General features: G+C 51.2%; 4 protein-coding genes across 8 annotated transcripts in view; all 4 read right to left on the reverse strand.

The window, feature by feature from the left end:
- Positions 1-18,799: 18,799 nt before the first annotated feature.
- LOC119234633 (paladin-like) lies at positions 18,800-43,481 on the reverse strand. The gene is given in 14 exon segments (XM_054690676.1): positions 18,800-19,021; positions 20,831-20,986; positions 32,786-32,926; positions 36,100-36,171; positions 36,401-36,541; positions 37,672-37,854; positions 38,177-38,332; positions 38,407-38,459; positions 38,462-38,522; positions 38,745-38,873; positions 40,641-40,754; positions 41,671-41,789; positions 41,932-42,091; positions 43,428-43,481. Coding segments are annotated over 14 exon segments (1,761 nt in total).
- Positions 43,482-49,802: 6,321 nt separating this feature from the next.
- Positions 49,803-56,294, reverse strand: LOC119234514 (anthrax toxin receptor-like). 2 transcript variants are annotated; one of them, XM_054690105.1, is made up of 9 exons: positions 56,007-56,294; positions 54,122-54,193; positions 52,772-52,843; positions 51,735-51,816; positions 51,612-51,645; positions 50,537-50,616; positions 50,393-50,461; positions 50,003-50,075; positions 49,803-49,914 (listed from the first exon to the last, which is right to left on the reverse strand). In XM_054690105.1, exons 1-8 carry the CDS (start codon positions 56,228-56,230, stop codon positions 50,064-50,066), a joined length of 645 nt encoding a protein of 214 aa, XP_054546080.1. In that variant the 5' UTR covers positions 56,231-56,294; the 3' UTR covers positions 49,803-49,914; positions 50,003-50,063. The 2 variants fall into 2 exon arrangements, with proteins under 2 accessions (XP_054546080.1, XP_037353394.1); XM_037497497.2 differs by lacking the exons at positions 49,803-49,914; positions 50,003-50,075 and having other exon boundaries at positions 50,276-50,461.
- An 8,888-nt stretch (positions 56,295-65,182) lies between these two features.
- On the reverse strand, positions 65,183-119,790 carry LOC119234511 (anthrax toxin receptor-like). 3 transcript variants are annotated; one of them, XM_054690121.1, is made up of 18 exons: positions 119,313-119,790; positions 117,459-117,530; positions 116,125-116,196; positions 115,077-115,158; positions 114,954-114,987; positions 114,337-114,416; positions 114,193-114,261; positions 113,795-113,875; positions 113,647-113,707; positions 74,924-75,022; positions 72,213-72,282; positions 71,596-71,686; positions 70,512-70,628; positions 69,659-69,808; positions 68,538-68,675; positions 67,505-67,576; positions 66,138-66,230; positions 65,183-65,471 (listed from the first exon to the last, which is right to left on the reverse strand). In XM_054690121.1, the coding sequence occupies exons 1-18, from the start codon at positions 119,588-119,590 to the stop codon at positions 65,394-65,396; spliced, it is 1,737 nt and encodes a 578-aa protein (XP_054546096.1). In that variant the 5' UTR covers positions 119,591-119,790; the 3' UTR covers positions 65,183-65,393. The 3 variants fall into 3 exon arrangements, with proteins under 3 accessions (XP_054546096.1, XP_054546097.1, XP_037353392.1); XM_054690122.1 differs by lacking the exons at positions 113,647-113,707; positions 113,795-113,875; positions 114,193-114,261; ... (4 more) ...; positions 117,459-117,530; positions 119,313-119,790 and adding exons at positions 79,689-79,749; positions 79,840-79,920; positions 80,226-80,294; ... (4 more) ...; positions 84,572-84,643; positions 86,390-86,849; XM_037497495.2 differs by lacking the exons at positions 68,538-68,675; positions 69,659-69,808 and having other exon boundaries at positions 119,313-119,788.
- A 5,917-nt stretch (positions 119,791-125,707) lies between these two features.
- Positions 125,708-140,747, reverse strand: part of LOC119234510 (anthrax toxin receptor-like) — a 52,336-nt gene continuing 37,296 nt past the window's right edge. Inside the window, exons 4-18 of one of the 2 annotated variants that reach the window (XM_037497492.2) lie at positions 140,099-140,180; positions 139,976-140,009; positions 139,359-139,438; positions 139,215-139,283; positions 138,817-138,897; positions 138,667-138,727; positions 134,493-134,591; positions 132,764-132,833; positions 132,125-132,215; positions 131,031-131,147; positions 130,183-130,323; positions 129,215-129,226; positions 128,062-128,130; positions 126,703-126,794; positions 125,708-126,008 (exon numbers count right to left, since the gene is read on the reverse strand). In XM_037497492.2, the coding sequence (XP_037353389.1) occupies positions 125,786-126,008; positions 126,703-126,794; positions 128,062-128,130; positions 129,215-129,226; positions 130,183-130,323; positions 131,031-131,147; positions 132,125-132,215; positions 132,764-132,833; positions 134,493-134,591; positions 138,667-138,727; positions 138,817-138,897; positions 139,215-139,283; positions 139,359-139,438; positions 139,976-140,009; positions 140,099-140,180 (1,321 nt within the window). In that variant the 3' untranslated portion in view covers positions 125,708-125,785. The remainder of the gene's footprint in view (positions 126,009-126,702; positions 126,795-128,061; positions 128,131-129,214; positions 129,227-130,182; positions 130,324-131,030; positions 131,148-132,124; positions 132,216-132,763; positions 132,834-134,492; positions 134,592-138,666; positions 138,728-138,816; positions 138,898-139,214; positions 139,284-139,358; positions 139,439-139,975; positions 140,010-140,098; positions 140,181-140,747) is intronic. The other variant, XM_054690063.1, reaches the window with a different exon arrangement.

Here is a 140,747-nt window from a genome sequence, read left to right on the forward strand (position 1 = left end):
GCCCATGATTTGCAGCCTTCCGGCTTCTTAAAATACCCCAAAATGCCATTTTGATTTCTGATTATTGGCAATTCACTTCACTCTTTAAAAACAACCCAATGTAGGCAAATCTGGTACAAAAGAAAGAGAACATGGAAATGGGCCATAACTGATCCAGAGCAATAAATTTGAAAACTCCAGTTTTAATAGAACCCATTTGACAGTTTGAAAAGCTCCTCCTGACCCACCATTTGAGGGAAAGAAACAACAGTTCCAATAGGATGGTATCTGAGGGTCTCCTGGCTTTGGCAGGCAATCAACCCCAGAGCCTCCGGTTCTGATCTATCAGTAAATGGCCTTTGTTTCATGCACCTCAGACACAAATCTCAGAACACAGCCCTATGGGGTGGGCGGCAAAACTCAGGGTGGCCTCCAAGACATGAGAGGATGTGGCTTTGCCAGACCATTGTCAGAGGGCTCAGAACTACTGCACAACCCTCCTCACTATTTACAAACTCCCTATACTTTAATTCCTTTGGTTTTTATGTGATCCAGCAGCTCAAATGCCCAGCCCTGAATCCCCAAGTGGGGAGGGAGGTATGGTTAGCTGGATAAACCCAATTGCAACCATCGTTCTCACACGTTTCCATTCACAGCCCAACACACACCTGGGGCACAAGAGAAATCTTGAAACTTCACACTGGCTGCTGTGCTCATTGAAAATAAACATGGGTATGGACCGTATCTTTGGGGTTAAGGAAGCAGGGGCAGGGCGGGCCTGGGTCTGGGACAGCTCCAACAAGGATGGGAGTCGTTCATGTGCCCTGGTGGTCAGTGACTCAGGCAAGTCTCTCCGCTGCCTGGGCTGCCCCAAAGGACACTCCCTTTCTATTCCCTTCTTGGGACTGTTTAGAGGGAGGAGGCCTTGAGCCTTTCTGGAAGGTGAGTTCTACAAAAGGGGTCCTGAAAGGTCATCTGGTTAGCCTTGCTGGTTTTAAATGTAGGGAAAGCGAGACCCCGAAGAAAGGATTTAACTGTGGCCACAGAAGTTCGAGGCAGGGCCAGGTCTTGAGTCCTGGGGACTACAGTCTGAATAAAACTTGAGGGAGGCCAATAGAATCTGGGAAGGAGGACTCTTGGGGGGAAGGTGTGGTGAGACCGAGGAGAAGGAATGGCCCCTGTCGAGGGGAGGCAGCAGTGGCACCCTAGCCCTAACTCAAGGCCACCCCCATGATATCTTTGTTTCACCCCACTTAAGACCCCACCTGAGGCTCCTTAGGTAACCCTCCACTATGCCAGCTCTCTTCCTTTTGCTGGCCCCACAGGGCACAGGAGGCTGACCTGCCTGAGCTGGTCAGTGGGCAGGAAATGGGGGTCTGCAGAAATTAGGGCAACTACTCCTCTTGTTACAGGGCAACCCTGCTCTAAAACGGATTGCCTGACTGTGGATCCCACCCACGCACTCAAAGGAACTTACAGGGCAGACACACACAAAAAGTTAATAAAGATTTATTTACAAGGGAAGGGGAAATGAGAAAATGTACAACTCAGAGAGTAAAGAGGGAGATAAATTCTTAAATGTGTCCTACCCATTCCGCCGACCTGGAATCCCAAATGGCCCGCTGAGACAAAACCTGCCTGGCCAAGAGCACGAGTCAAATGAACCCTAGACCCCACTGATATGGCTGGTTATAAACCGAGGCTTGAGAAAACGGCTGCTTAACTAGACTCTTAGGTCCTCGCAACTTCCCTTTGGGGATCATGGGATTTGTAGTTCCCAGGGTCTTCATGGAGTGGAGGTGGCATCCACAAAGCCTGTATGGAATTTGCTCAGGACATCCCTTCCCCTTAACACTTTCAGTGTCCCCCAGTGTGGGGGTGCTGCTTTGAGAAGCTGTAGACACTCTCCAGTGTTCTTCATTCCCCCACATCTGTCACCTATCACATTCCTGCCGTCTCATATTGCCAGCTTCTGCCTCTGCAGCTCGGGCCATTAATACTGCTTGCCTGGAATAGTCTTCCTAATCACTCCTCAGCCTTTTGGCTAAGATCAAGTGTGGAATAGTCTTCCTCCAGTCCCCTCACTGATCTCTAGACTCCCATCTACCCCTCCCTGTCCCAAAATTCCACAAACACCATAGTGGCAGCACCCAACCCATAGCCCCACAGGCCCCACTCCAAGGCAAACCCTGCAACTCTGCCTGAGGAAACCCTGCAATTCTGCCTGCCCCATTGGAAGGTTAAAGTGCTAGGGGATAGTGAACATGCCCAGTACAGCCCAGAGCAGCCTTCAACCAATGGCCAGTGGGAGGTGGTGTATGAACACCCCAGCTCTCTCCCCCTCGGAAAGAATAATGCTGAGGGGAGTAGGCTGTGCTGGCTCCCAGAGATGCCCACAAGATCAAACTCCAGTTACCACAGCGGTAACTTGCTTGACTGCACATGCTCTATTTGCTGCCTCCCTCCCTGTCTCAATTTCCCACTCTATTGGTTGTTTCTGGAATCACCTCCCATATCAACAACCTACCTGTGAATCCCCATCTCAAAGTCAGCCTCAGCTGACAGTACATCAGCTAAGACACATATCTGGCCACATCATTGCCTTGTTTAAAACCTTCATTGACTCCTTGTGCCCTTGAGATAAAGCACAATCCTCCCAAAATGACCCACAGGCCTGGCATGCTAGCTTTGCTCTCAATTCTGTACCCCCACTAAGCTCTGCCTCACTGAGCTGATTGGTTGCTCTGTTGGCCATGCTCCTCTCTCACCCTTCACACATGCTGCCCCTCTTTCTGGAACTTTTCTCCTCAGGAGAAAAGAACCAATAAGTCTACTTAGCCTTCAGGTTTCAACATCAAAGGTGGCTTACTCCAGGAAGACTTCCCTGATTGCTAAGTCTAGGTCATGGCCCCCAGTATATTGCTCCCATGTTTGCCCATCATAGCACTGTGAGACCCAGGGCCACTCCTATCTTATTCATAATTGAATCATCTAGTCCAGCACCTGACATAAATTTATGCTTAAAAAAAAAAATGTTGGATAGATGATTAGATGGGTGAATGAATAAAATTCACCAAAGAATCTTCTAGCCTCTGCCTGAACTCTCTTGGATCGTTACCTCTGGAGGTAGATATTATACTTGTGGAAGGTTCTAACCATGAGCTGTCATGTTCTAACCATGAGCTATCATGTAACACAGAAGCCTGCTTTCTAAACCCTCCAGGCCCAGTGGTGGCTTTGTTGGGCAGAAAGACCACTAGACTGACTCCTGTCCAGGCAGCTGTGCCTCTCACTCCTCCCCTGTGAAGGAGCCACAGAAGGGCCACTCACTGCCAAGGTGGCGTCTGAGCCAGCTGCCCTCCTCTCTGTTACTGACAACAGAAGTGAGGCCCCTCTTGTGGCAGGTGAAGAGCAGTTCTTAATTGTTACCTACCCAGCCCTCTTGTTTCTCAATGAGCCCCATCACCAGCTGAGTCGGGTCCAATGGGGCAGTTCTTGTTCAGGGCACCGCTAGTGCCCCCTTGGCCTAGGTAGGTTGTAGAAGGGCCAGGCTCACCTCCTTAACCTGCTCGTGGGATTCCTCTCCCTCTACACCTCTCTCCTTGCTCACACCTGACCGTGAGGTTCTTTCCAGCCAAACCGTCCACATCCCAGGATCCCACACACATAAGTGGAGCAAACAGCATCCTCCTGACTTCACACTGTCTGAGCTGGGTCACAGGTGACGTGCTCATGGGGTGCTTAGGTTTGTGTCATGCAGAAAGAGATCAATCGCCATCACAAACAGAACCCTCGAGAGCAGCCAAGGACTGACATCCAACCCAGAGTTGCAGGGCTAGCTGGGTACAGGGCCTGAGGGACATGGACAGGGTTCTCGCACCACTGCAGCTGTGATGGCGGGGAGGGAGATGCAGGAAAATGAAATGACCCATCCACACATTCACCACACGCTAACCATAGTGATCTAGCCCATCAACTTTGATTCTGATGTGACTTTGAGCCCCAACCTCAATCAGCTCTCTTTAGTACACCGCAATCTCGGAAAACGCGGCTGGAGGCCCCGGGGTACGCCATGTAAAATGAGGGGCTAGAACAATGATTGTTGTACCACTTTCCAGCTTGAGTTGGGGGCCGGGCCCTGATTGAACCTGTCATCTAGACCCGGACTCTCAGTGGGCATGGCCGAATGGACCCCATAGCCCCATCACCCCAAATCTGCTCAGCGGACATCCTCCACGAGCACCACTTTTCCAGGCTTAGAAGAAGCTCTGCTGCTTAGTCTTTCTCTTCCCCAGGGCCCCGAGAGGCAACCCAGCTGGATATATGGGACGGATATATTGGTGTGACGGATATATGGGAATTTGTTTACTCTGGGGCTCCCACTCACATCTGGACTCACAATGACCCTCCACCACAGCTGGTTCTGGTTTCCCTTAAAGTGACACGTCACCTGCTGGCAGGACGCGGCTCGCCCCTGGGAACCCAAACTCTTGTGAGACTCAGCGGTCATGACATGAGGTTGCCCCTCCGTCTCCCTTTCCTCCTGCTCCATCAGCAGCTTTAGGTCTGGGACCTCCGCCCAAGGTCCTGCCACGCGGGAGGCCCTAACGAAGCGAGGACCCTGATCATTTTATAGAGCATTTCTCCAGTCGGCGCAGTGGAGAAAGACCTCGCTGCCTCTCCTCGCTGCCACTCAGTCCATTATTTTTCTCTCACTCACACCCAAATGAAATAATAAATGACAGTTCTTGGCATGTTTCAAGGACTGTACTTGCGTGAGTCCATTCGCTCTTGCCAACAACTTTCTCAGGTGACTGGACTCAACCCCTTCTTAGAAAGCTGGGGGCTTCCTCTCACACTGGCTCCAAACCTCCTCCACCAGCCCCGGCGCCCGACTCCTGAAATGCTGGTCGTGAATCTCACGCTGCCTCCCTCTCTCCCGCATTGTCCTCCAAACCTTCCTCACCGCCACGCCCTGAGGTAGCTGGCAAGACCCTGCCACTTCTGTTCTTTCCGATGCTACGAGCATTTCTCATTCAGCATTTGTCATTCGTGGCTTAAGTGCAGTCACAAGGTTGCGTGAGCATCACCTCCGTCTCTGCCTGAAGATGGTCATGGTCTCTCACGCAAACTCTGTCCCCAAGAAATAGTTCCTTCCCCTTCTCTCCACCCTCAGCCCCTGGTCACCTCTATTCTACTGCCCGTCTCTGTGAATTGGCCTGTTCAAGGCCCCTGCCTTGAGTGGAGCCGGGGAATATGGCCTCTTTCACTTAGCACACTCTCCCGAGGTCCACGCGTGTGCGGGTGGCAGGACTTCAGTCCTACGATGGCTGAACACGTCCCAGGGCAGGGACACAGCACTCCATGCCTCACCACAGTGGGCACTTGGGTGTTTCCACCCTTGGGCTACTGTGAAGTGTGCTGTTATGACCACTGGGGTACAAGTATCTGTTTAAGTCGCTGCTTTCGCTTCTTTTAGACATCTACGCAAGGGAGGAATGGCTAGACTTTGTCAGGTTATGTCGAACCCTCTGAGGAGCACCACACTGTTTCCCATAACCTGCCGCTGGCTTTTCAGCTAGCCACTGCCTTGACCTTCCAGTGCCCACCTTCCCACCCACCAAACGAGACACAACCCCACATCCAGCTCAGCTCTCTGGCATGGGAGACACCACCCTCATGCTGATGACCTGGCCATGGCATTTCCAAGTCTTCCCGGGCACTAAGGGCCCAGGCTTCCCCACCTCTCTGCCCACCCCTTTGAGTTCTCCCTGTGAGCAATAGACACCTCCCTGGTACGCTCTCTCATTCTGTCTTATCACCACTATTTCCATAGCCCTTACCACAGGCCTGACATAGTAGGTGCTCAATAAACACTGTTGATTGAATGAATGATGCTGACGTGCTTCCCCGTACAGGACCATGAGCTCATTGAGGGTAGGGACCATGGCGCCTCTATCTCAGTATTTCCACCAAGCCTGGTGTGAAAGGGAAATCCCCAACAAGAAAGCACTGTCGGGCCATAGTGAATGAACATGGCTAAGAACTGAGGACAGATGGTTTGTGGAGGGGGCAGGGGGGAAGCAAGATGGGGAGGGTGAGAAAAAGGGAGCCTGGAGCCCTGGTCCTGAGAATGAGGAGTGAGGAGGCTGGGGGTGGGGGGTGCGGCTAGAGGGAATCCCTCCTCCCCCTGGGCTCTCCTTGAGGGCAACTTCCCCCAACTGCCCCTCCCCCTCCCCAGAAAGACCAATTCTCCCCTTTTACTTTGAAACTATGTGAGACCCTCAGCCCGGATTGCTGCTATGTTTGGAAAAGGGGGCCTTGATCCAGAGGGAAGCCAGGGGGCCCTGCTCTGGCGCACGGGAGTAAGGCGAGGATGGGCTTCAAGGGCTGCTTTGCTTTTACCTTCTACTTTTCCATTTCTTCAGTTCCTGCTATGGGACAGGCCCCCACGGGTATTATTTCATTTACTTGTCCTGAGAGCCCTGCCTTACCGCTGAGGAACCTGAAGCTGAGGAAGGCTTCCTAACGCCCCCTGGCTGCCTAGTGCTGGGAAAGCTGCTGCCAATGGCTCTGGGTTTGCGCCCTGCTCCTGCTTCCCATTGACACCCCAGCCTGGCTGCCCTCGGCTGCTGCAGACCCCACAATATTCACTGCCCTAAGCTCCTCCTGCCTCCCCCCAGCCGGCGCAGAGTGTCTCCCGGGGTCTCTTCCTTCTCTCTGGCTCCTCACTCCCTCCATTCTGGCCCATCTTACATGGAAGGGTCCTTGCCCACCATGGCCGGGGTCTTCTGGACTCCCCACAGTCTACACAGAGCTCTCCAGGGGCTAGAAGTTAGGGCACAAGTGGTTCCCTTCCCAGGACCCCCACAGAACCAGCCCCCCCAGCTCCCATGCCCACCTCTAGACCAGAAGAGCACTGGGAAGGCCAGACTTGGTAATGCCCGAGCCAGAAGGACAAGCAGGGGGCAGCATCTACCGGGCATCCCTCTGTGGGGTGCGCTGGACTGGGCATGCCAACCTCCTTCTGTTACCCTGACCTGCTCCAATTGCGAGCAGGACAGATGGGGGCCTGCTCACGGTCATACACCCGGGTCCAGAGAGGCCCACTCCTCCTAATTCTAAAAAGCAACCACTGCCTTCTCATTCCAAGGGCCCTCCTCACCCAAGGGAGAAGCTTTTGCTGGAGGCAGCTGCGGGGGAGGGGGCACCCAGAGTACAGGACTCCAGCCTGGCCAGAACCCCCTCCTCACCCCTTACAGAGCGAGCAGGGTGGAGGCGAAAGAGGAGGCTGTGTTGAAGCTGGAGCAGGCTGTCCACGTGTAAACATCTGTTTATAATTCAAAACACAAAACAAAAAGTTGGTTTGCTGAGCTAATTCATAGGCAAAGGAGACAGCAGGGAAAGATAGAGCTTTGTTAGGAACCCAAATTGCTTTCAAGTCCTTTGGACGTTCATTTAAACCATGCAAATGTGCTTACTCAGCAAACCATGCAAATTAGCTTATAAACCCTGAGTAATTCTTGGCGATCAGTATCTGCGACATGAAGCAGGTGCTGTGGGGACCCCAGCTGGGTCATACAGTAGCTTTTCTTAGTTTTCATCTGTCGTGTATCTGAAAATAATACTAGGGTTTTCCTTGAGAAGGTTCAATGATTTCGACGTTCTGGTCAGTTCTTCCCTAATTATGTCGCCCAACTATTTCCAAAAAGCATGTCTTTGTTTATTGTCTTTGTGCAACAGGGACCAAGACTGGCTACTAAATAAATACTCATTTTGCACAAAACTGTACATAAAGGCCCTTATTGATTCCATCTGGAGGGATCAGCACCAAGCCTTCCCAGACAGATGTGTGTGGTGGGCTATACCCCACTTACTAAGTGACCTGGCGCCAGTGGCTCCCCCTCTGAACCCCCAGTTCGTCTTGTGTCGCCCGGACACCCAGGCAGTTAAGCCAGTTTCAGATCACACATATACCCATGTGTGTGGGGCAGGATGGGATGCAGAAGCAGCGGCCAGTGTGCAGGGCACCCAGCGCTGGAAAGGGCCCCTGCTGTGGGCTGACGCCTCTCCTGCCCCAGGTCCTTCAGATGGCTGAGGGCTACCTCTTATCAAAGGGGGGCAGGTAGAGAGGGAGCAGAGTGGACTGAAACAATTTTTCAGGTGTATATACCAACTAAAATAGTAATCATTCAAGGATGAATAAACAGGCAAAATAAAACCTCATTATGAGGCATATGAAAATTTTGTAACTTTAAGAAATGAAATATATAGCATGAGAGAGAGAGAGAGAGAGAGAGAGAGAGAGAGGAAGAGCGTACTTTTGAAAAAGATTTACAACATGAAATGCTCTATACAATCTACTCACTCAAGAAACACACAGACTGCACTGCGTGGGGAGCCTCAGGGACACAAGGACCTCGTCTGTAGCCTGCTTCTCTGGTCTGCTGCTGTCACCTCCCTGCCAGGAGACCTGCTCTGGCTGGAGCCAACTTTCCTCCTCCACAAATCTTCCTTGGAAAAATCTCAGTAAGACATCTCAATCCTGATTGTCCGCAGCCAAGGAGTGAGTGGGCTAGAGCACTGGGCAGGGGTGGGGAGCCAAGGCAGAAGGGACAAGCCTGTCCCCAGTATAACAGCCTAATGCAGAAGAGAGGGGCAGAGAAGCCCAGGGATGGGGGCCACTCCCACAGGGCCCCCATCACACCCCTACCACCAAGTGTTTCCACAGCCCCCACCACCAGGGCTTCCCTTCCCAGGGGGTTGGAAACTTCAGGATGCTTGACCCCTCAGAGCCTAGATTATGGAGAGTCTCTCCCAAAACCCTTGTGACAATGACGTCACCTCCCCTTGTGAAGCAAATAAACACGCTGTCATCTCACAAGCCCAGGAAACAGCCACCAACACCCAATGGTGGAAAGGCCATCCGGGTATCCAACGGAAGCCACACTGCCAGCTCTGTGGGTGGGGAGGGGTGTCTTTTGGGAGAAATCTCTCTCTGCTATCCCTTAACCAGGTTGTTAAGACCCTTCTGGTCACACAGCAAATGCTCAGGATAAGCTCTGATTGGCCTCAGTGACCGCTTGAGTCCATGCCTAGCCCCCAGCCAATCACAGCGTCGGGACCACAGGGTGGACAGGGTGGCTCTTGGTCCCTGTTGCGCCTGAGATGGAAACTCAGAGATGGTCACTAGAAGATGATTAGGGACTGGGGAGAAGACAACCACATGTCCACTCTGTGGCCCCAGAATACATGGGGACCTAGTGCTCATTTCAGAGGCTGTTGGAGTCAGCTCTGGGCACTGGAATCCCGGCCATTTTCAATGATGGGAAGAAAAATGCATGGTGCAGGTTGTACTTCAAGAAGCAGAGAAAATGGGCTGCTAGACAAATACTCATTTGGAAAAATATCATTACATTCTCTGCTTTATGGCTTTCACCAAAATGTATTCCAAATGAATTAAAGAACTAAATCTAGAAAACAACATTGTGCAAAAATTCAAAGAAAACATAGGGAATAAACATAGACCTGTGGAGAGGGAAGGTTGCTTACACATGATAAAACCAAATGCAGCATTTGACGACATCATAACTTACAATGTTACAGGGCAGCCCCGATATAAAATGGGTTTCCTGACTGTGGGTCCTCACCCGCGCACTTAAAAGGGACTTAATACTCCGCTGCAGGCACACACATAAGGTTAATAAAAGATTTATTCACAAGGGAAGGGGATGTGAGGAAATGTACAACTCAGGGAGAAAAGTGGGAGATAAAGTCTTAAATGCTTCCTATCCAATCCTCCGATCTGGAATCCCAAATGGCACTCTGAGAGCTGGCCATGAGCCACGAGCCGTGAAACCAGGAGGCGAGAGAGAGAGAGAAAGAGAGAGAGAGAGAGAGCGAGAGAGAGACCCCAAGGCCCATGTGTCTGGTTTTATACCCAACCTGGCTGCTTAACTCCGCCCTCAGGTCCCAGCCACCTTCCCTTTGGTAGTGATGGGATTTGTCTTTCCCAATGTCTTGATGGCTTTGGTCTGGAGTGGGGGTAGAGTCCCCAAGCCTGTATGGGATTAGCTCAAGACATCCTTTCCCCCTAACAATTACTTCTCTATGACAAAATACACTCCAAAAAAGTTACAAGAGCAAATAAACTGGGAGAAAAAACTGATTGTAAACAGTAACTATCTATCTATCAATTTATCCATCTATCCATCCACCGATGAATAAAGCAGATTTTATTAAAAATTCATGCCTATCAATTTAAAAAAGGCAACCCAGCATAACAGAAAAACGCAGACAAGAGTAAATCCAAATGACCAATAAGCATATGAAAAGATGTTCTACTTCATTAGTAATCTGGGAAAATCGTATTAAGATAAAAAATTAAAGACTTTTTTTCCTTAGCAATTTGGCCAAAATTAAAAAGACTGGTGACCTCAAATAATGAGGTGGGACTGGGGAAATGGGTGTTTTCATAAACTGCTGGCATTTAATTCAGCCCGGAAGACAGCCTCGTTTAGTTCAAAGAAAGAGTGAACATCACTGTTGGATAGAGCGGGCACTGTCATGTAAGTTTTGTCCATGGGTGGGGTGGGTGGAGGTGGGCAAGGAAAAAGTAAGCTAAGAGGACACACAGTCAAACTTAAAAGGTGCACCTCACATCATTTATCAGTGTGAATCATCGGAGGCGAGGATTTCTTGTGGATGTTGAGGGGAACCTCTTAAAGGAGCAGCAAGCAACAAGTCCAAAAACCACAAGACCGTGAGCATGGGTTTTTCAAGTAGTCAGCTTTCTACTCAACCCCCTCCTCACACCACCTAGCTAGGTGCCCTGATAAAGGACTGACATTTTTTCTCCCATCGCTGAAAATGGCAAAGGACTCCAGGACTCCAGAGCTGGGTCTTGGAATCAGACATTCTTGGCTTCTCTGTCACTCCCTGTAAAATGGGCATCCTGGGGCCTCCCTGGTGGCACAAGGGGTTAAGATGCAACTTATGAAGCTGTCCACAGCCACTGCAGCACAGGTTCGATCCCAGGACAGCCAGGGAGCTACCCACATGGTGCAGCAGACCACTCCTGTCTCGCCCACTGCTCCCCTCAGCAGTGTATTTCAGTCAGTCTGCCTGTTCTGTTCCCTACTCTGTCTGGTGAATCCTCTCACCCTCCCACCCCTCTGGCCTGTACACCAGCTCTTGTATGCATAAATCATAATAAATAAATCTTAAAAAAATAAAAATAAAACAGCTCTTCTTATAAAGAAAATAAAAATAAAAAAATAAAATGGGCATCCTAGTACTTCCCTGGTGGTATTGTTGGAGTTCTGAATGAGATGAAGGCTGCACACGAAGCCAAATGTCATAGGTAAAGTAAGAGTTCTGCTAGTGAATATCATAAAACAAAGGGTTGATCTGAGAACAGATGGGCTGCAGTGGAGGCTGAGATATGAGAAATGAGAAATGAGCTATGAGAAATCCAGTGTGACTATCCTACAAGTCAATAATGAAAAAGACCCAAAAATAAAAAATCAGCCAAGGATAGACAAGTCATAAAAAAGAAAATATAAAAAATTTGAAAAAAGAGTTCAAATTCCCTGTTCATTTACAAAAATTATAAAATTAAATAACTATGAGATACTATTTTGAGCCATTAACTGGCAAGAACTATTTTAAATGTAATACACAGAGCTGGGAAGAGTTGTGACCCAGCATCTTCATACAGTGCTGTTTGAAACATAAAATAGGACCTTTCTGGTGACAAATTGAAAGTATACATTGAAAACCTTTTCAATGGGCTTTCTCTTTACCTAGGAAGTACCAGAGGTTGGCATTGCCTGAGCAGATTTAGAGACATCGATCCAGATCACTGCCAACCTCTCAATCCTCTATCACCCCACCCAACCCGCCATCACAGGAAGACTGAGCTACAATGTCTTGCCCCTCGGGCCACAGCCCACAGGAACCACAGCTCCTCACTTGAGATCAGAGGTCAGGGCAGGGCATGGGGAAGGCAACTTCATCTGCCTGGAACGGCTCATAGACAACAGGAAACCAAGGTGTTTACTTTCTTCAAGTGCAGTCAGAGAAGGCTGACCTTCCCAGAAAGAAGGCTGACCTTCCCAGAAAGTGACCAGAGAGTCCAAGACAAAGTGAGGGGGCCTCAGCCAGGTCCTCAGGCAGGAGGGTCTGGGGTGGGATTAGCTGTATGAGATTGATGTGGAGAAGATGCTGTGGAGCATAAAGGAGGAGGCAGAAGGCAGGAAGGGCCTTCAGACCACAATTTGGGTCTGATACCCAAAGAAGAGATGGAGAAGAGCCCACCCTGCTGGGTAGCTCTGAGGAGCTCCTGGCCAGACCATGGGGAGGCCCAAGCAAAGCTGGCAGATGTAGGCACACCGCAGTGGGCAGACATAATCCAAGCCAAGGCTCTAGGACCCCTGCGGTGCTCACTGTTGGCTGTTGGCTGGGAGCAGCCCAAGGGACTGAGCACTGGAGAGGGGAGCCTGGCCTTAGCAGTCACACTTGTTGGATCTAAAGTTGCCTGTTCTCCTGAGAGGAGGTCTGCACAACACTGTGGATGCCAAAGAAGGCTTCTAGGGTTCCCTGGACAGTTCCCCCAAACCCAATTCCCAATGGCTGAGCTATTTCTACTGGCCTTATTTTTCACAATTCCCATTTTGATAAGTAAATGGGGGCCATTCTCAGGATTATGCTATTCCAGGAGTTGTATTACCTGCCCAAAGATTTGTGCTTAAAAATGTTTCTTGAAACAGACACACAGACCAATGGAATCATATAGAAAATCCAGAAATAAACCCACAGATCTATGGTCAACTAATATTTGACAGAGGAGCAAAGAATATGCACTGGAGCAAAGAAAGTTTGTTCAATAAATGGTGCTGGGAAAACTGGGTCACTACATGCAAAAGAATGAAGCTTGACCACTACCTCACAGCACACACAAAAACCAACTCAAAATGGATTAAAGAACTAGACATAAGACCTGAAACCATAAAATACATAGAAGGAAATATAGGCGAAACACTACATGCCATGCACCTCAAAGACATCTTTACAGACACATCACCCAAAGCAGTGATAGTGAAGGCAAAAATAAACAGCTGGGAGTACATCAAATTAAAGAGCTTCTGCACAGCAAATGAGACAATAACAAAAACAAAGAGAAATCCCACTGACTGGGAGAAATTTTTTGCACCCAACACTAACGATAAAGTGTTGATCACAAAAATCTACAAAGAGCTGATGAGACTCAACAAAAACAAAGAAAACAATCCAGTCAAAAAATGGGCAGAAGAGGGCCTCCCCGGTGGCGCAGCGGTTGAGCGCTGGGTTGCGAAGCTGCCCGCAGCCTCTGCGACGCCGGTTCAATCCCCGGCTGCTCCCGGCCACCAGAGGAGGGTCCCACATGGCGCGCAGACCTCTCCTGCGGCCCGCTGCTCCCCTCAGCAGTGTACTTCGGTCCTTCTGCCTGCTCTGCTTCCTGCTCTGGCTCTGGTGAATTCTCTCACCCTCCCGCGCTTCTGACTATACCCAGTGCATGTATGAACAAAACAAACAAACAAACAAATAAATAAATAAACATGCCTCTATAAAAAAAAAAAAAAAATTGGGCAGAAGAGCTAAAAAGAAACTTCTCTGAAGAAGAAATGCAAATGGCCAACAGGCATATGAAAAAATGTTCAACATCACTTGTAATCAGGGAAATGCAAATCAAAACTACCATGAGATACCATCTTACACCAGTGAGAATGGCACATATTAAAAAAAAAACTAGCAAGAACTAGACATAAGACCTGAAACCATAAAATACATAGAAGGAAATATAGGCGAAACACTACGGGATTTGCACATCAAAGACATCTTTACAGACACATCACCCAAAGCAGTGATAGTGAAGAGAAAGATCAACAGCTGGGACTACATCAAATTAAAGAGCTTCTGCACAGCAAAAGAGACAATAACAAAAACAAAGAGAAACCCCACCAACTGGGAGAACATTTTTGCACCCAACACTAATGATAAAGGACTGATCACAAAAATCTGCAAAGAGCTGATGAGACTCAGCAACAACAAAGAGAATAACCCAGTCAAAAAATGGGCAGAAGAGCTAAAAAGAAACTTCTCTGAAGAGCAAATGCAAATGGCCAACAGACATATGAAAAAATGTTCAATATCACTTGTAATCAGGGAAATGCAAATCAAAACTACCATGAGATACCATCTCACACCAGTGAGAATGGCACATATTAAAAAAACTAGCAACAACAAATGTTGGCGAGGGTGTGGAGAAAAAGGAACTCTTCTGCACTGTTGGTGGGAGTGCAAACTGGTCCAACCACTATGGAGAGCTGTGTGGAGATTTCTGGACCTACTAAACATAGAGCTTCCATAGGATCCAGCAATTCCACTCCTAGGTATTTACCCAAAGGACACAGAAACATCAATTCCAAAGAACACCTGCACCCCTATGTTTATAGCAGCACTGTTTACAATAGCTAAGCTATTGTAAAACTCCCCTCACAGAAATACCAGCTTAATGTTGAACCACGCATCTGGGTGCCCCATGGCCCAGTCAATTTGACACATAAAATTGACCGTCACAACATGGTAAATTGCTGCAGGGGACCTGATACCCCAGCCAGATAAGACACTGGCAAGCAGCTAAGAAAAAGGGCCTCACACCATGGGGCCGAAGTTAAAGGGCCTCACACGGTGGGGCTGAAGATCTAACATCCCTTTATTTTTTGTTCTTGGTCATAAAAAGATAAAAATTTCCGGAAAAGTACATTAGGCAATAAACTGTATGCATCAGTATACTGCAAATAAACAGCATGAAAAATTATCTGTTTAGAAATTAGTTATTAAACAATTTGGCCCACTTGACAATGGAGACAATTTATTGTACTTATCTGACAAGCAATCCAGCACAATTATAGTAGTCCTTCTTTGGCTTTTTTAGAAGTTTCTTTTTTAAAAAAGTTTCTTAGGAAAGTTTTAAAATGAAGTTAACTGTGTTAAGGAGTTTCTAGGTCAAAAAAGTTCTGATAGCTGAGTAGCAGCTGGTCTCTGGCTGAAGGCCGTATGAATAGAAGAGTCTTTTGATGCTTAGTCTTTAGCTGATAGGGATGTACTGGCAGCGATCCACTGTCTTAGGTAATTGTCTAGCTGAATAAGTTTTAGTGTTAGGTTTGATTTTTTATCTATTAACCTTGAAGGCTACCGTCTAGCTGAGACCTGTAGGAGCCAGTAGTCCATGGGAATAAAATACACTAATTGTTTCTACTTTGCACATGATGATGTAATTTTTCAGATTACTAAAAATGAATAAATAAAGACCTGCTGAGTCTCTTGGCAGAAGAGATTTGCACCCCATCCAGTATCAGTGTCTCCTCAATCCCCTTCCCTTTAGCCCCTAACGTGTCGCCTAGGCTGTCTCATCCTTTCAGGAACCCCTGACACGACATTTTGCCAGAGGCTAGTCCCCAGCAGTAAATGAAAAGATAGGGTAATCAAACTTCTGGATCCTAATTTCATAGAGCAGATGTGAATGCATTACATGTTCACATACAAAACACAGTATGGCACGTAGAGAGAAGGAAATAGAACAAAATGTTGGGCATCTGGTTTGTGAGACTACACATGATTTTTATTTTCTTCTTTCTTCCAAACTCCTCTAGTTTGAATGGGTCTCTGCCTTCTATTTGATCTTTTGTTTCCTCCTCTGTAAATGTCCAAACTCCAATTTCCTCTCTATTGTAAATCCGATGGTACACATAAAAAACTAGCACAGGGGCCCAGAACAGCAGATGTAAACCTCAGCGTCTGTCCTGTCCACCCCCTTAGGTCAAGGGGCAGAAGGAAAACACGCGTTTCTCATTTTCCCACAAATCACATGGCCAAGGCAAGGATCAGTCAGCCATTTCACAAGAATGAGCGCTGGGGAAGGAAGTGATTTACCCAGAACCCCAGCAAACTCTAGACCTCCAATTACCCTGAAGCTTCAAGAACAAATCCTGCTCTTCTCAGCTACACAAAGGCAGGAGAGTTGGTTCACCCCCTCCCTGCTGGCTTCCTCTGGCAAACTATCAAGTTAGCCCTTCCCCAAGATGTCCCTGATTCTCCACCCCCAGCTCCAACCCCCTCAGGCCCAGCCTACCCTGACTTCTAAGGAACCTCTGGTCTCCAGGTGGCTAATTTGGGGACACCTCTCTGGCCTCCTTAGATGCAGGAACAAATAACTCAAATAACCAACTCTATGGAGCCAAAGACGATTTCTGCAAGACTATTTACTACATGCTAGGCACACACAGGCACTACACCTGTGCTGACACTGAACGTACCCTACAGAACGATCTGAACACACCAGGCACACCTGTGTGTCCCTACCCAGACCCCTTATCCCAGACAGAAAAGTGCAGACTGCCCCCCACACACCCACACACTCACACACACACACACACACACACACACACACCAGGGCACACGCCTCTAGGCTCTCATTCAGAAGCCAAAGAAAACATCCTTGGACCCTGCTATGCTGGGAAATAACCCAGGAGGCCTTCCTTCCCAGACTCGTGAGATCACCAGGATGTTCCATTCTGACCATCCCCAGCTGACCTTAGCACTACAACCCAAATCCTGAATGAAAGAGCTTGGAGAGCAGTCTGGGGTCAGTACTCGCCTTACCTTCCTCTCTCCTTACAGTTTCTTTACACACAGCTCTCAATGCAAGTGTGCTCAAGCACCCCGGACCTGAAGGAGCCAAGAGCAGCATGAGGGTATAAGAGGAGGAAGTGGAGGCAGAGGTCTACCTTCCTTAGTTGTCTCAAATTCCACTCTGTTCCATTTCTCTAGATACAACTGTCCTTCACACTTTGGTGTGAATTGACTTGTTAGGTTACTTTCTTCAAAGAGGGGCTTTGCATGACACCCCTGGGCAGCCCGAATGAAATAGTAAGGCAGATTGGGGATGTGAAGGGAGGCAAGGGTGGCAAGGGAGGTCTGAAAAAGAACTTTCTCTGAGAATCAGGAGTGCTAACGGCAGGTGCTCTTGATTCGCCCTGCCCACCCACCCTTATCCAAAGGAGCAGCGACCCCAGTTTGCACCCATTCTCTACCATCTGCCCCACAATACAGACAAATCAAGTTAGGCACAATTCACATTTTGCCATTTTTAATGCTCAAAAGCTCTGTACAAAAAAAAAATCACAAATGAATCCTCACAACACCCCTGTGAGGTAGGCAGGCAAGTATTATTCTCCCATTTTACAGATGGGAAAACTGAGGCAGAGAGGGAAAGTGACCAGTCAGTGGTCCCAGCACAGCTGGAATGCAGGGCCAACCATGAGAACATGAAGGCTCCCTCCCAGGTCAGCCCTGGTCTCTGGCCCCTCATCCTTGTCTGCAAAGAAATGAAAACTTTTTAATACATGCAAAAATAAAAACAATACCAACAACAAATCTGAAAAGGTAGTGAACAGATGACACACAGTAGTTCTGCAAAAGAATTCAGACTAGATGGTCACACTCATCCCAAGACTCAGTAGATGTGAACAACCTCAGCCTCTTCGCCCCTTTCTAAACATCATGACCAGCAACGTCTCCACTTGCTTCTCTGCAGAAGATAGCCACAGAGCAACTTCCTAGTTCCCACAAGCCAGAGTTGGGGTGCAGTCCCCCACAGTTCAGGACCTGGGTTTTCACAGGCACAGGGCCCAGAGAAAGAGCTGCAAGGCTCAGCTCAATAACGCCTGCCACTCCCTCCTCTCCGGGGAGCCTCCCACTGATCACAAGAGCTGTTCCTGGTGCCTCGAACCTAACTCTCACGGTGCATGGCCTCTCTGTCCCTCTGCCCAGCATGAAAAGCAACTCATGGGTGCTCAGCAAGCATGGTCTGGAATCCAAGTGACCCCTAATCTGCCCTGTGCCCACACCCCAGTTTGTTGAGAGGCATCTGTCAATCCTTGGGGGTGCTGCTTTCAGAAGATGGAGGCGCAGAGCATTCTCAAGCTGGTGGGCAGGGAGGAGGCTCTCCAGTGGAGCCTGTCTCCCTCAGCACCTCCAGCCAGGATCCCACGCAAATCAAGCAGGCCTCTTCCACAGGATTTCACCCACCTTCTGGAAGCTCTTTCCTCCCCTGACAGGAATTTTTTGATGTTCCTGGCTCTGTGGAAACCTCCATAGCCGCCCCCCAGTACCAGGGAAGGGGGTGAGGAAAAGAAAGGAGAGGGAGGGGCCTCCAGCAGGCCATGCTGTTATCCTTACAGAAGTCTCCAACCCGGAGCCAGAGCCCGAGAGGCAAGAAAATTGGATAAAGCTGCCTTTAAAGTAACAATACTCGCCCCCCAAACTGCATTCACTCTGCAGGGAACCAGAGCCCAAAGGCAGTGCTCAGGTAGCAAAAGGGGAGAAGCCAAGGGGCACAGCAGTGAGGGACAGAAAGACAAGGAAACCACCCGCAGCCTGCCTGCCCTGCACCAGGGCCGTCAGCGCTGCTGTAAAAGGGGCCAGAGGAGGAGGGAAGTAGCCCGGAGCTTGGCTGGCAATTTGGGGTGTGACCTCCTTAACGGGCTAAGGCATCCCAGACAGCCCACCTGCAAGGCATGTGTGTGTGTGAGTGTCTCTCTCTCTCTCTCTTGCAGACTCACACACTCACACACACACACACACACGCACACACGCGCCCCTCTCCCGGGAGGCCATGTCATTTACAAGGTGTGACTGTGCCAACTGTCCCACAAAAAGCTCTTACATAGAAGTGGTCCCCACCCCAGTCCCTCTGGGGGGACTAGGAATTGCCTCCTCATGACCACCCCGGGAAGAGCACTGGGAACACCAGCCCGGGAGGAGGCAGGGGCAGGGGGAGCCCCTCCTGTAGGAAGTCCCCTGCTGTCCAGGCCTCGGGGCTGCGGCTCTGCTCCTGCCACTGGCAGAGCAGCCCAGAGAAGGGCAGGTCCTCCACGGGCTCCAGCTCAGGGAAGCCCAACTGGTTGAGGTTCTCGTAAACTCCGGCCTTCGATGCCACCTGGGAGGAAAGCAGAGAGGGGCCAGCGCTCCAGGTGAGGCAGGGTGACCTGAACGACAAGTGACCTCCCCCCTTCACCAGGGCAGCCTCTCCTGGCGGGCTCTGAACAAGACTGGGGCCTGTACCGCCACCCAGCAAAGCGACCTGATTGAGCTGACTTGTGTTAACTGCACTGAGCCTCACTTTCCTTCTAACAGGGATGTGGCTCTTCCTCCCGGGCCTCCCGAGGAGGCTCAGCACAGCATGCACTCACACAGTAAGGAAGTGGGGAGTCGCACGGGGGCCAAGCAAGGCTGTGTCAGCCAGACACTCACTCAACACTCAGGAGCACTGGCGCAGGGGCCCAGGGGGAGGGACAGGTTTGGCAGTGGGGAAGCAAGAGGCAGCAAGAGCCCCTTTAGTGTGAACTGTGGCCCAGGCTGGACCACTGTGGGCCTTTGCCCAGGGGTTAGCTGGCACCTCTCCACACCACCTTTTTGCCCAGCAGCCCAGGCTCTGGCACCAGACTCCAACCACCCACCAATCTGCCTCTTCTCCCCACCATCCTGGGAGTGGGTAGGACAAAGGCTTCACTCACAACAAAGGTCTCCAGGCAACCCTCACCCTCCACTCATGCCCAGGAAAGAGGGGATCAAGCACCCCATCCCCACCCATGGTTCCCCAGATTTTCATTCTCCAAGCAGAACCCCCCAAAAGTATCCTCATTCCCCTACCACCTCAACCACACAGGAGATCAAAGGGGAGGCTGAGCCTGGGCTGCTCAAAAAGGTGTTCCTGTCCCTCCATCAGGTCTCACTCACCCACCAACGATCACCCTGAAGGCTCATCTTCAGCACAACTGCCCAGTCGCCACCATCCCTGCCCCTGGACACTGCTGTGGCCTCCCTCGCAGCTCTGAACCCACTGGCAGCCGGGCCTAAGGCCCCTGCAGGTTCCCATCCTCATTCTGGCTGGGGTGTGCACCCCCTGCTGCCTGCCCCAGGGGAGATAATTCCAGCCTGGAGTCCAGGTTAGAACTGCCAGGACTGCGTGGTGAGGTCAGGAGGGCCAGCTTCCTGGTGGAGGGTAATTACAGGCCGCACTGCCGAGAACAGGAGGCCTCTCTCCTGACCTCTGGCTTAGGGGTGGAGGGGGCGGCTCTGCCTCCGAAAGCAGTGGCGGCCAAGCAGGAGAGTCAGAGGCTGAGCAGAGGGCAATGATCAAGAGGACCTTAAGGACGGTGTCTCAGGACAGACGTCGGGGGCTTTAGAACCAATCACCTGGCTCTCACACTGACGGTGAGCAAGGACTGACCTCTCTGCACTTGGTCACCCTGCAGAACAGGAGCAACAGTCGCCCCAAAGACAGTCTTGCTCAGCACAACCCAACACTGACCTCACGGAATCCCCCCAAAATCTTGTGAGGTCCCGCTATGGTATCAAAGTTATTTCCATTTAATGTTGAGGAGAGTAGGCTAGACCAATGCACTTGCCGAAGGTCACAGAGGGCAGTTGGCAGGAGCTGAGCCACCACACCAGCTTGCCCTGAGGGCCGGGCACAACAACCACAACAACCAGAGGCACCTGGCAGATGCGCACAGCAGGAGCCCAGCAGGCACAGTACCTGGGGGACCGCCAGGACCCCTCGCGCCTCCCCATGCACGCATTTACTCTTCAAGCTGAGATGACCATCCTGTCCCGCACAGACACGGTGCTGAGCCCCAAAGTGAGACAGGAGAAACGCCGGGCCACGTGGAAGTCTCAACAGCGGACGGGAATGACCCGGCCCCTCCTGCAGCCGCCCCTTGCGCCTCAGCCTCCCGCCTCCCACCTCCCGCATCCAGGTGCTGAACGGCCTCTGCCAGGACTGCGCCTTCTCCAGGTGGAGATGCGCGTTGAGAAGCACCAGGTGGACAGAGCGCTCCAGGTACTGCAGACTCCGCAGATGCAGTCTCCGGGCCTCCTGCTCCACCTGGGCTGCCTTTGCCTGGAGGACATACGGGAGTCAGTCTGGGGGTCACCCCACACATCGTGCATATACACACCACATACTCTCATGAAACTCTCACACATAAAACACACACACTCACATACACATGCCCCCACACACAGATACTCCATGTCACATGCACCCCCATTCACACACAGCGCACACAAACACTGCATGCACACTCATGTAAACCCTACACACACACACACACTCACTACTCACACACTCACACCCCCTGCTGTCCTCAGCACCAGGGCAGGGACAGAGGGTGGATTCAGATGGCAATGGGAGGGACCCTGCCCCATCCAGGTTACAGGAAAGGCCATTAGGTGTACTGGTGCGAGGAAGAAGCCACCTCCAACCTGGGAGGGTGGTCAGCCTCCCTGAACCCCTATTTCCTCGTGAAATTCTAACCACTGTTCCGTTCTGAAGGGAGACCAGACAAGGACAGGCTGCCAGCAGAAAGCTCCAGGCACACAACCTCCCTCATACCTGAGGGGTGAGGAGGGTCTGAGGGGCCCTGGACAGGATGCCCAGTTCTAACCACAAAGTTGGGGCCTTCTGACCAACTTTCTGTCACCCCAAGGACGAATATCTCCTTCCTCGTCCCCAACCCTCCCGGGACTAGAGGAAAGCCCAGGCCTCCAGGCGTGGGGGTGGTGAGAGCTCTGCTCCCTGGCCAGGAGGGGCCACACAGGGGTCTGCCAGGGTAGGCCATAGGGGTTCTGGCTGTGGACACAGCAGGAACCCTCACTTCTTCCTTGGCCTGGGATCTGTGGCCGCCAGCTGCTCTTTGCCTGGGAAGGGGGAGAAACCCAGCCTGCCCTCTGCCCCCACTGGTCCCTGACTGACCCCCTCGCCTGTTTCTCAGGTGGTTCAGGATTGGAGGTAGAAGGGTACAGGCAGCCCTCAGTGCCTCTCCAGGGCTGACAGATCACAGAAAAGCCACCAGGGTTAAGGTTCAGTGAGAGAAACAAGTTTTAACCAGGGGCCAACCCTCAGGAACCACTGAAGGTTTGTGGGTAGAAGTGACCTAATAAGTCTCATGAAAGACTAATGCTCAGGAGGAAGGGAACTTCAGGGGGTCCTCTCAAACTTCTCCCCAGCACAGAGGTCAGGAGCAGGCCAGCAGACAAGGCCAAGCACACACACAGTCGGCTCTTCCCTGCAGCATGTCCACACCACGCTTGACAGCGCTCTTCTAACACTCCAGGGTGCTGCCCACCGGAGGGAGCAGGAGGGTGAGCACTGTAGCTCACTTCGTACCTCCCAAGGCCACCCAGGGCCCACAGCAGTTCTCTCTTCTCCAGAAAGAAGTGGCCCAGGGGCTGTTCCCTCAGCAGCCAGGAACATCCGTGGAAAGGCACAGCCTGTCAGGCCTCTGGGAGTCAGGAGCTTCCAGAGCAGTCTCCCAACAACTGGGCCACAGCTGGAAGCCTCCCCACAAAGGCAGTCAGGCTACTGTGTGTCTGGAACACCATGGGAAGGCTCCTGGTGGGACCACCACTAACCCTGCATGTGACGCAGCCCACAGTCCCAAGAACGGGAGCTGGAGTGGGAGGCCTCCCATTCCTGCCTCCGGGGACTCAGGCTCCTAGGCTCCCCTGAGGGTGGGGTAACTCCACAGCCAGCCCACCCACATCATCCATAAGGAGCCCGGAGCCCTTGGGATTGGGTGGAAGGAGGGGTGAGGGACCCAGCCCAGTGCTCTGATGCCTGTGGAGAGGAAACGGGGCTCCGGTCCTAGTTCTCCCATTTAAGCTCTCGGCCCCCATGTTTCTGGAGGTAGGACGCCCACACAGTAGGAGAGAAAACACCTGGAACCATGAAGAGCCACATCAGCTCCTTCACGTCCGGAGCAGGAGGGAGGGACGGCGACATGAACACGCACAGGCCCACACACAGACCTCGGGGTCCGCTGGAGGAGGCCAAAGACAAGTGCAAAGTGGCTCATGAGATCCAGGAGGCAGGGAGCTGGCCAGAGAGGGCATCAAATGGAGGGCATATTGGGCATGGATTAGCATGAGAGAGGAGGCAGAGCGAGAGAGGCAGGTGGTGGTAGACAGGAAGAGGAAATTGTGGCAGAGGACGGAGGTGATGGCAGGAAGCTGGGCCTGCAGCGGGATGTGAAGCCAAGTCAAGCACTGACCCTACAGACCAAGGGGCCAGTGAAGGCTTCTCATAGATCTGAGGTCAGGAAGGGCTCTGTAGCTGGTGAAGGAAGATGACGGGATACAGGGGTAGGGGGCAAGATGCCTATTGTTTGGAGAATTTACCGAGCCAGTGTTCAAAAAACAGTGCAATTCTGTTTAGAAATTAGGCCAATCACCAAAAAGAAGGTTTTTACCTAAATACAAATTGTGTCCAATCCACGACCCCAATCAGGATGGATAGACACGCCACCCTGCACTAAGTATTCACCCACCCCAACCCCTTCTATGGCCTCCCCAACTCCGTTCAAAGGCTTTAAGTCTGTTTAAGACATTTTGTTAGAAAGAAGGAAAGGAAATAACCCTCAGCAAACTGGACAAAAGCCATTTTAAACCACTTTAAATTAAAGAGCTTGAAGAAAATCCTGTGGGCTTAAAATGCCCTCAGCTCTGGGTATGGCCTCTGGATACAGTGTCCCCTAGTGCCCCCGCTGCTGTGGGAGACTCCAGGGAGTGTTAACTCAGGAATCTTCAGGGTGGCGAGGTTGAGTGATTCTTTCAAGTCTGCTGGCAAGGCAGGGTGGTGTTATCTCTAAATTCAGATCCCGTAAAGGTGACACCTGACTCCCCCAAAAGGTTCCATGGGCCCATCCTGCCTGTTCACAGTCTGTGATTTGAGATGAGACATGACCCATCTCCTATCAAGGCTCTGTTTTCTTTAAAATCATCCATGTCAGGGCCTCCCTGGTGGCACAAGGGGTTAAGCACTGCACTGTGAAGCAATCCACAGCCTCTGCAGCATGAGTTCGGTCACCAGCCAGCCAAGGAGAAACCTACAGGGTGCAGTAGACCTCTCCTGTCTCTCTTGCTGCTCCCCTCAGCAGTGTATTTAGTCAGTCTGCCTGTTCTGTTCCCCACTCTGCCTCTGGTGGATCCTCTCACCCACTGCATATCTGGCCTATAACCCAGCTCTTTTATGCATAAATAAATAAATCTTATAAGAAAATAAATAAAATCATCCATGTCAGTGCTGGGGAGGAGGACAGGCCAGCCACCTCCGGTCCATGAAAACAGTGGAGCTGTTTTTAAATGGCCTGACCGACCAGGCTGTCATTAGCTGCGGCGGAGCAGGACAAAGCCTCCTAGTCCATGGGGACTGAGCCCTGAAATAGCAGGGGCCAGGGAAAGGTGGGCAGGCGCTGGGCATTTCTCAAGCCTGCGGTCGACCCTGCACCAACACAGGCCCCGTGTCACCGGCAGTGGCTCTTAAAGCTCTGCTCAGGGCTGGGCCACCAGGAACAGGCCCACTGAGCCAGGGCTGGGAGGCTTCCCAGATGTGTCGCTGCATGCCACCGGTGGGCTGGGCACATCACATCCAGATGCTTAGACGCCAGCACACTCTGTCAACAAGCCTGTGAATGGACACAGATATCGCACTTGCAGACAAGGCTCTGCAAGGTTAAGTAACTGCCCAAGGTCACAGGTTCCAAGCCCAGACACGAACTCCAAACTCTCAGCTCTTCCACCTCCCTAGCCCCTTCGCCTCAGTCAGGTTCAACTCCCAGCCTCACCCTTGCCAAGCACTTGTCCTCCCATCTTCCTCCTGCCTACAATGTCCTCCCCTCTGCCTGCTGGCCATGTTTAGTTTGTCCCTCAAGGTCAAAGGCAAGCCCACATCTCAGCACTGTAGCCCCACAGCCTGACCTCAGCCTCCCCTGCTTTCACGCTGAACCATTTCAGTAAATACCACATTGCATTCCATCCAGAGGATTTCTAATTGTTCCCAAGGTGTGATGGGTTCCCCCAAGACCACAAAAAGCTCAGAGGCAGGCCCCAGGTTATAACCAGACTTATATGTTGGCCTCAACCAGCACCCAGCATGTCCTTTGTCTTGCTGTGCAGCAGACCTGGTAGGTCAGGTCAGTGAGCACACGCTCCTGAGTCATCTCACCCTGTCTCATGCTTTCAATGTCATCTAGAATCTAGATTATTCTGGACAAGATACGGGGACAACCACAAACACACTCCACCTGCTTCTTCAAACAGGGCATCCCCATCCCTCCCTTCAAATACACCAGGCAGCTCCTACCTCAGCACCTTTGCACTGGCTGTTTCCACTGCCTCGAGCACTCTTCCCTAGACGTCAGTGTGGCGCCCTTCGCCTTCGTCAGGTCTGTATTCCCAGCTACCCTCTCAGGGCCCCTTTCTGACCAGACCCTATGCAGAACTGCAGCGCCTCCCCTCACAGACATATCAGTATCCCACACACCATTCCTGTGTCTCCCTCACTGGAGTGCAGGCTTCGTGTAGGCAGGGATTTTCAGGTCTGTTCAAAAAGCCCCTCCAGCACCTGGTGCAGTAGTAGGTGCACAGTGTTTGTCAAATCGATGAATCACTACCTTGTATGTCTCACATTTTCACAGCTCTGCATCAGACCACCTGTGGTTACCTAGAAGCAGAGGTCAAAGAGGTGGCCTGACCTGCGAGGGGCACATGGAGAGCTAGACATAGCACAAGCACCAGGAAAAAAGAGCCAACACCCTTCATTATAAACCCCCAGCCCCAATGTCCACAATGTCCAGCACCCAGAGCAGAGGGAGAAACAAGAGGCACAAGCCAGGCCAGGCTTAGGGTCAAGATAAGCCAGTCAACATCCCGTTACTGGAAACTTGCATGGCCTTGTGGCCTCTGCCCTCCTGCTATGCTGGGGTCCAGGCTGAGTGGGTAGCTCACTGCCCTCAAGGCTGATCAGTCTCCAGAGGGCAGGGTCTCAGAACGCAGGCTCCACATTTCTTAAAGTTCAATGTCACTGCTCTCCTGGGCAGACCTGGGCTCTCAAGTAAACAGAGCCAGTTGCTAGAGTTTTCCATAAGTCCCTGCAAACTCCACCCTCAGGCCTGTGTGACAGTGGGGCATGGACAAAGGATGAAGCTAAAGCTGGCATGTGGGCTTCTCTGCATTCCATTTATTTATTTTTTTTATAGAGGCATTTTTTTAAATTTATTTATTCATTTATTTGTTTGTTTTGTTTATACAAGCACTAGGTACAGTCAGAAGCGCGGGAGGGTGAGAGAATCCACCAGAGCCAGAGCGGGGAGCAGAGCAGGCAGAAGGACCGAAGAACACTGCTGAGGGGAGCAGCGGGCAGCAGGAGAGGTCTGCGCGCCATGTGGGACCTTCCTCCGGTGACCAGGGAGCAGCCCGGGATCGAACCGGTGCTGCAGAGGCCGTGGGCAGCTTCGCAACCCAGCACTCAACCGCTGCGCCACTGGGGAGGCCCTGCATTCCACTTATTAAACAAACGTCACTCACCCCAGGCCTGGCCCTGGATTCAGCACTCAACTGGCTGTTGCTCCCTCAGGGGCTTACTATCCCTACACATAAGCCCATGAGTTGGCCTGGCATCCCTGTCACCCTGCCCTCCACACCCTCCAAACCCCACTCCCACTGGTCCTGTCCACCACCATTCAAGGTGGCCAGAGCAGAGGTAATGACCGCAGGGCACAGAGGGAAAAGCCAAGGCCCAGGCAAGTCAAAGTCATGTGCCCCAGGTTGAATGGGCAGTTCCTGGCAGAGCCCAGAGAAACCTAGGTTTGGAAACCCCTGCCCCAGGGCTCTTTCAGTAAGAGCAAAAGGGTGCCCGCTCCTGAAAGGCCAACAGAGCAGACAAGTCAGAGGTATCACAAAGGCAGGGTCACATTCTTCGTAAGCATGTGATGATTTATTCAAGCATCCATCTAGCCATTCACTCATTAGACAGACATTCATGGAGCCCTGCTTGTTCCAAGTGGGGTGTGGGAGAACAGGAGTGAGTGGCACCTCTGGTGACAGCCACACCCTGACAATGAGCGCAGGAAGCACAGAGGCTGCATTTTAGCATGTGAGGACTGTGTAGGGGTGGTGGGTGCTAGGGTTGAGCTTTAAACCCCTCTCAAGTCACCAAACCTTCCAAGGCACTGAAACTCAGAAGCCACGCCTGTGTGCTGTGGGTGCTCCAAGGATATTTATTGTTGAAGAAGCCAGGAAGGCCCCACTGGAGGCCAGAAATTCAGCCAGACAATGGGAAGGAAGGAAAAGCAAGAGAGGTCTCAGCTTCTGAGAACATATCACCCCTCTCCCCCACACAAACACTCCTGGTTAGCAGTTGTTCACCAACCCACCAGCTCTATTTTGGGTGGTGTGAGAGAGCCTTGAGAAGAAACCCTTCCCTTCCACCACATTTTATGTGACAGCTCACAGCTTCTCTAATTGCAGAGCCTGGGCAATTAACTACTGGAATAAAGTCTCGAAGGAATGGCTTGGGCCAAGCCAAGGTCTTGGAGAGACTGAGACACCCGAGCTGAATTAGAGCCAGAGCTGTCTCACTCATTATTTTTCTTAAGAAACCACCTTACTCCTGAGGACACCAGGCTGGGTCTCCTTGGGCCTCTTGACAACTGCATGAGCCCTGTGTGGTACATACAGCAGGGACCAGCAGCCTCCTGGCCCACCCTTCCCTTTTCTGCCACAACTCATGCCCCATGAGTCATGGTTGTCACTGTGGAGGGAGGAGAACACGGGCTTAGGAGGTAGGGGACAGACCTCGGTTTCCTCCTCAGTAAAAGGGGCTAATAAAACCCACTCTCATCTCCTCTGAGGACCAGAGGAGTTCTTAGAAAACTCAGAAACTCAGGGCCTCCCCAGTGGCAGAGCAGTTGAGTGCTGGGTTGCGAAGCTGCCCGCAGTCTCTGCAGCACCGGTTCGATCCCTGGCCACCAGGCAAGGGTCCCACATTTTGCGCAGACCTCTCCTGCCGCGCCCGCTGCTCCCCTCAGCAGTGTACTTCGTCAGTCTGCCTGCTCTGCTCCCCACTGTGGCTCTGCTGATTTCTCTCACCCTCCCATGCTTCTTACTGTACCCAGTGCTTCTATAAATAAATAAATAAATCTTAAAAAAAAAAAAAAAACTCAGAAACTCATAACATAACATAACATAACAGTCTTAAAATGCATTTCAATTTGAGACCAAGGACATTTTATTTCTCTGTGTGGCTATTTTCACCTGGACTTTTCTTTCCAACTCTCTCTGGAGGAACAGAGGGGAGAAACATTAGACTGTTTTAAATACAGAACACTAAGAATGTCACCAGCCGGGGCTAAGGAAAAGTGTCTCTGGCTTTAATGGTTCTAGGGGGGCTTCCTCCAGGAGCCCTGACCTTGATTTGTATTACAAATATTTTCCTTTTCCAAGCTCAGCAGGAAACATTAATTCACCAGATGGAGTCACCACTGACGGATGGTGGCTTCTTGGCCTCTCCTCAGCCCTGGCCAGCCAGTTTGCCTGGATTCCAGCCCCATACAGACGCGGTTTGTATGGCAGTTTTTTAAGTAGCCCGAGCATTCGGGTCCCTTCACACACATGAGGGAAGCAGGCCGACATGCTAGAGAATGGAGGAGGCAGGGCAGCCTGAGAGAGGCCTGTGCAGAGAGGGCTGAGACTATTAGATCAGGGAAAATGGAGGGAGGGGACCGGCTCTGGTCTTACCTCTAGCAGGTCACAAATCATTAGACCTCAGCTGCTTCCTCAGTAAAAAGGGTCTAAGAAAACCCACCCTCATCTCCTCAGCTGCCAGCAACTATGTGGGGCCCTGGACAACCCACTCTCCCATTCATCTGTAACTGGAAAGTCAGACGCTCTCTGAAGTCCTTTTACACTAAAATCTGAGGGTCCAAGGTGGGTGTTTTGAAGGTACAGGAACATCCCAGGGCACTCTGGCCCACAGTGATCCTCAGAGTTCTCACACAGGTTGACCATTCACTTCGCGCCAACCAAGCCGTGTGCTGCCCCATCCCCTGCCCTTCCCAAGCACAGCCCTGCCAGGAAGCAGCTCTGGCCCAGCCCTGGTGGGGGACACAGGTGGTCAGAGAGGATGAAGATGGCCCTGTCAAAACCCAGCTCCCTCTAACTCCCACATCCACATTCCTTCCGCCTGTCGGCCCAGAACAATCGAACCTGCTTTCTTCCATCCCCACAGGGACTGATGCCCGGGCCCCCATCAAGTCGACTCCAGTGCACACACACCCCCGAGCTGGCCAGGGCCCTGCAGTGTGACTGCAGCTGGGACAGCTTAGACTATCCCGACATCAGTCGGGACATCAGTTCTGGGCCTGGCCAGGCCCGGGCAAGTGCAGGCTGACCTTGGAGGAGGCACACTGCCTGGCTGCCAAAAGCTGCAAATCCCGAATCCACGTCCACAAGAATATAGAAACATAAATGTTTTCTAGGGCTGTCCTCAATTCTAGATAACCTCTATTCTACTTCCCTGGCACTAAAATATTCTCTTTTAAGTGAAATGCCAACCATGTTAGGTGGTAGATGAGTTGTTAATTTTTTTGTGTTTCTTTCTTTAAAATGGTCACTATTTTCATTTTATTAATTTGTTTACATTTTGATTTTGTACAGTACTAGATCCCTTGTGCTCCTCCCACCTCTGTTTTGATCCCTCCCCCCCCCTACTTTAAGCCTCATATCTATAGTTGCTTATAAGTTTTGTCTTTTTTTTGTTTTGACCCTTTGTTTGGTTCCCCTGTATTTCTCCTATAAGTGATATCACCCAATATTTTCCTTTTTCCTTCTGACTTATTTCACTGAGCATAATTCCTTCCAGCACCATCCATGTTGCTGCAAGTGGCATAAGATTATCTTTTTTGATTGCAGAGTAGTTTTCCATTTTGTTTGCTTGTTTGTGTGTGTGTGTATGTATCACATTTTCTTGATCCAATCATGTTTTGGGGCATTTAAGTTGTTTCCATATCTGAGCTATTATACATAGTGCTGCAATAAACATAGGGGTGCACGTTTCCTTTTGAATTAATGTTTTTTGTGTGCTTTGGGTAGATTCCTAGGAATGGAAATGCTGGGTCATGTGGTAGATCCATAAAATGGACACTTTTAATAAAAAGTTACACATTGGCAACCCAACAAAGGTCCTTCCCATTTTTTTAAACAGAAAAATTTAAACTGAGAAATTTATGTGATTGGGATATTTATAGTTCCTTTTAGTTTTTTCTTTGTTCTATAATTCCATTGAGAATAGTTTCCAATTAGATGACCTCTAAAAATTTGCAGCTTTGTAAGAAGATACAAGAGTCCCCCCAGCCCCCAACACACCACACACACACACACACACACACACACACACACATCACACATAAACACATCAAGGAAAACCATGACTGTATACAAGTGAGGATGAGAGCCCTCACGAGAAACCAAATTGGCCAGCACCTTGACCTTGGACTTTCCAGGAAGAATGGTGAGAAAATAAAAATTCTGTTGCTTCAGCCACACCATCTGTGGTGTTTTAACAACACAGCCCCAAGCTGACTAATACAGCTGTGATACCCTGTCCCTCAATAGGCTCCATCTCTCCACCTGTAAAAGTGAGTAAATAACATTCTATTTTGGCATTACCCTAGTGCCAAGTCAAATAAAGATATCATAAGAACAACAGCTTATAAAACCATATACTATAAAACTACAAATCAATAGCTCTTAGGAATCTGATGTATAAATCCTCAACAAACCAAATGCAGTAAAATACAAAGATGACATACTGTGGCCAAGTACAACTTATCCCAGGAATGCAAGATTGGTTTAACATCCAAAAATCAATTAACATACTATGCCATGCCTGTAGAATAAAAGGAAAAAACCGTATAATCATCTCAATGGACACAGAAAAATCATTTGACAGTATTCAACATCTTTTCATGAAGAAAAACTCAGTAAACTAGGAATGAACGGGAACGTCCTCAACTTGACTGTTATGAAACAGTCACACTTAATGGTAAGAGACAGAAAGCTTTCCCCCAAAGTCAAGAGCAAGACAAAGATGTCTGCTCCAGCTACTTTTATTCAACAGGATGATCTTGCCAGGGCAACTAGACAAGAAATTTAAATAAAAGGTATCCAGATTGAAAAGGAAGAAGTAAAACTCTCTTTCTGCAGATAATTTGAACTTACATGTAGAAAATTCTAAGGAATTCACTTAAAAATATGTTAGAAATAATAAGTAGGTTTAGCAAGGGTGCAAAATAGAAGACCAATGTAAAAATATCAATGTATTGATAGAAGGTCAATTGGATTTCCCTAGAGCAGCAATGAACAAACTAAAAAAGGTAATTAAGAAATCAACTCCACTTACAGGAGCATAAAAATCATAAAATACTTGGGAATTGATATAATAAAAGAAGTGCAGAACTTACACTATGGAAACTAAAAAACACCATGTAAAAATCTAAGGAAAACCTAATGAGTGCCTGGAAGGAAGCTAGGCACTGGCAGGTCTGGAAGCAGGGGGATGAGGAAAGGGGGTGCTGACAGAACACACCCAGTGAGAGGTGGAGAACCTCTGGTGTTTTGAAGCCTGGGTAGGCAAACCTTTACAACTCCTTGGGCTTCCAGCTGCACAGATTACCTCCAGCTTCAGTTTTCTGCTCTCTCCAAGCTCTAGAACAGCAGACGCACCAGTTCTTAGCTCATTGCCGTTGCCTGCTGGTACTATAGGAGACCACTGGGCAGAGGACCTAAATGGAACTCACCGTGGGGGTGCAAACTCCCCTTCCAACTGGCCTCTGACCTGATCCCAATTACCCTGCCCCCAGCCAAACGCCAACCTTTGCTCCAGTCAAGGTCTGAGCCACGACCTTGAGCAGACTGGCCTAGACCAGCGACTTCATCAACTTGTGCCTGGCCGCAGGAGGACCATGGGCTGGTTTGCGGCAGCCCCTCCATGGCAGAACTTGTCATGGGAATTGCTGGCCAGCATCAGAGAACACAAGGTCAGCAGCACCCACGGAGGTGTTCACTCACTTTGGGGTGTTTGCACACAGCTGCTCCCCGCCACTCCAACACCCTCCTCTGCCCTAGCAGCCAGCCAAAATTCACCAGACCAGAGAAGACAAGAATTAGGCAAGTCAGTGGCTCCATACTGAGCCTACAAGTCCAGTGACTAGAATGGCTGGCGTGGGGAGCATGTGACAGATACTGGGGCCATGACTGGCAGAAGGGCATATTTTTCTCATAGCCTGAAAATCAGATTTTTATATGAAATCTAGACACTTAGGGGAATCTTCCGATATTTATGATTTAACGAGCTATTCAAAAGCAATTTTTAACCGAGCAGAAACTCACGCAGGGCGGATGTGCACAGGTCCTGAGCTGACAGTTTCCTAGTATCACTGGTTAAACACTAAATGTTTCCCTGTGCTCATTAAAGAGGCCCAGTCCAGGATCCTGTTGGACTGAGGGACCCACAAATCAACCTGATTCCGACCCAGGTGTCCCAGAGGCTCCCTGGACCCAGAAACTAGAGGGTTCACGCCTACCCCCACAGGGTTCCAGGACAGGGTGTTCATTCAGACTGGTCACAGGGCCCCAGAGCAGCAGCTGCTGTTAAATGCTCCAAACGCCACCCCTGCACACAGTTCACCAAGCACTGCAGAACCAAGCAGGGGTGAGACGGGGCCGAACGCTCTTCCCTTCCAGGGATCAGCCCCACTTCCAGAAGTGGAGAAGTGACCGAGAGCTCATTCCATTCCTCAGGCCCCCCCATCACCTCACCCCCTTGTCAGCAGCAGCCTGGGCTCTCATGGGGCAGGCTCACCAGGCGGTAGTTGCACATGATGATTTCCCGAAGGTGGTAGTGCATGGGTATCATACTCTCGCTGACAGTGTCCAGTGCCACATCCACCTCCTTCTTCACGCGGCGTCCTTTGGGCAACAGCTGCACCATGTTCATCACCACCTGGGCCAGAGGAGGAGGGCGAGCAGAGAGAAAACTAAGGCAGGCAGGAGGGAATCTGAACCCCGCAAAGGCTCACCCTACACTAACAGCCACACAGGTCATTCTGGGTACCCTCCTGGCCCAACTACCTGGCCCAAAGGTCTACCAGTGAGGACTGGGTTGCTCCTGCTCACCCTATAGCCCCCTCCTCATGCAGGCACCAGTCACTCCTCCTCACTCCCCCCTCCACACACCCGGCCTCCCAGAGTAACAGTCTTATCATGACCTCCGTACTGGCCTCAAGGTCAAGGTTACACATAGTATGGCCCTCCAGAGTTCTCACAGTCCCAGTACCCACCCACCTTAGCACCACCTTCTAATGTTCTGCCAGTCACAACCTTAACACAACTCCTGCCCTTTCCAGATTGCACACTTGTTCCCCTCTGCACATTCCCCCTCCTCATCCACACTCAAATGTTACCACCTCCATGAAGCTCTCCTGGCTCCCCAGTATCAGCCTCCGCTCTCAGAACTGATGTCAATTTCACCCTCTTCACACTCTATGAAGTAAATCTCTATTGAACTGTGGGTTCAGAAAGCCTGAACTAACTGCAAAGGAAGCTTTTCTAGACCTGAGAATTTCTTGGGCTGAGTGCAGATGGGTACAAGGGTGTCGTCAAACATCATAATGTTACTTTGGAACATAGTCTCTGATGTCCATTACCTGCCTTCTACCCCAGCCCATGACCTCCGATGTGGCTCCAGGGAGATGAGTTTGGCTCCCTATACCTTAGTTTCCTCATCTGGCAAGTGGGAATCGTAAAGGCACCTAGCTCTCGGGAGCTGTGAAGGATGAGCTCCTAGCATGGGGCCAGATATACGTAGAGAGAGTTCTATCACATCTGAGGACTGCCGTAAAGACTAACAATTCAACTTGCAAATAAACCCTCATGCTTGTAATCAAATGATTTTCAACAAGGATGCCAAGACCATTCAATGAGAAAAGGACAGTCTTTTCAACAAATGGGGCTGGGAAAGTGATACCCTCATGCAAAAGAATAAATTTACACATATCCAAATATTAACAGGATATCTAAATACTAGCAGCAAATATTACACTAGAATGGATTCAATGAGCTAAATGGAACAGCTAAAACCATAAATCTCTGAAAAGAAAACGTATTGGGATGACACTGCATTTGCCTATGAGTTTGTGAATATGACACCAAAAAAGCAACAGACACATTGAATTTCATCAAAATTGAAAACTTAAAAAAAAACAAAGGAACTGACAAAATGAAATCAAAACAAACTTTAGAAATATGACTGCAGAATTGAGGATATTTAGACAGGGAAAGAGGATGCAGCGGGACAAGGGTGAAGGGCTCTGTGGCCGAGGGTAAAAGAATGTGGATTCTTGACTGGGGTGGTAAGTAAAATACATCTAGAAGGTGTGAAATTATTGCATACAGTGTCGTAAATCAATGTCACCTCAATAAAAGATATACAATTGTAAAAACATTTAAAACTTCTGCATGAAAGGACACTATTGACCGAGTGAAAAGACAACCCATAGAATGGGAAAAAATATTTGCAAATCACATTATCTAACAAGGCATTTATATCCAGAACGTAAAATGAACTCCTATAACTCAACAACAACAAAAAAAAGTCCAAACCAAAAATGGGTAAAGGACTTGAAGAGGCATATCTCCAAGAAGATAAACAGTGGCCAATAAGACGCTCAGCATCACCAGTCGTTAGGGAAATGCACATCCAACCCACAATGCGGCCCCACTCACACCCACCAAGATGACCACCAGCACAAAAACACAAAACAAGTGTCAGCAAGGAGGGGAAGATACTGGAACAATGAAAAATGGTGCGGCTGCCTTGGAAAAAGAGTATGGCCACATCGCAAAAATTAAACAGGATTAACAGTTGAACCAGCAATTCGATTTCTGGAATTAAAAGTAAAAACTCAAGCAGATATCTGCACTCTCGAGTTCACAGCAGCGTTATTCACAACTGCCAAGAGGGGAAGACAGCCCAAGGGTCCATCAATGGTGACTGGAAATCCAAAATGGGGTTTATGCACAGATTGGAATATTACTCAGTCTTACAAAAGGAAATGCCAACACATGCTACAGCATGGACGAAGCCTGAGGACATGCTTATTTCACATAGTATAAGCCAGTCATGGAAGGACAAATGCAGTGTGATTCCACTTATATGAGGTATCCAGAGATGTCAAGTCCACAGAACTGAAAGTAGAACGGCAGTTACCAGGGCTGGGGAGGAGGGAAGTTAGTGTTCAACAGTCCAGTCATATTGGGAGGATGGAGAAAGTTCTGGAGAAGGATGGTGGTGATGGCTGCACAACTAAGCAAATATACTTAGTGCCACAGAACTGCACCCTCAAAAATGCTTAAAATGGAAAATTTTGTACTATACATTTTACCACAATAATAACAGAAAATAATCAGTGAATCACCCAGGACAATAAGAGAAAAGAGGCCAGGGCAAGGGAATGGCATAGGCAAAGGCTCAGCGGCTGAAAGAGCTTGGGGAACTCGAGGAACTACACAAAGGGTGGGGTAGCAGGGAGGGCAGGTGATGGGTGCATGGCTGGCTGGGCAGACAGGTGCCAAGCACCATGCCAACAACCAGCAGCTACATGCCCATCTCTGAGCTCCATTTTTCCCACCAATAAGATGGGGACATTGCCACCTACTCTCTGGGGAGATGACATGTGATTGGGGCACATGAACCAGTCATTACTAAATCAGAAATGTCCATCCGGCACCATGAGCTGAAATGGAACAGAGGCATGGGGGCAGAAGCCTGCACCATGATCACCAACCACAGCTGGATCCCAGGTTTCCAGGAGGCCACTGGGTTATGGCCAACATAACCCAGAGCAGAGGGTGGCCTCCCACCAGCCACGCAGCAGCCCAGCAGCAAGACCCGTGAGGTGGGGGTCCAGCCCCATCTCCAGTGGCTATTTGCCATGGCCCCAGAGCTAAACCGCCCCACACCTTGGCTTGCTCTTGCGTGAAACAGGAATAGGGAAGCACTGGGATGATGAGGTCGACAGCACTGGGGACAGCTTGGAAGATTCCCCAGACCTGACAGCAAGATTCACCCTCTCCCCTCCCGCAGGCATCTCCTGGGGCCCCATAGGGAGTGCTCACCTCAAATTCGCCTTTGGTGAATTTGGCATCAGGCACGCTCACCAGCTCCTCCTAGCCTACCTCGGGGAAACCCTAAGGAGGACAGCTGTTGGGGTGGGGAGCACTCCTCTCCTATGTCAGGAGCCCCATGACAATGGTCTGCCAGTCCTGCTTGCCCTACCCGGGATTGGTGGCAGGGGGGTCCTGGACCACACCATGGACCACCTCTGCCCCCACACCTTCCCCATAGCCAGTGTTCCCAGGGACCAAGGGCCCAGGCTGTCTGGGTGACCCCTGTCCTCTCACAAGAGGTCACCCGTACTCAGATGTGCCAGAAGGTGGGCACAGCCACCACCATGATGGAGGTGGTCTGGCCCTGGCCGCTGAGGCAGCTGAACACAAAGCCGGTGCCTGAGTCCTTGGCGAGGGCAGCCCTCAGGGCCACCAGCAGTCGGTCAAAATCCTGTGTGAGGAGATCAAGGTATGGGTCAGCAGCCGCTCCTGCTGCACAGACCCCCCAAGGTGGCAGCCCCTCCAGATGGCAACCCCAGCAGCTGTCCTGGGAGCGCTCTCCCCGGGCCTGTCACTGCCAGGCTCACAACCTTGTACGCTCACACTCCACTCACTGAACACACGCAAGTCCCTGTGTGTGTGAATACAGCATCCCTGTGTGCAGTTGTAACCCCACCCCAGGGACCAGGACTGGACATGTGAGCCAGCACACACACTGGGGGATAACGATGTCCACTGTCCACTGGGTAAGACACACTTCCATGTGCTGCACCCCCTAGGCTGCACATGGACCCCCTGGATCTGTGCCCACCTAGACGGGACCCAACCTAGGTCCCAGGCTGAGCACAGGTCCCAGCCTCAGCCCATCGCAGCAGAGCACGGCCACCAGGGGGCAACCACGGGCAAGGAGACCCGCTGGCAAAGTGAGGCCAGAACTCAAGCCCCAGCCTCCACCTGCCACAAGGAGCCGTGACACAGGCCCTGCACACGCCGGGCACAGACACACAGGCCACCCAAACCACATGTATGACACAGGCACACACAGTATCCACAACCTAAAGACACACAAACGACGCAGACGCCCATGAAGACACCAACCTGCAGATACCACGAGGACACCCAACCCCCCTCAGGCACACACAGCATTCCACACACCCTCCTCCACAGAGCCCGGATGCACGCCACACCACACGACTCCCCAGAAGACACTCTCTCCACACGTGCTCTCCCCCAGTGAAGACAAAGTGTACGTCACAGACTCCACAAAAAATACTCGCACCACACATACATGCACTTCACAATGACATGACACCCGCTCCCAACACAATCCCCAGCAAAGATACACACACCATGAACACTATGGACGTGCTCGCCTGAGCACATGACCTACAACACATGACAAGCACATGACAAGCACCCAAGAATACACACGCAAACAAGAAACTTGGACACAGTGTGAGTAAAGCACTTGGTCAAACTCAAAACCCCCAACCCCTCCTAGGAGCCCACAGTCCAGAGGGGGCGGAGCAGGGAAAGGTCTCCTTTCCCTCCACAGAGGGACACCTTGGCATGGCCCCTCACCTCTTCACAGGGGGCACAGAAGTCTGGCAGTGGGATGCGGTGGTAGGTGAGACCAGGACAGGCCCCCTGGTGCTGGCTGAAGACCTCCTGCATAGTGAGGCACGTCTGGAACTTGTGGGTGCGGGGGCCCTCTGTGCCTGGGAGAGGCTTGCTCAGGTGGGTCTTCAGCTGGGTCTCCAGGCTCTAGAGGGGTTGGGACAGAGGACAGCGGCCACTGAGGCAGCCTGCAGGCCAGCTCTGAAAAACAGGAGCCTGCTCTGGTCAGGGCCAGGCCTGGCTTCTGGGAGCATCTCTTCCCCTTCCTGAGCCTGGGGGTCAGACCCAGACTTGGACCAGGGAGGTGGCCCGATGCACATCCTGAGTCAGCCACTCCCTGGCACAACTCCCATCAGGGCTCGGCTTCTCCATCAGTACAGCAGGAGCAGCAAACCTTCTGAAGATCCTCACAGGCCAGTGCCCCAGATGGCCTCCAAGGAAGGGGTGTGCAGAAGGCAGAAGGGCTCACCTCCAGCTGATCAGGGGTTACAGGGGGCCCAGGCTGCCACAGGCTGCGGGTGTGCCCCTCACACTCCAGCACGGCCTCCTCCCTCAGGTTCACCCACACGATGTGCCGCAGCTTCCTCTTGGCGTTGGTCAGGTAGGCCAAGACACTCCCCAGGGCCTGGGGGGACAGGAATATGGTCAGTGAAAGGGCTTGACCCTCCTGCTCCTACCCCAGGCCTCTAGGATGGTTACCTTGGCACTGGGCTGGGCCGTGCCATAGATGGGCATGCGGGGCACCCGCCGGAGTTCGCCACGTCCATCTCTCTCAGAGTGCCGAGTGCGTCTGGGGAGACGAGATCGTCCACCTTCTGCGGGGAGAGGAGCAAGCCTGGGACCACACCCGCTGACACGGGTCCAGAGCCTGGTCCCAGAGGGGCAGGAAGGGGTGGGACCGGCTCCTTTTGCACACTAGGAGCTTTACCAGTGCCCCAAGGAGAAGAGGGATGGCCCCCACCTCCAGAAGAGGAGGCTGAGGCTCAAAGACCAGCCCACGCCCATTCCCATCCTCCCAGCCAGCCAGCCACACTCACCAGGGAGCCCTTGGCCATGAGGCCCCTGGGAGCCACTGGCCCCACTGAGGTCAGCGTCACAGGCAGACGGTACAGCTCAGGGTGGGCACACAGCCAGCGGCTGAAACTGATGGCAAAAACCAGGGGGTACTGCAGTCCAAGGCGGAAAAAGATGGTTCAGGGTCACAGGGCCATCCCAAGCTCCCCCCACCGCAAGGTAGGGGAGGCCAAGAGACACCCATCAAGCCCAGAGCAGGAATGAGGGGGAGGGAAACTCGGACCAGGACATCCAAAGCAAGAGCCAACCAGGACCTGATGCCCAGTGGGTACAGAGGAGGGGCCCAGAGATAGGGCCTTCCATTGTCTGCCAGGAAACACCCCCCCCAAACTGCATCCACTCCCCAGGGAGCCAGAACCCAAGGGCAGTGCTCAGGCAGCAAAAGGGGAGAAGCCAAGGGGCCTAGCAGTGAGGGACAGAAAGGCAAGGAAACTACCTGCAGCCTGCCTGCCCTGCACCAGGGCCGTCAGCGCTGCTGTGAAAGGGGACAGAGGAGGAGGGAAGAGGCCCGGAGATTGGCTGGCAATTTGGGGTGTGACCTCCTTAACGGGCTAAGGGCAGCCCAGACAGCCCATCTGCAAGGCATCGCTCTCTCTCTCTCTCTCTCTCTCTCTCTCTCTCTCTCTCACACACACACACACACACACACACACACACACACACACACAGAGAAGAGGTCACCACCCAGTCCCTCTGGGGGGACTAGGAATTGCCTCCTCATGACCACCCCCGGAAGAGCACCGGGAACCCCAGCCCAGGAGAAGGCAGGCGCAGGGGGAGCCCAGGGCTCCTGAGGAGGCTCAGCACAGCATGCACTCACAAAGTAAGGGAGTGTGGGGCATCGCACGGGGCCAAGCAAGGCTGTGTCAGCCAGACACTCACTTGACACTCAGGAGCACTGGCCACAGGGGCCCAGGGGGCAGGGCAGGGCTGGCAGTGGGGAAGCAAGAGGCAGCAAGAGCCCCTTGACTGTGAACTGTGGCCCAGGCTGGCCTACTGTGGACCTTTGCCCAGGGGTTTAGCTGGAACGTCTCCACACCACCCTTTTGCCCAGCAGCCCAGGCTCTGGCACCAGACTCCAACCACCCACCAATCTGCCTCTTCTCCCCACCATCCTGGGAGTGGGTAGGACAAAGGCTTCACTCAGAACTAAGGTCTCCAGGCAACCCTCGCCCTCCACTCATCCCCAGGAAAGAGGGGATCAAGCACTCCATCCCCACCCATGGATCCCCAGATTTTCATTCTCCAAGAAGAACCCCCAAACGTATCCTCATTCCCCTACCACCTCAATCCTGCACAGGAGATGAAAGGGGAGGCTGAGCCTGGGCTGCTCAAAAGGGTGTTCCTTACCCTCCATCAGGTCTAACTCACCCACCCCAACACTGACCTCACGAATCCCCCCAAATCTCGTGAGGTCACACTACAGGATCAACGTTATTTCCATTTTAATGTTGAGGAGAGTAGGCTAGACCAATGCACTTGTCGAAGGTCACAGAGGACAGCTGGCAGGAGCTGAGCCACCACACCAGCTTGCCCTGAGGGCCGGGCACAACAGCCAGCCAGAGGCACCTGGCAGATGCGCACAGCAGGAGCCCAGCAGGCACAGTACCTGGTGGACCGCCAGGACCCCTCGCGCCTCCCCGTGCACGCATTTACTCTTCAAGCTGAGATGACCATCCTGTCCCGCACAGACACGGTGCTGGAGCCCCAAAGTGAGACAGGAGAAACGCCGGGCCACGTGGAAGTCTCAACAGCGGACGGGAATGACCTGGCCCCTCCTGCAGCCGCCCCTTGCGCCTCAGCCTCCCGCCTCCCACCTCCCGCATCCAGGTGCTGAACGGCCTCTGCCAGGACTGCGCCTTCTCCAGGTGGAGATACGCGTTGAGAAGCACCAGGTGGACAGAGCGCTCCAGGTACTGCAGACTCCGCAGATGCAGTCTCCGGGCCTCCTGCTCCACCTGGGCTGCCTTTGCCTGGAGGACATACGGGAGTCAGTCTGGGGGTCACCCCACACATCGCACATGCACACATCACATACTCTCATGAAACTCTCACACATAAAACACACACACTCACATACACATGCCTCCCACACACAGATACCCCATGCCACAGGCACCCCCATTCACACACAGCGTACACAAACACTGAATGCGCACTCATGAACACCCTACACACACGCACACACACTCACTACTCACACACTCACATCCCCTGCTGCCCTCAGCACCAGGGCAGGGACGGAGGGTGGATTCAGATGGCAATGGGAGGGACCCTGCCCCATCCAGGTTACAAGAAAGGCCATTAGGTGTACTGGTGCCAGGAAGAAGCCACTTCCCACCTGGGAGGGGGTCGGCCTCTTGAACCTCTATATCCTCATGAAATTCTAACCATTGTTCCTTTCTGAAGGGAGACCAGACAAGGACAGGCTGCCAGCAGAAAGCTCCAGGCACACAACCTCTATCGTACCTGAGGGCTGAGGAGGGTCCAAGGGGCCCTGGACAGGATGCCCAGTTCTAACCACAAGGTAGGGGCCTTCTGGCCAACTCTCTGTCACCGACAGAGACGTGACTCAGTAACTTCTGAACAACGCCGAAGAGAGAGAAAGACACTCGGCCAGGAGCCAGAGCCCGGAGACGTTCAATGAATGGCCCAAGGTCACCACACAGAGATGACCTGGGACCAACAATAGAGCAAAGGGGGGTTTCAGACCCCAGTTCAGGGCACTCGCACCTGGCCACAAGGTGCCCCTGGAAACAAAGCCCTGTCACTCACACCCGCATGAGGGAGCAACACCCAGTGACAAGTGAAAGGGCAGGTGTTGGGGGGAGCGCAGGGAGGAGCCCAGAGTCTCTCATGCTCTCTTCTCTAGTAATCTCTCTGGGTGACCTCACAGAGCTCCCCGTGGCCAGGCTCATCCTCCTCATCTGCAGAGTGGAAATAAGCATCCTGCTGCATGGGCTGATGGAAGACCCAAGTCTGCAAACTCAGGAGCAAAGGACTGTGGCCTGTGGGAGAAGAAAGTGTTGAGTGTGCGCAAGTTCCCGTGAGGCCTCCATGCAGCCTTCCCTGCACACGGGGCTTGCACCGCTCCTTTAGCACTGACCCCTCATGCACAGTTGGGGGGAGCAGGGTTCCCCTAGGACCTACATCCCAGGAAGGCTGTGGCTGCTACAGACCCCCGTTCTGCAGGTACCTTGCCGGGTGCACACTCCGTGCCATCCAGCGGGGGCCCCTTCTTGGTCTTGCGGAAATACGGGTTGTCTGAATGGCTGCACCACAGCTGCTTGCAGGGCTCAAAGGTCCTGAACTGCGTGGCAGGGGGAGCGGGCTCACGGCCTGCACTGGTGCTCCAGCTCTGCCACATTGCCCAGGCGGCAAAGGGTAGTGACAGAGGGAGAGGGTGTTGTGGTGGATGCTGGGCCCAGAATACTGCCAGGAAGGCATGAGGAACCCGTCCAGACACACACACACACACACACACACACACACACACACACACACACACACACACACAGAGATAAATTGACTCTACCCCAAGTGCCAGTGGCTGCCGGATGCCTCCTCTCCAGTAGGGCACAGAGCAGAAGGAGCCAGCCACAGCCCACACTGCCCTGTCCCCTCCCTAAGCCCTCCCAGCCTTTGTAGGACCCACACTCTCACTGAGTAGGGACTATGGTTCGAGGTTCTGGGGAGTCTGAGTCCAGTGCACATGGCGGGCATTGAAGGGGTTACTGGTCCAGCCCAGACCCCCGCACCCATTCAAGGTCAGGACTCCCATCTCCCTCCCATCTCACCTGCCACAGCACAGGTGGTGGGAAACTGCGTTCCAGGAGAGCCCCAATTTCCTACTAGTCTCTCCCATCATCCCAGGCAGACAACAAATACAGCACATGGCATCAAAATGCCATCTCCCCCGCGTTCTCCAGCCCAAAGCAGAGGCCATGTCTCCCAGGCTTGCCTGAACTTCGACACCTCCCGGCTCTGTAGTGCCGAGCAGGGTGTTGAGTTCCAGGTTTGGGCTGAGCTACTCGGGTCACCGGGGCCCGTCCCCTTCTGCAAGCACCTGGCCTGGGCTCTCCCCTTTTCTGTTGCTCATCTCTTTTCTGGGTGGCCCTCACTGATCCCCAGGCTGTGCCCTGCTCTGCCCGTGGCCGGGGCAGGGTTATGTGGCCTTGTGTCTATCTCCTCAGACACAAGGGCAGGGGGAGGCAGGAGTTGACACCCTGGAGAGAGGTGTGTGCAGGAGAATTTCACTAGAGTGGGAAGCCAGCCTCCACACTTCTGAAGAGCAGGTGGTGACAACTTTCCTTCTCCCAGATGGAGCCCAGCACCTGCTATGACTCGTGGACCCCCCACAGGTCAGCTCCCAGACCAGGCCAGCCAGGATCTCATTACTCTGCTCTCTGCCATCTTTTCTGGCACTAAATCGTTCTCCAGCCACTGTACTCGCTGGAGAGCACACAGATGGGGTTGGGCAGGGAAGGGGTGTAGCAGAAGGTAGCAGAGTGAGCCCTGTTCACCTAGCTCCCTTATGGTGGCACCACCCAGCCTGGGAGCACATCGCCAGACCTGCTGGTGGGCTTGGTGGACCAGCCTGGGTCACAGGACATGGCACCCAGCTGGCAGAGGTGGTGGGGACTCACCTCCGAGCAGGTGTGGTACACAGAGCCAAAGTCAAAGCAGTGCTGCTCATCCATAGAGTAGTCAGTGCCAGGCAGTTCCAGGGGCCGGGGCCAGGCAGGTGCAAAGGGGTCGTCAAGGAGGCAGTCGTAGGAGGCGGCAAAGAAAGGAAGGTGAGCCAGGCAAAGGCAGGAATTCCCCAGTCTCCCCTCCACAGAGGATGGACTTTGAATGAGAGGGAAGGCCTTCAGGAATCTGACCCGCAGCCCTGCGCTGGAGCTGTCTTCCAGGAGGTCAGGCAGCCCTGACCCTCTCTGGCATAGGCCCTCACTTGGTCCCATGGCTGTGTCTGGGGGGATCCGGGGAGAGGCACCCAGAACTGGGGTTGGGTGTGCAGCTCATCGTTATCTTACAGGCTGGGTTTCGCCACCAGAGAGGGACATGCTATGTGGCCAGGACCAGGCTGATACATGGACACTGGAGGGTTCACTGCACTGAGAGAAAAGGGAACGTCAGCCCACCATGCAGGACGCACCTGGGCCCGGGCCAGCTGCCACGGGGGGTTAGTGCAGCTTTTCTGCCCACCCCTGCTCCACCCAAAACCTCTCCACTCCCACTCCCAGCCCTGAGCTCCCGAGTCTAACACGTGTCTGCCCAGCAAAGCCGGGAATTGTTTCAGGAGCGGGACGGTGCTGGAGGGGAGATCACTCAGGGTGATCTCTGCTTGGAGTGGCAGGTTGCTGCCCCATCCTGGCCCCCAGGGTGGAAGTAACCTATGGGAGGTAGCCTCTGAGCTCCAGCTGCTGCAGTGGGACCAATGGATGTGGTGGAAGGTGTTTTGAAGAATAGATAAAGGTTTCTTTGCAGCCACTGACCCTCAGACTGATCCCCTGCTACAGCTGGTCCCCAAAAGGACTGAGGCCCTCCTTGAAGCCCAGGGCAGCTCGTAGGAGAGGAACAATATTGCGATTCTATGAGGAAGGAAGAAGGGGTGTGAATGGTTTGGGGCTGGGAAGCCAGGCGTGATGCCAACCTTTAAAATGGGCCAAATCTCCAAAATGCTGGAGCCCGTGTTTCTCCGTCTGGTCCTAACCAGTCAGAGGATTGACTCCCTCACCCCTAAGACACAGATTCTCCCTCTCTACGTCCAACTCATGTTCAGTTCTACCATCACTTGGACATGTCTCTCCAGCGTGTGCTGAACACTGGCATCCAGAGGCGACCATGGCACAGCAGTCTGTGTGTTCTCAGCTTGCTACCAAAGAAGGGCCATAGGCAAGGGGTCTGGTGTGCCAGGGTGGGGTGACCTGCTGGGTGAGGAGTAGACACAGGCATGGTGAGTGTGCCTAGGAGGGACACCAGGCCTACGTTTGAATAGAGGTGACTTCTCAGCCAAGTCTTACAGGCACAGGTGTTGGTGAGAGAAAAAGGGGAGGGCATCTCAGGCACAAGGAACTGCATGGTTGGTGGAAGGATCAGAAACGAGACCAGGATGGAAAGCAGAGGCTGAGGGACTGGCAGGAAGAGCAGTGCTGAGAGGCCCCCTTCTGAAGCCAGCACGGTCGTGTAGAGTTTTCTGGCCTGTCCAGAGGGCTCTCAGCAGTCACTAGAAGGTTCTGTGAAAGGGCAGGCACAGAGTTAGGATTTACAGGGCTGGTGAGAGTAAAAACTGGTTTTAAATTCCTCACTCACACTGAGGTGCGAGTCAACCATGGTTGTGTAGTAGGATATGTAGTGCCCAAAAGGGTGAAAGCTTTAGGATATAGGAGGAGCTTATAAAAGTATTCCTTGTCTTTTTGAAATGCATCAAATATACCTACTAAGGTATATTTTTATGTCTTTTATATTTGTAATCTACATTTCAACATATTTATATATATATACTGTGAAATGTATAATAACTTATATGCTACGACAAATAAAATGTATACCATATAACACATAATCATAATTCATAATTATATGGGAATAAAACCATCTGTATATAAAATATAAAATATAAACATGTACATCTTAATATGATGGGTTTCTAACACCCAAGACTGTTGTTTGATTTCTAAGTATTTTCAGTGGAATGAAGGAACAGTCTGTTGTGGGATTGAGTAAAACGGCACATGGGGGTGGAGACTTCTCTCCCCTCACCCAAGGCCAACACCCTCCAAGGCTATGGTCCTTTTGTGATCCTTCTCTTTCAAAATTTGGAAAATGAGACTAGAAATACCTATCGACCACCTCTGATGGGCACCCATGACACCAGCCATACATGGAAACTGAGAGCCAGAGCAGACCAGGCAACATATAGCACTGTGGGCAGCTCTGGGCTTCCTGCTCAACCCCTAAACCTGAACGCCCTGAGGGACGGAGAAGGCTCTTTCCTTGCCCCCACTCAAAGGACACACCCGTTAGAGATGAATCTCCATTTGAGCACTTAATCCACCCACTTTCAAATTGGGGGGCAACGTGGGTACCCCAGCCTTTCCTGTGAAGTTCCCACCTTCCATTTGCACAGAGCTTTCACAAGCCTCAGCTTAACTCATTGTGAGTTAAGCTGCCATTCGCATGTCCTCCAAAAGAGGGAAAGGCCTCTACCCACCATCTGGCCATGGAGAAGGCTGCGAGCATTTATGGAGCACCAGCTGTGTACCTGGCACAGAACCCAGTAAGCTTCAGCCTTCCAGCTCTGCTTTTCCTTTAAACTTTGAACTAAACTCACATGGCCTGGATGTGAACCTCTTGTGATTCAAGTGGTGAGGATGTTTTGTCTAATGTCTAGTTTTTTCCTAGCAAGCAAAAAACCCCAGCTGAGAGGTTAGGAGATCAGGTCAAACCTTGGCAGCTATGTGGCAAGATGGCTCTGGGCGATCCCTTCCTCTCTCACTCTCTGCACGGTGAACGGTGGATGAGGTCACCTCTGTGGTGCCTCAGAGCTGCTACAATTCAAATACTCAGCCCCCAGGCCTTTGCACAGGCCAACTCCTCAGTCTGCGAGACTTTTCCCCACGCCGCCCCCGCAACCCTGCAGAAAGCCTTGGTGCTTCCTTCCACTCCTTTCTCAGCAGTCACCGCCCTCTGAAATGCTGCTACTTTCCCACCCCCAAACAATTCATCCCTCATAGGTCCACATCTGTGCTGTGGGCAAAAGTCTGTGGGCCCCATGCATTGGAATGAATTATTGCTGAACAAAATAAGACTAACACTCATGAAGAAAGCTCTAGTTTACCTTTTGGAACCATCTAACATATAATCTGCAATAGAAGTTTTATAAATGTTTGTGGGATCAATGAATGCCTGTATGCATTATGGGGTCTTAATCTGCTGTAGTGTTAGGGGATCCCCTATTGTTACAGGGCAGCCAAGATATAAAAAGGGTTGTCTGGGGCCTCCCCGGTGGCGCAGTGGTTGAGCGCTGGGTTGCGAAGCTGCCCACAGCCTCTGCAGCACAGGTTCGATCCCCGGCTGCTCCCCGGTCACCAGAGGAGGGTCCCACATGGCGCGCAGACCTCTCCTGCCGCCCGCTGCTCCCCTCAGCAGTGTACCTCGGTCCTTCTGCCTGCTCTGCTCCCCGCTCTGGCTCTGGTGAATTCTCTCACCCTCCCGCGCTTCTGACTGTACCCAGTGCTTGTATAAAAAAATAAATGAATGAATCTTTAAAAAAAAAAAAAAAGGTTGTCTGGCTGTGTGTCCTCACCCGCGCGCTTAAAAGGGACTTAATACTCTGCTGCAGGCACACACAAAAGGCTAATAAAAAGTTTATTTACAAGGGAAGGGGAAATGAGGAAATGTACAAATCAGGGAGAAAATAGGGAAATAAAGTCTTCTATGCGCCCAACCCGATCCGCTGACCTGGAAACCCAATGGCACTCTGAGAGCTGGCCAAGAGCTGAGAGCAAGCGGAGAGCCAAAAAGGAGCCTCCCAAAGCCCATGTACTGCTTTTATGCCAAACCTGGCTGCTTAACTCCACCCTCAGTTTCCAGCAACTTCACCTTTGGTGGTGATAGGATTTGTTTTTCCCAATGTCTTGATGGCTTTGGTCTGGAGTGGGGGTGGAGTCCACAAAGCCTGTATGGAATTATCTTTAGGACATCCTTTCCCCCTAACAGTATCACCATCTAGAGAAAGACACATACTACTTGTTGAAGCATTTCTTACAAATTCCTTACTGGCAGGGGTGCTGTTTTGCTCAGGTTTTGTTGCACCAGAGCTTGGCACCCATTGGCTGTGTATTGCATTGAACGACATGGAACTCCCCTCCCTGAGCCTCCACACTGAGTGAGCAGTTCTCTCCAGGGGGCAAAATGGTTCCTCTAAGAGTTTGGCTCCATCCCCAGGAAATGTGTATGGATTAGGGATCACATAAGAAAATATCTATCTGGCACCAGTGTAGGGAGCTGCAGGCCAGACTTGGCTTGGCTGCGTGGTGCTGGCAAAGCAAACCCCGCCAGCTCCAACAGAGTGCCAAGAGGACCGTCACCATCATGGCTGTGGACCCAGACTTGAGAGAAAAGGTCCCCAAGGACAGAGCTCCTCCTGTCAACAAAACAACAATGATGCTTGTGAAGCAAGTGAAGTGTGGCAGGCTGCTGTTAAGGGCCGGTTCCTTCAGCTCAGCCTTCACGGGGCTAGATATTCTGAGCATGACCCGGCCAGGGATAACTTCTCCCTACCTTACGGCCCAAAGTCAGGTTAAAATTTATTTTACTCACTTTTCGTGTAATCACTGTGGGTAGATAATAGTCCCATTTATAGATGAGACTTAAACTGAGGTTCAGAGAAGTTAAGTAACCAGCTCAAGCTCACACAGTGACTGGCAGAGCTGGGTCTCAGCTCTTCAGATACTAAAATCCATGTTCTCCAAGCTCTTATGGGTTCAGAAAGCCCATCAATTCTCACCAAATTATTAGCTTCATAATAGTTCCTTATAGCACATAATGGCTCGCCAAGGTGCCTGGAACCCATTGCCAGCTTTCAGGAGACTGCAGGTCTCTGCGTAAGGCCGGTGATCTCAGTAAAAATCACCCCTGCAGGCCCAACTAGATGGTGCGAAGGATACCATCCTCCAGGGATGCCCAGGCTTGGGATCTGCGTGAGGCTTGATACACATCATCTCACCCAACAGCTGAAGGTGACACCCTCAAAGGTCACCATTAGTCACCTACCCACAACCACGTCTGTTCTTTGTATAACTCCAAGCAGCTGAGGCCAGCCAGACCCTGTATTACCCTACATTTACCCTCCACAGTCCTGGATATGTTTTTTGGCAAGGCCTCCATCCAATGAGCCAAAGACAGCGCTGGGAAGCAGGGAGGATTCTGGGATGGGAACAGGGTCAGAAAACCCTCCAAAGGCCCTTGACTCAGACCCTGCATGGCTCCTTAGGACAGTGAGCTGAGTCTTGGGCAGAGGGTACAGACTGCCATGGGAAGGTCACAGAAAGAGAAAAGTGCTGAAGAAATTAAAATACACTGTGAAGAACCAAAACTGGAATAAACTCTAGATTGCAGGTTACAGGTTGCAAAACCAGGAATCCCGAGCTATGTGAGTCCCTGAGTCCACTGCAGTTGGCCAAGAAGGAAGACCCTCCTCACAGGGTACAGCCCTGACCCCAGTCTCTTTTGTGGCTCTCTGGGATGGATGGAACCACCCACATCCCTCCTTCCATTCTTGGTGCTGCCTCTATCCTCACAGCACCCACAGCAAATGGACATCGAGGGTTGTGGAGGCATGATGGAGACAGCGTCTGTGGGAAATTTTTACTTGTACAAATCGAGGGAGGTACTTACCAAAATATATGGTGTCACTTCTCTGAAATCTACATAGGACTTTGTTTTTGTTTTTGGTGTTATGAAAACCTCTTCCAAAGACCAGTGCTTCGGAGCTTTCTGCAAGGGCAATACCCAAGGCATGTGTAAAGAGGGGCTGAGCTCTGTTGTCCCCTCATCTAGTTCTATGGCAGTGCACCCCCAAATGGAACCACCAAGGGACTCCTGCAGGAGGCAGCTGTTCTGAACCAAGACCTCTGTGTCTCCTGAAGCTCCCCTGGTGTTTCTGAGGGGCCACTATGAGGAGGCTGGGCAGAGGTCTCGGGCACTCTCACCACAGCTGCTAACCAGCACAACCCATTCAAGGCTCCACCATCACCATAAATAAACCCGATGTGGTTTTACAATCTTTAAGTCCTGAGGCTCCCTAAGGGCACAGGCAGTGCTTTCCAGCCTCTGCCAGACCACCATCATAAAGGAGAGGGGAGTAAGACAGCGCAGGCTGCACCACTCTGTCTCTTTCCGGAACTGAGCAACTTGGCCTGGTTGCTTGTGAAATGATTTCATGTTTAAAATGATTTCATGTTTCACTTAAACTTCACACCTTAATCCATTACACACATCCTAGCATGCCTGCAACACACACAAACACGTGTGCCTCTCTTTAGAAGAGAGACCCCAGCTCTTACCTCCCACACAGTAATTTGTCTGTTCCACACTTGTAAGCTCAATACAGGACTTATCTGCGAGCTGGAACAGAGAGTTGTTCAGGTCAGGTAAAGAGTGGGGCATGGTATGGAGCCGCCTCATCCCACCCCCCAAGCCACCCCTGTCTCACTGAGTCGACGATGTTCTGGAGATCATAAAATCCACTGTCCACACCAACCACGTGATCCTCACTATCTGCAGACCTAAGAGAAGGAACAGTAGGCTTGGACCCACAGCAGGGTGAGGTACCAGCAGGACCCCTTCCCAGTGGTCAGGCTCAGGCTTTATGCCATGTGAGACTCAGTGCTCCACCCTGACCTCAGCCAGCAGCCCATCTTTCTGGAATGGAAAGTTCTTTCACCTGTTTCCCAGTACTGCGGGCTCATACAACACTCTACTCATTTCTGCAGTGGTCACATGTTGTCCAGATATTTGGGGTGGGTTAGAGAACCATCCTCTGGGGGGCCCTTTCAAAGCTTTCCACAACTGTTCTCTGCAGTTGGCTCCTGTTCTGAATTACCTGATTTTTCATGTAGTAGTTTACACCCACGGTGTAAACAGTCCCTCCCAGTTGTCGAGTCCTCTGAGCCTAAGACAAAGACCGTGTTAAGTGCAAATCACTGAACATGTGGAGCAAAAGATGGCTAAGGTGGGCTGGACTCACTTCATTCTTGGTAGCCTCAAAGGCCTCTGGCGACAGTGCTCCATCAGTCAGGGAGATAACCATGGAGTGAACCTTTTTTACTGTGGGAGAAGCAGGAGTGGCCTGGTTAGTAAAAGTGCTCAGAGTGACCTTGCACAGGTGAGAGGGCCACAGCACTGCTCCCCAGTTTCTTTCCCCTGGGAGAGGCTACCAGACCCCCGCGTTCCCAAGCATGTCGAGGGCTGTGGAGCAGCCGCCTGGAGGGAGAAGGCACCTTAGCCGACCCACTTTACAGAGGAGGAGACTGAGCCTGGCTGTGGATTTCTCTTACTGGATTCTCACTGCTACAGACGGCAGAACCTTTACCCTGAGAGGCAAATCCAAATATTTCACGGGACAAGTGATACCTTTCTCATGTGCATTGCGGAAGCACTCCCACCCAACTGAAATAGATGTCCTGCAGGCTCAGAGGAGGCTGGGGCACACCTGCTGGCCCCTTAGGGCCAGTGAGTTAGAAACTGAGGTCACAGGTCTTTGGAGAGTGGACACTGAATCCAGCTGAAAGCCTTTCCCCACAGTTTCCCCGCTTCCAGCTGTTGTGCTTAGAGCATCCACCCTACAGACTCAATCCCAACGGAGATGGTGCTGGGCTGACACAGCTGCTAGCCCTGGGGACACATGGGCCAGGAGGAGCGTCAGCAGAGGGAAGACGATGAAGGGGAAGGAGGCAGCCCCAGCCATGGGAACGCGGCAGAGTGTGGTCAGCAAGGGGGAGATCAAGCTCTTTTCTTCCATAAGTGGAGTCTTGTCTGCCCGAGGTGCCCTGGCCTTTGTCCCTTTTCCACAAGCTCACCTGTAGATCAGGTGCCTCACACTTAATAAACACCAGGAATGTACACCCATGACCCCGCAAGTCTCAGAATCATGGTGGGGGGGGGGGTCTACCCATCCCCCTCTGTGCACAGATGAGGAGCCTGGAGTATATATTGGGCAGGACACTTGCACAGAAGTCAGCGGGCAGGTGGCGGCCGCCAGACTGCTGAGCCCCGGCCTGACTGTCCTGGATCCGACTGTCTTGAAGTGAGCAGGAGCTTACCTCCAGAGTTTGCTGTGGAGATCTGTTCATTGACCTGCAAAAACAGGAAGGCATGTTGAGAGGACTCAATGATATTCTGAGCACTTGCTAAAGCAGGATAAATTCTTAGAGCTCTGGCTGTACCGCTTTAAATCCTTCCCGCATGTTTGTGGCTCCGGTAGGCACTGTGTTGTGTAGTTTGTTGAGGCCATCTTCGATTTCTTTTCTAAAAAAAATAAAATGGGTGTATTGAGGTAGGAAGAAGGGTGGCGTGTTCTCAAACAGCCCCATCTGTGCTGGCACATTCTGCACTGGGCAGACTGACCTGGACGAGGGAGGCCACCATCAGGAAGCCTGCCCTTAGGCTGGAGTCTTTGAAATTGACCTTCTTTGTACTCATCGCTATATCAGGTTCACAACCCCAGTGGGCTTCATGTAGGGCCTGTCTGACATTCCATAGGCAGATTGGGGAGCAGTTGTGACTGTACTAATGTGAACTGGAACTCACAATAGGACTGCCAGGACTGCCAGCAACTCAGGGGTCCCCAGTGAGGCTCATCACCCTCTACCAGGCAAGGCTGAGTTTGGTAAGGGTCACCCTGATAATACCCCTGCCCTGTCCCTCCCTGTCCTGGACCACTGAGGGTGACTTGGAACCCACAGCGTCCTTCCCTTCAGGATTGGATCTGAAGGAAGCAGCAAAGCTGCTTTGAGTGCTGAGTCCCTACTTCAGAGCTCCTGACAGGGAAGACCTAAGCCAGGGAAGGGGCCATAACTGCTTCTCATGCAGGCAGGGGAGCAGGGAGCTGCAGATGGCCACACTTTTGTCCTTTACTAGCTCTGCTAAGGTAGATAACAGGTGGGAGTGGGACACAAGTAGGGGTGGAGCTCAGAACAGGCTGAGCCAAGTGAAGATCTGAGCCCACACAGTTAAAGCTGGAGTGGCAGAGATTGTCGAGAAACACAGGGACTGCCAGTGTCAGTGCTGGAGTTATCAGAGGGGCTGGGAGTAGATGCTGGTGGCACGGTGATCACTGAGCTGATGCCAGCCCCGCCCAGGCAGCAAGCCTGCGGGCTCCTGACTGAAACTCAGGACTCCTCTGCAGAGTTTTCCTCTTGGCCTCCGTATCCCCCATCCCACCACCAGTAGTTCTGCCTTGAGGGAGTGAAGCTGAACTTACCTGTTTGAGGTGAGCTTTAGGATGGTGTGGCCCAGCGTGGACAAGGTGACAATAGAGACCCTCATGTTAGGGCTGGGGAGGAAGCACGTGTACGTGAGAGTCATAAACAGAGGTTCAAATGACCCCATGAGCAGCCAGGGAGGGGACACCTGCCTGTCTTCACTTCCCTCTAGCCTGTGACCCCTTCCTGAGTTCCAGGAGCTACCATTAATTTAGTAAAGGATTCTGAGGCCAGTAAATGTGTGGCTCACTAGGGAGACTGTCAGGGTGGTGTCCTGTTCCATCCCTAAATCTCAATCTCTACCCTTCTCTCTCTCTCTCTCTCTCTCTCTCTCTCTCTCTCTCTCTCTCTCACACACACACACACACACACACACACACACACACAAATGCTTGGTTCATGCCTCACACACTAGGTATATGTGCCTCCGCCTGCCTCATGGGTAGCTTCTATTCTCTGTAACTTTTTTTTGGAAACTCATGGCCTTTCTTTATTGGTCTATGTTCTCTTTCTGCCTCCATCTAAGAGAAATTATTGTCCCTTTTGCTACTCATTCACAATTTCTGTCCCTTTCCTCTTCCTGCCCACTGTCTTCTGGGTCACAGTCCCCCTTTGTCTGTTAGAGGATTGCTGTCCTAGTGCCTGATGAACTCCATGTAGCTGTGGTCTTGTTCCCACTCATTTTACCCACCATTATCAGTTTTCCTGGAGCACAATCCTCATCACCCACACTCAGCCCAAGAGTCATTTATAACTTCCTGTTTCTCATGTGAATTGAGGCCCCTTGGCTTGGCTGTATGAGTCCTTTGAACCTTGACCCCAAGCTGCCCTGTCCCAGACTCAGTTGCTCCCCTTCTGTGAGTTAAGCCCTCTGTCCCCCTAAACAGATCACTCTCTCCACAGGAAGTCTCCTTGATGCTTCTTGTTACCCTTTCCTTCTTCCTAACAGTCCTAGTTCTAGTGTCCATATCCTGGGGAAAACCATCCTTGAATTTTCTTTAGGAATTCTTGCTATTTCTTTAAAATTGCCATGAGGGTCCTTTGCCATTTTCTTTGGAACTATTAAAGCAAGTATTTTTTTCACTGTGTTATAGGTGGCCTAGTTTCTAATCTGTGACATCCTCTAGTTGGTCAGTATTTCCTACACTGTGGCTTGACACCAACACTGGAAACACTCGAAGTCTCTAGAACCTTGGAGCTGTGGAACTGAGTGAACTGCATTTTTGAATGATTCAGAACTCCAGCCGGGGCTTTGTGCTGTTGATCCAAGACACCCATCCCTACTGGGTCTAAACAGACAAGCACTCTGCTTGTCATTGCAAAAGCCCCACCACACGGAGAAGTCATACTTTTGAAACATTTTGAGGAAATCCTCTATGAAGCCGTATGTAAATATCCAGTTGGTGTCCACACTTCCTGACCTGAAAATGAAAAATCAATGGAATAGGGTGAATTCTTTGAGTTGGCAGAGTTTATCTGAAACCATCCAACATGCTACTCCCCTCCACTATGCTGCCGCACACTGTCAGCAACCCCAGTGGGCCTTGCTGATGGTGACTTTCGTCAGTGCAATGAGGTGGACGGCACCAATGGGATTTGTGTGCTTGCAACTGAGGGACTCAAGAGTGAGACCCTGTGGAGGCAAACAGGGATGGTTGGTTGTGCCACACTAGCTCTAGATAAGACATGAAGTAGGATGCACTTCTGAAAAAGACCTCCTACATCCTATAACTCTGACTCTCCTGGTCCTTCAAGTCCTTGGAGAATAACCATGGCCAGCTCTCTGCCTCTTTCTAACCAACAACAAGAAAGGTGTCAGTTCAAGCCTGTTATTAGAAACAAAGTCATAATAAATTCTCCAAGATGTGCAAGAGCTCTCTCTGCGCTGTAGGATCAGAAGTGGAGACGGTGGGAAAGAAGCCTGGAATTTTTTGCAGGATCTTTGTAACAGTGTTTGATTTTCATTTTGTGTTCATGCATTTACTTGATAATTGTTAAGATAACATTACAAATACTAGTTTAATGCGGGGTGTTAACAAAAAGGCAGATTTCAAAACTCCAAGTCTTGGTTTCTCAAAACTTCATGTTCTGGGTTCCCCAGAATAACATTCAACAAACAAGCAGAAGCTAGAAACAGAAGCAGAATGTACATGATGAAAGCCCAATCTGCAAAGGTAGGCAGAAACAGAAGGAAAACAAAAGCTGTAATGTCAATATACCATGTTTAGGAAATAATATGTTGTCAGTAGCAAGTTCTTACGTATCAGTAATCACTCCAAATTTAAATATATTGAATTCATCAAGCAAAGATAGCAGTGAGATTAGGTGGAGAGATAAGGCCAGTTATGGATGGATTGCCTATAGATATGTATTTCACTTTAAAGACAAACAGAGATTGAATGTGAAGGGATGAAAGAAGATAGTTCATGCAGGGGATATAGAACAACATTGGATAGTCATAATAGACAAGATAGATGTTTAGCCACAAATGTTCACATGAGTCAAAGTCATTACATAGTGATCATGAGGGCATCATATCCCAAAGATACAAAATGTGCCCCCAATCTGTACACAGATGTATCAAGTCTGAAAGGAGGAAAGAAATAACATATTTGTAGATAACTTCAATACCTGATTTTTCAACAGTGGAGAAGTTGTCTTGAGTGTCTCTGGGCTACTGCCTTCAACTCTGGGACGCTCACCCTTCCCAGGAGATGGCAGATACCCTCCCTGCTCTCCCCCAGGCCTGTCTGAGGATGGCACATCAGGGAAAGGGTTTTGGAAAAAAGTCATGTGCTTCCATGAGGTCACGGCATCACACCACAACTATTATTGAAGAGATGAAGCTGTGGAGCTAGAAATGACCAAGGCTGTGTCTCCAAGCCAGTGCCCTGTACCCCTTTCCTTCTTCAGGTCATAAAGGCTTATATAGAGCCCAGCTCCTCCGGACAGCACCCGGAGATCAAAGTGTTCAGAAAATACATAGATTGTAGAAGAAAGTAGTAAAAACACTTAGCCAGCAAAGCAAAGGACTTTATCAGCAGTGACACATGAGAGGCCCAGAGACAACTCAGCAGTCTTCCTGGAGTCCAATAAAAATGGAGTCATTTGGGTGAAAAACAAAACCAAGCATAAAATGATAAGCAAAAACCCAGGACATTATTAATAAATGCTGAGAAAGGCGCTCCCTGTATTGCCCCCCAAGTCTCTGACCAGGGCAGGAGGTCCACTCACTTGTCCACGATTAAATAGAGGTCAAGATTGCTCTGGCAGGATTTCTTGTGATCTGCCAGCCTCTCCCTGGACTCGGTGTCCTGGCTGTGGCCCTGGTGGGTGCTCTCCTCATCCAGGTTGCTCTGGGCTCTGTGCTGGTATGCCCCACTGCTTGGGAGCAGAGGGGTCAGCACCAGCAGGAGCAAGAATATAAGCCTGAGCACCCAGGGGTAGCTGCTTCTCATTTTCTTGGTAGCCTCTAGGCTACAAGGGACACTAATGTCTGCTCTGGGGGCAGAGTAGGACTTATTCCAGGTGGAGGCCACACTGCCTGCCAGGGTGCCTCCCTGACCCATAGAGACATAATGCCCTATGTTGTGATGGACAGGGAGGTTGGCATGGCGACCCTGTGACGGCTCACTGCAGCTCTGCTCACTGTCTTGTCTACTGACACTCCCGGGGGAGTCACAGCATCCCTGATGGGGCTTTGATCTCCAGGTGCTGTGAGAGGAACCTCCATTTGTCCCTTATCCTTAGCCCTCACTCATGGCCATTAAAATCCTCCAGGAAGCCAAGTCTTTGCAAACTGTCAGAGCAGCTGGGGTGGCTTAGACAAGGACATCACTGTGGGTGAGGGAGTCTCGGCTGGACACCAGAGCTGTAATGGCCATTTGAGTGAACACTGATGTCTTCCAGGGGGTTGAAGGGTCTAGTTTGAAGAAAGTGGTACAATTTTGTTTGTTTAGGAGGGATTCCACATATCCACTGATGTGAATCAACCACCCCAAACTTAGTAAGTCAGAGAAGAACCACTTTATCATGCTCATAGTTCGCATGGACCAGAAAATGAGAGAGAACTCTACTGCCTTGTTTCCTCCATGGAAATCATTAGAACCCCCTGAACTTTTAATTTTAGAAGCAGCACCTCATCTCTATTCTCCCCAAACCTGCATAACATTTGAGTACAATCATATGGTTATGGGGATCCATTGGAAGGATGTGAATCTGCAATCCAGACTCCCCTTATCAGTGCCCAAGGCAGTGTCTCCTCCAATTAGATGTTCAGTGCCTTTCATGAAATTTCCCTAAGAGAGCTTGACCTCTTCTCTCAATGCCTTCTCTGAATGCCTCATCATTTTCCTGCCATTGCTGATGATGTTTAAAAAATAAGGTTTTAAACAGTTTATTGAAAGCACAAAGAAATGTGTTTATATTTATGTATTTAACCAATTTGGCTAATCAAGCTCTAAAACTTTTTCTGTAAAATTCTTTGGTTTTTTATGAAAAACCAAAAACTGAAAACCCTGGAGCATTCTCTAGTGAAATGACACCAGATCTGTTGTGGTGTTTCTTGGTTTGAAAGAACACTTTTAACACATAACCTTGAGAATGATGTTAATTGAAGGCTTTTGGTAGCTACCCTCTATTGGGTTAGACATTTTCTCTGTTCTTGTTGGTTTCTACAATTCGTGAATGATTGTTTAATATTATCTAAATTTGTTTCTGCATAATTTGTGAGGTATACATATATTCACTCAAATTAATATGGTCAATTACATCAAATCAAGTTAAAACATTTTTGTGTTTTATAAATAGATTCAACTTGGCCTGATAATTTTTTTTATGAAAAAATGGCGGATTATTTATTATTAGTTTAGATTGTTGTTTCTTTGAAACTATAATCATGAGAAAAGCTGCAGTTTCCCATTTTTATGTTGTTCCCATCTGTTTTTGATATGTTACTAGCCTCATAATTATACAGTTGGAGTTTTCCTACTTTCTGTTTGATACGGCTTCAAAGGTGATCACAATGGACTGCTTATTATTTGTCATGATATCATTTGTGTTGGAGTTTTCGATGTCTCTGAACCTGGCCTGTCCTCGGGGGAAGACTTGGTTTAGTCACATAACCAACAAGGTTATGGTGGAGAGAGCACCACCAACCCTCATACTTTGTAGCCTCCTTTGAGCACTTAGGTCAAGAGAGTCTCCATTACCTCTGGAGCCAGGTGTTTAATGTCTGGTAGGTCTTCTCCACCTTGCCGCTGGCACCCGGATGTATGACTCTGTCCTACTGCTGACCAAACTTGAGGCGGGGGGAGGTTCACAATCCCTCCCTATAAGACCTCTGACCTCCATCCTTGAAATGATGCCTTGGACATTCATCAGGGGCGAGTCTTCCTTGACTCCTAAGAAGAGAGATTTCTGTCTGCTTCCTTGCCTGCCATTACAGGGTGCAGACACATGATGTGTTGCCTTGCACCTGTCAATTTTGCCCCTCAGCTGAGGCTTGCTGGAAGAATTCAAGGACAACTGAGTAAGCAGCAGTCTGTATTGCCAGCAAGCTCCCTCCATGGGAAACACAAGCAAACTCTACAGAGTTTGCAAAGATGGTTCTACTTGTCCGAAAAGGACAACAAATTCTTTCTTGCTCTCTCGGGTCCCTGGGGCTGCACTTTGGAGAAGACTGATCTTGGCGCTGTGCAATGTAAAGGTGGTCAGCAGGGAGGAATAGCAGCAGAAGCCGAATGGCCTGGTGTTGGCAGTGCCCCTTACCTGACCCAGACTGCAGCATCACCAAGGCCAGCCTCTGCGTGGGGTCTGCTTTCTAGGTCTCCCCCTTATAGGGACACAGTGGCCCGGCTGTGCAAATCTATGGGTCCTTTTTGGACCTCCATACCCAGTTGAGCCACAGGCAGCTCAGCTGACCCTTGGTCCCTGGTGTACGGTGGCTGGGCCTCCCTCACAGTACATGCCAGGTAAGACTCCCTTCACCTTCCTCAGCCCTTAAATCCCCAAAGGACAAGCCCAGTCAATCCCCCAATCTGCCAGGGGACAGGGAGGAGCTCAAAAAAATGCAACCCAACAGGATCAGAGACTGCAGGGGGGTGACCAGTACTGGAACCCTGAGTTTCCTTTTCCAAATGCTCACTTAATCCAAGGAAGGACCAGCCAATGACCAATCTTTGTGAAATGACAAAAACAACAAAACTAAAGATAGAGCCCTGGTCATGTCACATGGATCACGACAGTTCCTGAGGCAGGCTACTGATATTTGAAAATGTGATGGAGGTTCTGGATCAGACTGTTGGGAGCATGGTGAGGGTGTTGTCTGGTGACATTTTGTGAGTTCAAGAGGGGTCATTCCCTACCCCTCTGTCTCCATGCTTTGTGGAACTTTTAAAATGTTCATGCCGTTTCATGCATGTATGTGTCATGTGTGCATTTCTTTGTATATTTTTGCTCAGGCCTTTTGTCCATTTTTAACTGGATTTTCTATTGAGTTGTAGAAGTTCTATCTCAATATTGTTTAGATACACTTGACAAAACCTTGTATCAGTTTTAGGGTTAGGTGTATTGATTTGATGTACTTAAGTAAAGCAAAATGTGTATCACCATGGGGCTAGCTAAACTCCATCCCAAAAATAATTACCTATTTTTTGTGATGAGAAAATTCAAGCTTTATATTTTTAACAATTTTTCAGTATATAATACAGTAGCATTAACTATAATCACCGTGGTACACATTAGATCTCAAAACTTAACAATATGAATTATGTTAATAATCTTATCACTGGTGGTTGGAGCTCTTTGACCAAGAGTTGTAGTAATTCTCAAAGCTTCTGGCAGCAAGTCCCTTCTCTGTCCTGTTTTGTGAATACTATTTCCAGTCTTTGATTTGTCTATAAATTTTCTCAGTGGTGAAAATTAAAATTATATAAATGTAACAAAAAATTTTCTCATTGATAGAAAGGAATGCATGTATGTAACATATCCATAGCACTTTCTTTGCTCAATTTTTACTGGTGAGTACTGAGCCATATGGATGTATGGACACAGAGAGTAGTTACTGTGTCTGAGTCTTGTCTCAGAAATATTTTCCTATGGAAGGTGGAGGAGATGCATGTTACATTGATTCAGTCCTGAGGGTGGGGACAGGGAGAGGGGAGACCAAGTGTCCAGGCTGCACGGTGGACACATGAGTTCCACACAAGGGCCAGTTTTCAGGACCCTCAGTGCTGACCTTCTCCAACACGATGCACTCAAAGGAGTGTTCCTTAGGTGGGAGGGCAGAAGTAGCTCCAATATGAGGCCTGTGCCCAGGCCAGACAGGAAGCCCCACTTGCATCTCCAGGTGTGGGAAAGTGAAGGCAGTTCCAGTCTGAGAACAGAATGAGCCAATCCCAGAGGCAGGGAAACAGCTCATGGAATGGGGCGGTACAGTGAAGATGAAGGAGCACAGTGAGAAAAAGGGCAGGTGGTAGGTGACAGAAGACCCAGAGGGTATGAGCAGACGTAAGTAAGCTTTCCACCAAAACACCAGAGGCCAGTTAATTTTGAATGTGAGTAAACCATGCATCACATTTTTACTGTCAATATATCCCATAAGGCCACGTTTCCCATGGGCTGGCCCCTAGGAGAGGCCCTCCCCCAGAATAGTTGTTTCCTACATTTTCTCTGGCAACCGCAGTTGCCCCAGGCCCAGAACACCTGCCCGGCTAAATTTCAGTACCCCAGTGCCCCTTACTATGCCAAGCTGAGACTTGAAGGGCATGGCAATCTGCTGCTGCTGCCCGTTGCTTGTTGGTGATGGCCTGTGTGTGGGTCCCTGCAGGGGTGAACATTGTGAGCAACTCACTGCCCCCCGATGGGAGGGGGGTGCTGGGGAAGCCTGGAGAGGAGGGAGGGAAGCTGCTTGTTAGTTCAATTGTGAGCACCTACCACCGGCACACCTCCAAAACCTGATGACTTTCACTATGAAGACCCGATACCTAGACAGAAAATCCATCCTTCCACGCCCCTCTCCACCCACCGTTGAGGCAGAGCACAGGCCCAGACTCAAGTGTTGGAATGTGAGGACCTGCTGGTCACCTGGTTAGGACTGAGGGGTCAGAAAACTGGTTTTGATTTCCTGCCAGCAGCCTGACCTCCCCGTCTCTGCTTTTGCATCTGAAAAGTGGAGATAACAGTAAATCTTGGCCAGGAAGCAAGGAGGGGAAATGAACATGCTTTCTAGATTCTTTTAGAATGCTGCTTCTTGTTAATGCACCATTTGGCCATTCCGAGCCAGCAAGGGATAACCCCCTACTGGGATAACAGTAGGAGGGCTCTCTGGGTCAGCTATACAAATCCCAGGGGTTCAGGTCAGCCCTTTCCTGCTCACAGCACATGGGAATTCCGGTACTGGAATCATGAAGGAGGGGCCGGCCAATGTGGAGAAGGGGGAAACTCACAGAAACTCCACAGCTGGTGCTCCCTGAGCACAGTTCAGTCCCTCAAAAATTTCATCTCCTCTGTAGCAGATGCAATACTGGCATCATCCCATCCCAAATTCATAGTGGCATGCAGAGGCCCCAGTTTTGGGGGGCGTATTATGAGCAACAAAGCCCATCCTGAACATGGTGAAGATGCCTGCCCAGGGGAACAGCCCATACAGCTGATGCCCCAGGTGCTCCTCAATTACTCAGCAAGGGGCCTTGTGGCCCCCTGGCCTCCCTGCTCCAGTCTTGGAGGATAAGTGTAGACCAGTACTGGAGAAAGTGGGATCTGTGTGATTCTCTGTCTGCTGGGGAGTCGGTCTCGGAAGGTTATGGGGAGTCTCTGATTCCTTGGCTGTCCCTGACTTCCCCTCTTCAGGTTTGTGAGCAGGAGGTCTTGAAACTTCAGAGTCACAGTGTTGCCAGGACAAGTCCTGCCTGCCAACTCACCCATCCCCTTTATGGCTTTCTAGAGGGACTTTGCATCCAGATCTGGGTTGGAGTGGAGCTTGCCCTTCACTGACATACCCTCTTGTTCAATCTGCAAGACAATCCAACCTGCTGAGAGTGGGATGGGGAAAGCATTGCGGGCTCCCAGCTCACCTTGGCACCCACCTAGTCAGGATGGACTCCATGTGTGCCCTGCAGGATGGTGGCTGAACCTCCAGTGCCTCCTGACCATGGTCGTTTGGCTCCTGCTTCCTTCGGTGATGGGAGGGTCTAGAAGTAAGTCCTGGTCCTGAGCCACAGTTGCTGGCTATGAGAGTTGTAGCAGATATGTGCTAAAAGGGGTGCCTTCGTCCTCTCAGCTCCAAGTTGCCATGTGATCCTCATGTCAGAGTCTCTGAGGCTCCGTGTGTCCATGAGCCACATTGGCCAGGAGGAGGCCTGTCCTGCCAGTCAGCCCTCAGGCCTGAGGGAGGTACCACCTGAGGAGGATGAGACAGGGCTTAGGGGCTGAGCACCTACCTGAAAGATGGAGCCCCAGAGCCAAGCTGGAGAGTCAGGAATTTGGGCAAAGACCTCAGAGGCAGCTGACATTGTTCTTCCCAAGCCAGCAGGCTCATTGCAGGTGGCAAGGGGGACGTTTTGAGCCTGGATGGTTGTGCTGGAGCGAGGAGGAAGGGAGAGCCAGGGAGAAATCCTGGGAAGGGGTCTGCACCTGAAGGACCAGCAGGAGCATGTGGGTGCTGAGGACAATCACCCATGAGAGTGCAGCAATGGTTTCTTGGGGTTCAGGACACCACACCTTCATGTCTGTGCTCCCACCACTGGTTGTCTTTGGGAAGATCCTGTCTGTGCTGTAGTTTCCCTCCTGCAACTTACTTGGGTCTTTTTTATGGAGGTTCCTGAAACTGGGGAGATGTCCCTGGGGGCGGTGGGAGCTTGGGAGAAGTAGGGGCACTGCAGGGTGTGAGGGAAAGTGGGAATGGCTCAGCCTCCCACAGGAGGAGGCTTTTGTGGGCTTGGGCAGGACTATGGTGGCACTGAGTCCTGAGCTGGCCTGTGGCTGGTGCCAGTCACTGGGAGGTGTCAGCTGTGCAGGGAATCTATTTGACAAGTGAGGAAGGTCAGGATACCCGAGAGACTGCTAGCCGGCAGTGAGGACTTGCTGGTTTCCTTCTGGCTCTCCTGGACCACCGCGTCTCCTCTACAGAGAAGCCCTCAGTTAATAGAATGTGGACTCTAGATCAGGCTAGTGTCAGGTGAGGTCTATCCTGGCTAGTGTCAGGTGAGGGCAGGCTGTAGTCTGGGCCATATCCAGCTTTCTCCAGCACCTTGGCAGGAAAAAACAACCCACCCAAAGCTACTAGGATAATGAGCAAATGAGGTTTGCAGGGAGCTGAAAAGGCTGCCTTGACAGCAAGTGAGGTTGAGAAAGTGGGTGAGATTTGCGCTCCCCTGTTCTCTTCCTGCCCTGTCTGCATTGTAAGTTGTTGGCTCCTTTCTCATAAACTGTGAAAAGGCCAAGGATCAAGAGCCCTTGCTGTTGGGTGGGTTCTCAGTGGATTTGAGTTTCCTTGGGATAATAGTAGTCCTTGCGCTAGGGAGTAGAGTCAGCCAGGTGCCCAAGATGGCAGAGAAGGAGGAGGGGATGGGTTGTTTGGGGGGAAGGGCTGGGGAGTGGCAGGCGTCCTCCCTGGCTGCCTGATGGGTACAAACCATATACTGGGCAGGATGGGCACTGGCAGAGGGAGGGGCGGAGCCAGTCTTCCAGCACAGAGCTGGGCGCCCCATCTGTGGGTCTGCTGCTCATAACACGAGCTTGGGTGGGAGGCTGTGAGCTGGGAAAACGTCTGCTGGGTTCCCCCACCCCGACAGTCCCAATTCTCTGAGTACTCTCTCATGTTTCCAAGCTTAAAAGGATCATCTCCAGGGTCCAGAAAGGGGAAAAAGAGCTTCCATGAGTGACAGCGTGATGACAGAAGCTGGTACATGTTGGACATGTTGTCACGTAAAGGGTGAAACAGAAATCTTAGTCATATTTATTCCATGACACTGCCAACATTGATGTTTTACAATCAATTTTAAATTGGGCCAGTAAACACAAAGTTCTCAGCGCCATCTCCTGGAATAATCGACTCCTCTGTGACATAAACCAAACCAAACTCTGGCCAAGGTCTCACATTGCATGAAGGGTATCAGGAGGCAAGTGTGGGGTTGCTGCTGATTCTCGCTATGCACCTGCCTTTGCTCATGGAGGGAGACTCTGAATGGGTCAAAATGAAAGTGCTGAGCTCTCTCTTCCCCACATAATTCCAGCACCTTCTATGTGGCCTCCATTTTAAGTTGGCTTATTTCTCTTAAGTGCCTTGTGCCTGGCACTATAACAGCTAGGGAGACAGAGTTGCTGGCAGGAAGGGAACAGCCCACAAGGGGCAGATTCTCTCCCTCCCTCTCCTGTACTAGTCATGGGGGAGGCCCCTGACACCTGTCAGAGGGGTCGTGTTGGGGTACAAGGAGAAGCAATCCAGGTATAAATGCTTTCAAAGCTAAATGTCATGTGACTTAGTGTACTCCTGCAAATCCGTACATGCACTTACAGAAAAATCTTTTTTTCAAACCTGGGGAAAGTTAGTCAACCCTATCCATCCACTTAGTCAACACAGATTAAAAACCAAAACCTGACATATTTCTACCTTTAGCTGAGAGAAATTTAACTGAAGCATAACTATAGCATTCAAGGATATTGGGGTGAGGGCAGACAGTAGTTCAGATCACTATCAGTGTGCTGCAGGGACAGCTGGCTGTGGTTCACTTGGGGACCCTCCCTCCAGGGGCTCCTCATGGGTTCCTCATGGGGTTCCTTGGGTGGTGTGTCTGCATGTGGGGCAGTGCCCAGATGCCCTGTGCTAGGCAGAGTGCCAGGACACTGTGCTAAATCACTGTCAGGATACATGGTGGCAAAAGGGGAGATTCACCTTCTCTTAGGGAAGTGGAGAGAATCTTCTAAAATCCTTCAGGGCTGAGGGGCAGTTTGGGGTATTTGGAAAGACAAGTTGCACTTTTAATTGGTGAACTTTAGAGGATCTTGTCTCTTATTATGACATATTCAGAAAGTTGTAATAAAAAAATGAAAAGAAAAGGGAGTGAGGGAGGTGAGATAGTAAAGTGTTCTTCTCTCCATGTATTTTGTGAAGGTGAAAGGATTGTATTTTCTTTCAAGGACATTCTGGCATTTTGCAAAAGCAGAATTTAGCTAAAACTGGATGTGGCCCAGCCCTTGGTGCCTGACGAAGACCAGGCTGTGGGGAGGGGATCATCCATGTGCACAGCCAGAGGACACCAGGGTGCTCTGTCCAGGCAGGAGCAGTGTGGCCACATCCTGCACAGCAGAGCAGGGCTGCCCAGGGAACCACTTCTGCTGATGGACCACATCCAACTCCTTTGACTGTAAACCAAGACTCAATACACGTGTCCACTTACGTACATAAAGAACTTAATCTTGGATTTGGAAGATTTAGGGACTGGGCTATGAGAATGGGAGTGGCAAAGGGATTCCACCACATCTTCCCATAGGGGCAGGGATCATTGGACACATCCTGGAGGGCTGCCTGGTGCAGACCAATTGTGGGGGCTGGGAACACATGAATTGGGGAGATCGGCACTGGGTATAAGGGCGACGCGTCCAGCAGCAGTTGAGGGAAAATCACTCTGGGCTGGGTTGATGGCAGTAGCGTGGGTATCCGCGCATCCTGCCACGTCGGGTCCTGAATAATGGACATGGCTGTGGGAAGAGAAGAGAGAGGTCAGTGAGAAGCACTGGAATTGGGAACAGAAACTTGTGGTTTCCTTGGCTTATGGGGCTGGGCCCAAGGCAGGACCTCTGAGGATGCCCTTCCTCTCCCTGGATGTCCTCCTGCCTGGGCTCTGTCAGGTGTTGGGGTGTGTCCAGCCTTCCCAGCCACCCAGGGCTCTGGCACGGAACTCCTTTTGCTCAGATGTTGACTGTATCTGCATGCCCTGGTGGAGACCCTGGTGAATAAGGACATATTCTGACTAAATGAGGGCCCCAGAATTCCCCAGGCTACCAGGTGTGTGCTGAGGGGTGTGTCTCCATCCCAGCCAGGAGGGCCTCAGCATGGGAGGCAGCAGCTGACCCACAGCCCTGGTGCTGGGAGGGGATGGACGCACCAACCACCCCCAACTGACTGTTTCTCCAACCTCTTCATTTAAATTTAGAAGTGCAGGGTAATGTTCTATATTTCTCTCCAGCCATCCTTGAGATGAAAATAATCAGCTGTCAAGAATCAGCTGGAGGCTCCTGGGCACCATGTCTCCTGTCTTTGACATTCTTCTGACAGATGCCAGGACCCCACAACCCAGAGAGCAGCTGTCAAGGGCAATAAGCAGAGGACATTGTCCTTGGGGAGCATCCCTGTGCCCTGCTTACCTTGCGCCTGGGTTGACACCACATCACTGGACCCCGGTTGCGGTTTTGAAAAAAATTGCACATGATCTGCATGCGCAGAGTGTCCAGTTTGTCCTGGAAAGCAGAAGAGCCTGTGAGGAAGCTCTGAGCTGGCCTCCAGCGGGACAGTGTCCCCTCCAGTTCCCAAAGTCACCTGAGCTCTGTCCCCACAAACTCCCTGGGATGCATTTACTTTTGCAAGGGACCTGATTTGGAGGTTGAGGGTGTGGGTCAGGGATTGTTTAGGGATCAGTCAAATTACTATTTTTTGCAGGACAAGCCAGGAGCTACTAACAGAGCTAAAGTACAAGGCTGGAGGAGATATACGGTGTCTTGGAGAGGAACATGAGGTGCCTGCGGGGTACCTGGGAAGGAGCTAGAAGGAAGGGAGGAGGAGGCCTGCACTCATGAAGCCCACCAGGGAAGGCAGGGAAGAGACTCCATGCCCAATCAGTGTGCAGGGTCTTGCTGACGGAGGGTGGAGAGAAAAGGCAGCTCAAGACAGACCGAGAGTGACCGGATCCCAGGTGGGGGATCCTAGGGGAGCTCTGAACCCTGCGCTCTAGCTCTGCCTTGGTGTTTTCAGAGGGGGGGCGATGTCCTGTGAGCAGGAATGAGCCCTTGGTCAGGGCTTCCTCCTCTCTGGAAGGTGTGTTGGGCACTGCTGTGTTGCACACTGAGAGGAAAGCAGGGCTGTCTCTCCTGATGCCATAGAAGCTCCTGGAGGAAGCCATGGCCCAAGCAGGACAGAGGCAGGACCAGGAGGAGGGACAAAGCCAGGCAGAAATTGTGGGCTGTTTCTTCCTCCACACCAGCCATCTGGACTCTATTCTTGTGGTGGGGGCCTCCGGGGTTGGGTTGTGACTCAGCAGGGGGCCCCCTAGTGCTTCCTGGGGAAGGACATTCCCTCAGGCTCCTCCTCCGTGTGACCCTTGTCACCCTAGCTGAGGGCAGGAGGACAAGGCAGCGGCTTCTTTCTCTGCTGAGCCGGCCTCTGCGGGCAGCAGGTGCACCGCATTTCCAGTTAATGGGGGAAAGAACTTGAGTCAGAAATTCCTATTTCTTCTATATTCTGACCTTCATGAACCTAGTGATTTTGTTTTAACTCAAACCTACTTCTCAGGGAACCCAAGGCATTGTTGGTGCTGATGAGAACCTCTGCGTAGTAACTGTTTCCATAAACCTCAGCCCACTGAGTGGAGAGCCTGGTACTGCAGCCAAGGGAGCAAAGTTCAGCGACTTCAAAACCCATCTCCATCCAAGCCATGCCTTCTGGGCCCGCCCTGTCTGTACCTCTCTTCCACAGCCCCAATTGGGCACAGAGCACCCTCCCCGAGGACCCTTCTTACCTCTAGCTGTCTTATGTTGTTATATCCACCACCAGGGACTACAACCGTGGGGCATGTTGGTGCACATGGTTGCTAGGAAGAGAAATTTTTGAGTGGCAGTTCCGAGTGCAGACACATGAGGTGTTGCCCTGGCACCTGTCAACTTCTGGCCCCTCAGCTAAAGCTTGTTGGGAGGATTCAAGGACAACTGATTAACAGCACCTTGTACTGCAAGGGAGGCCTTCTGTGGGAAGCACATGCAGGCTCCACATATTTTGCAAAGATGATCCTTCCCCAAAGGGCAACAAATTCACTCTTGCCCCCTGGGTTTCCTGAACTGCCATTTGGAGAGGCCTGGTCTTGGGGTTTGACAGTGTAAAGGTGGACATCGGGGAAGAGCGTCAGCAGAAGCTGATTGGCCTGGTGTTGGCAGATGCAGCCTCCCTGACCACAGTGCAGCAGCACCGAGGCCAGCCTCTGAGTGGGGCCTGCTTCCCACGTCTCCCCTTTATAGGTCCCAATGGCCCTGCTGTGCAAATTCTATGGGTCCTGTTTGGGCCTTCTTACCGGGGAGAGCCACAGGTTGCTCAGATGACCCTTGGTCCCTGGTGTACTTGGCCTGGGCCTCCCTCACAGCTCATGCCAGGTAAGACTCCCCCCACCCTCCTCAGCCCTGAAATCCCCAAAGGACAAGCCCAGTCAATCCCCCAACCTGCCAGGAAACAAGGAGGAGCCCAAAGAAATGCAACCCAACAGGGTCAGAGACTGCAGGGGGGTGACCAGTACTGGAACCCTGAGGTTCCTTTTCCATCTGCTCACTTAACCCAGGGAAGGACCAGCCAATGACCAATTGTTGGGAACTGACACACACAAAACCAAAAGTAAAGCCCTGGTCATGTCACTGTGGATCATGGCACTTGCTGCAACAGCTACTGCAATTTGTAGTGTGACGGAGGCTCTGGATCAGACCTTTGGGAGCATGGAGAGGGTGTTGTCTGATGATATTTTGTGAGTCTTAGGTCCTCCCAGGATTCCCTCCCTGCCCCTCAGTCACCCTGATTTCTGCCAGCTCTCTGCCCAGGTAGGTGGAGATGGTGGGGTGGGAAATGGAGACATCCCACAGCTCAGGAGGCCTGTTTGTGAAGTCTGTGTGGGCATCAGGAACAAAAAAACAACTCACCACCATCTTGTTCTAGAAAGTGAAAGAGACATACACAGGATGAAAGGTTTTTGCAGGGCTCTGGCTGGTCCGCACAGGCAGGAGGGGACTCTGCTCAGCGGGAGTGAGTGAGAACATGGTTTGGGTGTCACTGTGGATGCCCACCCTCTGGATCTGTGGCCAGCAGGCTGCATGTCCCTGAGCACCTGACTCAGTTATCTGAGGGGATGTGGTGCTTTCTAGACCCGCTCACTTCTGGCTGCTACTGTGCCTTCTCCTATGCTCCTCCCTCTCTCCAGCCAGCAGTGTCCTTGCTGCCACTACCATGCTCTGCTGTCCCCCTATATTGGCCTGGCTGTCCTCTGCTATTGCTCTCCTTAATCAGGGTTAGTGGTCCCCAGCAGGTGGGATTGTGTGGTCTACCTCATGCCTGCCTAGGTACCAACACCTGCCCAGACCCCAGACTGTAGCTGCTGTGGACAGGCTGGCAACTGGTTCCTTTCTGTCCCTGTGTGCCCAGTATGGGCAGCACCCCCTGGCACTCAGGAAAAAGATGGAGGGAGGTGGAAGCAGCACTGGGGATGTGCAGACACCGTGCTGATTTCTTCCTCTTTTTTTTTTTTTTTCCTTTGTGCTGATTTCTAAAGCTCAGCTGCCCAGGGCTTGGGAGTCCTGCTCTTTCTGTGCCCCTGTTGGGCCCCTGCTTCTTCCCTCAACAGCAGAGTTCTCCTCTCTGTCCCTTGTCTGCCTGTGTGCTCAGAGCCCGGGAACCACAAATCTGCCCTGCCCGGGATTCTGGGCCCTTCACCCCAAGGACCAGGCAACAGCAGACCTCAGACTGAGCAATCACAAGGCCGGAGGCCCCTGCCAGGTCAACTATCTGCCTGGGGATGAGGGCAGAGAATGTGTCTCCCTTTGCTCCTGTTAAGACCGTGCACTCTGGGGAGCAGCAGAGGCCCAGGGCAGCTGGTGACGGTTCCTAGGGGAGTTCTCTGGGCTCAGGGAGGTGCACTAACCTTTCTGTGGTAGAGTCGCCACAAGCACACTATCACCAGAGGTATTAGTAGTACAAGCATGCATGCAGCCAAGTGGTAAGCATTGATGTTGGGGAACTGTGTGCCTTGATTTCCAGAACCTGCGGCCGCCACATTGGGAACGGCAGATGGCTGCACATTGCAAAGAGAAAACACCAGGAGTGTGGGCCTGGGGCCTCCTAGACACCCATGCCCAGCATGCACTCTAGGCTCCCCATTGGCCCACGCACATTCTCTGCAGGTTGCCATGTGGGCGGAACACAGTACTAGACCCGACTATGTTCAGGGCCCACCGTGGAGGCGGGGCACACCCACCCCACTAGCCGTGCTCAGAGGCTCAACCCAGAGCCCAGTCAAGGAAACCAGAATCCTTGAGGAGTGACCAGCCCAGCCCTCACCCCAAACCCTGGCTGGCAGTGCAGGGACACACAGTTGTACACATACACAGATGGGTGTCTGGGGGAGGGTGGGGCTCCCTGAGAGGTGGGAGTACAAGAGCAGAGCAGGAGACCCAAGTCCATTGCACATGAGGGCTCCCCTCTCTTGTAGGTTCTGAACCATGGGCTAAGTTCCTAATTCTCTCTGCACCGCCGTGTCCACATGTGAGCAGGAGGTGAGAGGGTCGTGAGGTGTGGCGGGTCATCAAAGTCCTGGCACAGGCCTGGTTCATGTGGGGCTGCAGGAAGGGGCTGTCTCTGGCTGTCATTCTGAACCTAGGATGAGTGGGTCTCAGGTGGGTCCCCACGCAGTCTCTGCTCAGAGCAGCAGGCGGGAGAGAGGTGTAATGCCTGGGGACTAGGATGGCAGAGAGAACGGTAATGTCAAGACTGCTCACCAGTGGTACCTGGGCCTGCCCTGCGTTTCTCCTGAGGACTTTCCTCATGGGCCTGATGACAGACGAGCTGTGCGTCGGCGGGACTCCTGAGGGGCTGATGCGCGTCCTCTGGCCGGTCTGAGAGGATGTGCAGACACAATGCAGACAACACAGAGATGTCAGCTGGTGGGGACCCTCACAAGCAGGTACAAAACACAGGGCTCTGGCAATCAGGCACCGAAGCCCTGCTCCCCAGCACACTCTTCTCCAGCCTAATGCTTGCCACTGCCATGCCTCACTGCCCTGGGCTACGGTGCCCGGGTGATGGGGGACAAGGAAAGAGCCTGTCGCCTTCGTTCCCCGGTGTCCCTAGCTGAGATGACTCCTGATCCCTCCCAGGGCCCTGATAGCTTCTCCACAAGCTGAGCAGAGAGATGTAGGGGGAGCTGCAGCCAGGACAGCTGAGGAGTGTGGGAAAGGAGGAAGGAGGGGAGGGGGATAAAGGCATCTGAAAAATGACAGCCAGTGTCCTCAGGGTCCCAGGGGCTGAGATGGTCACACACCAGGCACCAATGCAGAGGAAACGCACCCTTACTGTGCAGGGCCCAGCTGTCCCCGCCACATCCCCTGTGCCTGGAGCCTGCTGGGAAGGCCCGGTGCCCAGATCCTGCAGTCTGGTTCCTTGCACAGAACCTCCTAGCATCCCCCACTGACCCCCGCTGGAATTAAGATGGTGCCTCAACTTCCCCACCACAGACCAGGTTAGGGTTGCTGGCAAGGCGGTATTTAGCCTGGGAAGAGCCTCAACACCATTTCTGGAATCTGCTTGGGTCTCTCATTTCTCCCTTGTACCTGCCTTCAATGACAGTGTTCAGAGAGCAGAGGGCGTCTGTCATGCTAAGAAGGCTGCACCCCAGGGATCCTAGACGCCACTCAGACATGTCCCAACTCTGATGAAGGGCTAAGGGCATCATTGGCGGGAGATACCGCCCAGTCCTGCCAGCACCTGCTACTTTCTAGGCCTGTCCTGGGCACTGGTCCTCTCTCTTGCTTCCCTAGATGACTCCCTCCCCTGGGCAGGCTTCTGGGCAGCCCATGTACTTACCCTGTGACTCACACAGTTCTTGATGCTGATCTTGAGCCCGTTGCTGATGAAGCTGGCACCGTTGTTCAGGCTCACTTCAACAGAGATATTGCTAAACACAGAAAGGACAGATGGTGTCCACAGGTGCAGGTTGGCACAGCTCTTGGTTTCTGCTCGAACCATAGCCCACAGCTCTCCCATTGTGACAGGTTTGAACATCAGGCATTTGGGGCTACTGGAGGGCAGACGGCCTGGGGAGGAGACCCCACCCCAAGTCGCACGAGGTCCACCTAGGTGAAGAGGATGACCAGTGAGGGACTCTGCATGGGGTCAGATGCTTTGTGGTCATGAGCTCAGTGACTAGGGAGGCTGTGTGGTGTCACCATCCTGACTCTTGTGTATTTGTATTGTGCTGGCTCCACTCTGAAGGCTGCTGGGAGTAAAGGAACCCCCTGGGTCCTTCATCTGCCACATCCTGTCCTCAGCAGGGCCTGCAGCACAGCAGATCCCTGAGCCCATTGGGGAAGCTCCAAGACAGGCAGGTCAGGACAGAGCATGTCACATGCTGCCCAGTAAAGGTCGCCTACATTCTGCATCTCTTGGGCAAAAATGCCTGCGTGTCCCAGAGTGGCACTTACTTGGCTGGTACCTCTATCTTCACTCCCGGACACTTTATGCTGGTGTCTTCCACCTGGGTGGCTTTTTCATCTAAAGCAAATGAGATAGGAAGAAAGTCAGTGGACGTGCCCATCCACCCCCGCTCCCATCTGCCTGCCCTTGGCTGGTGCAGCTCTGCAGGGCACATGCAGCGTCTCCTCTCTGCCCTCTCAGCAGCTGCCCACACCAGCAAGGGCTATGGCCTGCGTTGAATGGGATCCGGCTCTCCAGGGCTTACGTTTGTGTGGGTGGCAGGAAAGCAGGCAATAAAACACAAACAAATTAAATAAATGCCAGGAATTAAAATTGTGACATTAATGAACAGGGTTGGGACACGGAATGGAGGGATTAAGCAGGCGCTAGGAAGAAGGTGATATGTTATCTTGATGAAAACTGAAATACTTATCCATTAAATGCATTCATGCTGGTATTGCTTCAAAAAATGGATTATCTTATTTTGATAATTACCGAATTTAAGTGATGCTGTTTCAAGTTCTTTTTTCAATAATTCTATTTTTTAAATGTTTTGAACATTTTTTAAAAAGATTTATTTATTTATACATACAAGAGCTGAGGTGCAGGCCAGAGATGTGGGAGGTGAGATGACTCACCAGAGACAGAGCGGGGAACAGAACAGGCCGACTGACTGAAATATTCTGCTGAGAGGACAAGACAGGCGAGGTCTTCCTCGCCATCTGGGTTGCTCCCTGGCCAGCCAAGGATCAAACTCATGCTGCCCAGGCTGTGGATTGCTTCATAGGGCGGTGTTTTAACCCCTGGCATGAACAGGGTGGCCCTATTTTGAACATTTTCATTAGAAATAAATTATTGATGAGGGTGCTATCCTCATAAATGTGATGAGTGAAAGCCAGGGTAAGGTCCCAGGGCAGAGTGTTCTGCCCTGTAGGAATAGCATGTGTCTAGGCCCTGAGGCAGCACTACCTGACTTGTTGTAGAAGTAACATGAAAGGTGGGATGGAACTCATGGTCCTGGAAGAGTTCGGGTTTTAATCTAAGGACAATGAGTCTGTTGAGGCGTGAGCCATCTCAGCACATGCTTTAGACATCGAGAAATAGGACCTACCCTGGACTGAATATGGTGATAAAAGCAAAGAGGGATCAATGATGACATGCAGGTTTTGACCAGCTTAACTGGGTGATGGTGCTATTTATTGACACGGGATTTCTGAGGAAGGGTTAGTGATTTTCTTCTATGCTTTTGTTTACTGATATTTTAAGTGAGCATGACAGTCAGAAGGCTCAAAAGAGCTCCCTGACTTGCAGTTGTGGATCCTGCTTACTTCTGAGTTCTTTCTACCCCTGCATTGTGGCCAAGTTTTGAAGTACCAGCTCCCTTTAGAGTCTGATTTACCCTTCCATGCACCCAGGTCATCTCCGCAGGGTCCCATGCTTCCCCTCTGGGATTCGAAATCAAGGGCCACGTGCTTTTCACCACAGTGATCCATAGGACAATCCTTTCCCTGGCCTTCTGTTTAATTGGACATCTCATGACCTTAGCTGAAACCATGTCTTGAACTTGTAGACAGATGCAGGCTGGTATGCGCCCCCCTGTAGGATCATGATGTTGGGCAAAATGTTTGGATGACTCTGCTACAGGTGCAAATCCATTCAAAGAAGTGCTAATAGGCCTCTTTTGAGAACCAGGATATTGCATGTAAGGCCCTGCGAACATACGCCCACTCAGAATGCATTACTTCTCTATGACAGAGTTCTCAGTCCCTGCATCACTCTTGAGAAGTATAGAACAAAGGAAATCTAATTCCCTGAGGCCAGCTATGCATGGTGAGGTTGGGTATGGCAGTGGCACTCCCTGCTTTATTCTTGCACCCTTGACAGCAAGGAGAGATGGGCTAGGAGTGCGCTGGGGGAGAGGAGTTGCTCTGGGTTTATCACATGGTCCTGCAATAGGCATTCATTAATATCACAACACATGAAATGACATTTTCAAGAGGCCGAGAGAGTGAGGGTTTCAGGAAATCCAACTGGACCCCAGACACTCTGTAGGGATGATCACACCCACCTCACCATGAGGGCAGGACACCAACATGTCCCAGCTGTTTGCTCCCTCAGGCCATTCCTCCATCATGGAGGTACACCTGATGTGTGAGTATCGCCAGATAATGGCTTCCATATGTCATAGAGCTTAGTTAGTGCAGCTGTTATATTGCTCCCGTTTCACAGTAGGGGAAATCGAGCAAGAAGGGAAATTTCATACGGTCATGGTCACACAGGAAATGTGTGCCTGTGCCAGATCCCAGGACCTGCACCTCTGCTTGGCCTCCTCTCTCAATTGAAGGTGAATATTCCCTCCTGGGAAGCTACCATTGCACCTGACATGAACTCAGAGCCCAGGACAGCTTCCAGTTTCACCTGGTTGAACCATGAGATTGGGGTCCTTGTCTCTCAGGGAAAGTGAGAGATGAGGAAAGATTGGGGGAAGCAACTGTGAGGGAAGACCCTCCTCACAGGGAACAGCCCTGATCCCAGACACTTTCATGGCTCTGGGGATGGATGGGTCCCACCCACGTCCCTCCTTCCACTCTTGGTGCTGCCTCTGTCCTCCCAGCACCCATAGCGTATGGGCATCAAGGGTTTTGGAGGCATGGTGCCTGAGGGAAGAGAGCATGTTGTGGGAAATTTGTTATTTGTACAAATCAAGGGAGCTACTTACCAAAAAATACGGTGTCAACTATCTTAAACCTGCAAAGAACTTCGTTTTTGTTTTTGGTGTTATGAAAACCTCTTCCAAAGACGCCTACATCGTAGTTTTCTGCAAGGGCAACATCCAAAATTGTGTGTAAGGAGGGGTGAGCTCTGTTGTCTGATCTCAGACTATGGCAGTGTGCCCCCAATGTGGGAGCCCCCAAGGGACTCCTGGAGGAGACAGCTGTTCTGAACCAACATCTCTGTGTCTCCTGAGGCTCACCTGGTGTTTCTGAGGGGCCACTGTGAGGAGGCTGGTGGAGCTCTCAGGCATTCTCACCACAGCTGCTAACCGGCACAGGCCAACAAGGCTCCACCTGGTCCCATCTCCATAAATAAACCCGATGTGGGTTTACAATCTTTAAGTTCTGAGACTCCCTAAGGGGTGCAGGCAGTGCTTTCCAACCTCCACCAGAGCGCCATCTTAAACAAGATCGGTGTGAGACAACCAAGGCTGCACCCCTCTGTCTCTTGCTTGAACTGAGCACCCTGCCCTTGTTGGTTGTGAAATTATTTGACATATGGGGTCTGTTTCTCCTCACCACCTTTTTGTGTGCCTATGGCAGACTGGTGAGCTCAGGAATAAGGTGCGACCCTGGTGAGACAAGCAAGGAGCAGCTGATCCTGTACCTAAGAGTCCCCCTTCCCTTAGCTGTGAGGCTGATCCCTGAAGATGATTGTTGTTCCTCCTCTTACTGACTCTCTGGGGCCTCCTCTCTTCCCTACCTAGGGAGTCATGGAAAGCTCTTCCTTCTGCTGGGTGGGGAGTGATTTGCCAAGGGACATCTGTCCTACCCCCCTTGATTGGACACTGGGCATCTTCTCCCCTGGAATAAATACCAGGGGACACAGTGATGGCAGTTGTGGGTTTGGCTGCCTGGATTTAGACAGGATACTATGAAGTCCTTCTTGCTGTAGGTCAAGGTCATTATCCTGCACTGGTGCCTAATCTCATGTCTAGCTAATTCTAGTGTCCTGTTTTCCCCTATTGTGGCTATTCTACTTCTCGTTCACCCCAGGGAAATTCTGTCAAGTGATCGCAGAGAGGTCAGAATGAGGATGTGACCAGGGGCCTGGGACTGTGTCCCGACTTATTAGGAATTACCGGAATATCAACCAAGGACACCAAGGTTTGGCTTTTTCATACAGTGGAAGGTGGACAATCTAATGTTCCATGTGCTCCCGCTTATTAAAAATACCTTTTGGAAGTGTATGTAGATGGAGATGTTAGCATATAGGATCACCTATTCATGGTAGTTATATTTGGTAGACTTACAATGGGACAGACTGGAGAGGCGCTGCCGCCAGGATGCAGGGGACTGAGGGGCAGCTGTGATGGTGTGTGTCTTCACAGGGTCTGTGTTATGCAGGTGTGTGTGTGCATCTGTGAGACTCACACATAATATAACCGCGATGTGATGATGTGCGCATTTCAAAAAGACAACTCGGGAAAATGGGTCCCTTGTTTATCATAAGCAAAATGACAAAGTTGGGTGTGGAACAGCCTGATGACTCTAATTTACTTTGAAAACTTTCAAAAATAATAGGGGATTGATGGGGACAGAGAAAGACAGAGGGAGATAGATAGATAAGTGATAATTAGGTCAGCTCTTAATTGAGAAATCCAGTTAGAGGATCTCCTTGTAGAATTGCTTCCATTTGCTGCAGGTTTGGAAATGAGCATAATGAAATACTGAAAGACAATCATATTGAATGAGTAATGCAAGCATCACAGTTAAGCAGTAGTCATGACATTATTGCATGACCAGTGGAGAATGAGAGGAATCTGGGTAGAGCCAGGGGGGCCAGGTGACCAGGAAAAGCTTCTTGGGTCAGTGGACCTGAGAGAAAGTTCCCAAATGACTGGTTGACTGAACCCCGTAAAGCAGGAAAAGGGCTTGCAGGAAGTCTAGCCCGGGCCCAAGCCTCTGGGTCCGCAGGGTGAGAGAAGAGGGCATATCTGCAGGGCCTGCTTGTCCATCTGCAGGTCTCACCAACCCAGCCAGGCTGGGATTAGGGAAATGGTCTTCTCATGTGGCAGCTCCTGCCCCTGCAGCAGCATCTGCCCCTGTGGCAGTTCCTGCTGCTGAACGTCAGTGAGTATGCTGGACAAAGGGTGGCTGTACTTCAGACATATGAGGTCAGAGTACATAAGACCCCCTTCCCCTGTGCGATGGACTGGACAGCCAATGACGGGTAAGATTAGGGGCAGACAACAGATGGCACTGGCTGTACATGTGTCTGCGACTCCTGACAACCTAAGACAGGCGCAGTCCCCGAGGGGATCCACAAAAACCCCTTTTTTTGGCCTTGCAAGAGGATGGCTGCTATAGAACATTGCCAATGTTTTTTAGTTAATACTGTCCAGTTTGTTGAGACCATACTGCTAATCTTTAACTTACAGTTCAATAACTTTGTGCTCCACTGCCCAGTTGTTGCCTTAAACTGGTTTGACTACTTACAGAAAATGTTCAAGATTTTAATGAAGTAAAGCCGTTGTTGTGACTTTATAATAGTACAATTATATAGTAAAAATAGTTATAGATATTAGTAAAAAATATTTATGTCATAATATATAAGTAAATAATAATAATAATGGAATAATAATGGTTATGTTAATGATTATACTAAGGTTAATAACGTAGGACCTATGGGTCAAAAATAGTTGAGGTTGTAGGGGACCCCTTGTTGAGGTCTCGGTATGTACTTGATTTATTGATGATTGTACATGAATGGAATCTAAAAATGGTGCATATTGTTTTTTGTTATGTTTTACTGCATGTAATAATTTAATGTATAATTAACCATATACTGTGAAAAATAATTTTATGTAATGGTCAAAAAGATGTATAAAAAGAGAAGGTTGATACCAACAAATTACACTCAGATTTTCACTCCCTTAGAGTGTGTCTGTGTGTCATTTGTTTCTTTCCGTCCCTCGCCCTAATCCTTCGACCACCTCGTGCTCGTTCTCGCTCATTCCCTGAGATTTCTCGGTTTTCCCGCGCCGCTGGGCTGGTTCGCGGCAGATGGCGCCTAGGTCCCCTGCGGGAGGGTGGGCTGGAGCCAGGACCTTGAGGCAGGGAGGGAGCAGAGGACTCTGCCTGGACTCTGAGGTGTCCTGTGGGGTTGAGGAGGCTGAGCCCTCGTGCTCAGCCTTCCTGTGCCCCAGGGCCCCTGGCCATTATTTGTCTCGGTTGACTCCTCCTGTTTCGGGGAGTGTAGGTGTCTGCCTTGAACTTTACCACAAATGACTGTGACGCTGGGTGGCGGCAGTTGACTAGAGGACGGTTTACAAGGACAGAGCAGGGATTGCTGGGCCAGGCTGCCAGGGCATGTGAGGAGGGCTCCTGTCACCTTGGGTGGATACGATTGGTCTCCCCACCTGTCTGTGTTCACATGCTGCTCAGACATTCCTGCCTGGGTGTCTCCCTGGACATGCCCAGAGAAACCAGGCTGCCAGTTGCCTGCATGGGTGGGACTTAAAAAAGGAAAGACCCATGTGTGCTGTGGGTGGTGGGGGCAAGTGTGTTTCTAACCCAGCCCACTTGAGGCACTGCAGGTTACAGGTTCAGAGAAGTCAGGATGAGTCTGAGAGACTCTTCCATCCTGGAAGCTCTGTAGCCACGCCCTCCCCGCCTGGGCAAGCATGGGCAGCGGAGCCATGGTCAGTCATGGGAATATGACTCTTCCTTAAGTCTGCCTGCTTCTATTCTGAGCTGGTCCCTGCACAGTCCACTGGCCTCCCCTCTCTCACGGAGCGGAGGGTGGGTATTGATCTTTCTGCCTCTTGGAGACAACAGAGGAGCTGGCAGATCTGGGTCCCTCGGTCCCTGTGTCTGGCCCCGGGCAGCAGAGCTCAGCTGGAGCAGCCTTCTGTCTGACCCGGGTGAGGGTGCTCCAGCCTTCCCGGCAAGGACACAGAGGCAGAGCCAGCTGTCTGGGTCAGGATGCGGTGGGTCAGGCCGTGTGCTGTTCCCGGGAAGGGCGTGCTTACCCGTGGGCCTCCTCTGTCTGCTCCAGAGCTGCGGCAGCACAACCTGCACTCACAGGCCCTTGCAGAGAGAGGCCCTGTAGCCTAAGGGAAGTGCCTGGACCTCCTCATTGCAGTGCTGCGGGACCCTCTGGGGGAGCAGACATCCTTGTCTTGTCCACCTCTCAGGAGAGGCCTTCCTATTAACCCTGAAGCTGATGTCAGCTGGGAGTGTTTGCGTGGAGGGATGTTGATCACCTTATGCCCTTATTAAGACACTGGAATTTGAACTTTTTCTTCAGACACTGAAATCATCATTTCCTCTTCTTCATTTTGTTGATGGGAGGAATACACTGATGTTTCAACTCTATATCAGCCCTGTGCTTCTGGGGTGATCCCAAATTGGCTCAGAAGTATTTTACTTGTCAGATGATCTTGGGTTTCATTGTTACTGTATATTTTTTTCCTCATTTTTAAATTAAACTTCTGATTTTGTTATTAAAAATGAATTATACACTCTTATTGTGGTAATCACTTCACGTTTTATATGTCAAACTTTTATGTGATATACCTTCAACTTACATAAATGTATGTCAACTCCAGCTCATGAAAACTGGGAATAAAGAGCATTTCCACGTGTGTATTTATATCACACATTTCAACTGCACAGTACACTACATCCATTACACACATCCAAGCACAATGTGCAACACACTCAAGCACACATGACTCTGTTTAGAAAACAGACCCCTGCTCTTACCTCCCACACAGTAATTGGTCGGTTCCACACTTGTAAGCTCAATGCAGGACTTAGCTGTGAGCTGGAACAGAGAGTTGTTCGGGACACGTAAAGTGAAGAGTGGACATGGTAACAGCCACCTCATCCACCCCCCACAACACCCCTCTCTCACTGAGTCAGCGATGTTCTTCAGATCATAGAATCCACTGTCCACGCCAACCACGTGCTCCTCGCTGTCTGCAATTGCCAGGAGCTACAAGAGGAGAAGAAGGTTTGGACTGTCAACAGGGGTGAGAGCCAGCAGGACCCCATCCCAGAACTAGGGTTCAGGCCTCATGCCATGTGATACTCAGTGCCCCACCCTGGCCAGCAGCCTAACTATCTGGAATGGAAAGTTCTAACTGTCCCCAGGTCTGTGGGCTCATAAAACACAGTTACTCATTTCTGCAGTGGTCACATGTTGTCCAGATATTTCGGTGGGTTAGAGAACCATCCTCTAGTGACCCTGCCAAAGCTTTCCACAATGAGACTTCTCACTTGGCTTCTGTTCTGAATCACCTGGTTTTTCACATAGTTGTTGACACCCACAGCGTAAACAGTCCCTCCCAGTTGTCGAGTCCTCTGAGCCTAAGACAAAGACCGTGTTAAGTGCAAATCACTAAACATGTGGAGCAAAGGCTGGTCAAGTGGGCTGGACTCACTTCATTCTTGGTAGCCTGAAAGGACTCTGGCCAAAGTGCTCCATCAATTAGGGAGACAACCATGGAGTGCACTTTCTTTTCTGTGGGAGAAGCAGGAGGTCCTGGTCAGTAAAGGCGCCCAGAGTGACCTGCCACAGGTGTGAAGGCCATGCACTGCCCCCGCTTTCTCTCCTGAGAGAGGCTGCCAGACCCCAACACCCCCATTCCTGAGTGCCTAGAGGGCTATGGAGCAGCCGCTGGAGGGAGACTCCTTAGCCAATCCACTTTACAGAGGAGGAGACTGAGCCTGGCTGAGGACTTTCCGTCCTGGATTCTCACTGCCACAGATGGCAGATCCTGTTTCCTGAGGGCGAGTCCAGCTAATTCAATGGACAAGTTCATGCCTTTCCCGAGAGCATTGAGGAAGCAGCCTCACCAACAAAAACTTGTCCTTCAGGCTCAGAGCAGGCAGAGGCACAGAGCTGGCCCCTTGGGGCCCAGCCAGTGAGAAACCAGGGCAGAGATGCTTGGGGAGTGGACCTTGAGTCCAGATGTCAGCCTTTCCCCACAGTCTCCCACTTTCACCTGTTGTGCCTGAAGCATCCACCCTACAGACTCAATCCCAATGGAGAGGGTGCTGGGCTGACACAGCTGCTAGCCCTGGGGACACACGGGCCAGGAGGAGCGTCAGCAGAGGGAAGACGATAAAGGGGAAGGAGGCAGCTCCAGCCATGGGAACCCGGCAGAGTGTGGTCAGCAAGGGGAAAATCAAGAACTTTTATTCCATAAGCGGAGTCTTGTCTGCCCGAGGTGCCCTGGCCTTTCTCCCTTTTCCACAAGCTCACCTGGAGATCGGGTGCCTCATACTTAATAAACACCAGGAATGTACACCCATGACCCCGCAAGTCTCTGAATCAGCAGGGGGGCTGCCCTTCCCCTCTGCCCTTCCAGACGAGGAGCCTGGAGTACATATGGGCAGGAAACTTGTACAAGAGTCAGCTCCAAGTGGGGGCCGCCAGACTGCTGGTTCCCCGGCCTGACTGTCCAGGATCCGACAGTCTCTAAGTCAGCAGAGCTTACCTCCAGAGTTTGCTGTGGAGATCTGCTCATTGACCTGCAAAAACAGGAAGGCATGTTGAGAGGACTCAATGATATTCTGAGAACTTGCTAAAGCAGGATAAATTCTTAGAGCTCTGGCTGTACCGCTTTAAATCCTTCCTGCATGTTTGTGTTTCCGGTAGGCACTGTGTTGCGTAGTTTGTTGAGACCATCTTCGATTTCTTTTCTAAAAAAAATAAAATGGCCAACAGATATGATGTTCAACATTTGTCATCAGGGAATGCAAAAAACTAGGAGATACCATCTCACACCAGTGAGATGGCACTATTAAAAACTAGCAACAACATTGGCGAGGATGTGGAGGGAACTCGTGCACTGTTGGTGGGAGTGCAAACGGTCCAACCACTATGGAGAGCTGTGTGGAGCTGGACTACTAAACATAGAGCATATGATCCAGCATTCCACTCCTAGGTATACCCAAAGGACACAGAGCATCAATTCGAGACCTGCACTCCTATGTTATAGCAGCACAGTTTACAATAGCTAAGCTTTGGAACATGCCCAAAAATGATGACTGATCAGAAGATGTGGTACATATATACCATGGAATATTCTCAGCATCAAAAAAGATAAACCATGCAATTTGCAGCATGGATGGCACTGGAAGGGATTGCTCGCTAAGCCAGCGATGGTCTTCATGGAATCTAGAAGGGACCTGTATGGTTCCACTATGAACCAGAGACACTTTTTGGGGGCAGGGGAAGGATTCAGACGTTTGCAATTGTATGGGGGATATAAAAATAAAATTTAATAAAAATAAAGAAAGGGAGTATTGAGGTAGGAAGAAGGGTGGGATGTTCTTGAACAGCCCCACCTGTGCTGGCACATGCTGCACTGGGCAGATCGACCAGGACGAGGGAGGCCACAGTCAGGAAGCCTGCCATGGCCCTTCAGGTCGGGGTCTTGGAAATTGACCTTGTCTGTACTCATCACTGTTTCAGGTTCACTGACGCAGCGGGCTTCTGAAGGGCCTGTCTGTTCATCCACAGGTAGAGTGGGAGCTCTTGTGACTGTGCTAATGTGAACTGGAATTCACAATGGGATTGCCAGGACTGCCAGCACCTCGGGGGTCCCCAGTGGGGCTCATCACCCTCTACCAGGCAAGGTTGAGTTTGGTAAGGGTCACCCTGGCAATACCCGTGCCCTCTCCCTTCCTCCCTGCCCTGGATCACTGAGTATGCCTTGGAACCCACAGCCTCCCTCCCTTCAGGATTGGATCTGAAGGAAGCAGCAAAGCTGCTTTGAGGGCTGAGTCCCCACTTCAGAGCTCCTGACAGGGAAGACCTAAGGCCAGGGAAGGGGCCATAAGTGCTGCCCATGCAGGCAGGAGAGCCCTGAGCTGCAGATGGCCACACTTTAGTCCTTTACTACCTGCTGCTAACGTAGATAGCAGGTGGGAGTGGGACACAAGTGGTGGGGGAGCTGGATCAGGCTGAGCCAAGTGAAGATCTGAGCCGGCACAGCAAACCTGGAGCGGCAGAGATTGTCTAGAAACACAGGGGCTGCCAGTATCAGTGCCAGAGTTATCAGAGGGGCTGGGAGTAGATGCTGGGGGCACAGGGTGGTCTCTGAGCAGAGGCCAGCCCCGCCCAGGCAGCAAGCCTGTGGGCTCCTGACTGAAACTCAGGACTCCTCTGCAGAGTTTTCCCCGTGGCCTCCGTCTCCCCACTCCTACCACCAGCAGGTCTTCCCTCAGGGAGTGAAGCTGAACTTACTTGTCTGAGGTGAGCTTTAGGACGGTGTGGCCCCTTGTGGAGAAGGTGATGATGGAGACTCGCATGTTCGGGCTGGGGAGGAAGCACGTGTACGTGAGAGTCATAAACAGAGGTTCAAATGACCACATGATCAGCCAGGGAGGGGACACCTGCCTGTCTTCACTTCCCTCCAACCTGTGACCCCTTCCTGAGTTCCAGGAGTACCATAAATTTAGTAAAGGATTCTGAGGCCAGCAAATGTGTGGCTTTCCAGGGAGACTGTCAGGGTGGTGTCCTGCTCTATCCCTAGATCCCAACCTCTACTTTTCTCTCTCTCTCTCTCTCTCTCAACCTCTCTCTCTCTCTTTCTCTCTCTCTCTTTCTCTCTCTCTCTCTCTCTCTCACCACACACACACACGGATGGTTCATGCCTCACACACTAGGTGAAGGTGCCTATCCCTGCCCCATGAATAGCCTCTATTCTCTGTAACATTTTTTGGAAACTCTAGGCCCTTCCCTCCTGGACGATGTTACTTTCCTGCCTCCATCTAAGAGAAATTATTGTCCCTTCTGCCACTCATTCACATGCCTCCATCCCTTTCCTCTCCCTGCCCATTGTCTTCTGGGTCACAGACCCCCTTTGTCTGTTAGAGGATTGCTGTCCTCGTCCCTGATGAACTCCATGTAGCTGTGGTCTTGTTCCCACTCATTTTACCCACAATTACCAGTTTTCCTGGAGCACAATCCTCATCACCCACACTCAGCCCAAGAGTCATTTATAACTTCCTGTTGCTCAAGTGAATTGAGGCCCCTGGCTTGGCTGTATGAGCCCTTTGGCTCTTGACCCCAAGCTGCCCTGTCCCAGACTCAGTTGCTCCCCTTCTGTGAGTTAAGCTCTCTGTCCCCCTAAACACATCACTCTCTCCACAGGAAGTCTTGATGCTTCTTGTTACCCTTTCCTTCTTCCTAACAGTCCTAGTGCAAATGTCCATAACCTGGGGAAATCCATCCTTGAATTTTCTCTAGGAATTCTTGCTTTTTCTTTAAAGTTGCCATGAGGGTCCTTTGCCATTTTCTTTGGAACTATCTAAACAAGTGTTTGTTTTTTTTTTTTTTTTTTTTTTTTTTTTTTTTTTTTTTACTGTGTTACTGGTTAGCTGGTTTTTAATCTGTGACATCCTCTAGTTGGTCGGTGTTTCCTACACTGTGACTTGACACCAACACTGTAAACAACCAAAGTCCATAGGACATTTGGAACGATGGAACCAGGGTGAACTGCATTTTTAACTGGTTCGGAACTCCACCCGGGGCTTCATGCCTCTGATGCAAGTGACACCCATCTTCACTGGGTCTAAAGAGACAGGCTCTCTGCCTGGCATTGCACAAGCCCCACCACACGGAGAAGTCATACTTTTCAAATATTTTGAGGAAATCCTCTACAAAGCCGTATATAAATATCCAGTTGGTGTCCACACTTCCTGACCTGTAAATGAAAAATAAATGGAATAGGGTGAATTCTTTGAGTTGGTAGAGTTTATCTGAAACCATCCAACATGCTACTCCCCCCCACTATGCTGCCACACGCTGTCAGCAACCCCAGTGGGCCTTCCTGATGGTGACTTTCATCAGTGTAATGAGGTGGACGGCACCAATGGGATTTGTGTGCTTGCCACTGAGGATTCAAGAATGAGACCCTGTGGACACAAACTGGGATGGCTGGTTGTGCCACACTAGCTCTAAATAAGACATGAAGTGGCATGCTTTTCTGAAAAAACCTCCTACATCCTGTAACTCTGACTCTCCTGGTCCTTCAAGTCCTTGGAGAATAACCTTGGCCAGCTCTTTGCCTCTTTCTTATCTAGCAGCAAGAAAGGTGTCAGTACAAGCCCGTTATGAGAAACAAAGTCATAAACTGACAAATTCTCCAAGATTTTCCGGAGGGATCTGAGCTGTGGGATCAGAAGTGGAGACGGTGGGAAAGAAGCCTGGAGTTTTTCGCAGGATCTTTGTAACAGTGTTTGATTTTCATTTTGTGTTCGTGCATTTACTTGATAATTGTTAAAATAAATTACAAACAAATACTAGTAGCATGGCGGGATGCTAACAAAAAGGCAGATTTCAAAGCTCCAAGTCCAGGTTTCCCCAGAGAAACATTCAACAAACAAGCAGAGGCTAGAAAGGGAAGCAGAATGTACATAAAGAAAGCCCAGTCTGCAAAGGTAGGCAGAAACAGAAGGAAAACAAAAAGCTATAATGAAAATATATCACATTTAGGAAATAATAAGTTGTCATGAGCAAGTTCTTACATATCAATAATCACTCCAAATTTAAAAATATTGAATTCATCAAGCAAAGAGAGCAGTGTGATTAGACGGACACATAAGGCCAGTTATGGATGTGTTGCCTATAGATACATATTTCACTTTAAAGAGAAACAGATGGAATGTGAAGGGATGAAAAAGATACTTCATGCAGGGGAAATAGAACAATATTGGATAATCATAGTGATAAAGAGGTTATCACATCCCAAAGATACAAAATGTGCCCCCAACACTCCACACATATATAATAGGTGAAAGGAGAAAAAAAACGTATTTGTAGATAACTTCTATACCTAGTTTATCAGCAGTGGATAAGTCGTCCTGGTGTCCTGGGCTACTGCCCTCAACTCTGGGATGCTCATCCTTCCCAGGAGATGGCAGATACCCTCCCTGCTCTCCCCCAGGCCTGTCTGAGGATGGCACAGCAGGGAAAGGGCTTTGGAAACAGTCACGTGCTTCCATGAGGTACCGACATCATACCATGGCTACTACTGAAGAGGGGAAGCTAATTCTCAGCCCAACAGGGGAGCTGGAAACGACCAAGGCCTTGTCTCCAAGACAATGCCCCGGACCCCTTTCCTTCTTCAAGGTCATAAAGGCTTATATAGAGCCCAGCTTTCTCGGGACCACACCCAGAGAGCAAAGTGTTCAGAAAACACGTAGATCGTGGAAGAAAGTAGCAAAAACACTTAGCCAGCAAAGCAAAGGACTTTCTCGGCAGTGACACTATAGAGGGACTGAGACAACTCAGCAGTGTTTCTGGAGGTCTGTAAAAATGGAATGATTTGGGTGAGAAACAAAATAAAACATAAAATGATAAGCAAACCCCAGGACATTATTAATCAATGTTGAGAAAGTAGCTCCCTGTAATGCCCCCCAAGTCTCTGGCTAGTATGAGGTCCACTCACTTGTCCAAGATTAAATAGAGGTCAAGATTGCTCTGGCAGGATTTCTTGTGATCTGCCAGCCTCTCCCTGGACCCGGTGTCCTGGCTGTGGCCCTGGCGGGTGCTCTCCCCATCCTGGTTGGTGCTGCTGGGGAGGCTTCTCCTGGCCCGAGTGAGGTGGTGGAAATCTAGCCAGGTCGGGGCTCTCTGCTGGTATGCCCCACTGCTTGGCAGCAGAGGGGGCAAAACCAGCAGGAGCAAGAAAGCAAGTCCAGGCACCCTGAGGCAGCTGCTTCTCATTTCCTTGGCAGCCGGGGAGGCTGCAAGGGACGCTAACCTCTTTAAGTCAGGCAAGCTGGGACCTACACTCTTTCAAGCAATGTACAGGGGCCTATACCCCTTGAATCAAGTCTTTCCTTTAATCAAGTCACAATAGCCTCTACTAGTAGACCTGCACTAAGGGCAGAGTAGGACTATACTGGGTGGAGGCCCCACTGCCTGCCAGGGTGTCTCCCTGACCCATAGAGACATAATGCCCTGTGTTGTGATGGACAGGGAGGTTGGCATGGCGACCCTGTGGTGGCTCATGCAGCTCTGCTCACTGTCTTGCCTACTGACATTCCCAGGGGGGAGTCAGGGCATCTCTGAAGGGGCTGTGAGAGGAACCTCCATTTGTCCCTTTTCCTGAAACTTCACTGATGGCCATTAAAGTCCTCCAGGAAGCTCAGTTTTTGCAAACTACCAGAGCAGCTGGGGTGACTCAGAGAAGGACATCACTCTCGATGGGGAGTCATGGCTTTGAGACCAGAGTGCTGTAATGGCCTTTGAGTGAATATTGCCGTCTTCTAGGTGGTGGGTCAGTCTAGAAGTTGAAGAAAGTGGTGCAATGTGTTTGTTTAGGAGGGATTCCACTTATCCATTTATGTGAATCATTCACCCCAAACTTACTAAGTCACAGAACCACTTTATCATGTTCATAGTTTGCATGGACCAGAAATTGAAAGAGAACATTACTGCCTCGGTTGCTCCCTGGAAATCATTGGAACCCCTGAACATTTAATTTTAGAAGCAGCACCCCATCTCTGTTCTCCCCAAACCTTCATAATATTTGATTACTATCATATGGTTAGGGGGATCCATTGGAAGGATGTGAATGTGCAATCTGACTCCCCCTATCAGTGACCAAGGCAGTGTCTCCTCCAGTTATGTGTTCAATGCCTTTCATGAAATTTCCCTAAGAGAGCTTGACCTTCTGTCTTCTCATCATTTTCCTGCCATTGCTAATGATGTTTAAAACAATGTTTTTAACAGTTTATTGATAGCACAAAGAAATTGTTTATATTTATATATTTAACCATTGGCTAATCAAGCTCTAAATCATTTTCTGTAAAATTGTTTGGGTTTTTGAAAAACCGAAAACCAAAAGTGCTGGCTCATTCTCTAGTAAATGACAACGTATCTGTTTTGATTGAAAGAAAACTTCTAAAATACAATCTTGAGATTTTGTTTATTGAAGGCTTTTAACCCTCTTTCTGGTTAGACAATTTCCCTGGCACCTAGAGTATGGGCAGACATAAGTAAGTTTTCCACTAAAACACAAGACAGCTAGTTAATTTTGAATTTTAGATAAACCATGCGTCATTTTTGGGGGTAAGTATGTCCCATAAGTCCATGTTTGCAGTGATTGAGCCACTAGAATAGGCCCTCCCCAAGAATGGAGTTGTCTCCTAGGTTATCTTTGGGGGCTGCAGTTGCCCCAGGCCCAGCACACCTAAGCTCCAGTATCCCAGTGCTCCAACCTTACCGAACTGAGCCTCGAAGGACTTGGCAATCTGCTGCAGCTGCTGGTGGCTTCTCTGTGTGAACACATTGGAGATGGCCTGCTTCTTGGTCCCTGTAGGGGTGCACAGTGTGAGCAGCCCCACTGCCCTCCCCCCTCATGGGTGGGTGGTGCTGGGGAAGCCTGGAGAGGAGGGAGGGAAGTTTGAGGAACCTCCACATAGCTCTCTACAGGGGTTGGAGCAGTTTGCATTCCTACCATCAGCATAGGAGAGTTCCTTTTTATCCACATACATGCCAACATTTGTTGCTGCTAGGTTTTTTTTTTTTTTTTAATATATACCATTCTCACTGTTGTAAGATGTACCTCATTGTGGTTTTGATTTGCATTTCTCTGGTTATAAGAGATTTTGAGCTTTTTTCCTTGGCCATTTGAATTTCCTTTTTAGAGAAGTGTCTTTTTAGCTCTTCTGCCCATTTTTTGACTGGATTGTTTGCTTTGTTTTTGTTGAGTCATAGGAGCTCTTGGTAGATCTTCCAAATGAGTCCCTAATCAGTAGTGTGGAGTGGAGATATTTCCTCCCAATCAGCAGGGTGATTCTTTGTTTGGTTATTATATCTTTTTCTGTACAGATACTTTTTAGTTTGATGTAATCCCAGCTGTTTATCTTTTCCTTCACTTTCTTTGCTTTGGGGAATGAGTCTTTAAAGATGTTTCTGAAATGTATGGCATGGAGTGTTTTGCCTATGTTTTCTTCTACATATTTTATTGATAGTTGGTATGATTTCGATCTTCACATATCTGTTGATGTTTGTCTTGTGGCCAGTATGCGATCAATCTCAGAGAATGATCTGTGTGCACTTGAGAAAAATGTGAATTCAGATTTGTTTGGGTGCAGGGTTTTGTTTATCCCATGAGGTCAAGTTCCTTATTTAGGTCTGTAGTGTCCTTGTTTGTATATATAGTTTGGCCTGTCTGTTGGTGAGAGTGGGGTGTTGAAGTCTCCTACTACATTTGTATTTTTCTAATGTCTGTTTTCTGAGATGATAATTATTGTCTACTATATTTCATCATCCTTCATTTGGTGAGTATATATTAATGATCCTTATATCTTCCTGGTGTATTGCCTCCTTGATCATAATGTAGTGACCACCTATGTCTCTTTTTACCATAAGTCCACATATCCAGTGGCTTGGTACTAGAAAAGGCCCTCCCCCAAGTGGAGTTGTCTCCTAGGTTATCTCTGGCAGCTGCAGTTGCCCCAGGCCCAGCATACCTGCCCCTCTAAGCTCCAGTACCCCAGTGCCCCTGACCTCACTCAACTGTGCCTTGAAGGACTTGGCAATCTGCTGCCACTGGTCATTGCTTCTCTGTGTGAGCACATCAGTGATGGCTTTTGCATTAAAAATGGATGCAAAGTGCAGGGGTGCAAAGTGTGAGTAACTCCACTGCCCCCTAGTGTTAGAGGGGTGCCTGGGAAGAAGAGGAGGGAGGGCAACTGCTTGTTAGCTCAGTCATGTGGACCCACCACATGCATACCTCTGAAACCTGATGATTTTCACGATGTAGACAAGACAACTAGACAGAAAATCCATCCTTCCATGGCCCCCTCCACCCTCCAATGTTGAGGCGGAGCACAGGCCCAGACTCAAGGGCTGGGCTGTGAGGACCTGCTGGTCATCTGACTGCTCTTGATATGGCCAGGGCCTTTGAAGCTGGCAGAGTGAGACCCCTCTCCTGGCCTGGTTCGTATGGGTAGGAGTTGGGGAATGTCAGGACTGAGGGGTCAGAAATCTGGGTTTGAGTTCCTGCATAGCAGTCTGACTGCCACATTTCTCCTTTTGCATCTGAGAAGTGGAGATAATAGTAAATCTTGGATGAGAAGGAAGTAGAAGAAAAAACATGCTTTCTGGATTCTTCTAGAATGGTGCTTCTTGTTAATGCACCTAGTGGCCATTCTGAGCCAACTAGTGAGTAAATCCCTCCCCTGGTAACAGTAGGAGGGCTCTCTGGGTCAGCTATGCAAATCCCAAGGACTCAGGTCAGTCTTATCCTGGTCACAGCACATGGGAATTCAGATACTGGAGATAGGAAGGAGGGTCCAGCCAATCTGGGGAGGGGAAAACTCCTAGAAAGTCCTCAGCTAATGTTCCCTGAGCACAGTTCAGTCGCTTGAAAATTCCATCTCCTCTGTAGCAGATGCCATATCAGCATCATTCCATCCTAAATTCACAGTGGCATGCAGAGCCTGGATTTCTTGGGGACATAGTATGATACTGGGGTGGGGGCAGACAGTAGTTTAGATCACTATCAGTGTGCTTCAGGGACAGCTGTCTTTGGTTCACTTGGGGGACCATCCCTCCAGCGTTCATGGGTTCCTCATAGGTTTCTTGGGTGCCGTGGCTGCACATAGGGCAGTGCCCAGATGCCCTGTGCTGGGCAGAGCACCAGGACATTGTGCTAAATCCCTGTCAGGATACATGGTGGCAATTAGGGGAGATTCACCTTCTCTTAGGGAAGTGGAGAGAATCTTCTAAAATCCTTCTGGGTTTTGGGGCACTTTGGGTATTTGCAAAGACAAGTTGCACTTTTAGTTGGTGAACTTTAGAGGGTCTTGTCTCTCTCTTTGTCATACCGCAAGTGGTAAGCAAACCATGAAAAGGGGAGTGAGGGAGGTGAGACAGTCAAGTACTCTCTCTGCATTAAATACGGGAGGAGACAGGATTGTATTGTCTGTTCCCGAAGTGGCCGAGCCCTTGGTGATAGATAAAGACCAGGCTGTGGGGAGGGAATCATCCATGTGCACAGCCAGAGGACACCAGGGTGCTCTGTGCAGGCAGGGGCAGTGTGGCCATGTCCAGGATAGCAGAGCAGGGCTCTCCCGGGAACCCCTTCTCCTGCTGATGGAAACACATCCAACTCCTTTGACTGTAAACCAAGGCTCCATACATGCGTCTGATTCAGCACATAAAGGGCTCTTTTTAATTTGGAGTTTCAGTGTTTTAGAGGCTGGGCTATGGGGGTGGAAGGGGCAAAGGACTCCACCAAATATTCCCACAGGGGCAGGGATCATTGGAGCATCCCGGAGGGCAGCGGGAACAGACGAGTGGTGGGGGCTGGGATGGGGTGCGTTGGCACTGATAGCAGCAGCTGTTGAGGAGGCTGGGTTGTGGGCAGGAAAGTGGGTAGCCGGGCATCTTCTCACATCAGGACCGAGTGGGCTGGAGTTCGGGCACTACCACTGTGGGAAGAGAAGAGAGAGGTCAGTGAGAAGGCACTGGAATTGGGAAGAGGAACTTGTGGTTTCCTAGGCTCAAGGGGGCTAGAACCAAGGGTGGATCTTTGAGGACCCCTTCCTCTTCCTGGGTGTCCTCTTGCCTGGGCTCACCCTGGAGAGACTGTTCAGGTATTGGGGTGTGCCCAGCCTTCCCAGCCACCCAGGGCTCTGACACTGAACTCCTTTTGCTCGGATGTTGACTGTATCTGCTTCCCCTGCTTGGGAGTCTGGAGAACAAGGACATGTTCTGACTAAATGAAGGCCCCAGAGTTCCCCAGGCTACCAGATGTGTGCTGAGGGGTGAGTCTCCATCCCAGCCAGGAGGGCCTCAGCATGGGAGGCAGCAGCTGACCCATAGCCCTGGTGTGGGGTGAGAATGGAGGCACCCAACACTCCCTATCTGACTGTTTTTCCAGGCTTTTCATTTAAATTTAGATGTGCTGGGTAATGTTCCATATTTGTCTCCTGCCATCCTTGACATGAAAATTAAGGAAAATAGGGTCTGCTGTTGAGAATCAGCTGGGAGGCTCCTGGGCACCACGTCTTAGACATTCTTCATGACAGATGCCCGAACCCAACAGTCCCAGAGGGAAGCTGTCAAGGGCAAAAGGCAAAGGGCCTGTCCTTGAGGAGCATCCCTTGTCCCGCTTACCTTGTTCGTGGGTTGACATGGCATCACTGGACGCTGATTACCATTTTGAAAAAAGTTGCACATAAGATCCATTTTTTTCTGAAAAGCAGAGGTACCTGTAAGGAAGCTCTGAACTGGCTGCTGCCTCCAGCTGGACAGTGTCCCCTCCAGTTCCCAAAGTCAACTGAGCCCTTGGAACTCCCCCACACTCCTTGGGACAGGATTGTGGCTTCAGTTTGCAGCAAGGGGCCTGGAAGCTCTTGTGTTTTGGGGGTTGAGGGTGTGGGTCAGGGATTTTTCAGGCATCTGGAACAAATCAGTATTTTCTGAGGACAACCCAGGAGGTGCTAGCAGAGTTAAAGGCTGGAAGTGATATGCGGGGTACAAGGGAAGAAGCTAGAAGGAAGGGAGGAGGAGGCCTGCACTCATTAGGTCCACCAGGGCATGCAGGGTCCTGCTGATCGAGGGTGGAGGGAAGAGGAGGCTCAAGAAGACCGTGAGTGACCTGGATCCCTGGTGGGGGATCTGAGGGGAGCTCTGGACCCTGTGCTCCAGCTCTGCCCTGGTGTTTTCAGAGGGGGAGCCATGTCCTGTGAGCAGGAACGAGCCCTTGGTCAGGGCTTCCTCCTCTCTGGAAAGTTTTTGGGCTCTGCTGTGTCGCACACTGAGAGGAAGGCAGGGCTGGCTTTCCTGGTGTCACAGAAGCTCCTGGAGGAAGACATGACCCAACCAGGACAGAGGCAGGACCAGGAGGAGGGGCAAAGCCAGGCAGAAATTGTGGGGTCTTTCTTCCTCCACCCCAGCCATCTGGACTCTATTCTGTGCTGGGGCCCCAGTATGGGATGTGTCTCAGCAGGGCAGGCCCAGCTCTTCCTGGGGAAGGGCATTCCCTCAAGCCCCTCCTCCATGGGACCCTTGTCACCAGGGCTGAGGGCAGAAGGACAAGCAGTGGCTCCCTCCCTCACTCTGCTGAGTTGGCTTCTGCGGGCGGCATGTGCACCAGCATGCCCACTTCATGGGGGAAAGAACTTGACTCAGATTTTCCTTCTTATATTTCTGACCTTCATGAACCTTGTGATATTGTTTTAACTCAAACCTACTTCCCAGGGAACCCAAGTCATTGTCGGGGCTGATAAGATCCTCTGTGTAGTCACTGATTCCATAAATGTGGGCCCATTGAGGGAGATCCTGGTATTGGAGCCAAGGGAGCCAATTCAGTGCCCTGAACACTTATCTCCATCCAAGCCACACCTTCTGGGCCCACCCTGTCTGTCCCTCCCCTTCAGCAGCCCCAACTTGGGCCACAGCTCTGTCCCCAAGGACCCTTCTCACCTCTAATTGGTTCATGTTGCGCTCTCCACACCCACCACAAGGGACCACCGCTGCTTGGCAGTTTGGTGTACAGGGTTTCTAGGAAGAGAGAGCTCTTGTCTGGCTGCTCTGGGGTGTATACACATGAGGTGTTGCCCCAGCACCTGTCCACATCTCTCCCCTCAGCTAAGGCAATTGGAGTATTCAAAGACAACTGAGTTAGCAGCACCCTGTACTGCCTGGGAGGCCCTGCGTGGGAAGCACAAGCAACCTCTACATAGGTTGCAGAGATGATGCTTTCCCAAAAGATGGGTTCCATTGGGCTGCCCTTGGAGAAGCCTGGTCTTGGGCTGTGCAACGTAAAGTTGGACATCTGGGAGGAGCATCAGTAGAGGCTGATTGGCCTGGTGTTGGCAGATGCAGCCTCCCTGACCACACTGCAGTAGCATCGAAGCCAGCCTCTGAGTGGGGTCTGCTTCCTAGGTCTCCCCATTATCGGTACAGTGGCCCTGCTGTGCAAATTTTCTGAGTCCTGTTTGGGCCTACTTACCCGGGAGAGCCACAGGCAGCTCAGCAGACCCTTGGTCCCTGGTGTACCTGGACTGGGCCTCCCTCACAGCCCATGCCAGGACAGACTCCCTCCACCCTCCTCAGCCCTGAAGTCCTCAAAGGGCAAACCCAGTCAATCCCCAACCTGCCAGGAGACAGGGAGGAGCACAAACAAATACAGCCCAACAGCATCAGACCCGAGAGGGGTGACCAGTACTGCAACCCTGGGATTCCTTTCCCAACTGCTCACTTTACACAGGGAAGACCAGCCAATGACCAATCTTTGGGAACTGACAATAGCAAAACTAAAGCCCTGGTCATGTCACAGTGGGTCACGGCACTTGCTGAAAGAGTCCGCCGCATTTGACAATGTGACAGGGGTTCTGGTATGACCGTGGGCAGCATGGAGAGGCTGTTGTCTGATGATCATTTGTGAGTCCTCAGTCCTCCCAGGGACCCTCCCTGCCCCTCTGTCACCCTTGTTCTTCTAGCTCTCTCTGTGCAGGTAGGTGGAGATGGTAGGGTGGGATAGAAATATCCCACAGCTCAGGAGGCCTTTTTGTGAAGGTCTGTGTGGGCATCAGGAATAAAGACACAACTCACCACCGGCTCCTAGTTCTAGAAAGTGAAAAAGACAAACACAGGATGAAACGGCTTTGCAGGGCTCTGGCTGGTCCACACAGGTGGGCGGAAACTCCGCTCAGCAGTAGTGTCACCGCTGGTGTCCACCCTGGTGGGTCGGTGGCCAGCAGGCTGGGCATGTTCCTGAGCATCTCACTCCTCCGTTATCTGGGGGGACGCGGTACCTTCTAGGCCCTGCTCGCTCCTGGCTGCTGCTGTGACTTCCCCTCTGCTCCTCCCACTCTCCATCCAGCAGTGTCCTTGCTGCCACCACCATGCTCTGCTTCCCCTTTTCCCGGTCGGCCAGGATGTCCTCTGCTATTGCTCTGCTTTGTCAGGGCACGTGGTCCCCAGAAGGCGGCATTTTGTGGTCCACCTCATGCCCGCCCAGCTACCAGCATTAGCCCAGACCCCAGACTAGCTCTGCCGGACAGGCTGGTAACTGGTTCCTTTCTGTCCCTGTGTGCCCAGTATGGGCAGCATCCCTGGCACTCAGGAAGAAGATGGAGGGAGGTGGAAGCAGCACTGGGGATGTGCAGACACTGTGCTGGTTTCTAAAGCTCAACTGCCAGGAGCTTGGGAGTCCTGCTCATTCTGTGTCCCTACGGGACCCCTGCTTCTTCCCTCAACAGCACAGTCCTCCTCCCAGCCTGTTGTCCACCAGAGCATCACAGCTTGGTGGCCATGAGGCAGCCCTGCCCGGGATTCTGGGCCCTTCGTCCAGGCATTGCAGCCCATAGACCACAGGCCTTGCAAACACAAGGCAGAAGGCCCCTGCCCTGTCGTCTCTCTGCCTGGGAATGCAGAGCAGAGTCTATGTCTCTCTTTGCTCCGGTGAAGACTGTCAGCTGACAGGAGCAGCAGAGACCAAGAGTAGCATGTGACGGGTCCCTGGGAGTTGTCTGGTTGAGGGAGGTGTACATGTTGGGGCACTCACCTTTCTGGAAAAAAATCTCCACGGTAACCAGATCACCGCTGGTGTTAAAATTATGCCTAGGACTATTGCCAGTTGATAAGGGTTGATATCAGGAAATTGTACGTTTCTTTTCATGGGAACTGCCACCACATCTGCCACATCTGGATAGTCCACTGGATGCACTTTCTGCAGAGAGCACAGAGACCAGGAGTATGGGTCTGGAGCATCCTAGACACCCACTATTGAGCAAGCACCCTAGACTCTCTTCAGTCCACTCCTATTCTACGCAAGTTGCCACCTAGACGGACCTCAAGTGCTGGGCCCCACTATACACAGAGATACTGTGGGGGTGGGGCACACCCGCCCACTGGCCTGCTCAAAGGCTCATCCCCAGAACCCTGTCAAGCCATGTGAGGTGACCACCCTGCCCCACCCCAAGCCCTGGCTGATAGTGCAGGGACACAGAATTGTACAGATACACAGATGGGTCTGGAGGATTGTGGGGGTACAGGAGTGCCTCTCGGTGAGGGTGCAAGAGCAGAGGAGGAAACCCAGGTCCATTGCACACGATGCCTCCCGCTCTTTTTGACCCTGAGTCGTGGGCAGAGTTCCTCAGTCTTTTTGCTCCTCTGTGTCCACATGTGAGCAGGAGGTGAGAGGGTCATGAGGTGTGGAGGGTCATCAAAGTCCTGGCACAGGCCAGGTCCGTGTGGGGGTGAAGGAAGGGGCTGTCTCTGGTTGTCATTCTGAACCAAGGGTGAGTGGTTCTCAGGTGGGTCCCCACACAGTCTCTGCTCAGAGCAGCTGGTGAGAGGAAGGGAGACAGGGCTGGTGCCCAGGACCCAGGGTGGCAGAGAGTCGGCAAGGTCAGGGCTGCTGACCTGCGGTGCCATGCCCAGCCTGGAGGCTCTCCTGAGAGCTTTTCTAATGTGCCCCATGACAGACGAGCTGTGCCTTGGTGGGACTCTGAGGAGCTGTTGTGAGTCTGGCTGGTCTTAGCAGTTGTGCAGACACAATGCAGATGGACACTGGACATGTGAGCACCGTGTGGTCCCTCATATGCCTGTACTCAGGGCTCTGGCAATGGGGTACTGTGTTCCTACTCCCCAACACCACTTCTCCAGACTGATGTTCTCCCCATTGCCCATGTCCTGCTGCCCGGATGATGTGGAGCCTGGGAAGGGGTCTGTCACGTTCCTTCCCAGGTGCCCCGTGCTGAGCTGAGTCCTGACTGGGAGAAGCTGCCCATCCTGTCGCACTTGCTACTTGCTGGGCCTGTCCTGGGTACTGGTCCTCGCTCTTGCCTCCCTAGCATGACTCTCTCTTCGTGGCAGGCTTCTGGGCAGCCCAGAGGGAGACCAAGTACCTACCCTGTGACCCCCACAATCCTTGCTGCTGATCTTGAGCCCGTTGCTGATGAAGCTGGCACCATTGTTCAGGCTCACTTCAACGGAAATATCGCTAAACACAGAAAGGACAGATGGTGACCACAGGTGCAGGTCGGCACAGCTCTTGGTTTCTGCTCAAACCACAGCCCATAGCTCTCCCTACTGTGATGACTTTGAACATTAGGCATTCGGGACTACTGGAGGGCATAATGCCCGGGAGGATAGTTCACCCCAAGTCCCACGAGGTCCACCTCAGTGATGAGGATGACCAGTGAGGGACTCTGCATGGGGTCAGATGTTTTGTGGTCACGAGCTCAGTGACCAGGAAGGATGTGTGGTATCACCATTCTGATCAGGGGTCACCATCCTGATCTCTGAAGGCTGCTGGGAGTAGAGGAGGCCCCCTGGCTCCCTCATCTCCCACATCCTGTCCTTAGCAGGGGCTGCAACACAGCAGATCCCTGAGCTCATCGGGGGATCACCAAGACGGGCAGGTCAGGCGATGCCCTGAAGCCTCCCAGAGCACGTCACATGCTGCCCAGCAGAGGTGCCCCACATTCTGCATCTCCTGGGGCAAAAATGCCTGCCTGTCCCAGAGTGGCACTTACTTGGCTGTTTCCTCTATCTTCACTCCCTGACACTTTATGCTGGTGTCTTCCACCTGGGTGGCTCTTTTATCTAAAGCAAATGAGACAGGAAGAAAGCCAGTGGATGTGCCCATCCACCCCTGCTCCCGTCTGCCTGTCCTTGGCTGGTGCAGCTCTGTGGGGGCAGATGCAGCGTCTCCTCTCTGCCCTCTCAGCAGCTGCCCGCACCAGCAAGGGATATGACTTGCATTGAATGGGATCCGGCTTTCCAGGGCTTATGTTTGTAAGTAAATGCCAGAGAATTAAAATTGTGACATTAATGAACAGGGTTGGACACAGAATGGGTGAGGCAGGCACTGGGACAAGGTGAGATTTAGGGAAACTGAAATATTTTTACATAAATTTCATCACACTGGTATTTACTTCAAAATAATCATTGTCTTATTTGATAATTACTGAAATTAAGAGATGCTGTTTCAAGTTCTTTTTCAATATTTCTATTTTTCTGTATTATTGAACATATTTTAGAGAGAAGTTCTCTCTGAGGGCCCTATCCTGAGGTGAATGTGATGAGGGGAGAGTCAGGGCAAGATCCCAGGGCAGAGTTCTGCCCTGTGGGAACAGCAGGTGTCAAGCCGAGGCAGCACTGCCTGACCTTGTCCCAGAAGGAAGAAGAAGGTGGGCAGGGACTCTTGGTCCTGGAACAGTTTGGGTTTTATTCTAAACACAATGAGTCTGTTGAGGGGTGAGCCATCACAGCACTTGCTGTAGACATCGAAGAAATAGGACCTACCCTGGACTGAATATGAGGATAAAAGCAAAGAGGGATCAAGGATGACATGCAGGTTTTGACCAGCTTAACTGGATGATGGTGGTGCCTTTTATGAGATAGGGGATTTCTGAGGAGGGGACAGTGATTTTCTTTATTTCCTTTTGTATTCTGTTATATTTTGCAAGCAGGGCAGTTACGAGGCTCTAAGGTGTTCCTTAACTTATAGTTGTGGGGCCTCTCACTTCTGAATCCCTGGTCTTTTACATCCCTAAATGCTGGCTGAGTGGAGAAGGCCCAGCCGCCTTTGCGCACTGATTTGCTACTCCACACAACCTGGCCCAGCCCCGCAGGCTCCCACGCTTCCCCTCTGTGATTCAACCCAGCCACTTGGATTTGACCACAATGATACCAGAGGACAATCCTTTCCCTGGCTTCTGTTTACTTGGGCTTCTCAAGACCCTAGTTGGAACCACAGCTCTGCACTTGCAGACAGATGCAGGCCGGCTGTGGCTCTCAGTAGGATCAAGGGAGGTCCTCTCCCAGCCCTGCACCCAGGGGGTGTGTACAGCAGGATGGGAGGAAGTGCTTCGGAAGGGGCCAAGCTCAGGGGTAGGCCTGGCCTCCAGGCACAGCTCAGGAGACATCTTTCTAAGAGTGGAGATGCATTTTATTTTTTTTTATTTTTTTTTTTTATAGAGGCATGTTATTTATTTATTTATTTGTTTGTTCTGTTTATACAAGCACTGGGTACAGTCAGAAGTGCGGGAGGGTGAGAGAATTCACCAGAGCCAGAGCGGGGAGCAGAGCAGGCAGAAGGACCGAAGTACACTGCTGAGGGGAGCAGCGGGCGGCAGGAGAGGTCTGCGCGCCATGTGGGACCCTCCTCCAGTGGCCGGGGAGCAGCCGGGGATCGAACCGGCGCCGCAGAGGCCGCGGGCAGCTTCGCAACCCAGCACTCAACCACTGCGCCACCGGGGAGGCCCCTGGAGATGCATTTTAAATGTTTTTCTAATTCCAAAATCATAGACTTGTTCTCAGTTCAAGTGTTCTTTAATTTTAATTTTGATAAGACAGGAGTCCTTGTCACAGATAGACGCTGCAAACATAAACAGATCATAATCAAACTAAAGTTTCTCCTCGTATAGCCGTAATCTTCATGTTTTTAAAGCATCTATTTAACGTTAGGAACATCTTTTCGAAATTTGTCTCATGAAGAAACATTGTGTCACACCCAACAATTTCTTCATTTCCACCTGTTTCTTTTTCTATCAATGCATCAAAGAAAATGAGGCTTTACTGTGTGACATTTAAGAATGTTAAAGGTACTTACTAGGTGTGAGGTGGCGTCATGTTTTTATTCTTTTTATTTCCCTGCTTTGTACTGTGTGTCATTTTCAGTATTAATCTCAGATCTATTAATGTTTTTCTCTCCTCTGCCATAGGTCAGGGGTGTTCTGACCTATGCTACATTCCACACGGATAAGCATTTTGGCACTAACTAAATTGTGCATCTGCTATGAACCTCTGTGTCTGTTATTCCTTCATTGGTACCGAGAGTGAAACTAGAGGGTAGGGTTTGCCTATTATCCAAAGGGTAGGGAGGAATGGTCAGGATAAAGAGGAAATAGTATCCTCAAAGAGGTGCTTTCCTGACTGACCTCCGTCGGGTGTCCACAGTCCAGAGCCAGGAGGAGCAGGTGATGGCCGGCACCTGCAAACTGAGGGCTCATCGAAGCATGGAGGACTACAGAGGCGTTTTCAACCAAGATTAACTGAATATTTCAGTTGCCACATAAAAAACTACTATGGAAATGATCAAACATCACAAGATTAAGGCAGTTAAGAATAAACAATGAAGCACTGATTTAAAATTTAGTTATGCTTATTGATATTTTCTAAAATATTTTCCTGCATGTTTTCCTAGAGGAAAATGTTACCAAAAACAACGAAATCAGTCCTCATCAGTGCATCAGACTCCACGCAGCAAACAGCCCTGCCCACCTGCTCTGGTGCCTCTGGCAGGAGCAGATGGCGTTCTGCAGAGGGGCCCAGGACTGTGGGGTGGGCTCTCCCCTGGGAGGCCCTGGCACTGGTGCAGCTTGGGGACACAGGCTGGCCGTCCCCTCGCGGGAAAGATGTGCATCCACAGACAGTATCATATCACTGCGGGACAGACAGACAGGACCCTCCTATCCAGTCGACTTGCATCTGGGTAAGGCACAAAGCCCAGCAGGGACAGTCAGATAACCTGGGTTACTGTCCATCTTTTCCTTCACCAGTTCATGATGTTGGGCAAGTCTTCAGCTGACCCTGCTTCAGGTGCAGACCCATACAGAGCAATGATAACAGGTCTCTTTTGAGAATCACGATTGGTCCTGAGAACATGCACCCACCGAGAATGCATTTCTTCTATATGAAGGAGTTCTCAGTTCCTGCATCACTCTGGAGAGTACAGAGGGAAGGAAATCCAATTCCCTGAGGCCAGGTACACATGTGAGGTTGGGTGTGGCAGTGGCACTCCTGCTTCATTCTTTGCTCCCATAGAAGCAAGGGGATTGTGCTCTGAGTGTGCTGGGGGAGAGGAGTTGCTCTAAGTTTACCAGATGGTCTTGCAATAGACAGTCACTGAATATCACATCAGATCAAATGACATTTTCAGAAGCTAACTGGGAGAATGAGGGTTTCAGGAAGTCCAACTGCACCCTAGACACTCTGTAGGGATTATCACACGCACCTCAGCACCAGGGTAGGACACCAGCTTGTCCTAGCTGTGTGCTCCCTCAGGCCACTCCTCCACCATGGAGGTACGCCCGATGTGGGAGTATCACCAGATAACGGCCTACATATGTTGTAGAGCTTAGATAGTGCAGGTGTTATTTGCTCCCGTTTTATTATTTTTTAATTTTATTTTTATATTTCCTATACAATTGCAACCCCCTTTTTTGACCCCAATCCCCACTTCCCCCCCCCATAGTGTGTCTGTTTCATAGCTGTTTGTTGATTTTGATTTTTTCTTTCTTATAGCTATTCTTTTTCCTGGTCCTTATTTAGGTTTTCTAGATTCCTGCTATGAGTGAGACCATCCGGTGTTTTTCTTTTTCTTTTTGGCTTATTTCGCTGAGCATGATCTCTTTCAGCGCCATCCATGTTGCTGCAAATTGCATGTGTTTCTTTTTTTTGAATGCTGAGTAATATTCCATGGTGTATATGTACCACATCTTCTTGATCCAGTCATCTATTTTTGGGCATCTGGGCTGTTTCCAAAGCTTAGCTATTGTAAATAGTGCTGCTATAAACATAGGGGTGCAGGTGCCCTTTGAATTAAAGTTTCTGTGTCCTTTGGGTAAATACCTAAGAGTGGAATTGCTGGATCATATGGAAGCTCTATCTTTAGTAAATCAAGAAATCTCCACACAGCTCTCCATAGTGGTTGGACCAGTTTGCACTCCCACCAGCAGTGCAGGAATGTTCCTTTTTCTCCACATCCTCGCCAACATTTGTTGTTGCTAGTTTTTTTAATATGTGCCATTCTCACTGGTGTGAGATGGTATCTCATGGTAGTTTTGATTTGCATTTCCCTGATTACAAGTGATGTTGAACATTTTTTCATATGCCTGTTGGCCATTTGCATTTCCTCTTTGGAGAAGTTTCTTTTTTAGCTCTTCTGCCCATTTTTGACTGGATTATTTTCTTTGTTTTTGTTGAGTCTCGTCAGCTCTTTGTAGATTTTTGTGATCAGTCCTTTATCATTAGCGTTGTGTGCAAAATTTTTCTCCCAATCGGTGGGTTTCTCTTTGTTTTTGTTATTGTCTCTTCTGCTGTGCAGAAGCTCTTTAATTTGATGTAGTCCCAGCTGTTTATCTTTGCCTTCTCTATCACTGTTTTGGGTGATGTGTCTGTAAGATGTCTTTGAGGTGCATGTCATGTAGTGTTTCGCCTATATTTCCTTCTATATATTTTATGGTTTCAGGTCTTATGTGTAGTTCTTTAATCCATTTTGAGTTGGTTTTTGTGCATGGTGTACTCCTGCAGGGTACAGCCCTGACCCCAGACTCTTTTGTGACTCTGGGGATGGATGGATCCACCCATGTCCCTTCTTCCACTCTCGGTGCTGCCTCTATCCTCATAGCACCCACAGTGAACGGACATCGAAGGTTGTGGACGCATGGTGGCTGATAGAGACAGCGTCTGTGGGAAATTTTTTACTTGTACAAATCAAGGGAGGTACTTACCAAAACATATGGTGTCACTTCTCTGAAATCTACATAGGACTTCGTTTTTGTTTTGGTGTTATGAAAACCTCTTCCAAAGACCAGTGCTTCAGAGCTTTCTGCAAGGGCAACACCCAAAGGCATGTGTAAGGTGGGGCTGATCTCTGTTGTCCCCTGATCTCATTCTATGGCAGTGTGCCCACAAATGGAACCCCCAAGGGACTCCTGCAGGAGGCAGCTCTTCTGAACCAATATCTGTGTGTCTCCGAGTCACCTGTGTCACACACCTGGTATTTGTTACCTGGCATTTCTAAAGGGGCCACTGTAAGGAGGCACTCTTAGCTGCTAACTGCCACAGCCCATTCAAGGCTCCACCTAGTCCCATCCAATGAGCAAACCCCTCATGGGGTTTCCAATCTTTAAGTCCTGAAGCTCCCTAAGGGGTGCAGGCAGTCCTTTCCAGCCTCTACCAGACCGCCATCATAAAGGAGCGGGGAACAAAACAGTGCAGGTTGCAACACTCTGTCTCTTGCCTGACTGAGCATCCTGGCCTGGTTGCTAGTGAAATAATTGGATGTTTGGGCATCTGTACACTTAAAGTTCATACACTACATCCATTACACACAGCCTAGCATGCTTGCAACACACACAGACAGACGTTCCTCTCTTCAGAAGAGAGTCCCCAGCTCTTCCCTCCCACACAGTAATTTGTCGGTTCCACACTTGTAAGCTCAATACAGGACTTATCTGCAAGCTGGAACAGAGAGTTGTTCAGGTCAGGTAAAGAGTGGGGCATGGAAGAAGCCGCCTCATCCCACCCCCAACACCACCCCTGTCTCACTGAGTCAACGATGTTCTGGAGATCATAAAATCCACTGTCCACACCAACCACGTGATCCTCACTGTCTGCAATTTCCAAGGGCTAAGAGAAGGAACAACAGGCTTGGACCCACAGGAGGGTGAGGTACCAGCAGGACCCCATCCCACTCCTCAGGCTCAGGCCTCATGCCATGTGAGACTCAGTGTCCCACCCTAACCTCGGCCAGCATCCCAACTTTCTGGAATGGAAAGTTCTACCTGTTCCCCAGGTTGGTGGGCACATACAACACTGTTCCTCATTTCTGCAGTGGTCACATGTTGTCCAGATATTTGGGGTGGGTTAGAGAACCATATTCTGAGTGGCGCTGTCAAAGCTTTCCACAACTGTTCTCTGCAGTTGGCTCCTGTTCTGAATTACCTGATTTTTCATGTAGTAGTTTACACCCACAGCGTATACAGTCCCTCCCAGTTGTCGAGTCCTCTGAGCCTAAGACAAAGACCGTGTTAAGTGTAAATCACTGAACATGTGGAGTAAAGGCTGGTTAAGGTGGGCTGGACTCACTTCGTTCTTGGTAGCCTCAAAGGCCTCTGGCGACAGTGCTCCATCAGTCAGGGAGATAACCATGGAGTGAACCTTCTTTACTGTGGGAGAAGCAGGAGTGGCCTGGTTAGTAGTATTCAGAGTGACCTGCCACAGGTGAGAGGGCCACAGCACTGCCCCCAGCTTCCTCCCCCTGGGAGAAGGTGCTACACCCCAGCACTTGCGTTCCTGAGCACGTCGAGGGCTGTGGAGCAGCCGCTTGGAGGGAGAGACACCTTAGCCGACCCACTTTACAGAGGGGGAGACTGAGCCTGGCTGTGGATTTCTCTTACTGGATTCTCACTGCTATAGATGGCAGAACCTTTACCCTGAGAGGCAAAGACCTCAGAGGCAGCTGACACAGTGCCTGTTCCAGAGCCACCAGGCTTACTAAGGGCAGCAAGTTGTGCGATTGAGCCTGGACGGCAGCCTTTGGTGCTGGGAACAAGGAGGAGGGAAGAACCAGGGGGATGTCCTGGGAAGGGGCGTGCACAAGAAAGGACCAGCAGGAGCTTGGGGGGCTTTAGTGCTGAAGACAATGAGCCATCAGAGTCTAGCAACAGTTTATTGGGGTTTAGCGCACAACACATCAGGGCTCCCATTCACTGAATATCTTTGCAGGATCCTGTCTGTGCTGTAGTTTTCCCTCCTTCACTCTTCTTGGGTTGAAATGGGACTGCACACCCCCCCACAGGAGGAGTCTTTGTGGGGTGGGACTATGGTGGCACTGAGTCCTCAGCAGGGCTGTGACTGGGGCCAGTCACTGGGAGGTGTCCGGAATCTACTTGACAAGTGAGTACAGTCATGATACCCAAGAGACTGCTGGCCTGGCTGTAAGGACTTGCTGGTTTCCATTTAGCTCTTCTGGACCACTGCGTCTCCTCTACAGAGAGGCCCTCAATAATAGAGCAGCACCAGTGAGAAACACAGCTTGCAGGAAGAAGCCACTAAAAGCCTCCTGTCCCTCCCCCTGCCCTGGGGTGCGGACTCTGGATCAGGTGGGGTCTATCCTGGCCAGGGTCAGGTGAGGGCAGGCTGTAGCCCAGGCCATACCCAACTTCCTCCAGCACATTGGGCAGGAATCAACAACCTACCCAGAGCTACTAGGATGATGAGCAAGTGAGGGTAGCAGGGAGCTGAAAAGGCTGCCTTGAGAGCATGCAGGTGAGGTTGAGAAAGTGGGCGAGATTTGCGCTCCCCTGCCCTCTTCCTGCCTGTCTGCATTGTAAGTTGTTGGCTCCTTTCTCATAAACTGCGACAAGGCCAAGGATCAGCAGCCCTGGCAGTTGGGTGGGTTCTCAGTGGATTTGAGGTTCCTGGGATAATAGTAGTCCCTGCAGTAAGGAGTAGTGACAGCCAGGTGCCCAAGATGGCAGATAGGGAGGAGGGGATGGGTGATTTGGGGAGAAGGCCAGGGGAGTGGTAGGCGTCCTCCATGGCTCCCTGAGGCCTGCAGACCATATACTGGGCAGGATGGGCACTGGCAGAGGGAGGGGCGGAGCCAGTCTTCCAGCACAGAGCTGGGTGCCCCATCTGTGGGTCTGCTGCTCATAGCATGAGCTTGGGTGGGAGGCTGTGACCTGGGCAAGCGTCTGCTGGGTTCCCCCACCCCGCAGCCCCAATTTCTCTGAGTACTCCCTCATGTTTCCAGGTTTGAAAGCATCATCTCCAGGGTTCAGAAAGGGAAACTTAGCTTCCATGAGTGACAGCATCATGACCGAAGGCGATACGTGATGGGCGTGCTGTCAAGTAAAAGGTGAAACAGAAATCTCAGTCACATGTGTTCCGTGACTGTTATCACTGGTGTTATAAGATGGAATTTTAAATTGGGCCAGTAAACAAAAATTTCTCAGCACCATCTTCTGGAACAATCGTCTCTCCTGTGACATAAACCAAACCAAAATTTGGTCAGGGCCTCACATTGCTTGAAGGGTCTCAGGAGGCAAGTGTGGAGTCACTGCTGGTTCTCGCTATTGAACCTGCCTTTGCTCATGGAGGGAGTCTCTGAATGGGTCAAATTGAAAGTGCTGAGCTCTCCCTTCCCCACATAATTCCAGCACCTTCTATGTGGCCTCCATTGTAAGTTCTCTTATTTCTCTGAAGTGCCTGGCACTATATACACCTGGTAGACAGAAGTGCTGGCAGGAAAGGAACAGCCTATGAGGGGCAGATTCTCTCCCTCTCTCTTCTGTGCTGGCCATGGGGGAGGCCCCTGTAACCTGTCAGAGGGGTTGGAGTGTGGTGGACAAGGAGAAGCAACTCCAGGTATAAAGGCTTTCAAGGCTAAAAGTCATGTGACTTATTATATCCCTGCAAATCCATCCACATGCACTTACACAAATCATGGCAGAAATTCTTTTCAAACATGGGGAAAGTTAGTCATCCCTATCCATCCACTCAGTCTACACAGATGAAAAACCCAAACCTGACATATTTCTACCTTTAGCTGTCTGAGAGAAATCCAACTGAAACATAACACAACATTCAAGGATACTGGGTGAGAGCAGCGGGCCACAGGGACTGCTGGCCTGGTTCAGTTGGGGGACCCTCCCTCCAGGGCTCATGGGTTCCTCATGGGGTTCCTTGGGTGGTGTGGCTGGCATGTGGGGCAGAGCACAGGACACTGTGAGGATACATGGTGGCAAATAGGGGAGATTCACCTTCTCTTAGGGAAGTGGAGAGAATCTTCTAAAATCCTCCTGGGCTTAGGGGCAGTTCGGGGTATTTGGAAAAAGAAGGTGCATTTTCACTCGCTGAACTTTAGAAGTTCTTGTGTCTTTTTATGACATATCCAGCAAGGGGTCATCAAAAAATGAAAGAAAAAGGGAGTGAGGGAGGTGAGACAGCTAAGTACTTCTCTCTCCATAAAAATTGGGAAGGAGAAAGGATTGTATGTTTTCTCAAAGACATTCTGGCCTTTTGAAAAGAGCAGAATTTAGCTAAAACCGGTTGTGGCCCAGGCCTTGGTGGCTGATGAAGACCAGGCTGTGGGGAGGGGACTCATCCATGTGCACAGCCAGAGGACACCGGGGTGCTCTGTCCAGGCAGGAGCAGCGTGGCCACATCCTGCACAGCGGAGCAGGGCTGGCCAGGGAACCACTTCTGCTGATGGACCACATCCAACTCCTTTGACTGTAAACCAAGACTCAACACACGTGTCCACTTAAGCACATAAAGAACTTAATCTTGGATTTGCAGGATTTATTGACTGGTCTATGGGGGTAGGAGTGCCAAAGGGATTCCACCACGTTTTCCAACTGGGCCAGGGATCATTGGCAACATCCTGGAGGGCTGCCTGGAGCAGACCGATTGTGGGGGCTGGGAGCATATGGGCCGGGGAGGCCGGGAGCATATGAGTGGGGGAGGTCGGCACGGGGCATATGGGCAACACATCCATCAGTAGTCGAGGGGACAGCACGCCAGGCTGTGTTGCAGGCAGCAGCGTGGGTACCTGCGCAATCTCCCACCTCTTGACCTGAGTAAGGGACATGGCTGTGGGAAGAGAAGACAGAGGTCAGTGAGAAGCACTGGAATTGGGAACAGAAACTTCTGGTTTCCTTGGCTTATGGGGGCTGGCCCAAGGCAGGACCTCTGAGGATGCCCTTCCTCTCCCTGGGGACTCCTCCTGCCTGGGCTCCTATCTGAGACTCTGTTCAGGTGTTGGGGTGTGCCCCGCATTCCCAGCCCAGGGCTCGGACACTGAACTCCTTCTGCTCAGATGTTGACTGTCTCTGCATCCCCTGCCGGGGAGCCTGGGGACTGAGGACATGTTCTGACTCAATGAAGGCCCCAGTTCCCCCAGATTTCCCAGATGTGCTGTGGGGTGTGTCTCCATCCCAGCCAGGAGGGCCTCAGCATGGGAGGCAGCAGCTGACCCACAGCCCTGGTGCAGGGTGGGGATGGAGGCACCCAACACTCCCCATCTGACTGTTCCTCCAGCCTTTTCATTTAAATTTGGAAGTGCTGGGTAATGTTCTAGATTTGTCTCCCCCGCCATCCTTGAGATGAAAATCAAAGAAAACACACGGGGTCCCTGTCTAGACTCAGGTGGGAGTTTCCTGAGCACCACGTCTCATTCTTAGACATTTTCTTGACAGATGCCTGTACCCACACTCCCAGAGGGCCGCTGTCAGGAAATAAAGCAAAGGACGCTGGCCATAGGGAGCATCCCTGTACCCTGTTTACCTTGCGCCTGGGCTATGACATATCACTGGGCTCCGGTTGCGGTTTTGTAATATGTTGCGCACGATCTGCATGTGCAGAGTGTCCAGTTTGTCCTGGAAAGCAGAAGAGCCTGTGAGGAAGCTCTGAGCTGGCTGCTGCCTCCAGCAGGACAGTGTCCCCTCCAGTTCCCAAAAGCACCTGAGCTCTGTCCCCACAAACTCCCTGGGGGAGGATAGTGGCCTTCCTTGTGACAATGGGCCTGCTTTGTAGGTCAGGGTGTGAGTCAGGAATTTTTAGGGATGTACAAATTAGTATATTTGCAGAACAAGCCAGAAGCTACTAGCAGAGCTAAAGTACAAGGCTGGAGGTGATCTGCGGTGTCTCCGAGGGGAACATGAGGTGCCTGCAGGGTACCTGGGAAGGAGCTAGAAGGAAGGGAGGAGGAGGCCTGCACTCATGAGGCCCACCAGGGAAGGCAGGGAAGGCTCCATGCCCTGAGAGTGTGCAGGGTCCGGCTGACAGAGGGTGGAGAGAAGAGGTGGCTCAGGACAGACCGAGAGTGACCTGGATCCCTGGCGGGGGATCCTAGGGGAGCTCTGGACCCTGCACTCTATCTCTGCCCTAATGTTGTCAGCGGGGGAGCATGTCCTGGAACAGGAACGAGCCCTTGGTCAGGGCTTCCACCTCTCTGGAAGATGTGTTGGGCACCGCTGTATTGCACACTGAGAGGAAGGCATGGCTGGCTCTCCTGGTGCCATAGAAGCTCCTGGAGGAAGCCATGGCCCCCAAAAAGGACCAAGGCAGGACAAGGAGGACTGGCAAAACCGGGCAGAAATTGTGGGCTCTTTCGTCCTCCACCCCAGCCATGTGGACTCTATTTTGTGCTGGGGCCCCAGTGTGGGAAGTGTCTCAGCAGGGCGGGGCCCAGCTCTTGCTGGGGAAGGACATTCCCTTCAGGCCCCTCCTCCATGTGACCCTTGTCATACCTGCTGAGGGCAGGAGGACAAGGCAGCAGCTCCCTCCCTCGCTCTGCTGAGCTGGCTTCTGTGGGTGCCAGGTGCACCAGCATGTCCACCCAATGGGGGAAAGATCTTGACTCAGATTTCCTGCTTTTATTTTCTGACCTTCATGAACCTTGTGATTTGGTTTTAACCCACTGCTACTCCCCAGGAGACCCAAGTCATTAATGGGGCTGATGAGAACCGCTGTGAAAGCAGTGATTCCATAAACGGGAGCCCCTTGAGGGGAGAGCCTGGTATTAGAGCCAAGTGAGTACAGCTCAGTGCCCTGAACACTCCTCTCCATCCAAGCCACACCTTCTGGGCCCAACTCTCCTTCAGAGCCCGACCTGCCACAGCTCCCTCCTACTGGTCCATCTCACCTTTAGTTGTCTTAGTTTGTCATCTCCACAAGGGACCACCACCGTGGGGCACGTTTGTAAACAAGGTTCCTAGGAAGAGAACGCTTTTGTCTGGCAGTTCTGGGGTTCAGAGACATGAATTGTTCCCCTGGCACCTGTCAACTTCTGGCCCCTCAGCTAAAGTTTGTTGGGAGGATTCAAGGACAACTGATTAGCAGCACTCTGTGCTGCAGGGGAGGCCTTCCGTGGGAAGCACAAGCAACCTCTACATATTTGGCAGGGAACATCCTTCCCCAAATGGACAGCAAATTTTCCCAGGCCACCTGGGTTTCTGAGCTGCCCTTTGGAGAGGCCTGGTCTTGGGGTTGTACAATTGAAAGGTGGACATTGGGGAGGAGCATCAGCAGAGGCTGATTGGCCTGGTACTGGCAGATGCAGCCTCCTTGACCAGAGTGCAGCAGCACCGAAGGCAGCCTCTGAGTGGGGCCTGCTTCCTAGGTCTCCCAGTTATAGGTCACAGTGGCCCTGCTGTGCAAATTCTATGGGTCCATTTGGGCTTCCTTAACTGGGAGAGCCACAGGCAGCTTAGCTGACTTGGTCCCTGGTGTACTTGGCCTGGGCCTCCCTCACAGCTTATGGGAGGACTGACTCCCTCCACCTTCCTCAGCTCTTAAGTGCCCAAAGGACAAACCCAGTCAATCCCTCAGCCAGCCAGGAGACAGGGAGGAAACCAAAGAAATGCAACCCAACAGGATGAGAGACTGCACTGGGGTGACCAGTACTGGAACCCTGAGGTTCCCTTTCCAACTGCTCACTTAACCCAGGGAAGGACCAGCCGATGAACAATCTTTGGGAACTGACACACAAAACCAAAAGGAAAGCCCTGGTCATGTCACTGTGGATCATGGCACTTGCTGCAACAGCTACTGCAATTTATAATGTGACCGAGGCTCTGGATCAGACCGTTGGGAGCATGGAGAGGGTGTTCTCGGATGCCATTTTGTGAGTCTAGGTCCTCCCACCTGTCCCTCCCTGCCCCTCTGTCACCCTGCTTTCTGCCAGCTCTCTCTGTCCAGGTAGGAGGAGATGGTGGGTGGGAAATACAGATATCCTACAGCTCAGGCGGTTTCCTTGTGCAGGTCTGTGTGGGCATCAGAAACAAAACACAACTCACCACCATCTTGTTCTAGAACGTGAAAAGAGAAACAAGGATGAAAGTTTTTTGCAGGGCTTTGGGTGATTACACAGGCAGGAGGGGACTCTGCTCAGCGGGAGTGAGTGAGAACGTGGCTTTGGGTGTCACTGTGGATGCCCACCCCAGCGGTTGGTGGCCAGCAGGCTGCATGTCCCTGAGCACCTGACTCCTCAGTTTTCTGAGGGACTCGGTACCTTCTAGGTCCTGCTAGCTCCTGGCTGCTGCTGTGCCTTCCCCTATGCTCCTCCTTCTCTCTCCATCCGGCAGTGACCTTGCCACGGCCACCGTGCCCTGCTGTCCCTCTCTTCTCGGTCAGGGTGTCCTCTGCTATTGCTCTGCTCTATCAGGGCACGTGGTCTCCACAAGGTGGCATTGCGTGGTCCACCTCATGCCTGCTCAGGTACCAACGCCAGCCCAGACCCCAGACTGAAGCTGCTGTGGACAGGCTGGCAGCTGCTTCCTTTCTGTCCCTGTGTGTCCAGTATGGGCAGCATCCCCTGGCACTCAAGAAGAAGATGAGGGAGGTCGTAGCCGCCCAGAGAATGTGCAGACACCGTGTTGGTTTCTAAAGCTCAGCTGCCCAGAGCTTGGGAGTCCTGTTCATTCTGTGTCCCTACAGGGCCCCTGCTTCTTCCCTCAACAGCACAGTCCTCCTCCCGGCCTCCTGTCCACCTGAGCGCTCAGAACCCGGGGGCCATGAGGCAGCTTGCCAGAGATTGCGGGCCCTTATCCCCATGGACTACGCCGCCCATGGCCACAGGCTGTGCTAGCACGAGGCAGGAGGCCTGCCAGGTTGTCTCTCTGCCTGGGACTGGAGGGCAGAGTCTGTGTCTCCCTTTGCTCCTTGAAGACTGCACTGAGGGAGCAGCACAGACCCAGGAGTGCATGTGTCAGGTCCCTAGGAGAGTTGTCTGGGCTCAGGGAATTGTGCAGCTTGGGGCACTCACCTTTCTGCGGTGTAGCCACAAGCACCCTATCATCAGTATTAGGACCAGCATGCACGCAGCCAAGTGGTAAGGGTTGATGTTGGGGAACTGTATGCCTTGATTTCCGGGACCTGCTGCTGCCGCATTGGAAAGGTCAGGTGGCTGCACATTGCAGAGAGAAAACACCAGGAGTGTGGGCCTGGGGCCTCTCGATTCCCACTGCTGAGCACACATTCTAGACTCCCATCAGCCCACTCCCATTCTCAGCAGGTTGCCACCTGGGCGGAACACAGTACTAGAGCCAACTATGCTCAGCGCCCACCGTGGAGGTGGGACACACCTGCCCCACTGGCCGTGCTCAGAGGCTAAGCCAGAGCCCAGTCAGGAAACCAGAATCCTTGAGGAGTGACCAGCCCAGCCCCAACCCCAAGCCCTGGCTGACAGTGCAGGGACACACAATTGTACACATACACAGATGGGTTTCTGGGGGAGTGTGGGGCCCCCTGAGATTTGCGGGTTCAAGGGCAGAGCAGGAGACCCAGGATCATTGCACATGAGGGCCCCCCTGTCTTATAGATTCTGAGCTGTGGGCTGACAGCCTCCATCTCTCTGCACCTCCGTGTCCACATGTGAGCTGGAGGTGAGAGAATCGTGAGGTGTGGAGGGTCATCGGAGTCCTGGCACAGGCCAGGTCCATGTGGGACTGAGAGAAGGGGCTGTCTCTGGCTGTGGTTCTGAATCTGGGGTGAGTGGGGCTCAGGTGGGACCCCACGCAGTCTCTGCTCAGAGCAGCAGGCGAGGGGGCGGGAGAGAGGTGTGGTGCCCAGGGACAGGGTGGCAGAGAGAACGGCAAGGTCAGAACTGCTCACCTGTGGTACCTGGGCCAGCCCTGCGTTTCTCCTGAGGACTTTCCTCATGGGCCTGATGACAGACGAGCTGTGGGTCGGCGGGACTCCTGAGGGGCTGATGTCCGTCCTCTGGCTGGTCTGAGCAGATGTGCAGACACAATGCAGACAACACAGAGATGTCAGCTGGTGGGGACCCTCACAAGCAGGTACAAGACACGGGGCTCTGCCAATCAGGCACCAAAGCCCTGCTCCCCATCACACTCTTCTCATCCTAATGCTTGCCACTGCCATGCCTCACTGCCCTGGGCTTCGGTGCCCAGATGATGGGGGACATGGAAAGAGCTTGTCACTTTCCTTAAGTGTCCCTAGCTGAGATGACTCCTGATCCCTCCCAGGGCCCTGATAGCTTCTCCAGCAGCTGAGAAGAGAGATGTAGGGAGAGCTGCAGCCAGGACAGCTGAGGAGTGTGGGAAAGGAGGAAGCTTCCTGTGCTGGCCAAAGGCATCTGAGCTCAAATGACAGCCAGTGTCCCTCAGGGTCCAGGGGCTGAGATGGTCACACACCGGGCACCAATGCAGAGGAAACGCACCCTGACTGTGCAGGGCCCAGCTGTCCCCTCCACATCCCCTGTGCTGCAGCCTGCGGGAAGGCCCGGTGCCCAGACCTGCAGTCTGGTTCCTTGCACAGAACCTCCTAGCAACCCCCAGAGACCCCGCTGGATTAAGATGGTACCTGGACGTCCCCACTATAGTGCTGCAGGTTAGGGTTGCAGGCCAGTCGGTATTTAGGCTGGGAAGATCCTTAACCCTGAAGCTCATGTAGCTGGGAGTGATTGTGGAGGGACATTGCCCTTATTAGGACACTGGACATTGAAAAATTTCTTCAGACACTGAAATCATCATTTCTTCTGCTTCATTTTGCTGATGGGAAGAATATACTGATGTTTCAACTCTATATCAGCCCTGTGCTTCTGGGGTGATCCCAAAATGGCTCTGAAATATTTTACTTGTCAGATCTTCTTCGGTTTCATTGCTACTGTATTATTTTTTCCTCATTTTTAAATTAAACTTTTGATTTTGTGATTAAAAAAGAATTATACAATCTTATTGTGCTAATCACTTCAAGTTTTATATGTCAAACCATTATGTGATATACCTTCACCTTACATAGAACTGTATGTCAACTCTCGTTCATGCATACTGGGAATAAGAGCATTTCCACGTGTGTATTTATATCACACATTTAAACTGCACAGTACACTACATCCATCACACACACCCGAGCACAATGTACAACTCACACAAGCACACATGCCTCTGTTTAGAATAGAGACCCAGCTCTTACCTCCCACACAGTAATCGGTCGGTCCCACACTTGTAAGCTCAATGCAGGCCTTAGCTGCGAGCTGAAACAGAGTTGTTCGGGTCAGGTAAGGTGAAGAGTGGGCATGGTAAGAGCCTCCTCATCCACCCCCAAACCACCCCTCTCTCACTGAGTCAACGATGTTCCTGAGATCATAGAATCCACTGTCCACACCAACCACGTGCTCCTCGCTGTCTGCAATTGCCAGGAGCTACAAGGAGAAGCAGAAAACTTGGACCCACAGCAGGGGTGAGGACCAGCAGGACACCATCCCAGTGTTTGGGTTCAGGCTTCATGCTATGTGAGACTCAGTGGCCCACCCTGACCTCGCCAGCAGCCCAACTTTCTGGAATGGAAAGTTCTACCACCTGTTCCCCAGGTGGGCTCATACAACACAGTTACTCATTTCTGCAGTAGTCACATGTTGTCCAGATATTTGGGGTGAGTGGGTTAGAGAACCATCCTCTGGGGGGCCCTGCCAAAGCTTTCCACAATGAGACTTCTCACTTGGCTTCCGTTCTGAATTACCTGATTTTTCACGTAGTTGTTGACACCCACAACGTAAACAGTCCCTCCCAGTTGTCGAGTCCTCTGAGCCTAAGACAAAGACCGTGTTAAGTGCAAATCACTAAACATGTGGAGCAAAGGCTGGTCAAGGTGGGCTGGACTCACTTCATTCTTGGTAGCCTGAAAGGACTCTGGCCAAAGTGCTCCATCAATTAGGGAGACAACCATGGAGTGCACTTTCTTTTCTGTGGGAGAAGCAGGAGGTCCTGGTCAGTAAAGGCGCCCAGAGTGACCTGCCACAGGTGTGAAGGCCGTGCACTGCCCCCGCTTTCTCTCCGGGGAGAAGTTGACACAGCTTCTAGCCCTGGGGACACAAAGGCCAGCAGGAGCATCAGCAGAGGAAAGACAATGAAGGGGAAGGAGGCAGCTCCAGCCATGGGAACACAGCAGAGTGTGGTCAGCAAGGGGAAAATCAAGCTCTTTTCTTCCATAAGCAGAGTCTTGTCTGCCCAAGGTGCCCCCTGGCCTTTCTCCCTTTTCCACAAGCTCAATGTAGGTCAGGTGCCTCATACTTAATAAACACCAGGAATGTACACCCAGGAGCCCACAAATCTCAGAATCATCCGGGAAGCTCAGTTTCCCCTCTGTGCATGGATGAGGACTCTGGACGACATATTGTCAGGAAACTTGCACAAGAGTCAGCTCCAAGTGGGGGCCACCAGACTGCTGTGCTTCGGCCTGACTGTCCAGGATCCCACAGTCTCGAAGTCAGCAGAGCTTACCTCCAGAGTTTACTGTGGAGATCTGCTCATTGACCTGCAAAAACAGGAAGGCATGTTGAGAGGACTCAATGATATTCTGAGCACTTGCTAAAGCAGGATAAATTCTTAGAGCTCTGGCTGTACCGCTTTAAATCCTTCCTGCATGTTTGTGGCTCCGGTAGGCTCTGTGTTGCGTAGTTTGTTGAGACCATCTTCGATTTCTTTTCTAAAAACAATAAAATGGAGTATTGAGGTAGGAAGAAGGGTGGCGTGTTCTCAAACAGCCTGATCTGTGCTGGCACATTCTGCACTGGGCAGACCGACCTGGACGAGGGAGGCGACTGTCAAGAAACCGAGTCATGGGCTTTTCGCCCAGGGTCTTTGGAATTGATCTTGTCTGTACTCATCGTATATCAGGTTCATTGACCAGCAGGCTTCAGGAAGGGCCTGTCTGACCAACAACAGGCAAAGTGGGGAGCAGTTGTGACTGCGCTAGTGTAAACCCGGAACTCACCCTAGCACTGCCAGGACTGCCAGCACCTCAGGGGTCCCCTGTGGGACTCATCACCCTCTACCAGGAAAGGCTGAGTTTGGTAAGGGTCCCTCTGGCAATACCCGTGCCCTCTCCCTTCCTCCCTGCCCTGGATCACTGAGTATGCCTTGGAACCCACAGCCTCCCTCCCTTCAGGATTGGATCTGAAGGAAGCAGCAAAGCTGCTTTGAGTGCTGACTCCCTACTTCAGAGCTCCTGACAGGGAAGACCTAAGGCCAGGGAAGGGGCCATAAGTGCCGCCCATGCAGGCAGGGGAGCAGGGAGCTGCAGATGGCCACACTTTTGTCCTTTACTAGCTCTGCTAAGGTAGATAGCAGGTGGGAGTGGGACACAGGTGGAGGGGGAGCTGGATCAGGCTGAGCCAAGTGAAGATCTGAGCCGGCACAGCAAACCTGGAGTGGCAGAGATTGTCTAGAAACACAGGGGCTGCCAGTTTCAGTGCCGGTGTTATCAGAGGGCCTGGAAGTAGATGCAGGGGGTGCAGGGTGGTCTCTGAGCAGAAGCCAGCCCCGCCCAGGCAGCATGCCTGTGGGCTCCTGACTGAAACTCAGGACACCTCTGCAGAGTTTACCCTATGGCCTCCGTCTCCCCCCTCCCACCACCAGTAGGTCTGCCTTGAGGGAGAGAAGCTGAACTTACTTGTCCGAGGTGAGCTTTAGGACGGTGTGGCCCCTTGTGGAGAAGGTGACGATCGAGACCCGCATGTTCGGGCTGGGGAGGAAGCACGTGTACGTGAGAGTCATAAACAGAGGTTCAAATGACCCCATGAGCAGCCAGGGAGGGGACACCTGCCTGTCTTCACTTCCCTCTAGCCTGTGACCCCTTCCTGAGTTCCAGAAGTTACCATAAATTTAGTAAAGGATTCTGAGGCCAGCAAATGTGTGGCGCTCCAGGGAGACTGTCAGGGTGGTGTCCTCCTCTATCCCTAGATCCCATCCTCTACATTTCTCTCTTTCTCTCTCTCTCTCTCTCTCACACACACACACACACAGGACACACACACACTCACACACAGACACATAAGTGCATGATTCATGCCACACACACACTGGGTGAAGGTCCCTATGCTTGCCCATGAGTAGCCTCCTTCTACTGAAACTTTTTTGGAACCTCATGGCCCTTCCCTCCTGGTCTATGTTTCCTTCCTCCCCCATCTAAGAGACATTATTGTTCCTTCTGCCACTCATTCACATACCTGTATCCCTTTCCTCTCCCTGCCCACTGTCTTCTGGATCACAGGCCCCCTTTGTCTGCTAGAGGATTGCTGTCCTCGTCCCTGATGAGCTCCAAGTAACGGTAGCTCTGTTTCCCACTCATTTTACCCAGAATTATCAGATGTCTTGGAGCACAATCCTCATCACCCACACTCAGCCCAAGTGTCATTTGTTAATTCCTATTGCTCTCTGCAATCCCGACCCCTGGCTTGGCTGTATGAGCCCTTTGGCCTTGACCCCAAGCTGTCCTGTCCCAGTCTCAATGGTACCCCTTTTGTGAGTTAACCCCTCTCTCCCCTAAACAGATCACTCCCTCCACAGGAAGTCTCCTTGATGCTTCTTGTTTCCCTGTTTTTCCTCATTCCTAACAGTCCTAGTTCAAATGTCCATATACTGGGAAAACCATCCTTGAATTTTCTCTTGCTTTTTCTTTACAGTTGCCCTGAGGGTCCTTTGCCATTTTCTTTGGAACTATTTAAAGAAGTTTGTTTTACAGTGTTACTGGTTAGCTGGTTTCTAATCTGTGACATCCTCCAGTCAGTTAGTATTTCCTACACTGGCTTGACACCAAGACTGGAAACACCTGAAGTCTACAGGACCTTTGGAGCCCATGGAAACTGAGTAAACTGCATTTTTGACTGGTTCAGAACTCCACCCGGGGTTCATGCTGCTAATCCAAGATACCCATGCCCACTGGGTCTAAGCAAACAGGCACTCTGCCTGGCATTGCAAACGCCCCACCACATGGAGAAGTCATACTTTTGAAACATTTTGAGGAAATCCTCTACGAAGCCGTATATAACTATCCAGTTGGTGTCCACACTTCCTGACCTGAAAATGAAAAATCAATGGAATAGGGTGAATTCTTTGTGTTAGCAGAGTTTACCTGAAACCATCCAAGAAGCTACTCCCACCCCACCACGCCAGCACACTGGCAGGATGGACGGCACCAATGGAATTTGTGTGCTTGCAACTGGGGGATTCAAGAGTGAGACCCTCTGGAAGCAAACAAGGAGGGTTGGTTGTGCCACACTAGTTCAAGATAAGACATGAAGTAGGGATGCATTTCTGAAAAAACCTCCTGCGTTCTGTATCTCTGACTCTCCCGGTCCTTCGTGTCCTTGGAGAATCACCATGGCCAGCTCTCTGCCTCTTTGTTACCAAGCAGCAAGAAAGGTGTCACCACAAGCCTGTTACGAGACACAAAGCCATAACCTGACAAGATCTCCAAGACGTGCAAGAGCTCTCTCTGAGCTGTGGGATCAGAAGTGGAGAGGGTGGGAAGAAGCCTGGAGATTTTTGCAGTACCTTTCCAACAGTGTTTGATTTTAAATTTGTGTTCATGTATTTACTTGATAATTGTTAAAATAAAATGACAAACAAATACTAGTTTTGTGGCGGGATGTTAACAAAAAGGCAGATTTCAAACTCCAAGTCCTAGTTTCTCAAAACAGAGAAACATTCCCCAGAGAAACAGTCAACAAACAAGCAGAAGCTAGAAAGGGAAGCAGAATGTACACGATGAAAGCCCAGTCTGCAAAGGTAGGCAGAAACAGAAGGAAAACAAAAGCGGTAATGTCAATTTGTTACATTTAGGAAATAACAAGTTGTCAGTAGCAAGTTCTTACGTATCAGTAATCACTCCAATTTTGAATATATTGAATTCATCAAGCAAAGATAGCAGTGAGATTAGGTGGACAGGTAAGGCCAGTTATGGATGGATTGCCTATAGATATGTATTTCACTTTAAAGACAAACAGAGATGGATGTGAAGGGATGAAAGAAGATATTTCATATAGGGGAAATAAAACAATATTGGATAGTCATAATAGACAAGATAGACGTCAAGCCACAATGTTCACATGAGTGAAAGTCATAGTGATAATGAGGTCATCACATCCCAAAGATACTAAAGTGCCCCCAACACCTGTGCACATAAGTATTAACAGGTCTGAAGGGGAAAAAAATAACATATTTGTAGACAACTTCAATACCTGACTTTTCAACAAGGATAAGTCATCCTGAGAGACTCTAGGTTGCTGCCTTCAATTCTGTGACGCTCTTCCTTCCTGGGAAATGGCATATACCTTCCCTGCTCTCCCCCAGGCCTGTCTGAGGATGGCACAGCAGGGAAAGGGCTTTGGAAACAGTCACGTGCTTCCATGAGGTACCGACGTCATACCACGGCTACTACTGAAGAGGTGAAATTAATTCTCAGCCCAACAGAGGGGCTGGAAACGACCAAGGCCGTGTCTCCAAGCCCATGGCCCGGACCCCTTTCCTTCTTCAAGGTCATAAAGGCTTATATAGAGCCCAGCTTTCTCGGGACCACACCCAGAGAGTAAAGTGTTCAGAAAACACATAGATCGTAGAAGAAAGTAGCAAAAACACATAGATAGCAAAGCAAAGATCTTTCTCTGCACTGAGGCTATAGAAGGCCCAGAGACAACTCAGCAGTCTTTCTGGAGTCCAGTAAAAATGGAGTCATTTGGGTTAGAAACACAACAAAGCATAAAATGATAACCAAAAACTCAGGACATTATTAACAAGTGCTGAGAATGGAGCTCCCAGTAATGGCCCCCAAGTCTCTGGCCCGGTAGGAGGTCCACTCACTTGTCCAAGATTAAATAGAGGTCAAGATTGCTCTGGCAGGATTTCTTGTGATCTGCCAGCCTCTCCCTGGACCCCATGTCCTGGCTGTGGCCCTGGCGGGTGCTCTCCCCATCCAGGTTGGTGTTGCTGGGGAGGCTTCTCCTGGCCCGAGTGAGGTGGTGGAAATCTAGCCAGGTCGGGGCTCTGTGCTGGTATGCCCCACTGCTTGGCAGCAGAGGGGGCAAAACCAGCAGGAGCAAGAAAGCAAGTCCAGGCACCCTGAGGCAGCTGCCTCCCATTTCCTTGGCAGCCGGGGAGGCTGCAAGGGACGCTAACCTCTTGAAACAGGCAAGCTGGGACCTACACTCTTTCAAGCAATATACAGGGGCCTATACCCCTTGAATCAAGTCTTTCCTTTAATCAAGTCACAATAGCCTCTACTAGTAGACCTGCACTAAGGGCAGAGTAGGACTATACTGGGTGGAGGCCCCGCTGCCTACCATGGTGTCTCCCTGACCCACAGAGACATAATGCCCTGTGTTGTGACGGACAGGGAGGTTGGCATGGTGACCCTGTGGTGGCCCACTGCAGCTCTGCTCACTGTCTTGCCTACTGACATTCCCAGGGGGGGAGTCAGGGCATCTCTGAAGGGGCTGTGAGAGGAACCTCCATTTGTCCCTTATCCTGAAACCTCACTGATGGCCATTAAAGTTCTCCGGAAGCTGAGTCTTTGCAAACTGCCAGAGCATTGGGCTGGCTCAGACAAGGACATTACTGTGGCTGAGGGGGTCATGGCTATTAGACCAGAGTGTTGTTATCATCATTTGAGTGAAAACTGATGTCTTCTAGGCAGTTGGAGGATCTAAAATTGAAAGGAGTGATGCAATTTTGTTTGTTTAGAAGGGATTCCACTTATCCACTGATGTGAATCACCCACTTCAAACTTACTAAGTCAAATAAGAACCACTTTATCATGCTCATAGTTGCATGGATCAGAAATTGAGAGAGAACTGTACTGCCTTGTTTGCTCCATGGAAATCATTGGAACCCCCTGAACTTTTAATTTTAGAAGCAGCACCCCATCTCTATTCTCCCCAAACCTTTGTAATATTTGATTGCAATAATAGGGATATGGGGATACATGGGAGGGATGTGAATCTGAATCCAGACTCCCCCTATCAGTGTCTCCATAAGCAGGTGTTCAATGTCTTTTATGAAATTTCTGTAAGAGATCTTGACATCTTCTGTCAAGTGCCTTATCTGAATGCCTTATCATTTTACTGCCATTGTTAATGATGTTTAAAAAAATACGGTTTTTAAACTGTTTATTGATAGCACAAATAAATATATTTAACCAGTTTGCTAAAATCTCTTGGTCTAAAACCTTTTCTGTAAAATTGTGTTTCCATGAAAAACCATAAACCAAAAGCTCTGGCTCATTCTCCAGTGAAAAGCCACTAGGTCTTTGTGGTGGTATTCTTCATTGGAAAGAACACTTGTACAATAACTTAAAGATTGATGTTTATTGAAGGCTTTTGGTAGCTACCCTCTTTCTGGTTAGACAATTTCCCTGGCACCCAGAGGGTGTGGGCAGCCATAAGTAAGATTTCCACTAAAACACAAGAGAGCTAGTGAATTTTGAATTTGAGATAAGCCATGAATGTATTTTTTAGTGTAAATATATCCCATAAGGACATGTTTCCAGTGGGCTGGCCCCTAGAAAAGGCCCTCCCCCAGAATGTAATTGTTTCCTAGGTTATCTCTGGCAGCCGCTGATGTCCCAGGCCCAGCATACCCACCCCTCTAAGCTCCAGTGCCCCAGTGCCCCTGACCTTGCTCAATTGAGCCTTATAGGACTTGGCAATCTGCTGCCTCTACTTATTGCTTCTCCGCGTGAGCACATCGGTGATGGCCTGCTTTTTGGTCCTTGCAGGGTTGCACAGTGTGAGCAGCTCCACTGCCCCTGATGGGAGAGGGGTGCTGGGGAAGCCCAGAGAGGAGGGAGGGCAGCTGCTTGTTAGTTCAGTTATGGGGACCTACACCTGCACATCCCCAAAACCAGATGGCTTTCACGATGTAGACAAGACAGCGAGACAGGAAATCCATCCTTTCATGCGCCCTTCCACCCACCACTGTTGAGGCAGAGCACAGGCCAAGACTCCAGTGCTGGAATGTGTGGACCCATTGGTCATCTGGTCAGGACTGAGGGATCAGAAAACTGGGTTTGAGTGTCTGCCAGCAGCCTGACCTCCCTGTCTCTGCTTTCTCATCTGAAAAGAGGAGATAATAGTAAATCTGGGTTGGGAAGCAAGGAGAGGAAAAAACATGCTTTCTAGTTTCTTCTAATGGTGCTTCTTCTTGTACCTATTGGCCATTCCAAGCCAGGTAGGGAGTAAACCCTCCAGGGTTAACAGTAGGAGGGCTCTCTGGTCAGCCATGCAAACCCCAAAGACTCAGATCAGCCCTTTCCTGCTCACAGCACATGGAATTTGGGTACTGGAGACTGAAGAATGGGCCGGCTGATGTGGAGAAGGGAAGTCTCACAAAACCTCTTCAGCTGGTGCCCCGTGAGCACAGTTCAGTCCCTCAAAAGTTCCATCTCCTCTGTACCAGGTGCAAGAGCAACATCATCCCATCCTAAATTCACAGTGGCAAGCAGATGCTCCAGTTTTGTGGGGCATACTATGAGGAAAAAAACCCATCCTTAGTGGAGTGAAGATGCCTGCCCTGGGTGTACAGCATACCCAGGAGATGCCCCGGCCACTCCTCTATTACTTGGGCCCCTCCCCTCCACCCCCAGTTTTGGAGGATAAGTGTAGACCAGTGCTGGAGAAGGTGGGATGTGTATGATTCTCTGCATGTGTGTGTGTGGGGCAGGGAGGGGGTGGTTCTCATAAAATTATGTGGAGGCCCTGACTCCTTGGCTGTCCCTGACTTCACCCTCTTCAGGTCTGTGAGCAGGAGGGCCTGAAGCTTCAGAGCCACAGTGTTGCCAGGGCAAGCCATGGCTGCCATTCACCCATGCCTCTTCATGGCTTTCTAGAGAGACTTTGCATCCAGATCTGGGTTGAAGTGGGGCTGCTCTTCACTGACATACCTTATGTTCAATCTGCAAGACAAACCAGCCTGCTGAGAGTGTGACAGGGAAAGCATTGCGGGCTCCCAGCTTACCTTGGTGTCCACCTGGGCAGGATGGACAGCATGTGTGCCCTGCAGGATGGTGGCTGAGCCTCCAGTGCCTCCTGGCCCTGCCTACTTTGATCCCCTTCCTTTGATGATGGGAGGGTCAAGAAGTCCTTTCGGGTCCAGAGCCACAGCTTCTGGCTATGCCATTGCTGGCAAATATGTGCTAAAAGGGGTGCCCTAGTCCTCTCTGCTCCAAGTTGCCATGTGACCCTCATGTCAGAGTCTCTGAGGCTCCGTGTGCCCATAAGCCACCTTGGCCAGGAGGAGGCCTGTCCTGTCACCTGAGGAACCTGAGACAGGGCTGAGTGGGTGAGCACCTCCCTGAGAGATGGAACCCCAGAGCCAAAGCTGGGTAGTCAGGAATTTGGGCAAAGACCTCAGAGGCAGCTGACACTGTGCTTGTTCCCTACCCACCAGGCTTACTAAGGGCGGCAAGCTGTGCGTATTGAGCCTGGACGGCAGCCTCTGGTGCTGGGAACAAGGAGGAGGGAAGACCAGGGGGATGTCCTGGGAAGGGGCGTGCACAAGAAAGGACCAGCAGGAGCTTGGGGGGCTTTAGTGCTGAAGACAATGAGCCATCAGAGTCTAGCAACAGTTTATCAGGGTTTAGCGCACAACACATCAGGGCTCCCATTCACTGAATATCTTTGCAGGATCCTGTCTGTGCTGTAGTTTTCCCTCCTTCACTCTTCTTGGGTTGAAATGGGAATGCACACCCCCCCAAAGGAGGAGTCTTTGTGGGGTGGGACTATGGTAGCACTGAGTCCTCAGCAGGGCTGTGACTGGGGCCAGTCACTGGGAGGTGTCCGGAATCTACTTGACAAGTGAGTACAGTCATGATACCCAAGAGACTGCTGGCCTGGTTGTAAGGACTTGCTGGTTTCCATTTAGCTCTTCTGGACCACCGCGTCTCCTCTACAGAGAGGCCCTCAATAATAGAGTAGCACCAGTGAGAAACACAGCTTGCAGGAAGAAGGCACTAAAAGCCTCCTGTCCCTCCCCCTGCCCTGGGGTGTGGACTCTGGATCAGGTGGGGTCTATCCTGGCCGGGTCAGGTGAGGACAGGCTGTAGCCCGGACCATACCCAACTTCCTCCAGCACCTTGGGCAGGAAACAACAACCTACCCAGAGCTACTAGGATAATGAGCAAGTGAGGGTAGCAGGGAGCTGAAAAGGCTGCCTTGAGAGCATGCAGGTGAGGTTGAGAAAGTGGGCGAGATTTGCGCTCCCCTGCCCTCTTCCTGCCTGTCTGCATTGTAAGTTGTTGGCTCCTTTCTCATAAACTGCGACAAGGCCAAGGATCAGGAGCCCTTGCTGTTGGGTGGGTTCTCAGTGGATTTGAGGTTCCTGGGATAATAGTAGTCCCTGCAGTAGGGAGTAGTGTCAGCCAGGTGCCCAAGATGGCAGAGAGGGAGGAGGGGATGGGTGATTTGGGGAGAAGGCCAGGGGAGTGGCAGGTGACCTCCATGGCTCCCTGAGGCCTGCAGACCATATACTGGGCAGGATGGGAACTGGCAGAGGGAGGGGCGGAGCCAGCCTTCCAGCACAGAGCTGGGTGCCCCATCTGTGGGTCTGCTGCTCATAGCATGAGCTTGGGTGGGAGGCTGTGAGCTGGGCAAACGTCTGCTGGGTTCCCCCACCCCGACAGCCCCAATGCTCTGAGTACTCTCTCATGTTTCCAGGTTTGAAAGCATCATCTCCAGGGTTCAGAAAGGGAAACTTAGCTTCCATGAGTGACAGCGTGATGACCGAAGGTGGTACGTGATGGGCGTGCTGTCAAGTAAAAGGTGAAACAGAAATCTCAGTCACATGTGTTCCGTGACTGTTATCACTGGTGTTATAAGATGGAATTTTAAATTGGGCCAGTAAACAAAAATTTCTCAGCACCATCTTCTGGAACAATCGTCTCTTCTGTGACATAAACCAAACCAAAATTTGGTCAGGGCCTCACATTGCTTGAAGGGTCTCAGGAGGCAAGTGTGGAGTCACTGCTGGTTCTCGCTATTGAACCTGCCTTTGCTCATGGAGGGAGTCTCTGAATGGGTCAAATTGAAAGTGCTGAGCTCTCCCTTCCCCACATAATTCCAGCACCTTCTATGTGGCCTCCATTGTAAGTTCTCTTATTTCTCTGAAGTGCCTTGTGCCTGGCACTATATACAGCTGGGGAGACAGATGTGCTGGCAGGAAAGGAACAGCCCATGAGGGGCAGATTCTCTCCCTCTCTCTTCTGTGCTGGCCATGGGGGAGACCCCTGTAACCTGTCAGAGGGGTTGGGGTGTGGTGGACAAGGAGAAGCAACTCCAGGTATAAAGGCTTTCAAGGCTAAAAGTCGTGTGACTTATTATATTCCTGCAAATCCATCCACATGCACTTACACAAATCATGGCAGAAATTCTTTTCAAACATGGGGAAAGTTAGTCATCCCTATCCATCCACTCAGTCTACACAGATGAAAAACCCAAACCTGACATATTTCTACCTTTAGCTGTCTGAGAGAAATCCAACTGAAACATAACACAACATTCAAGGATACTGGGTGAGAACAGCGGGCCACAGGGACTGCTGGCCTGGTTCAGTTGGGGGACCCTCCCTCCAGGGCTCATGGGTTCCTCATGGGGTTCCTTGGGTGGTGTGGCTGGCATGTGGGGCAGAGCACAGGACACTGTGAGGATACATGGTGGCAAATAGGGGAGATTCACCTTCTCTTAGGGAAGTGGAGAGAATCTTCTAAAATCCTCCTGGGCTTAGGGGCAGTTCGGGGTATTTGGAAAAAGAAGGTGCATTTTCAGTCGCTGAACTTTAGAAGTTCTTGTGTCTTTTTATGACATATCCAGCAAGGGGTCATCAAAAAATGAAAGAAAAAGGGAGTGAGGGAGGTGAGACAGCTAAGTACTTCTCTCTCCATAAAAATTGGGAAGGAGAAAGGATTGTATGTTTTCTCAAAGACATTCTGGCCTTTTGAAAAGAGCAGAATTTAGCTAAAACCGGTTGTGGCCCAGGCCTTGGTGGCTGACGAAGACCAGGCTGTGGGGAGGGGACTCATCCATGTGCACAGCCAGAGGACACCGGGGTGCTCTGTCCAGGCAGGAGCAGTGTGGCCACATCCTGCACAGCGGAGCAGGGCTGCCCAGGGAACCACTTCTGCTGATGGACCACATCCAACTCCTTTGACTGTAAACCAAGACTCAACACACGTGTCCACTTAAGCACATAAAGAACTTAATCTTGGATTTGCAGGATTTATTGACTGGTCTATGGGGGTAGGAGTGCCAAAGGGATTCCACCACGTTTTCCAACTGGGCCAGGGATCATTGGCAACATCCTGGAGGGCTGCCTGGAGCAGACCGATTGTGGGGGCTGGGAGCATATGGGCCGGGGAGGCCGGGAACATATGAGTGGGGGAGGTCGGCACGGGGCATATGGGCAACACATCCATCAGTAGTCGAGGGGACAGCACGCCAGGCTGTGTTGCAGGCAGCAGCGTGGGTACCTGCGCATCCTCCCACCTCTAGACCTGAGTAAGGGACATGGCTGTGGGAAGAGAAGACAGAGGTCAGTGAGAAGCACTGGAATTGGGAACAGAAACTTCTGGTTTCCTTGGCTTATGGGGGCTGGCCCAAGGCAGGACCTCTGAGGATGCCCTTCCCCTCCCTGGGGACTCCTCCTGCCTGGGCTCCTATCTGAGACTCTGTTCAGGTGTTGGGGTGTGCCCAGCAATCCCAGCCCAAGGGCTCGGACACTGAACTCCTTCTGCTCAGATGTTGACTGTCTCTGCATCCCCTGCCGGGGAGCCTGGGGACTGAGGACATGTTCTGACTCAATGAAGGCCCCAGTTCCCCCAGATTTCCCAGATGTGCTGTGGGGTGTGTCTCCATCCCAGCCAGGAGGGCCTCAGCATGGGAGGCAGCAGCTGACCCACAGCCCTGGTGCAGGGTGGGGATGGAGGCACCCAACACTCCCCATCTGACTGTTCCTCCAGCCTTTTCATTTAAATTTGGAAGTGCTGGGTAATGTTCTAGATTTGTCTCCCCCGCCATCCTTGAGATGAAAATCAAAGAAAACACACGGGGTCCCTGTCTAGACTCAGGTGGGAGTTTCCTGAGCACCACGTCTCATTCTTAGACATTTTCTTGACAGATGCCTGTACCCACACTCCCAGAGGGCCGCTGTCAGGAAATAAAGCAAAGGACGCTGGCCATAGGGAGCATCCCTGTACCCTGTTTACCTTGCGCCTGGGCTATGACATATCACTGGGCTCCGGTTGCGGTTTTGTAATATGTTGCGCACGATCTGCATGTGCAGAGTGTCCAGTTTGTCCTGGAAAGCAGAAGAGCCTGTGAGGAAGCTCTGAGCTGGCTGCTGCCTCCAGCAGGACAGTGTCCCCTCCAGTTCCCAAAAGCACCTGAGCTCTGTCCCCACAAACTCCCTGGGGGAGGATAGTGGCCTTCCTTGTGACAATGGGCCTGCTTTGTAGGTCAGGGTGTGAGTCAGGAATTTTTAGGGATGTGCAAATTAGTATATTTGCAGAACAAGCCAGGAGCTACTAGCAGAGCTAAAGTACAAGGCTGGAGGTGATCTGCGGTGTCTCAGAGGGGAACATGAGGTGCCTGCAGGGTAACTGGGAAGGAGCTAGAAGGAAGGGAGGAGGAGGCCTGCACTCATGAGGCCCACCAGGGAAGGCAGGGAAGGCTCCATGCCCTGAGAGTGTGCAGGGTCCGGCTGACAGAGGGTGGAGAGAAGAGGTGGCTCAGGACAGACCGAGAGTGACCTGGATCCCTGGCGGGGGATCCTAGGGGAGCTCTGGACCCTGCACTCTAGCTCTGCCCTGATGTTGTCAGCGGGGGAGCATGTCCGGGAACAGGAACGAGCCCTTGGTCAGGGCTTCCACCTCTCTGGAAGATGTGTTGGGCACCGCTGTATTGCACACTGAGAGGAAGGCATGGCTGGCTCTCCTGGTGCCATAGAAGCTCCTGGAGGAAGCCATGGCCCCCAAAAAGGACCGAGGCAGGACAAGGAGGACTGGCAAAACCGGGCAGAAATTGTGGGCTCTTTCGTCCTCCACCCCAGCCATGTGGACTCTATTTTGTGCTGGGGCCCCAGTGTGGGAAGTGTCTCAGCAGGGCGGGCCCAGCTCTTGCTGGGGAAGGACATTCCCTTCAGGCCCCTCCTCCATGTGACCCTTGTCATACCTGCTGAGGGCAGGAGGACAAGGCAGCAGCTCCCTCCCTCGCTCTGCTGAGCTGGCTTCTGTGGGTGCCAGGTGCACCAGCATGTCCACCCAATGGGGGAAAGATCTTGACTCAGATTTCCTGCTTTTATTTTCTGACCTTCATGAACCTTGTGATTTGGTTTTAACCCACTGCTACTCCCCAGGAGACCCAAGTCATTAATGGGGCTGATGAGAACCGCTGTGAAAGCAGTGATTCCATAAACGGGAGCCCCTTGAGGGGAGAGCCTGGTATTAGAGCCAAGTGAGTACAGCTCAGTGCCCTGAACACTCCTCTCCATCCAAGCCACACCTTCTGGGCCCAACTCTCCTTCAGAGCCCGACCTGCCACAGCTCCCTCCTACTGGTCCATCTCACCTTTAGTTGTCTTAGTTTGTCATCTCCACAAGGGACCACCACCGTGGGGCACGTTTGTAAACAAGGTTCCTAGGAAGAGAACGCTTTTGTCTGGCAGTTCTGGGGTTCAGAGACATGAATTGTTCCCCTGGCACCTGTCAACTTCTGGCCCCTCAGCTAAAGTTTGTTGGGAGGATTCAAGGACAACTGATTAGCAGCACTCTGTGCTGCAGGGGAGGCCTTCCGTGGGAAGCACAAGCAACCTCTACATATTTGGCAGGGAACATCCTTCCCCAAATGGACAGCAAATTTTCCCAGGCCACCTGGGTTTCTGAGCTGCCCTTTGGAGAGGCCTGGTCTTGGGGTTGTACAATTGAAAGGTGGACATTGGGGAGGAGCATCAGCAGAGGCTGATTGGCCTGGTACTGGCAGATGCAGCCTCCTTGACCAGAGTGCAGCAGCACCGAAGGCAGCCTCTGAGTGGGGCCTGCTTCCTAGGTCTCCCAGTTATAGGTCACAGTGGCCCTGCTGTGCAAATTCTATGGGTCCATTTGGGCTTCCTTAACTGGGAGAGCCACAGGCAGCTTAGCTGACTTGGTCCCTGGTGTACTTGGCCTGGGCCTCCCTCACAGCTTATGGGAGGACTGACTCCCTCCACCTTCCTCAGCTCTTAAGTGCCCAAAGGACAAACCCAGTCAATCCCTCAGCCAGCCAGGAGACAGGGAGGAAACCAAAGAAATGCAACCCAACAGGATGAGAGACTGCACTGGGGTGACCAGTACTGGAACCCTGAGGTTCCCTTTCCAACTGCTCACTTAACCCAGGGAAGGACCAGCCGATGAACAATCTTTGGGAACTGACACACAAAACCAAAAGGAAAGCCCTGGTCATGTCACTGTGGATCATGGCACTTGCTGCAACAGCTACTGCAATTTATAATGTGACCGAGGCTCTGGATCAGACCGTTGGGAGCATGGAGAGGGTGTTCTCGGATGCCATTTTGTGAGTCTAGGTCCTCCCACCTGTCCCTCCCTGCCCCTCTGTCACCCTGCTTTCTGCCAGCTCTCTCTGTCCAGGTAGGAGGAGATGGTGGGTGGGAAATACAGATATCCTACAGCTCAGGCGGTTTCCTTGTGCAGGTCTGTGTGGGCATCAGAAACAAAACACAACTCACCACCATCTTGTTCTAGAACGTGAAAAGAGAAACAAGGATGAAAGTTTTTTGCAGGGCTTTGGGTGATTACACAGGCAGGAGGGGACTCTGCTCAGCGGGAGTGAGTGAGAACGTGGCTTTGGGTGTCACTGTGGATGCCCACCCCAGCGGTTGGTGGCCAGCAGGCTGCATGTCCCTGAGCACCTGACTCCTCAGTTTTCTGAGGGACTCGGTACCTTCTAGGTCCTGCTAGCTCCTGGCTGCTGCTGTGCCTTCCCCTATGCTCCTCCTTCTCTCTCCATCCGGCAGTGACCTTGCCACGGCCACCGTGCCCTGCTGTCCCTCTCTTCTCGGTCAGGGTGTCCTCTGCTATTGCTCTGCTCTATCAGGGCACGTGGTCTCCACAAGGTGGCATTGCGTGGTCCACCTCATGCCTGCTCAGGTACCAACGCCAGCCCAGACCCCAGACTGAAGCTGCTGTGGACAGGCTGGCAGCTGCTTCCTTTCTGTCCCTGTGTGTCCAGTATGGGCAGCATCCCCTGGCACTCAAGAAGAAGATGAGGGAGGTCGTAGCCGCCCAGAGAATGTGCAGACACCGTGTTGGTTTCTAAAGCTCAGCTGCCCAGAGCTTGGGAGTCCTGTTCATTCTGTGTCCCTACAGGGCCCCTGCTTCTTCCCTCAACAGCACAGTCCTCCTCCCGGCCTCCTGTCCACCTGAGCGCTCAGAACCCGGGGGCCATGAGGCAGCTTGCCAGAGATTGCGGGCCCTTATCCCCATGGACTACGCCGCCCATGGCCACAGGCTGTGCTAGCACGAGGCAGGAGGCCTGCCAGGTTGTCTCTCTGCCTGGGACTGGAGGGCAGAGTCTGTGTCTCCCTTTGCTCCTTGAAGACTGCACTGAGGGAGCAGCACAGACCCAGGAGTGCATGTGTCAGGTCCCTAGGAGAGTTGTCTGGGCTCAGGGAATTGTGCAGCTTGGGGCACTCACCTTTCTGCGGTGTAGCCACAAGCACCCTATCATCAGTATTAGGACCAGCATGCACGCAGCCAAGTGGTAAGGGTTGATGTTGGGGAACTGTATGCCTTGATTTCCGGGACCTGCTGCTGCCGCATTGGAAAGGTCAGGTGGCTGCACATTGCAGAGAGAAAACACCAGGAGTGTGGGCCTGGGGCCTCTCGATTCCCACTGCTGAGCACACATTCTAGACTCCCATCAGCCCACTCCCATTCTCAGCAGGTTGCCACCTGGGCGGAACACAGTACTAGAGCCAACTATGCTCAGCGCCCACCGTGGAGGTGGGACACACCTGCCCCACTGGCCGTGCTCAGAGGCTAAGCCAGAGCCCAGTCAGGAAACCAGAATCCTTGAGGAGTGACCAGCCCAGCCCCAACCCCAAGCCCTGGCTGACAGTGCAGGGACACACAATTGTACACATACACAGATGGGTTTCTGGGGGAGTGTGGGGCCCCCTGAGATTTGCGGGTTCAAGGGCAGAGCAGGAGACCCAGGATCATTGCACATGAGGGCCTCCCTGTCTTATAGATTCTGAGCTGTGGGCTGATAGCCTCCATCTCTCTGCACCTCCGTGTCCACATGTGAGCTGGAGGTGAGAGAATCGTGAGGTGTGGAGGGTCATCGGAGTCCTGGCACAGGCCAGGTCCATGTGGGACTGAGAGAAGGGGCTGTCTCTGGCTGTGGTTCTGAATCTGGGGTGAGTGGGGCTCAGGTGGGACCCCACGCAGTCTCTGCTCAGAGCAGCAGGCGAGGGGGCGGGAGAGAGGTGTGGTGCCCAGGGACAGGGTGGCAGAGAGAACGGCAAGGTCAGAACTGCTCACCTGTGGTACCTGGGCCAGCCCTGCGTTTCTCCTGAGGACTTTCCTCATGGGCCTGATGACAGACGAGCTGTGGGTCGGCGGGACTCCTGAGGGGCTGATGTCCGTCCTCTGGCTGGTCTGAGCAGATGTGCAGACACAATGCAGACAACACAGAGATGTCAGCTGGTGGGGACCCTCACAAGCAGGTACAAGACACGGGGCTCTGCCAATCGGGCACCAAAGCCCTGCTCCCCATCACACTCTTCTCCAGCCTAATGCTTGCCACTGCCATGCCTCACTGCCCTGGGCTTCGGTGCCCAGATGATGGGGGACATGGAAAGAGCTTGTCACTTTCCTTCCCCGGTGTCCCTAGCTGAGATGACTCCTGATCCCTCCCAGGGCCCTGATAGCTTCTCCAGCAGCTGAGAAGAGAGATGTAGGGAGAGCTGCAGCCAGGACAGCTGAGGAGTGTGGGAAAGGAGGAAGGAGGGGAGGGGGCCAAAGGCATCTGAAAAATGACAGCCAGTGTCCCTCAGGGTCCCAGGGGCTGAGATGGTCACACACCGGGCACCAATGCAGAGGAAACGCACCCTGACTGTGCAGGGCCCAGCTGTCCCCTCCACATCCCCTGTGCCTGCAGCCTGCTGGGAAGGCCCGGTGCCCAGATCCTGCAGTCTGGTTCCTTGCACAGAACCTCCTAGCATCCCCCACTGACCCCCGCTGGATTAAGATGGTTCCCCAACTTCCCCACCACAGACCAGGTTAGGGTTGCTGGCCAGGCGGTATTTAGGCTGGGAAGATCCTCAACACCATTTCTGGAACCTGCTTGGGTCTCTCATTTCTCCCTTGTACCTGCCTTCAATGACTGTGTTCAGAGAGCAGAGGTCGTCTGTCATGCTAAGCTGGCTGCACTCCAGGGCTCCTAGACGCCACTCAGACATGTCCCAGCTCTGATGAAGGGCTAAGGGCATAATTGGCGGGAGATGCCGCCCAGTACTACTGGCACCTGCTACTTGCTAGGCCTGTCCTGAGACTCATCCTCTGTCTTGCCTCCCAAAATGACACCCTCCCCAGGGCAGACTTCTGGGTAGCCCAGAGGGGGACCATGTACTTACCCTGTGACCTCCACAGTCCTTGCTGCTGATCTTGAGCCCATTGCTGATGAAGCTGGCACCGTTGTTCAGGCTCACTTCAACAGAGATCTCGCTAAACACAGAAAGGACAGATGGGGACCACAGGTGCAGGTCGGCACAGCTCTTGGTTTCTGCTCAAACCGTAGCCCACAGTTCTCCCTAATGTGATGGCTTTGAACATCAGGCATTCGGGTCTACTGGAGGGCAGACGGCCTGGGAGGAGACCCCACCCCAAGTCCCATGAGGTCCACCTCTGTGATGAGGATGACCAGTGATGGGCTCTGCATGGGGTGAGATGCTTTGTGGTCACGAGCTCAGTGACCAGGGAGGCTGTGTAGTGTCACCATCCTGACTCTTGTGTATTTGTATTGTGCTGGCTCCGCTCTGAAGGCTGCTGGGAGTAGTCGAGCCCACCTGGGTCCCTCATCTTCCACGTCCTGTCCTCAGCATGGGCTGCAGCACAGCAGGTCCCTGAGCTCATCGGGGGATCACCAAGACAGGTTAGTCAGGATGATTGCCCTGATGCGTTTCAGAGCACGTCACATGCTGCCCAGCAGAGGTGGCCCCACATTCTGCATCTCTTGGGGCCAAAATGCCTGCCTGTCCCAGAATGGCACTTACTTGGCTGGTACCTCCATCATCACTCCCGGACACTTTATGCTGGTGTCTTCCACCTGGGTGGCTTTTTTATCTAAAGCAAATGAGATAGGAAGAAAGCCAGTGGACGTGCCCATCCAACCCCCGCTCCCATGTGCCTGCCCTTGGCTGGTGCGGCTCTGCAGGGCAGATGCAGCGTCTCCTCTCTGCCCTCTCAGCAGCTGCCCGCACCAGCAAGGGTTCAGTGGGATCCGGCTCTCCAGGGCTTATGTTTGTGGGGCTGGCGGGAAAGCAGGCAATAAAACACAAACAAATTAAATAAACTGCCTAGAATTGAAATTGTGACATAAACGTACAAGGTTGGGACACGGAATGGAGGGATCAGGCAGGTGCTCGGAACAAGGTGATCTGTGCAGTCTTGATGAAAATTGAAATATTTATGCATTCAATGAATTCATGCTGGTATTTGCTTCAAAAAACTGATTATTATATTTTGGTAATTACTGATATTAAGAGATGCTGTTTCAAGTTCTTTTTTCAATAATTCTATTTTTTTTACATTTTTTGAACATTTACATTAAATGGAGCTGAGTGTGATGAGTGAAAGCCAGGGTAAGGGTTCCAGGGCAGAGTGGTTTGCCCTGTGGGAACAGCAAGTGTCAAGGCCCTGAGGTTCTACGACCTGACCTTGTTGCATACGTAAGATTGAACGTGGAACAGAACTCTTGGTCCTAGAAGAGTTTGGGTTTTAATCTAAGGACAATGAGTCTGTTGAGGGGTGAGCCATCTCAGCACATGCTTTAGACATCAAAGAAGTAAGACCTATCCTGGACTGCATATGGGTATAAAAGCAAAGAGAGTTCAAGGATGACATGCAGGTTTTGACCAGATTGACTGGGTGATGGTGATACTATTTACTGACAAAGGGAATTTCTGAGGATGGGACTGTGATTTTCCTCCTTTGCGTTTGTTTACTGTTATTTTATTTGAGCATGGCAGTCACAAGACTCAAAAGAGCACCCTGAGTTATAGTTGTGGATCCTGCTTATCTGAGTTCCAATACTTTCCACCCCTGAACTGTGCCCAAGTGGTGAAGGCCCAGCTGCCATTGCAGTCTGACTTACCCCTCCACACACCCTGGTCAGCTCCACAGGGAGCCACTCCTCCATCATGGAGGAACACCCGAGGTGCGAGTGTCGCCAGATAACAGGCTTCCATATGTCGCAGAGCTTACTTAGCGCAGCTGTTATATTGCTCCCGCTTCGCAGTAGAGAAAATAGAGCAAGAAGGGAACTTTCACATGGTCAAGGGCACACAGGAATGTGTTCTGTGCCACATCTCAGGACCTGGACCTGGTACTTGGCCGCCTCTCTCAATTGAAGGTGAATACACCCTCCTGGGAAAGCTACCAGTGCACCTGGCAGGTACTCAGAGCCCAGGACTGCTATCAGTTCTACCTGGCTGACTCCGGAGATTGGGGTCCTTGTCTCTCAGGGAAAGTGAGAGATGAGGAAACCGCAGGGGACGCAACTCTGAGGGAAGACCCTCCTCACAGGGAGCAGCCCTGACCCCAGAACCTGTTGTGGCTCTGGGGCTGGATGGTCTCACCCACGTCCCTCCTTCCACTCTCGGTGCTGCCTCTATCCTCACAGCACCCATAGGGAATGGGCATCAAGTGTTTGGAGGCATGGTGCCTGAGGGAGACGGCGTCTGTGGGAAATCTGTTACTTTTACAAATCAGAGAGGTACTTACCGAAAAATATGGTGTCACTTATTTGAATTCTGCAAAGAACTTCTTTTTTGTTGTTGGTGTTATGAAAACCTCTTCCAAAGACGCCTACATCATAGTTTTCTGCAAGGGCAACATCCAAAGATGTGTGTAAGGAGGGACTGAGTTCTGTTGTCTGCTGATCTCATCACTATGGCAGTGTACCCCCAAATGGAGCCCCCAAGGGACTCCTGCAGGAGACAGCTGTTCTGAACCAACATCTGGGTGTCTCCTGAGGCTCACCTGGTGTTTCTGAGGGGCCACAGTGAGGAGGCTGGTGGAGCTCTCGGGTACTGTCCCCACAGCTGCTAACCAGCACAGCCCATTCAAGGCTCCACCTGGACCCAACCATGAGCAAACCCATCATGGCTTTCCAATCTCTAAGTCCTGAGGCTCCCTAAGGGGTGCAGGCAGTGCTTTCCAGCCTCTACCAGACTGTCACCATAAAGGAGAGTGGAGCAAGACAGTGCAGGCTGCACCACTCTGCCTCTTGCCTGAAGTGAGCAGACTGGTCTGGCTGCTTGTGAAATGATTTTACGTTTGGGGGGCTGTTTCTCTTCCCTATTTTCTGTGTGCCTATGGCAGACTGAGGAGCTGAGGAATAAGGTGGGACCCCGGGGAGACAAGCATGGAGCAGCTGATTCTGTACCAAAGAATACCCCTTCCCTTAGCTGTGAGGGAACAGGATTGTTGAACGTGATTGTAATTCCTCCACATATTGATCCTCGGGGGCCTCCTCACTTCCCTGCCCAGGGATTCATGGAAAGCTCTTCCTTCTGCTGTGTGGGGAGTGACTTGCTAAGGGACATCTGTCCTACCCCTTGATTGGACACTGGGGATCCCCTCCCCTGGAACAAATGCCAGGGAACACAGTGACGGCAGCTGTGGGTTTGGCTGCAGAGATTTACACAAGATGCAGGGAAGGCCTTCTTGCTGTATGTCAAGGTCATTATTCTCCACTGGTGCCTCAGTCTCATGTCTAGCTAATTCCAGTGCCCTGAGCTTGATTTGCCCAGTTGATACAGTCAATTAATGGAGGAACCAGTCCTAGAATTGCCAGCACCACCGTGAACTTGGCAGTTTGGATTTCTCTTGGATCAAGCCCTCCTCCAGCCATCATCAGTGTGATGGTTGCAAATTCTGTGCTTTGAAGAAAACAGACTCTAGGGCTTTGGGCAGAAGTGCGCCTGCTGATTAGTTTTGTAGGCCTTCAAGTGTCTTCAAAAACAATGGGATTCCATGCTTGACTATCAGTACATTTCCCCTGAAATTTCAGATAAAAATCTTTTCTGGAAAATAGAACACCCGTCATTGTTGCATTTGTGGATTTGCATGTCAGTATGTCTGGGAATGGAGTGACTGTCTTCAGAGGTAGACTCTCTCAGGGACCCATGCCCTGCCTGCCCTCCTCACACCACAGCCAGTCATCCTTGGACTAACATGGCTCACTCATCTTGCTGATGTCCCTGTGTGGACCCTGAGCATACCTGCTGGCAGTGCCCCTGTCCTAACAAGGGCCTGAACCACAGGAGCAGGGGGAGTGCAGAGTCTTTGAAACAGAGAGAGCAGGAACGTCAGCTGAGTGTCCTGTGCTAAGAAATCAAGCATGTGGTACACTCAGGTGGGCTGATGTCCCGACGCCTCAGGCCCTTTCCCACACAGAGTGGCTCAGTGCAGCTTCTCTAGCCACTTCTGCCAGGCTGCACCCTCACGGCTCACTCTTCAGCAGGGCCTGCCCACCATGACAAGGCTGCATAGTGAGCCTGGAAGGAGCTGTTGGGATATCTCTGCCCGCATCCTCATCCCCACATGCAGTTTGGCACAGCCTCTTTGGGAGAAAATCCACCTCTTGGCCCCCTTTGAATCTGTTCTCTCCTATTGTGGCTATTCTCATTCTGCTTCACCCCAGGGAAGTTCTCAAATGCCCACAAAGAGGTCCTAACCAGGATGTGCCTGGGGCAGGGACTGTGTCCCAACTTATCAGGAAGTATCTGAATATCAATCAAGGACACCAAGGAAAGAGGTTTGGCTTTGCATACTTTGAAAGGGTGGACAATCTAATGTTCCATGTGCCCTCGTTTATTAAAAATGCCCTTTGGAAGTGTATGTAGATGGGAGGTTAGCATATAGGATCACCTATTCATGGTCGTTATATTTGGTAGAGCTCCAATGGGAGAGAGTGGAGAGCAGCTGCCGCCAGGATGCAGGGGACTGAGGGGCAGCTGTGATGGTGTGTGTCTTCACAGGGGCTGTGTTATGCAGGTGTGTGTGTGCATCTGTGAGACTCACACATAACATACCTGCAATGCGAAGATGCGTGCATTTCAAAAAGACAACTCGGGAAAATGGTCCCTTGTTTATCATAATCAAAATGACAAAGTTGGGGGTAGAAGAGGCTGATGACTCTAATTTACTTTGGAAACCTTCAAAAATCAGACGGACTGTTGGAGTCAGAAAGAGAGAGAGGGAGCTAGATAGATAAGTGATAATCTGATAGCTGTTAATGGAGAAATCCAGTGAGAGGATCTCCTGTAGATTGCTTCCATTTGCTGTAGGTTTGAAAAATGTGCAGACTAAAAGATTCAAAGACAATTAGTTTAAATGAGAAAAGCAAGCCTTACAGTTAAGCAGTAGTCATGGTATTACTACTTGACAAGTGAAGAATTAGAGGCATCTGGGCAGAGCAGGTGGCGGCGGTTGACTAGAGGACAGTTTACAAGGACAGAGCAGGGATTGCTGGGCCAGGCTGGCAGGGGGTGTGGGGAGGGCTCCTGTCACCTTGGGTGGGTACGATTGGTCTCCCCACCTGTCTGTGTTCACATGCTGCTCAGACACTCCTGCCTGGGTGTCTCCCTGGACATGCCCAGAGAAACCAGGCTGCCAGTTGCCTCCACGGGTGGGGACTTAAAACAAGGAAAGACCCATGTGTGCTGTGGGTGGTGGGGGCAAGTGTGTTTCTAACCCAGCCCACTTGAGGCACTGCAGGTTACAGGTTCAGAGAAGTCAGGATGAGTCTGAGAGACTCTTCCATCCTGGAAGCTCTGTAGCCACGCCCTCCCCACCTGGGCAAGCATGGGCAGCGGAGCCATGGTCAGTCATGGGGATATGAGCGCCACGACTCTTCCTTAAGTCTCCCTGCTTCTATTCTGAGCTGGTCCCTGCACAGTCCACTGGCCTCCCCTCTCTCACATTGGGGAGAGTGGGTATTGATCTTTCTGTCTTTCTGCCTCTTGTGGACAGCTGAGCATCTGGCAGATCTGGGTCCCTGCTTCCTGTGCTGGCCACGGGCAGCAGAGCTCAGCTGGAGCAGCCTTCTGTCTGACCTGGGTGAGGGTGCTCCAGCCTTCCCGGCAAGGACACAGAGGCAGAGCCAGCTGTCTGGGTCGGGACGTGGTGGGTCAGGCTGTGTGCTGTTCCCGGGAAGGGAGTGCTTACCCGTGGGGCTCAGCTGTGTACTCCAGGGCTATGGCAGTACAACCTGCACTGAAAACCCTTCCAGAGAGAGGCCTTTTCACCTCAGGCAGTACCTGGACGTCCTCACTATAGTGCTGCGGGACCCTCTGGGGGAGCAGGCATCCTTGTCTTGGTCCAACTCTCAGGAGAGGCCTTCCTATTAACCCTGAAGCTCATGTAGCTGGGAGTGATTGCGTGGAGGGACATTGCCCTTATTAGGACACTGGACATTGAAAAATTTCTTCAGACACTGAAATCATCATTTCTTCTTCTTCATTTTGCTGATGGGAAGAATACACTGATGTTTCAACTCTATATCAGCCCTGTGCTTCTGGGGTGATCCCAAACTGGCTCTGAAATATTTTACTTGTCAGATCTTCTTCGGTTTCATTGCTACTGTATTATTTTTTCCTCATTTTTAAATTAAACTTTTGATTTTGTGATTAAAAAAAGAATTATACAATCTTATTGTGCTAATCACTTCAAGTTTTATATGTCAAACCATTATGTGATATACCTTCACCTTACATAGAACTGTATGTCAACTCTCGTTCATGCATACTGGGAATAAGAGCATTTCCACGTGTGTATTTATATCACACATTTAAACTGCACAGTACACTACATCCATCACACACACCCGAGCACAATGTACAACTCACACAAGCACACATGCCTCTGTTTAGAATAGAGACCCAGCTCTTACCTCCCACACAGTAATCGGTCGGTCCCACACTTGTAAGCTCAATGCAGGCCTTAGCTGCGAGCTGAAACAGAGAGTTGTTCGGGTCAGGTAAGGTGAAGAGTGGGCATGGTAAGAGCCTCCTCATCCACCCCCAAACCACCCCTCTCTCACTGAGTCAACGATGTTCCTGAGATCATAGAATCCACTGTCCACACCAACCACGTGCTCCTCGCTGTCTGCAATTGCCAGGAGCTACAAGGAGAAGCAGAAAACTTGGACCCACAGCAGGGGTGAGGACCAGCAGGACACCATCCCAGTGTTTGGGTTCAGGCTTCATGCTATGTGAGACTCAGTGGCCCACCCTGACCTCGCCAGCAGCCCAACTTTCTGGAATGGAAAGTTCTACCACCTGTTCCCCAGGTGGGCTCATACAACACAGTTACTCATTTCTGCAGTAGTCACATGTTGTCCAGATATTTGGGGTGAGTGGGTTAGAGAACCATCCTCTGGGGGGCCCTGCCAAAGCTTTCCACAATGAGACTTCTCACTTGGCTTCCGTTCTGAATTACCTGATTTTTCACGTAGTTGTTGACACCCACAACGTAAACAGTCCCTCCCAGTTGTCGAGTCCTCTGAGCCTAAGACAAAGACCGTGTTAAGTGCAAATCACTAAACATGTGGAGCAAAGGCTGGTCAAGGTGGGCTGGACTCACTTCATTCTTGGTAGCCTGAAAGGACTCTGGCCAAAGTGCTCCATCAATTAGGGAGACAACCATGGAGTGCACTTTCTTTTCTGTGGGAGAAGCAGGAGGTCCTGGTCAGTAAAGGCGCCCAGAGTGACCTGCCACAGGTGTGAAGGCCGTGCACTGCCCCCGCTTTCTCTCCGGGGAGAAGTTGACACAGCTTCTAGCCCTGGGGACACAAAGGCCAGCAGGAGCATCAGCAGAGGAAAGACAATGAAGGGGAAGGAGGCAGCTCCAGCCATGGGAACACAGCAGAGTGTGGTCAGCAAGGGGAAAATCAAGCTCTTTTCTTCCATAAGCAGAGTCTTGTCTGCCCAAGGTGCCCCCTGGCCTTTCTCCCTTTTCCACAAGCTCAATGTAGGTCAGGTGCCTCATACTTAATAAACACCAGGAATGTACACCCAGGAGCCCACAAGTCTCAGAATCATCCGGGAAGCTCAGTTTCCCCTCTGTGCATGGATGAGGACTCTGGACGACATATTGTCAGGAAACTTGCACAAGAGTCAGCTCCAAGTGGGGGCCACCAGACTGCTGTTCTTCGGCCTGACTGTCCAGGATCCCACAGTCTCGAAGTCAGCAGAGCTTACCTCCAGAGTTTACTGTGGAGATCTGCTCATTGACCTGCAAAAACAGGAAGGCATGTTGAGAGGACTCAATGATATTCTGAGCACTTGCTAAAGCAGGATAAATTCTTAGAGCTCTGGCTGTACCGCTTTAAATCCTTCCTGCATGTTTGTGGCTCCGGTAGGCTCTGTGTTGCGTAGTTTGTTGAGACCATCTTCGATTTCTTTTCTAAAAACAATAAAATGGAGTATTGAGGTAGGAAGAAGGGTGGCGTGTTCTCAAACAGCCTGATCTGTGCTGGCACATTCTGCACTGGGCAGACCGACCTGGACGAGGGAGGCGACTGTCAAGAAACCGAGTCATGGGCTTTTCGCCCAGGGTCTTTGGAATTGATCTTGTCTGTACTCATCGTATATCAGGTTCATTGACCAGCAGGCTTCAGGAAGGGCCTGTCTGACCAACAACAGGCAAAGTGGGGAGCAGTTGTGACTGCGCTAGTGTAAACCCGGAACTCACCCTAGCACTGCCAGGACTGCCAGCACCTCAGGGGTCCCCTGTGGGACTCATCACCCTCTACCAGGAAAGGCTGAGTTTGGTAAGGGTCCCTCTGGCAATACCCGTGCCCTCTCCCTTCCTCCCTGCCCTGGATCACTGAGTATGCCTTGGAACCCACAGCCTCCCTCCCTTCAGGATTGGATCTGAAGGAAGCAGCAAAGCTGCTTTGAGTGCTGACTCCCTACTTCAGAGCTCCTGACAGGGAAGACCTAAGGCCAGGGAAGGGGCCATAAGTGCCGC

Source organism: Talpa occidentalis, unplaced genomic scaffold (genome assembly GCF_014898055.3).
Source record: "Talpa occidentalis isolate TD23 unplaced genomic scaffold, MPIMG_talOcc4v2.1 talOcc4.8, whole genome shotgun sequence".
NCBI classification, from domain to species: domain Eukaryota; kingdom Metazoa; phylum Chordata; class Mammalia; order Eulipotyphla; family Talpidae; genus Talpa; species Talpa occidentalis.

Bases quoted from the DNA above. Each gene is read 5' to 3' on its own strand.
- LOC119234511 (XM_054690121.1), bottom strand. From the start codon at position 119,590: ATGGGAGGCAGCTGCCTCAGGGTGCCTGGACTTGCTTTCTTGCTCCTG. The intron at 114,988-115,076 runs GTACAGCCAGAG...CTGTTTTTGCAG, and splicing joins TGCAGGAAGGATTTAAAGCG to GTCAATGAGCAGATCTCCAC. The intron at 75,023-113,646 runs GTAAGAGCTGGG...TTGCCCTTGCAG, and splicing joins GACCGATTACTGTGTGGGAG to AAAACTACGATGTAGGCGTC.
- LOC119234514 (XM_037497497.2), bottom strand. From the start codon at position 56,230: ATGAGAAGCAGCTACCCCTGGGTGCTCAGGCTTATATTCTTGCTCCTG. The intron at 52,844-54,121 runs GTATGACTTCTC...CTTCCTCCCCAG, and splicing joins TTCCTCAAAATGTTTCAAAA to CCCTAACATGAGGGTCTCTA. The intron at 50,617-51,611 runs GTAAGCTCCTGC...CTTCTCCCACAG, and splicing joins CTCCACAGCAAACTCTGGAG to TAAAAAAGGTTCACTCCATG.